The 144,179-nt window shown below is 34.9% G+C and overlaps 1 protein-coding gene and 2 non-coding genes across 3 annotated transcripts; 1 reads left to right on the top strand and 2 right to left on the bottom strand.

The window, feature by feature from the left end:
• Nucleotides 1–1,491: 1,491 nt before the first annotated feature.
• Nucleotides 1,492–1,563, bottom strand: TRNAY-AUA (transfer RNA tyrosine (anticodon AUA)). The gene has a single exon. It is a non-coding gene; the product is annotated as a tRNA-Tyr (tRNA).
• Nucleotides 1,564–76,550: 74,987 nt separating this feature from the next.
• LOC138714609 (tyrosine-protein phosphatase non-receptor type 5-like) lies at nucleotides 76,551–141,529 on the top strand. Its single transcript, XM_069846633.1, has 9 exons — nucleotides 76,551–76,774; nucleotides 101,832–102,002; nucleotides 108,840–109,027; nucleotides 113,119–113,480; nucleotides 117,699–117,954; nucleotides 120,088–120,360; nucleotides 122,065–122,195; nucleotides 126,349–126,531; nucleotides 130,800–141,529. The coding sequence occupies exons 1-9, from the start codon at nucleotides 76,678–76,680 to the stop codon at nucleotides 130,891–130,893; spliced, it is 1,755 nt and encodes a 584-aa protein (XP_069702734.1). The 5' UTR covers nucleotides 76,551–76,677; the 3' UTR covers nucleotides 130,894–141,529.
• TRNAN-AUU (transfer RNA asparagine (anticodon AUU)) lies at nucleotides 138,534–138,605 on the bottom strand. The gene has a single exon. It is a non-coding gene; the product is annotated as a tRNA-Asn (tRNA).
• Nucleotides 141,530–144,179: the final 2,650 nt, after the last annotated feature.

Here is a 144,179-nt window from a genome sequence, read left to right as displayed (position 1 = left end):
ATGAGTTTCAAAATTACAATAACAACGCCATCTAAGGCGGTGTAATGAAATAAAAAACAAATGACTTCGTCTATAAGGGGCCTTGGACAACAACAATCGAAAGCTATGAAACATACGGTAGCCTACAGAGAATGTTTCTGTGTTTTTATGAAGTAATATCGGAAGCTAAATTAACCGATTTGTATAATTAATTATTAATTCACCATTGGAAAGTGTAGTTTCTCTAGATGGACATAATGCTATAATGTTATTACAGTAACTTCTGAGTGAATCGAGGACAGGTAAAAGATTAAAATAGATTCTTATGCACAGAAAACTTGATAGGCTATTCTGTATATTCGTTTCCTGTATTTCCTAAAATAATTTTTATGACCAAATGAGTGTCTCTGGATCAAAATGATCGCATTTTAATTTTTTTAATACAATTTAAATTAAGTAACATAATAAACGATTTATCTTTCTATCAAACACGAATGTTCCCCGGATCAAATGTCCTATTTTAATTATGTAATTATTTTATATTTATTTCTAGTAGGTGCAGCGGAGCGCACGGGTACGGCTAGTATGGGAATAATTACACTATTTTTCCATTCTTCCGGTAAAGTGGCAGTCAGATATATTGTTTAGAAATCTTAGTAACCTACCTTAGGGAAAATTACATTAATTTCAAGCCTCAAAAAAGCAGTATAAGGATAGAAAGTTAAGTAAACATCATTATTAAATATTAATGTTAATATTAATGAAAATGTTAACTTAGTCTCCCTGTGTGAGATGAACGTAGACGCCGTTGTCTGCCCCCACCTGGTCAGTTGCTATCCCACCCGGCCTGACCTCGATTCCGGGCATATTGTATGCGGGTATCCGTTGTAATGGGCCCCTCGCACGTAGACAACCCTGCGTGCCGCACTTCCTTCCGCCCGCATACCGCGAACAGTTTCCCAAGTTTGACTCCACAGTTCAAATCCAGCAAGAGCAACCGCCATTCTCGAGTGTCATCGTCATGTCGTCGTCAGTAGGTCAAGTGACAGTGCTTCCTGCGGACTCAGGTTTAATTCCCGCCAGATGCGATTCGTTTATCTATCAACCAAGAGTCAGGATATGTGCGGCCGGCCCTGTTTTATCCTCTTATTCTGGCAAACAGTGAAGAAGATCTAGAACGAAATGGAACAGTATTAAATAGCTACAATAAAAAAAAAAAAACTTTATGAATATGTTCTGCGATAAAACCATAGCATTAGCAATGAAAGAAAGATACCCTAGAAACGCCAAAAATAGGATAATCATAATTGCATTAGCCCAAAAAGGGACACCTATCATTCCCCCCTTAAAAGATATATACTCGTATACTGTATCTTGCAAAATTTATTTTAGAGCACATCAGCAGTATTATGTAGGCCCTAATTAACTAATTATTTTACAATAAACAGTAACATACATCTTGATTACACACTTTTAACACGATGAAAGAGTAATGGAACGGAGAAAAATTCTCTCCGGCGCCGGGATTTGAACCCGGGTTTTCAGCTCTATGTGCTGATGCTTTATCCACTAAGCCACACCGGATACCCACCCCGGCGTCGGACAGAATCGTCTCGGATCCCGGCCAACTAGTCACTCATAACGAGTGCACCTCAGCACATGTGTGGACTTCAGTCCTAGGTTCATATACATCTATGACGTAGTGCAGAGGGCGGCCACTAGGGGAAACCCAAGAGTTGGAACTTAAACTGAGACGATTCTGTCCGACGCCGGGGTGGGTATCCGGTGTAGCTTAGTGGATAAAGCATCAGCACGTAGAGCTGAAAACCCGGGTTCAAATCCCGGCGCCGGAGAGAATTTTTCTCCATTCCATTACTCTTTCATCGTATGATGACGCAGAATATCTGCATGGAAATATTATATGTACTTCGGTACATTAAAATAATATACACTTTTAACACTTCGTATCACTTAAGAATGTAGTTGTTATTGTAACTTTCATATTTTAAAACCAGGTAATTTATTACTTACTTTGCAATTTAACATATAGGTAGGTAATTTATCACTTATTTTTTATTTTAACACATAACTAGGTAATTCACTTATTATTTACTTTTAATTGTAATACATAACTAGGTAATTACCACTTAATTTTCATTCTAACACATAACTAGGAAATTTCCAATTAATTTTCATTTGAACACATAATTAGGTAATTTGCCACTTAGTTTTCATTTGAACACATATCTGGGCAATTTATCACTTAGTTTTCATTTTAATACAGAACTAGGTAATTTACCACTTACTTTTCATCTTAACACATGACTAGGTAATTTACCAATTAGTCTTCATTTCAGTACATAACTAGGTAATTTACCACTTTTCCTTTTAACACATAACTAAGTAATTTACCACTCTTTTATTTCAAATGTTTATTTTAAATTTTCAAATTTCTGCACATTCAAAGGAAAAAACTAAAATTCTTTCAATAATTTATCATAATACACTGCTCTCTTAAATTCACTTAACAGTTTGGGAATTAAATCAATGGCTTTCCCAGAACACGCTATGAGTTATTTAATATAAAACAGTTTTTATCTCAAAAGGAAGTAAAAACGAATAAAATTTTATTTAACTTCTTTATTTGAAACATCTCAAAGAATAACCCCCTAAATTAACGCGGGCAAGTTGATATCGGCGTACAACTTCATCTGCGGTTCCTTCCATATCAGTGGTTGTTTTTTGAAAATAACTGTTTTTAATCTAAATGTAACCAAACCTGCAGAATGAATTGAAAGAAACAGAAGACTAGCTAATTAAGTGGAGAATACAAGCGACTGAAAACAAATCAGCTCATGCTACTTTCGGAACCAGAACTGAAAACTGTCCTCCTGTGACACTGTACAACAAAGAACTTCTTGAAGCAGACGATGTTAAATATTTAGGTATGCATTTAGATCGCCGATTAACATGGCGTAAACATATTGAAACTAAACGTAAAGAATTAAATTTTAAAACATCAAAAATCTATTGGTTATTGGGACCTAAATCAAAACTGTCATTAGAAAATAAATTTCTTGTTTATAAAGTCATACTAAAACCAATCTGGACATACGGCATCCAACTGTGGAGAGCTGCTAGCAACTCAAACATTGAAATACTGCAGAGGTATCAGTCCAAAATGTTACGTTCCATTGTCACTGCACCATGGTATGTACGTAATGATGTCATTCATCATGATCTAAACATTTCAACTGTAAAAGAAGAAATCTCTAAATTCAGCAAAAAATACGTGCACCGATTAAATTAACATCCGAATCATCAACCATTAAATTTGCTGGATAATAGTCAAACAGTAAGAAGACTTAAAAGGACCAATGCTCTTGACCTTCCATTCATTTTTACTACAGCTAAAAACATTGTTATTTTTCTTTTGGAGTGTTGTCATGGGATAACATCTCCACTCATGTCATATTCTTTTGTGCGAGATCGTGCGTATTTGCTTGCTTTCCGCACAAAACCAATACGCGGTAAGTGTGAAATACCACATTCAGCATTCCCAACGTAACACACATAACAATTTCCCTATTCTTACCGCTTAAGCGTCATATTCATTTTACTGCTTTAGGCTTTTAACATATTATTTTTAAAGACGTTCATTATAGTAATAATCATAAATTGGAAACTTACCACTGAAATTTCACCTAAATTGCACTGTTAATTATTGTTTTTAAATACTTGCAAAAATTAAGTAAACTCTACATCACCACAAAAGTTACTGCATTTTAATGCAAGTAACATTAAGGAAGCCTTGAAAAAATCAACAAGATTCCAGACTCATCATAGACTGGGGGAAAAAAAAGACAGACGTATATCACGGCCTGCTGCAGTATAGTAAATACAGAAAAAATTTCATAGGAACAATGTTGAAGATAGATATATTTGTTTTCCAAAGTTGCCGTCATTGAACAGAAACCAAGATGGAGATTTCATTGCAACTAATTAGAAATTCCTCTTTCAGGTATGTAATAAACGATCTTCGCACAAAATAATGTACGATACACGAGCGGTATGTTTGTTTTCATGTTCTCGGAAATTAAAAAAGCTCAACTACGTTTCGCTTTTCCAATCTTTTCCTCGAACATGAAAACGTCAACATACCGCTCTTGTAACTCATATTACTATTATAATATTTACTTATTGTCTATTGTAGACAGATTGTAAATGTGGCATAAGTGTAATAAAAAAAATGTAACCAACAATGAATTAATGATTTTGACACTTTTCGCATGGATTAGCTGTGGAGCACTACGTCCTTATTAGATGGCTTCGACCACTAAGTTACTGCCTACATCTGACGTTGTGTAAGTAGCTCTGAATATGGACCAACTTTTTGACTTCTGGAAGCCAAGACGAAATAAAGTTGAAGAGACGTTTTTCGTGTTCATGGTGGTTCAGGACCTGGAGCATCTGGCCCAACGCGTCCACCTTAAACAACAGCTTTTGGACTCGTCATATTTTGAAGTCGGGACTCCTACGCTACGCTCGCACCCCACGTGGAAGTGTTTTTGTGATAACGAGGGAAAAAGTTGAAAAGCGTTGTCATCCCACGCGTCACCTGCTGCACTTCGAACCCACGTGTGCTCGGACCCGGTGATCCGTTGTTGGAGTTACTCGGCCGCTATTTATAGCGAACGTTAAACCAGGAAATCCAGTAAACACGGGCTCGCTTCTGCTGCTACTGCGATTTCGTGGCTAAAGCGGTAAAGAATAGAACAGCCAGAAGTAGGCTTCCCTCGATGGAAGAACTGGTTTCATGTTTCTGGCTGCAAATCAAGAGGATGAGAGTCCGTTTAGGTAGAGATTTATCTATCGCTGTGATTTTCTCATTCTATCAAGTGTGAAGAAAAAATATTTGACGCTACAAAAAATATACACTGTATTTAGAATTTTCACTTAAATGCAGATTTACAATACCAAGAGGCTTCGGACATACGTCCCGCAAATACGGGATATCGCTTCTTCTTCTTCTTCTTTTTCTTCTTCTTCTTCTTCTTCTTCTTCTAATGTGTGCCGTTGTCTCAAAAGAAGTCTTCGGGACATATTTTCGTCCCGTATTAAAAAATTAGTAACTGAAAAAATAAAACTGTGAATATCAACTGCTATTATACAGGGTGTAAACGATATAAACTGTCGAAAATTACTGGTGGTAGAGCATAAACAACTGAAGGAAAAAGTCAAATAACGTTTTTCTGTAACTGTCAATGTTTTTCCCAGAAAAAAATATGTTTTGTCAGTCTAATGTTTTTGAAAAAGAGAATAGACAGTTGTTATATACCTTGACCCGATACGTACGCTGAAGCAGTCGTTTGTTACTCTGTTGTGTATTGGTATGTGTTGTACGCAAAGTCATTGGCAATGGAATTCACGTTCAATCGAAATGTAAACAAATAAATAGACTACTACCAATCTTAAAAACATGGTATTTTACAGATTAAAAATAAAATTATAATAAATAATTAAATTTCACTGTCTGTATTATTTTTGACAGTATATATCGCTTACATCTTGTATAATATTGGTCTTTGTCACTGTTGGTGACATTGGAATTAGCTACATTAGGAACATTGGAGGTACACTAAATGTATACAATGTTCTTAAAACAATTCATACTATCCCTGATCACATATATAAGAGATTGACCTTCCCCATGTTAAAAACGGTAACATGTGGAAGAGAACAACCACCAGGATCGCCAGCGTCGATTGGGAACGATCGCTGGATGGAAGTACAGTTGCTCCATGCAATTCAAATGAAAGTTATAACGTGATTTCATATGCAGTAGCTAGATGGCAGCATAGTGAAATTGATAAGAGTTGTTGCAGTCAAAGCCTTTAAAGCTTGGCAATCTGTTATATATAAAAGATACTATGAAACAAACTGCTACCAGATCAAACATTGTGATGTGGTGAAAATACTAGAGATTTATTTATGCAAAATGGAGAAGTTTCAGTAAAGAGTGTAATAAATTTAAAAAATGAGTAAGGAAGCTAATCAAGAAAATGGTATTAAATATGTTATGGTCCTAAATAAAGGGATATCAGCAACAACTATGTTAAATAGGATATCATAGGAATAAATATATTTAAAGACACCAGACTTAAAATATATGACTATAGTTCGAACTACACTGACATATGGAGCGGAAGCTTAGGGGATGAATAAAAATTTGCTCTCAAAATTATTATCATTGGAAATGATTTTTTAAATTCTACAGCCAGACATTCTAAACGTCAAAGAGTATGAGGTCGTTAGAAAAAAGATAAATATGAAAAATGTAATTTTCCAGTATGTACACTACAGATAATTGGAGTGGTCTGGACATGTGAAACGAGTGGGTTCTAGAGATTTTCGTCACAAAACTTTCGTCAACGTAATGATTTTCCACACTTTGTCACAGAGCTTTTCGTCACTTAAGGACGATACGTCACCACACCAGATTCGTCACAAGAATATTCATTTTCGATTGTTCAAAGTTCTGATATATCTGTGAGCAATAAGTTCCACTTCATCCACGAGAAATAATATTTTTCCTGTGGCATAAGAATAAAAACCTTGGAAATGTTTGCGATACTATAAAAATAAAAACCATGGAAACGTTTTGAAACGCAATATAAATAAACAAATATATGAAAATGTTACGTGATAGTATCGAATAAAAACCATAGAAATGTATTGCGATACTATAAAAATAAAAACATGGAAATGTTTGCGATACTATCAAAATAAAAACCATGGAAACGTTTTGAAACGCTATATAAATAAACAAATATATGAAAATGTTACGTGATAGTATCGAATAAAAACCATAGAACTGTATTGCGATACTATAAAAATAAAAACATGGAAATGTTTGCGATACTATCAAAATAAAAACCATGGAAACGTTTTGAAACGCTATATAAATAAACAAATATATGAAAATGTTACGTGATAGTATCGAATAAAAACCATAGAACTGTATTGCGATACTATAAAAATAAAAACATGGAAATGTTTGCGATACTATCAAAATAAAAACCATGGAAACGTTTTGAAACGCAATATAAATAAACAAATATATGAAAATGTTACGTGATAGTATCGAATAAAAACCATAGAAATGTATTGCGATACTATAAAAATAAAAACATGGAAATGTTTGCGATACTATAAAAATAAAAACCATGGAAACGTTTTGAAACGCTATATAAATAAACAAATATATGAAAATGTTACGTGATAGTATCGAATAAAAACCATAGAACTGTATTGCGATACTATAAAAATAAAAACATGGAAATGTTTGCAATACTATAAAAATAAAAACCATGAAAATATTTGCGCCACTATAACAATAACAACCAGGAAAATGATTGTGACACTGTAAAAATAAAAACCATGGTTTCCATATCATACAAATAAAAACCATGGAAATGTTTCTAACATTATAAAAATAAAACCATGGTTACGATATTATACAAATAAAATCCATGGACATTTTTTTGATATTTTAAAAATAAAAACCATGGAAATGTTTGTGACATTATAAAAACAAAACCATGGTTACATTATTATAAAAATAAAAACCATGAAAATGTTAGTGACATTATAAAAATAAAAGCATGGGTTACCATATTACAAAAATAAAAACCATGGAAACCTTTGTGACACTATAAAAATAAAAACCATCGAAATGTCTGTCACACTATAAAAATAAGAACCATGGTTACGATATTACAAAAAATAAATCCATGGAAATGTTTTTCGATGCTATACAAATAAAAGATCGAAAAATTGTGCGATGCTATAAAAATGAAAGCCATTGAAATATTTTGTGACACATAACCCTGTGACAAAAGCATATTATGTAACCCAAAGTCCCATGACGAAAATATAATATGTGACGAATCAGACACATGACGACCAATTTATGACGAATGATCCAGGTTCCAAGAAGATTAAAGGTTGCCAAATCAAGTACTAGATTGAATTCCGTATGGAGGAAGAGAAAGAAGAAGAAGAAGAAGACCTCGAAATAATAGATGAAGGAAGTGAATAAAGCAATGTGTGAAAAAAGGGTTACAAAAACGAGAATGGGTTGATGGAGAGAAGGTTTGAGGAAGGATATAAGAGTGTAGGTTTTGGACATAGGAATTTGCTGCTAATGCATTACAAATCTGAATAATAATAATAATAATAATAATAATAATAATAGTTTCATCTCATTGACAAGGATCCTCTAAGGCCATGACTCATAACTTTGGTTTTCTTCATTTAAGGGGAGAGGATGGTATTTTTTGGTGAAAGATGAGTAAATTAAAAAAGAAATTCTTTAAAATACGCTGTGATATGTGTGGAATGCATAGCATAACATTTTGTGGGTATTTGTGCCCTTATCGGATGTTGAGTCGCCATTTTTAAACTTCCTGCGTTATGGATTTTTAAATCACTCGCCCACTTTTATTGTTGTTTCCGGTAAATTAAATTAAAAAAAAAGTTTTTTCTTTAAAATACTCTTTGATATGTGTGGAATGCATTGCATAACATTTTGTGGGTATTTGTGCCCTTATCGGATGTTGAGACGTCATTTTTAAACTTCCTGCGCTATGGATTTTTAAATCACTCGCCCCCTTTTATCGGTTTCCAGTAACTTCATTTTTTTTGATACATTGCAAACAAAAATGGATATAATTTCTGAACTATTAAAGATACATGCATGAAATTTAGAACACACATTCTTTAGACTATTAGGAAACATTTCTCTGTAACAGAATTTTGTTAATTGATTTCATTTCAAAAATACTTCCGTTTGTTTGCAAGAAAGGAAATCAGAAAATTGTTATTAAATTTTAATTGCTTATTTTACAAACGTAGGGACTAATATCGAATTTCTGTTACAGTTTGTAAAACATGCTTTTGCAAATACATTGCAAAAACTGTTTGAATCTATCTTTGAAAACGGTTTAGATACATCGGTTTTAGTACTATCCTGCATTGGGTATATATATATTTTTTTTTTTCAAATTTGGGCCCCCAAACATTTTTTTTTTTTTCAAAATATTTTTATTTGGTTGAGTTGCCACAGCTATGAGCTCTCTACATACAAAAAAATTAATATTTTACACCAAATAGGAAAAAAGTTAAAAAAAATACCATCCTCTCCCCTTAAATTGCATAATTATTTCGTTTTATTATTCATGTAGCGGTACTTCAGGAAGTTCTCTTTGTAAAAACGACTTATTGATAAATATTATACCTTTGTCGTGTGTAAACTGGAGAGTGAATTAAATCCCTTTGATTTAAAATTATTTATATTATGTTGAAACTCAGTCTTATTAAAAGAAGTCTAAAATAAGTTATTGCCCCTGTTTTCTGCTAGAAACTGAACCCCAAATCTTAACAGAGCCGGAAACAGAAGCGCTTCCTCCTCATATGAGGTACTTCCGCCCGGACACTGCTATTTGACGAGTCAACGGTGATTGCAAAGTAGCCTTGAGGCCGGACGTAGGTGCTTGCCTGTTAACCGGCCTGCGGTTTCCTCTTATTTCTTCAGTTCCTGCAGGGAAAGGCCAGGTTGCACAGTAGGCCTGCATTGACGGCTGTCCTTATTTCATGAAAGAAACATATGTTCAGCCTTCCATTCATGCCAACCAATAGCTCATAGTGAGAGTTTTAACAGAGCTTGCTTCAACTGAACTATCGAAAAGATCGATCAGTCTTTTCAAATTCGAATTCACTACACTTCATTAGATTAGAACTAGCTGCCCCTAGATAATCTCTTACTGATAGATTTGGCTGATCTATGTATTACCTGAAAGATATGATTAACCGAAATATTGTCTGACAGATTTGATTGACTGAAGTCTTGTGCCACAGATGTGATTGACTGAAGTCTTGTGCCACAGATGTGACTGACTGAAGTCTTGTGTCACAAATGTGACTGACTGAAGTCTTGTGTCACAGATGTGATTGACTGAAGTCTTGTGCCACACATGTGACTGACTGAAGTCTTGTGCCACAGATGTGACTGACTGAAGTCTTGTGCCAAAGATGTGATTGACTGAAGTCTTGTGCCACAGATGTGACTGACTGAAGTCTTGTGCCAAAGATGTGATTGACTGAAGTCTTGTGCCACAGATGTGACTGACTGAAGTCTTGTGCCACAGATGTGACTGACTGAAGTCTTGTGCCAAAGATGTGATTGACTGAAGTATTGTGCCACAGATGTGACTGACTGAAGTCTTGTGCCAAAGATGTGATTGACTGAAGTCTTGTGCCACAGATGTGACTGAAGTATTGTGCCACAGATGTGACTGAAGTATTGTGCCACAGATGTGACTGACTGAAGTCTTGTGCCACAGATGTGACTGACTGAAGTCTTGTGCCACAGATGTGACTGACTGAAGTCTTGTGCCACGGATGTGACTGACTGAAGTCTTGTGCCACAGATGTAACTGACTGAAGTATTGTGCCACAGATGTGACTGACTGAAGTCTTGTGCCAAAGATGTGATTGACTGAAGTCTTGTGCCACAGATGTGACTGACTGAAGTATTGTGCCAAAGATGTGATTGACTGAAGTCTTGTGCCACAGATGTGACTGACTGAAGTCTTGTGCCACAGATGTGACTGACTGAAGTCTTGTGCCACAGATGTGACTGACTGAAGTCTTGTGCCACAGATGTGACTGACTGAAGTCTTGTGCCAAAGATGTGATTGACTGAAGTATTGTGCCACAGATGTGACTGACTGAAGTCTTGTGCCAAAGATGTGATTGACTGAAGTCTTGTGCCACAGATGTGACTGAAGTATTGTGCCACAGATGTGACTGACTGAAGTCTTGTGCCACACATGTAACTGACTGAAGTATTGTGCCACAGATGTGACTGACTGAAGTCTTGTGCCAAAGATGTGATTGACTGAAGTCTTGTGCCACAGATGTGACTGACTGAAGTATTGTGCCAAAGATGTGATTGACTGAAGTCTTGTGCCACAGATGTGACTGACTGAAGTATTGTGCCAAAGATGTGATTGACTGAAGTCTTGTGCCACAGATGTGACTGACTGAAGTCTTGTGCCAAAGATGTGATTGACTGAAGTCTTGTGCCACAGATGTGACTGACTGAAGTATTGTGCCACAGATGTGACTGACTGAAGTCTTGTGCCAAAGATGTGATTGACTGAAGTCTTGTGCCACAGATGTGACTGAAGTATTGTGCCACAGATGTGACTGACTGAAGTCTTGTGCCACAGATGTGACTGACTGAAGTCTTGTGCCACAGATGTGACTGAAGTCTTGTGTCACAGATGTGACTGACTGAAGTCTTGTGCCACAGATGTAACTGACTGAAGTATTGTGCCACAGATGTGACTGACTGAAGTCTTGTGCCAAAGATGTGATTGACTGAAGTCTTGTGCCACAAATGTGACTGACTGAAGTATTGTGCCAAAGATGTGATTGACTGAAGTCTTGTGCCACAGATGTGACTGACTGAAGTCTTGTGCCAAAGATGTGATTGACTGAAGTCTTGTGCCACAGATGTGACTGACTGAAGTATTGTGCCACAGATGTGACTGACTGAAGTCTTGTGCCAAAGATGTGATTGACTGAAGTATTGTGCCACAGATGTGACTGACTGAAGTCTTGTGCCACAGATGTGACTGACTGAAGTCTTGTGCCACGGATGTGACTGAAGTCTTGTGTCACAGATGTGACTGACTGAAGTCTTGTGCCACAGATGTGACTGACTGAAGTCTTGTGCCACAGATGTGACTGAAGTCTTGTGCCACAGATGTGACTGACTGAAGTCTTGTGCCACAGATGTGACTGACTGAAGTCTTGTGCCACAGATGTGACTGACTGAAGTCTTGTGCCACAGATGTGACTGACTGAAGTCTTGTGCCACAGATGTGACTGACTGAAGTCTTGTGCCACAGATGTGACTGAAGTCTTGTGTCACAGATGTGACTGAAGTCTTGTGTCACAGATGTGACTGACTGAAGTCTTGTGCCACAGATGTGACTGAAGTCTTGTGCCACAGATGTGACTGAAGTCTTGTGCCACAGATGTGACTGAAGTCTTGTGTCACAGATGTGACTGACTGAAGTCTTGTGCCACAGATGTGACTGAAGTCTTGTCTCACAGATGTAACTGAAGTCTTGTCTCACAGATGTGACTGAAGTCTCACATATTATGCGATTGACTGAAATCTTACCAAACAAATGTGGTTGAGTCACAACTTAGCCGACAAAGTTGTTTGACTTAAACCCTACCTGACATGGGACAGAAATTTTACGAAAAAGATGTAACTGACATCTTATCTGAGAAATGTGATTGACATTTTACCTGGCAGGTTTAATTGAATTAAACTTTTCCTAATAGATCTCATTGAATTAATATTCAAATTATCTCGTGATATTATTTATTATTATTATTATTATTATTATTATTATTGTTGTTATTATACACCCTTATCATTTATAATAATAATGATTTATTTTAGCTGTGATATTATTGTAGGTCTAGATATCATTATAATTTTTACTGAGATAGGTGAGGGTATTGTATTCAGTTAGTCTGGCTGGGCGGAAGAAAAGGTCTGCTGGCCTTAGCTCTCCTAGATTAAATAAATAAACTATTAGATTATTGAAAAATTAAATTAAATCTGCCCAGACATGAGTCATTCAATTCAAAATCTGATTCACTGAAACGTCATCTGACACATCTGACTGACTTAAAAAATTACGTGACAGATCAGACTATTTGTCGTCGCTGATAGATTGATTGAGTGAGGTGCAGTTTGTTATATGACACTTATTTTCTGATATTATATTTACTTTATTATCATGTCGAAACCGTTTAAAATAATTGCATCTTATTTAAGCCAGATGCAATAATGGAATGTTATTCGTAACTACAATACAATCTTATGTTTCTAGTATATAGTGACTGATTGAATGTATGTCTGACCTAACCTGAGATCTCTCTGACTTACTGAATGACTATGTCTAATGTGCCTGACTGATATCTACCTACTGACTTATCTATCTGACAGACATACCTACCAATGTCTGATCTGATGGAATTGATTAAACTGAGTGACTTAATTGTCAGACTCACAGACTGATCCCCGATCTCTCGCATTTGAGTGCCTGACGGGAAGGCACATTACATGCGAAACACAGACATAACAACAGAGAGTGTTCTGGTGGGAATGCTTCGGGAAGGCTCGGTGCCAGACGATCCAGGTCAGGAGACACGTCCTGGGCTCTAATTGTTCACCTGAATGGCGGACTGGCCCACTGTGGCATCCAAACAGGGGTTAGCGTCTTGGAATGTTGGTCTGTAAGTTCAATGGGTATCATAACCAGGGACCAGATTTTTATGTAATTACGTATTATATTCCTTTCAACCCAACCGTATATAAATAACAAATCTTTGCGAATCTTGTAATTACCATTAATATATTAAAATTTGATACTACATATTTTTACATATTTACCCCACATTACATATTATGGCTTGGTATTACATAAATCTACATATTTAGGGGTTTTATTCATTTTTACTTCTCTAAAAGGAAAAAAAAAAAACTTCTGCTGAGGTAGATTACAATTTGAAATACACAGATTTAAAAAGCCTTTTTGCCTACCCAAGAAAGGATATATTTCGGGACGAAACATAAACGTCCTTAGTTCCAGGAAGTAATAGAGGCACACCCCATACCACCCACTATAAATATGAGTGAACAAAAGGCAATCTTTCTCATACAACTACCTTGTATTGTAAAAATCACTCAGAAAGTAGCGTTGCCTTCATGCGGTGGATGGGACGAGGACGACATGATTTGTCTCGAATCGAACTATAATTGTTCTGCACACGTCTTAACAACCGTTCCCATGCAATTTGCAACCTTACCCATCCTCTTCCTAATCCTTCCAGGGAAAACCCGTGTCAAGTCTGGCATGAGCCACAATAAAGTAGCCGACTTATGAAAAGAAGCTGGAGTAAAGGAACAAACTGGAGTTAAAAGACTAAAATAAATAGCTTTTCAGGTTATTGCTTGACCTCTTTACTTTACGGAAATGGGATTTTCCGAGCAATCATTAAGTATGGTTCTCGGCTGGAATAATCCTACCATTCTGAATTAGACAGGAATGTCACTTTTCAAACAACAGTTTGTAAATGCCTATAGTTTGAGGTTTTAGTAAGTACTTTGTTTCTTACAAGGAGCAGCTAAAATGCATGTGTCCCACATCTCCTCTTATTTTCTCCTAATCCAGTAAAGCGAAACAGTGCTTGCAGTAATGTTCAGTCATTCATTTCACTCAGTTCTCTAGTTTTAGTACCTACAGTATAAAGTGCAAGTGACTTTATCTACTGCTTTTAACTAACTAAAATGGCCCCTGTATCTTCAACCCTAACCACAAAAATAAAATGATGGATTGCGATGGACGAAGCTTTCCCTACAGATGGAAAAATAGTAATGTGTCAAGTGTGCGGTAAAAAAGTAGGGTGTTGTATGAAATCACAACTGGAGAATCGTACCTAACATATACCTGCCAGACATTGATATTTAATATTTTCATGATTTTACATATTTTGGTACATATTCAGCTTATTTTTCTTACATAAATATGTACATATTTCACACCTTGATATTACATAAAAATCCGGTTCCTAATCACAACATTTCACTCATAAGACCCAGTGCGAATGTGTGGTAAGTTAACACAAATGGACATTCCTGCTCTGTTTACCTGTGATCTGGTTCACGTTAAGTGAAGTTTCAGACAGTGAGATCAGAACTGGTTCGTTGACTCTGATTAGCTGAGTGAATCCTACTACAAAGAAGAGTAATTAGAATAATAGTAGGTGCCAAATGTAGGAAATCTGCTCTCTTAAATTGTCTAAGCATATCGGCAATTAAATCAATGGCTGTCCCAAAACACGCTATGAAATGTTTCACATAAAACAATTTCATTTCGAAAAGGAAGTAAAAACGAGAAAATTGTAAATAATTGATTAAATGGCGATCTTACTCGTGTTAATTATGTAAGCATGTGCGGCTTACAGCTGTTTCGGTGCTACTTGACACCATCCTCAGAACCTACTACATCTCGGCGCTATCTCAACTTCGCTGCCTGTTCTGTGGGTGCGTTTTTGTGATGAGGAGTTGTGTCAAATAGTGTGTGTGTTCTGAAATTGACCTGTGTGTTGAGATTTTGATTTAATGTGTCTGTATATTTCATATTGTTCTAGTGTGTTGAGTTTTTGGGTTGTATGTGTAGGATTTCCCCATGTCTGTATTTATGTTATTGTATGTGTGGTTAGCATTAGTTACTGTATGTGTTCGGCATATGTAGATGTATTGGTTATTGCTTTAATATGTTCTTTTTATCGAGTTTGGAATGATCTGCCTGTCTGTCCAATGTAGAAACTGTCGCAACTATTGCATGTGAGTTTGTATACGCCTGTGTGGTTGTATTTATTTGTTTGTGTTGTTTGTGTGTTGAGATGTCTTTGTAGTGTGTTTTCTGTTCTGTATGCTATGTTGTATTTCTGTTTTCTGAATGAAGATGCGATCTTGTGTGTGTTTTTGTTTTCGTATGTTAGTGTGATGTATTTCTTGTGTTCTTGTGTTTGTGTTGTGTTTTGTGTGTTTTTGTGTTTGTTGAGTTTTTGTTTTGTCTTCCTTATGATGTTGTCTATTATGTTTGGGTTGTAACCATTTTCTTGTGCTATGTATTTGATTGTGTTCACTTCTTCATTGTAGTGTTGTTGGCTCATGGGTATGTTGCACACACACAACAGGCAGCGAAAATGAGATAGCGCCGAGATCTAGTAGGCTCTGAGGATGGTGTCAAGTAGCACCGAAACAGCTGTAAGCCGCACATGCTTACATAATTAACACGAGTAAGATCGCCATTTAATCAATTATTTATATTCAAGTGTTAAAAGTAGTGTACGAAAGATTCAACATGGAGAAAATTGTATTAAACCTTTTTTGTTTGACATATCTCAAAGAATAACTCCCTGAAATGAATGACATTACTTACTGTTCACCCTATATACACATTTCACGTTTCGAATACACTTAATTACGAACCCATTTAAAACTCTAGAAACTGTGACTGACGAATATTACATATTTTACTTAGTTATTTAACGACGCTATATCAACTACTGGGTTATTTAGGTCGATGGCATTGGTGATAGCAAAATGGCATTTTGTATTGTATTTATTGACATTCCATGGTATTCATACATTGCTTCACAGCTATAATATGGAACAAGTCAAAAAACTTAATACTATTATAAAATCTTAATTTATAGTCACAGTCTACATGAAATATATACAGAAGAGATTTACAATATAGTCTACTAGTACAACACAAAGTTTTAGTAAGAATTTCATGAAGCGTTAGTGAATGTCATGAATTCACCTACAGAATAGAAGGCGTGAGAAATTAGGTACTTCTTTAATTTGGCCCTAAATAATCTTATGTTTTGAGTTTCATTTTTTATATCGATAGGGAGACTATTAAAAATTTTTACTGCCATATAACGCACTCCTTTTTGATAGCACGATAGACTTGCCGATGGAGTATGAAAGTCATTTTTTGACGTGTATTTATGCTATGAACTGTTGAATTAGTTACAAAGTTTTCACGATTACATAAGAGGAAGATTACTAATGAAAAGATACACTGACAAGCCATGGGCATTATTTGTAGTTTTTTTGAAAATACTCCTACACAATTCCCTAGATTTGGCACCTACTATTATTCTAATAAAATTGCTCTTTTTTCTAATAGGAATATACTGTTACTATCTGTGAAATTTCCCTAGAATATTATTCCAAAACTCATTACCGAGTGGAAGTATGCAAAGTATATTGTTTTTAAGGTATTGATATTTACTATCTTTTGCATAGGTCTAATAGCAAAACAAGCTGAATTTAGTTTGGGGGTAATTTCTTTAATATGATATTTCCAATTTAACACATTATCGATTTTTAAGCCAAGAAATTTGGTTGTTGTTGTTGTTGTTGTTTCTGATCGGGATCTATTGTTAATTATTGCGCTAGAAATTTGCGACGTTGAATTTGGACAGGATTTAAATTGAATTATGTTAGTTTTGTCACAATTTAATACTACTTTATTGACTGAGAACCAGTTACATATTTTGAAGAGCATTTCCTCTGTTGAAGAGAATTTCCTCTGTTTGGCGACATGAGGCCGAGAATTCGCTATAGATTACCTGACATTCGCCTTACCGTTGAGGAAAAAATTCAGAGAAAACCCAAGCAGCTAATCATCCCAAACGGGACTCGAACCCATGGCCGAACGCAACTCCGGATCAGCAGGAATCGCGCTACCGCCTGAACCACGCCGGTGGCGACAGATTTGGAATGGAAGTGAAACAGAAAGAAAGTGTTACGTACAATGTGATTTCTAAGAGTTCGGACATGGGGTGAGGTTAGGTTATCAACTCGGAGTGTCGGATGAGGTTATGAGGTCACCAGTTTGGCATGTTGCTTGAGACTAGGATAACATTTGTAAAAAATTTAGGTTCGGTTAATTTTTTTTTATTACAGGGGATAAACTGCCGCTGAATGTTTAATTCTTTCATAAGTAGGTTCTCTTAAATGCCGTAAATATTACGTCACGGGATTCCCGTCTTCACTTTCCGTCGGAAGGATGCCGTTTGAAGGATTTTGTTCACTCTGTACAGCGTTCAACACCCGTAATGGCAGTCTTCACTACGGTGTTAAGATGTAAATAATATAGACCTAAGCTAATATACGGGCTATTCCATATGAAATCGATCAGTAAAAAACCTCGCATTTTTTAATACTCTAATTTTTCCCTATTTATACAACGTGCTGAGGAGAGTGCATTTTCAAAAATATACTATCGAAAGTCAAACGGTTTTCGTACTATTGAGCGACAAATTTAGCGTATTTTATAAAAACAAGCCTCTTTCAGCGCTCAGAACTCTGGAACCATTTATTGCAGAACATTGAACGGGAGCTCACTTTGAAGCTGACATTTAGTAGGTTATGATAAGAAGTAATACTTATTTTTATTGTATACAGAGATACAGATAATCTGATTTTATTTACTTTTAGGCTTTTTGCCCATTTGTAAAAATGTAAAAAATATTGAGAAAAAACCTTGCATTATTAAGAGGGATTCGGCATTGTTTGCTTAGTGGCTCGGCAATAAGTTTCGAGGGTATTAAATAAATTATTTTCACACGCCTAGACTTGAACGGCGCAGTACCGCACGCTCTGGCCGAGAGCTGAAGATAAGCGAGCGTTGGGCGTCATTTTACTCCTGTGTTTATGAAAACTTGTGATAAAGCTAGCCCAGCCATGACTGCTAGACGATACATCACGTGTTTTTCTCCTGGCCTTGCTTGTCTCGGTTATCTCCCGTCTCACAGTCAGCTAGTTAGTTCACGTGCGTACTATTTATTTTCTTTATTTGATATTTTCAATACTTTCTTATCAACGTACCACCAGTAAAAAATATGTGTTTATTTGTACTTTCAATGCGGAATCTACCATATATTTTTAAAATATTTTTTCGTGGCCAAAGGCGTCTTAATAAAGAAAAATCTAAATTTCTCCATTTCCATAAAAAGTAAGAAACACTGTTTACATGTCAATATAAACTATAATTTCTCAGCATCAAAATAAACCATGATTTTGATGATTGGGTGAAAGGGTTTCGGAGCCACAACAGTTTAAACTTGCTAATTTTATAAATATTTTAAATTTAAACACTATGAAGTTCTGATGCCTCAAACTTTGCACAAAGCATTGTATCACAGTTGTCAACGGACAGAAAAAGTTTCATTGTATTTAAAAATTGCAAGGTCAATTTTCTCTATATTTCGGTCGATTTGAGATGGAATAGCCCATACAGAGATACTTCTTCAGGGGCGCCATGTCTGGTTTTTTTTTTTTTTTTTTTTTTTTTTTTAGGGAAGACCTTATAAGGTATATCGTGTGGCGTCTTCCTTGATATTTCCTCTGAAATTAACTAGTAGAACCTCTATTCTCTGTGGTAATGAAAGGGATGGACTGAACGATTAATCGAAAAATCGGATTATCCGCACCATAAAGATTTTCGTAAATTAAGTGCATTAGTGTAAATTAGTTCCGTAATTTTCTACATGCTCTTGTGTTTAACTTGCTAGTTAGTGTATTGAAAGTTCACCAATTTACTAAGTTCGGTTATCAGTGATGGATTTTAAATTCCAAGGGAATCCTTGTGATGATGTCTGCTCAAAGATAGCAGTACAGATCTCGTGTTGTAGATTTGCATTCTCGTATTTTATACACTTTAACTTTGTTTCTTACACAATACGTAATTTACATGCACTTTGCTGATAATATGACGTAGGTGCGAGCAAACGTACACACGCAATTTTATTAATAAAGAAATTTTAATTTAAATTAACTATTGTAGTTGTATCTATACTAATAATAAATCTGTAGCCGAAATTTTTCTGCTAATTTTCGATTTCCCAAAAATAATTGGTCCTAACATATATAATTAACCACCCTGAAACCGAAAATCGCTTTTTTGAAATTTTTGTTTGTATGTCTGTCTGTCTGTCTGTCTGTGTGTATGTTTGTTACCTTTTCACGCGATAATGGATGAACGGATTTCGATGAAAATTGGAATATAAATTATGTTCGTTGTAACTTAGATTTTAGGCTATATGGCATACAAAATACGTTATTTAAAAGGGGCGTTATAAGGGGGCCTGAATTAAATAAATCGAAATATCTCGCTTATTATTGATTTTTGTGACAAATGTTACATAACAAAAGTTTCTTTAAAAATAATTTGCGATAAGTTTTATTCCTTGAAAAAGTTTGATAGGACTGATATTTAATGAGATAAATGAGTTTTAAAATTAAAATAACTGCCATCTAAGGCCGTATAATGAAATAAAAAACAAACGACTTCGTCTATAAGGGGCCTTGGACAGCAACAATCGAAAGCTATGAAAGATAGCGTACAGAGAATGTTTCTGTGTTTGTATGAAGTAATATCGGAAGCTAAATTAACCGATTTGTATAATTAATTATTATTTCACCATTGGAGAGTGTAGTTTCTCTAGATGGACATAATGCTATAATGTTATTACAGTAACTTCTGATATAATATAATGTAATATAATACAATATATGTAATGTAATGTAATATTATATAATATAATTTAAGTTATTTGAAGGGTTCAGAACCATAGTGGGCCAAACGCCATTTACTGAATACGTAGAAAACAAGAGTTAAAATTAAGTTATTACCTTAATTCAATGGAAACCTATACCAAGTAAAATAAAGTATACACATTAAATCTAAATGATGTCAATGTTCATTAAACTATGGTTGCATGTAATAAAAATTAGAAACATGTTAAAGGGATTGTCATTGCACCAATGAGTGGTCTCTGGACCAAAATGATCGCATTTTAATTATTTGGATGCAATTTAAATTAAGTAACATATTAAACGATTTATCCTTCTATCAAACACGAATGTTCCCTGGATCAAATGTCCTATTTTAATTATGTAATTACTTTATATTTATTCCTAACGCGTGCAGCGGAGCGCACGGGTACGGCTAGTTTACAATATGTAACAACCGCTAATGTAGCAAAGGGTAACGCCTTGGTTTCAAGTCATAAACTAACTCGATTTTTATTTCTCAAGCATTTATAAAAATGGAATATTTTAATATTAAAAGTACAGTTACCACATTTTTTCTTTAGTAATACTACTCAATTACTCTATTTATATTTTTTAATCTTAAACTCAGAGAGGGGTACTTGCCCCCTATGCTCCCTCCTTACTGACCCCTCTCTTAACTTCTTCCAAAATATAGAGTTATAAATGTTTTTTCTCTTTCTTTCAGGACCACAACGCAACGGTTCTACAATTTGAGTTGAAGAATGGAGGAGAGGCGATTTAGGTATGTATAATACTGGGTGTTCAGTTCAAAAACTGTCTTGGCTCGCTGTATGCCATCATGTGGCTAGCTGATGAGCCTAGAGAATTCAATCTTCCTACACTTCCGCAGCTCAGGTGTATAATCTAAGAGGCAGAGAAGTTGGCTAGCAAGTACGGCGTTCATTCTGAAGAGTACGTACCGATACGTACGGTAACGCCGGTAGTGGCAGGAATGTGAACTGTTTGGAAATATGTACTGTCGGGATATGGGGTGAGGGTTAAGACGATTACTTACGTATTTGTTGACATTCACTTCGACGGTCAAATGGACACGGAGCATTTGATTTGTGTTGTGGAATGTTACCGTACGCAACCGATGATAATAAATACTCTGCGTACGACTTGCCGGCGCAAAACACAGTTCGAAAGAGGTTATGGTAGCACACAGACTGTACAGACCGCCATCTGTTGCTACGACGTTCAAGTTATACCGTACACGTTCTCAATTTCAGATTGAAGAACGCCTTAAATAATAGGCAACTTCTCTAACATATAAGTTGAAACTCGCTTCAAATCGGTGACCCAACAACAGTGACGTCATGACACACTTTGAAATGAACACCCAGTATAATACATTTATTTAACAGCATAAATATATTCGTAGGCCTGCAACTCTCTTCATTTCTATTCTCGACACTGCAGTGTTGATGTTGGAATACCGCATTATTTTTCAGTTAGTTCAAGCTTACAGAGTTCATAGTTGTCTGTCGACGATGTTTGAAACAGAACTTATTCCTACCCCTAGATTAATTCTTCCTCGGCCCGTTAGATGGCAGCACATCCTCTGTTCCTCTCTTCTCCGTTCTTCACAAAGAGTACAAAATTATAATACTCCCCGAAGCTGGGGACGGAGAAGTCGATCGAAATATACCAGACGCCATAATGGTACTTCAGCCCCAGTCGGTTCAAAATATACTTTAATTGCCTTTTCAGTCATGTTACCGCTTAAAATATTAAAAACGTAAGCCTCCTGAAAAATTAAATTATTTTTCATGACATTCGTAGTTGCCGAAACCCTTTCTTTCAAAAAGAAAAAAAAAAAAATACTATACTCAAGTATACCCGCGCTAATGCGACCAGATGTCCCTTTTTTTTTAATTCCGTCCCAGTGTCCCAACAATTCTTGTTTGGACGCCTATTTGTCCATCTTTTAACTTACTTACTTACTCGCTTTTAAGGAACCCGGAGGTTCATTGCCGCCCTCACATAAGCCCTCCATCGGTCCCTACCCTGAGCAAGATTAATCCAGTCTCTACCATCATGTCCCACCTCCCTCAAATTCATTTTAATATTATCCTCCCATCTACGTCTCAGCCTCCCCAAAGGTATTTTTCCCTCCGGCCTCCCAACTAACACTCTATATGCATTTCTGAATTCGCCCATACGTGCTACATGCCCTGCCCATCTCAAACATCTGGATTTAATGTTCCTAATTATGTCAGGTGAAGAATACAATGCGTGCAGGTCTGTGTTGTGTAACTTTCTCCATTCTCCTGTAACTTCATCCCGCTTAGCCCCATATATTTTCCTAAGAACCTTATTCTCAAACACCCTTAACCTATGTTCCTCTCTCAAAGTGAGAGTCCAAGTTTCACAACCATATAGAACAACCGGTAATATAACTGTTTTATAAATTCTAACTTTCAGATTTTTTGACAACTGACTGGATGGCAAAAGCTTCTCAACCGAATAATAACAGGCATTTCCCATATTTATTCTGTGTTTAATTTCCTCCCGAGTATCATTTATATTTGTTACTGTTGCTCCCAGGAATATTTGAATTTTTCCACCTCTTCAAAGAATAAATCTCCAATTTTTATATTTCCATTTCGTACAATATTCTGGTCACGAGACATAATCATGTACTTTGTGTTTTCGGGATTTACTTCCAAACCTATTTTTTTACTTGCTTCAAGTAAAATTCCCGTATTTTCCCTAATCGTTTGTGGATTTTCTCCTAACATATTCACGTCATCCGCATAGACTAGCAGCTGATGTAACCCGTTTAATTCCAAACCCTTTCTGTTATCCTGGACTTTCCTAATGGCATACTCTAGAGAAAAATTAAAAATTAAAGGTGATAGTCCATCTTTTAACTATGTCCGAAAATGGAATATTGTTGAAATTTTGTATAGATATCAATACAAACATTTCTGGCAATTCCAACATCGATTACAAAGCCATGTTCAATTAATTCGTTTGTGTGAAGCAATTTGCTAGTTCAGATAAAGTCGCTTAATGAGATAAAAAGGAGAAAGAAGTCCTTATTAGATAGGTAGAAATGATCCAGCATTTCTCCTTTCAAGAAATTGTAATTCAAATATATTGCTAACATTTTATTTGGCGTATCCCTACCTGGAACCAATACTCTGGTAGAGAGAGCTTTTGCCAGAATGAACAAAATTTGGACATCATTGAAGGTTCACACATTAAACACATCGTTTAATACTAAAGTTAATTCTGAGTACAGTTTTCTTGAGTTACTAAATTTCTTTAAGGAGAACAAGGAATTTATTCACTAAGCAAAAACATATGACCGATAGCAATGTTACGAGAAGGCTGTGATTTAGTGTTTTGTGTTGTAAGTGATGTAATGAAATTTTATTCTGTTTGTAAATTTTGTTACATACATATAGGGTGAGAATTAACGGGGGGAAGGAGTGATTTCCTCCTGTTGGAAAGTTATCCCCCCTCTCATAAATTCATATTAACATCCCTGCCAGAGATAACTTCTATCCCCCCTCAAAAAATATAATTGTTTTAATACGAGTATATGTACTTCATAAAGTACAAAGTAAGCAAAGAAAATAATATTTCTGTAGTTGATTTAATATAATATTGCTATTTGTTACTCTGTAATTTGCCAATTCTAGCTACATATTACATTTTTGGCTATGATATCTAGGCCTATATTTAACTGTTTTTCATTTATTTTATTTTGTATCTTCCATTTATATCTATATCTGTGTCTTTTATTTAGGTAGTATCTATTTGTCTGTTCTTTTTTTTTCTTTTCTCATTTTCCATTTTAATTTGTATTTACACTTGTATCTGTTTAATCTCTTTTTTCATGTTATATGCAATTCTATGTTTTTTTAAACGAATATCTGTACTGTCTATTGTAATTGTGGCTTTGCCCTGTTATAGACATAAATAAATAAATAAACAAATAAATAATCAATCAATAAACACCAGCAAGATGGCAACAATCAATAACTTACGAATTATACATCTTATCTTAAGCCTGTTCATGGATAATTATTATTGTGATCAAGATGCAAGACAAGCAACTCAGTGCAACCAAGCGTTGAGCCGTATCGAATTTTATGTACAGTATTCTCTATCTAGGATTCTATCCCCCCCCTCGTTAGAAATCTTAATTCACACCCTGTATACATACGGTATACAAGAAGGGCATAGGTCACAAATTGCAAATTTTGAGTAGAGCAAAAGCGAACTTTGAAATCAAGTCCATTACCATTACAATGAGCTGGAAATCTAAATCATTACGTCATTATAAAAGAGGATAGATATACATCCTTTGTACTATCTGAAGAAGTACATTTTTTAAGAGATCATAACTCAAAACCACACATTCTGACTTAAGCCCTTTTTTACCGCACACCATAGATATATAGATACATACATATGATAATCTTGAATAGTTATTGCCTACATTTTGTCCACATTATTTTAAAATTTAGTAATTAAATTTCTGTTTCCGGTACTGAATGTTGTACGACTGGAAGAGGAATTTTTCTGCAAAGCTGTAGTATTATCAAGTGTCCCTTTTGAGCTTCAGATATTTTGGTCGCATTATCCTGTGTAAATTAGAAATAAAGTTGATGTTCTTACTCTTTTGGAGCAGGGTCAGCCAAGTTTTATTCAGACATTAGAACATCTTGATGAAGCACAAAACTACGTATTTTTTATAAGAATAAAACTCATTGCCATACGGATTTGAACTGGAATGCATCAAATCCGCCCTGCCCAGACAAGATTGATGTGAAATAGAAATAAATAAATAAATGTAAAACTCATCGCCATAATGACGCTAATACAATAAGAAAAACTGACGAAAAATCCTCAAAGAGGTTCTTACAGTTAAAAATTCATATTTTCATATTAAGGCCGAACAGCATTTATATTTAACAGCATAATTTAAATGTAATTTGAACAAGGATCGTTTCTGCTATAAAGGTCCATTCACAATGAAAATTAAACATAACGTAATCATTAACTCAGGAATGTAAACGTTACCGTAAAATCAAAAAGTCAGATGGAAACATAAACATAACCACAAATATACTTGGTAACCATGGAAACATAACAACGACGTCACTTCGTCATATTATGTTGTATACTTCAGCGCTCTACGATTGTGTATTGTTTCCAAATCACGTAAGCATGAACATGCAAGTTTGTAGTTTGCTAACTTTCATGTTAACGTCTAACAATAATGTTAATGTCAATGATTATGTGAATTATTGTGAATGATCGCATTTGGTAACCTGGGCACAAACTTCTGAGTTTATGTTTAATTTTAGTTGTGAATGGGCCTTCAATGTCATTAGTTCGTTACTGAGTAACAAACAAAAACTCGCCTGTTTTAATGCGTACACAAGATAAGTAATTTCGATCGAACCTGAAGCGTGTTGAACATACAGCAGGCCTACTATAACGAGTCATCCGACTTTAATCCGTGGTTGTATGAAAATCTGTATCAAACTGAGGAGCGTTTTGATTCGTTAATCGTCAAACATTTAATAACTAACACCTAGGTCTTCACATGCTATACACCAGGCATGTCAATTGATGCCCACAGGAGCAAGCGCGCGCTTTAGAGCCCAGGCGAGCCTGAGCATTTTACAGCGGAAAGGAGACAGACGAAAGAGGTGGTATATGCCGCTTGGTCGAGCTATATTCAGGGATGGCCAGCACTGATTCAATAGATAAAGGGAAGAGAACTTATTAAAACTGTATCCATGTTAATTTTTAGATTTGCCTGAGAAGTATAAGTGCATTATAAGAATGTAAGTTTTAATTTTAATCCTCATTTTTCACAAGTTTGATTTTTTTATTCAAAAGAAATATTTTCTCAACTTTTCGTATAGAAAAGTGAAATTTTCATGTATGGGCCTATTTATTTAGTAGCCTTACAGAATGTTTTCGTAAATCTAATATACCGTATATACGTATTACTGAAGATAGTGTATTGAAAATGTTGAAAATATTCGCATGGAAATTGTTTGTAAGGAAATGAATTAACAAAGCAACTACTGTTACATCATAAACAAAAGATACGTGCCCATGTGTTGTAAAAATGTCAGCTCTATAGCTTCAGCAGATTTCGAGAAAATAATTTAATATTCTGATGATAGGAAGTTGCTCACAAATATCACCTTAAAAGCATAATGCGATAAGAGTATTGTTATGTAATATTAGTTACACTTAAAACAGATACAGTACCTAGGTAACTTTGCTTTGTACTGTAATATTGTTTATGCTCGACCATGCCGAAATGTAGTAATTATACACTTGGTAGCAGTCCTTTAATGCATGTCATTAAAGTACACCTATTCATTAAAGTTCAGATTTTCGATCATTCTCGGATATGCAATCGAAAGACGAGGGAAACGTCACGGAGGCTGGAAATCCAATACTGTCGCAGAAGGTTATGTTCTGTTACTATAATAATTAGCGTTAATTGTAAATAATATTAAAATAAATTCAATTTGTCATCTCGTTTTTCAATTCTAAATTAATTTCCAGGTTATACATTCTCTGCATTACATCAAGGTCAATGACATTATTGTTCCTCGGAAAAAATCAATACTTTCGCGTCTGCGCACATCTCACAATTTCGACCTATGAACAAGGTCACTTCCGATCTTCTGTCAGATACAAATAAAATGAATATTTCTGAATAATTTCAAGTTAGAAATGTGTTCGAGCATAAAAAGTCGTATGAAACTTGCCTATAATGATAATTAAGACGCTCGTTTCATAAACAAACATACTTGCGTCTTAATTACTATCGTTATAGGCTCGTTGCATAATGTACTATTTGATTAGTTTATTGATTACTTTTGTAAGGCTAAGGATACCATCAATATAAATTCCAACTCATCATGTCATACTCAATCTCTTTCTTTGGAATATCACTTTCTTTATGAATGATGTGTTTCATCCATTTAATACAGTATAATATTATACTACTATGGAATTTAAGTGAATATTCCTTCTTAACTCCCTATTATGTTATTAAGATTTAAAACACAACTGCAATATTAAGAAATCAGTGTTAGTACTTTTGTTTTACAGACAATATAGATAATATTAAACAGAAAGAAGCCATATAAAAATAACGACATAAAATTTCACGTTCCGTTTGAAGTTTGTGCACCACTGTTTTCTTAATCCAACAGGTTGCTTATTCATATACACAACCCTTTCTCTTTCCATACTTAGCGCTTGCTGCCCGCGCACGACGTCAAGGTCAGAAAAATGCACTTGCTTTGACATCACATGCTATACAGCTTCAGAGCTGAGTGATACACGTACACTTCACCTCTGTGCGCACACTCCAGCTTCCCAGTCACTCTTCCGTATCTTGCATTGTTTGCAAGTAGGTTATCCACGACCTCAAAGGAGGGAATGCTTCCGGATTACGGTGCAATCTACAGACCGGATCCGTCCACTCGGAGAGCTAGGTATTTCTCAAACGGATGTCTGTAGGCGGCTGACTTCACTACATAAACTGAATTACTTAGATTTGAGCATTTTCACACAAATCTACTTCAGTCTTGGAATCTGATCTGAAGTATTACAGTACTCCATGTTGTGACCTCGTGTTACCACATTTTTTAAACGCATGACAGTGAACAAATTTTACTGTAGGCTATAATATACGACAACTTAAATCTAGTGCACTTAATGCGTCATGTGTAGTAACTAAATAGTAGTGGTGGTGGTGGTGGTGGTAGTACAATTCAATTTATTTAGCCATTAGACATACAGTTTTAGGCTTCGTCAGAATACATTGAAAAAAGATATAAATACGTTTAAAAAAGCACTAATAAGTAATGCAATGAAGACATGAAATAATTTGAAACTTTTAAATTGAAGAAAACTAACTAAATTGCAATTAAACTTATTTATTAAAATACAATTTCATACAAATTTGTGTTGAAAAACTCAGCAACACAATAAAAAGGATTATTTAATAACCAATTGTAAAATCCAGTTTTGAAGCTATTGATTGGTAATTTTGTAATATTGACTTGGGAGCTTATTATATAATTTCATCCCCATAATTAAAAAGTTTGTGTTACTCTTGTGTTATGTACAATATGGAATATTAATTTGTTCACTATTTCTAATTTCATGATCATGTATATTGGCACTAATGAGTAATTGTCGATATTTTGTCGAATGTAAAGTACTAGATCATATATATATATAAATTTATGATTGTTAAAATCCGTGATTGTCTGTTCCAGATAGTTTGATTCACATAAAATTCTAATGGCTTTCTTTTGTAAAATCAAGACGCTTCCAATTTTGGTTCCATTTCCCCAGAAAATTAGGGAATATCGAATTATCGACTGAAAGAAAGAAAAGTAGGCACATCTTAAATAATTTTGAGAAACGCAAGTAGTTAATTTCTGTAGCAAATATAAAACTCTTGATAGCTTTGTGCATATGTATTCGATGTGCTTATCCCATGTTAAACTGGAGTCTATAAAAAGTCCCCAGAAATTTTGTGTAGTTGAGTCTGTTGTCCTTATTTATTAGATAGTTTAGGCTGAAAGTTAAGTTGATAGTTTTTTCTTGATTAATTCTGGAAGGTCATTTATTGCTATTAAAAATAATAGAGGACCAATTATTGAGCCTTGAGGAACCCCATAATGTGTAGTGGTGAGACGACCAATTTTCACCTATAGCAACTAATTGACTTCTGCCATGAAGATAGGTTCTAAAAATATTTAGTGTGTTCCCTCGAATACCATAAAATTCTAATTTTGATAAAATTAAATTATGATCAACACAATTGAAAGCTTTAGTAGTAACAGATGATTTCGTGAACTAGGATTACTTTAAAAGCAATGACTTTGTTGTGGCACCATAAGCATATCCACCTTTAAAGAAAGCTTCACAGCTATGATGTACGTTTGCGATCATGAATAGATTTGTTGGCAAATAATAATAATAATAATAATAATAATAATAATAATAATAATAATGGCTTTATTTAACCTGGCAGAGTTAAGGCCGTAAGGTCTTCTCTTACACTCAACCAGGATTAAAATTTGCTTACATAGTTGAACATAAAACTGGATCGGAGTTAAGTAATTACATACTGATACAATTTACGTACATAATGAGATCAAAAGAGGTAGTTACATAAAAATTTACCTCATAAAATAAAAATAAACATAGTGGAATACATATTAATGTTGTTAGAATCAAATACGAATCACATAAAAACAGAAGCCGATAATTCAATAAAAAATTTACACAGTAAAAATAAAAATAAACACATTAGTATATATATTAGTATTAGATTACAATTAAGTAGGCTTTACATAATTAAACCAGAAACCGACATTTGAATAAAATGTACACAAAAAATAGATTAATAATAAAAAACAACACAGTGGGATACATATTGGCGTTAAGTGATAAATAAACACGATTTAGATAATAAAAATAAGAAACAAAATACAGCGGAACACATTCCATTAAATATTTGCAACGCGTTAGGTCTGGCAACTCATCATAAGATATTTTTCTAATTTACATTTAAAGGAAATTAAAGTTCGGCAGCCCTTGACTTCAGGCGGCAGAGAATTCCAGTGACGAGAAGTAGCAACAGTGAAAGATGAAGAATAAAGAGATGATGTGTGCAGTGGTATTTCTAGCGTGTTGTCATACTGTGACCGAGTATTTAAGTTATGATACCGAGAAAGACTGTGGAATCGGACAGATAAGTAAGAGGGAGTAGAGGTGTGCAAAATTCGGTATAAGAGAGAAAGGGAATGTAACTTTCTCCTCTCATTTAACCTGAGCCACAATGATTTATCGAAAGAAGGCGAAATGTGATCGTAGTAGCGGACATTACAAATGAAACGAACACACGCATTATGAACACGTTGCAGTTTCTGGGATAAATCCACCCTGAGATCACTGAATAAAGCGTCACAATAATCGAAATTAGGCATAATAAGAGTCTGTACAAGCGTCTGCTTTAATTTAGATGGATAGTGGTACGAAATGACTTTCGGAATCGACCCAAGGACTCATTTACGTTCACAAAGCTGATTTTCATACACTTTATACACTTGGAGAATGTTCGAGTGTTGATTACTGTTTTGCCTACCTAACTTTCGACAAAATGTAATATTCGCACGCTTTGCAAAGGTTGACGTGATGAACTTGGCTATTATCACTGTAACAGACTTCGTAGACTTCGCGTCATAATGCGCAGATATGAGTCGTGGCCAAATTTTCAGGATAGTAATCAACAGATTTCATTTCGTACGGTTGCCATGTTGTTATTTTGACCTTCGGAGTCATCTGATTGTGCCCGGAGACATGAACATGTATTATTTTTAATCATTTCGGTCATCTTTATCACCGCTTATACAACACAACGCCAGAACTATGAAAGAGACGGGATTGGAGATAGTTGAGACAGTGAGAACAAAGTTGTCTGCTTCAAATGGTACACCTTTGATAGAAAAAAAAACAACGCTTGCACGATATCTACATATATAATTTGAACTGGTAATGGAAATTACGGGAAAACGGCTGAACGGGTTTTAATAAATGACCCCTCATTTTGAAGCTTGGAACTCAAAGTTTTTCAGAAAAATAGTAGTTTTCAGTGAAATGTTAAATTTTCAACATAATTTTCCTGTTTTCCAAAATCCATCTGTCGTCAGTTTTGAGAACTAGCTAATTGCATTTCAGAATAAAACAAAACACACACTACAGTAAACAATATTACACAAAGGCCATGATCTGCAAGAATGTTGACATATTTAGAGCTCAAATTAAATTGGTTATTAAAAACTTAACTTACTAAAAATAATTTACAGGTTCGATTCTGTGGTGTGTAATTTTCTGGGTACAGTTGTGTATTGGATATTAAAAACTACAAAACTTGAGGCGGTTTGGTGACATTATTACCATTAGAAATGAAATATTATTGTAGTTAATGCCATGATGTGACTATTTTTCATTAATTATACATATTAACGCTATATTGATGATATTAAAGTGAAACGTTTTGGGGTTATATAAGTAGATGTAGAGAATAACAAATTAGATTTTGATTTCTATATTTTACAGAGTGGGGGCTAGTATATGTTATTGAAAGCTATAAAACTTACGTAAGATAATAATATTATTATAAATCAAATATTTTTATAGTTATTAATCGAGTGGGGTTGGGTCTTTCTCATATATTTAATGGCGGTGTGGTGTAGATATTTATATGAGTGGTTCTCTTCAGTATTGGCTCGAGAGAGAGTATCTTTCATTATTATGGAAGCAAATAACTTTCAAAATGTCTGGTATTCTTCATTGAAAATAAATCTCAAATATGTTTATTTGAACGTCTAATGAAGTTAGTTTACAGCATTTGCTGCACAGGCCACTAGTTGAGTACAAATGTGAGAATAATTGTTAAGTTTTATCCTATTTTATTCTCCTACAAGCAAGAATCAGCCTCGTGGCTTGTTCCATTCATGCTTCCACCTCTCTATCATTCAATTGCGGGAATGAAAAATTAGTTAACTTAAAAGAATAAATGATTATGCTGCAAAATAAAAATTAATACATTAATGTTTGCTTAAAATAATTAGCAATTAAAAAAAACAGAACGTTTTAGAATCCAAAATCAATACTGTTATTGCTATTAGCGGCAGCACTAGACAGACTATTATTCTCGATCCTACAATCCGTTACGAGAGAGACATAAATCAGGCAATGGAAGTTCAGGCTGAAAAGAAGACCATCTCTGAGCCTTGTATACCCTACCTATCCTTGTAAACCTACAAAACAGTAGACTGTTATTGGTCTTTTATTTGGCAATAGAGGAGCTGTTCTAAAATTAACATGGAGGCTCAGAATATGACATTAGGACTCTATTGCATATTGTTGTCAACATTTTAAAAGACTCTCCCAAAATTTTTCATCATCAAATGTAAACCGATTTCAATTAGTTACATTGTTGTTAATCTCTTTCGCATCCCTCTATTTATATTTTAACTGATTGCATTAGGCATATTTCAATTAATTACAATGTTATTCTGCATTTTAATTCACATTCATCATTTATGTTTTAATTGATTACATTGTAGTCATATTTCAATTAATTATAGTGTTGTTATTTTGTATTTTAATTCACAATCTTCATTTATATTTTAATTGATTGCATTGTTGTTTCATTTTAATTCCCATTGTTCATTTATATTTTAATTTATTACATTGTTGTCATATTTCAATTAATTACATTGTTGTTATTCTGTATTTTAATTCACATTCTTCATTTATATTTTAATTGATTGCATTGTTGTTTCATTTTAATTCCAATTCTTCATTTATGTTTTAATTGATTGCATTGTTGTCATATTTCAATTAATTAGCCCTACATTGTTGTTATTCTGTATTTAAATTCACATTCTTCATTTATATTTTAGTTGATTGCATTGTTGTTGCATTTCAATTAATTGCAATGTTATTCTGCATTTTAATTCCAATTCTTCATTTATGTTTTAATTGATTGCATTCTTGTCATATTTCAATTAATTACAGTGTTGTTATTCTGTATTTTAATTCACATTCTTCATTTATATTTTAATTTATTGCATTGTTGTTTCATTTTAATTCTAATTCTTCATTTATGTTTTAATTGATTGCATTGTTGTCATATTTCAATTAATTACATTGTTGTTATTCTGTATTTTAATTCACATTCTTCATTTATATTTTAATTTATTGCATTGTTGTTTCATTTTAATTCCAATTCTTCATTTATGTTTTAATTGATTGCATTGTTGTCATATTTCAATTAATTACATTGTTGTTATTCTGTATTTTAATTCACATTCTTCATTTATATTTTAGTTGATTGCATTGTTGTTGCATTTCAATTCATTGCAATGTTATTCTGCATTTTAATTCCAATTCTTCATTTATGTTTTAATTGTTTGCATTGTTGTCATATTTCAATTAATTACATTGTTGTTATTCTATATTTTCGTTCACATTCTTCATTTATATTTTAATTGATTGCATTGTTTCATTTTAATTCCCATTCTTCATTTATGTTTTAATTGATTACATTGTTGTCATATTTCAATTAATTACATTGTTGTTATTCTCTATTTTCGTTCACATTCTTCATTTATATTTTAATTGATTGCATTGTTGTTTCATTTTAATTCCCATTCTTCATTTATGTTTTAATTGATTACATTGTTGTCATATTTCAATTAATTACATTGTTGTTTTTCTGTATTTTAATTCACATTCTTCATTTATATTTTAGTTGATTGCATTGTTGTTGCATTTCAATTAATTGCAATGTTATTCTGCATTTTAATTCCTATTCTTCATTTATGTTTTAATTGATTGCATTCTTGTCATATTTCAGTTACTTACAGTGTTGTTGTTCTGTATTTTAATTCACATTCTGCATTTATATTTTAACTGATTGCATTGTTGTCATATTTCAATTAATTACAGTGTTCATGTTTAAGTGAGGGGTTTGGACTTTTTCCATTGCTGGTTGTCACAATCAAAATTAAGACAACGTTTCGAAGGGTGGTTCTCCCTTCGTCTTCAGTGTTGTTATTCTGTATTTTAATTCACATACTCAATTTATATTTGAATTGATTGCAGTTTGTATTTTCAATTCATTGCATTACATTTATAATATACCTATTGTTATACTCCTCTGGAATGTTCCACTTCAACATATTATTCATTATTTCAATTTCAGGACTCATGTGATCATTTACATTACTGTAAACTGACATCTGTATCAAAGAAAAATGTCCCAAATGATTTCGTAATTGTTTATTAAATTATTTAATACTGATATTCTCAACCGAAAGGTATTTTGTGAGGAGATTTTAAATCGTATGGACCAAGATGAACGCTGGCACTTTGTGGATGTCTGACGAAGCACATTTTCATCTCAGTGGTAGACTTATTCACTTAAAGGACGTTCTTTTCAATAAATAAATTTACAGATTATATCGATGGCTTAGAGCACAGATATTGTATGTCTATTTCTGGTCAAAATTGAGATATGTTGATAATATATGAGGACTCTTCTATCCGCGCGAGTATTGCATTACAAGGGACCTTATTAATATAGCAGTTATATTTTGCTGCATTATTTCTAGGATGTATGCAAGAGAAAACACCGTTTTCAACGTAGGAAAAGTAGACGTACAATATTTCGACGGGCTAATTCAAAAGGGAAACAACTCAAAATTTAAAGTTTTGGGAAAACTGCTATGACCATGCTCTTCGTCTTGCATTTATCTTCATCCCATACTGCTCACAGCTGTCATTGAGCTCCAGTTGCATATCCTTTAGTATCATCTCCTCTTCTGCTAACAACGCCATATCATCAGCAAATCTTATGCAATTTAATCTTCTTCCTCCTACTATCACTTCTCCCATGTTCTGAAAACAATTCTTTACTAAATCCTTCAAGTAGATGTTGAACAGGATAGGTGATAAAGGACATCCTTGACGTATTCCTCTCTCAATTTCACTTCCTTCCGACATTTTTCTCCTATTGACTCGTTTCATATAAAGATTACTGGACAGTCTTCTCTCTTTCCAATCCACATCAATTTTCTTTAGATTCCCATTAGTTTATTCGAATCTACTCTGTCAAAAGCCTTTTCTAGGTCTATAAATATTGCAGACACTTCTTTATTCATCTTTAGATATCTTTCACCGATTGGTAGCAGTCCAATTATTGCATTTCTCATAATTATCTTTTCCCTTCCTGAAGCCAAACCAAATCCCAATAGAATGAATAAAAGATCGTAATGAATAAAAGATCGTATTGTCTTCTAATTATTTCTATGTTAATTTATTCAAGAAGTCCGAACCGAACAGAAAACTCTGTATGAAATCACCAATCACGCTGTTACAATTCTTACATTCCGAATGCTTTATGTTACCTTATCCTTTAATGAGTATCATGTGATCTCGAACATCCCAGCAATAAACTCAGGAGGCACATTTCAGCGCTTTCGGCGCCTACGGCATGTGTAACAACCAAGAAGTGAACGGATGGGGAAGACCATTGATTCTCTTTGGGGAGCCCGAGTATTGATTCCTGCAAGACTCGGAGGCGTCGGACTGGTAAAAAAATCAATCGCGGTCCTTAAAATTTATAGGTTACAATGCGTGCCTTTGTGTATATTTTTTTATTTGAACCTGTACGTTATGCACGTTTGTCCCGGAAGAGTCTTTAGTCGGGTTTGTATCGATTGTTTGTACCGGAAGTAGGAGCTTGCCCACAATCTATTCCTCCCGCCTCCCCCCCTTCTTTCCCTATATCCTCCCCACTACCTAGGCCAGTCTGTCCCCTTCTCCTCTCCCCGAGCGAGCATACTCTTCATTGAGAATAGTTGGACGCCGTGCGAGCGTTGCTTGATAAGTGGTCGGTAGCGATAGGAGTTACCAGACTGGTTGTGTCTCAGTCATGATCACCTTGAGGTATTGTAGGCTTGTGTTTTCTACCACGCATTTCATAACCTGATATTCTCACGTCGGACGATACGAAAATGAACGGTTTGTAGCTTTCCCATTCACAAACTGTGAGGCAGTCAGGGTAGAGCGACCGCTTTCTACTGGATGTGTTCCATATTTAAAATACGAGGTGTGTGGTGCGTGTGTATATGTGTGTTGGTGCGGTGATTAAACACATGTGCAGTAGCAGTTTGTAATGAATAAATAATGAATCGATTATTTGTTAGCTACGTAGGACGTGCATAACCTTCAAATGAAAATGAGTTGTGTTTTACAATGACTGTTGTTGCGTAACTTGTTTTTATTCTGTTCATTCATTCGTTTTTATATTTGAGACTTCGTGTGGTGTGAAGGCTTACATTATCATCATTCATCAACACTTCAGACGCCTCGGCTTGTCATAGTTTCTGCTTAAATAAGGTACAGTATTTTGTGTAAATTATTTTGGTGATAAATCTCTAGTGACGGTTAACAACGTATAGCATTCTTGTAAAAGACAAGCCAACTGTCATTGAATATGGATACAAGATAATCGAATACATGACCTATAATTTATCACTGAATTGCGAGTTATTGAATATCAGTTGTTATATATAATCCCAGGAAGCTATACTGTTGTTGTCGTACTTCTAAATAATGTCCCTTGGAACGACTTCAGAATACCGCGTAAGTACATAATTATATATAGTTATTGCTTTGTTGAATTATTTATTTTTGGTCCCGGGTACTTATTTATTCAACTATCTATCCTTGTGCCATCAATAAAAAACGTGTATTTTAATTATTTTTAATTTGCTACACAGCCTACATAAATATTTACGCGGTATTTTGAAGTAACCTATAATAGCATGTGTCTTTTTTCTCTGAACATGTCTGAAATATTTAATAATATATTGGTGTGTTGGTTATGTTTAAGTATTCAGAGCGAAATTTTATTGTGGAAAGTGTTTTAAAAAGTGTAAATGTTCAACATTTTGTACGAGCAGACAACTTTCTTAAAGTAATATGTAGGTCTAATACTTGATTTAGTATTACTACTGCTATTTCATGCTGTTTTTTTTGTCATATTGTCTACAGAATAGAATAGACCTGAACTTTGCATGGAATATGCGAGGGGGTTTTCATAGATTTTAAAGGAGAATTTTGGATTAGACTAGCGCTTAGATAGTTCCCTTCGTACTCTGCTTATAGCTTATATATTGCATATACAAATCTGTGACAGGTTAGGTTAGGTTTGGTTAGTTTAGGCTTTTGTTATACTTACCTTGCATATAAGATCAACTGCATCTTCACAAAACATCCCTTTATAAATTCAACAATTTTCGCTTCCGAAACCACGGAACTGTCTCAGCGCTAGTTTAAAATTTAGTCCTTTCTAAGCTCTCCTTCTCGAAACTATAAATTTTCGAAGTCTTTAGGTTATGTAATCACACAAAAATAAAATTATTCTAGCATTTTATGGCTGGAGAAATGTGGATGATTCCATTTGTTTTCAGGACATTCTGGCTTTAATTGCGACGGAATAAAATTAAAAAGACGTGAAATTATGATCGAAAAGTCAGGTACCGGCCGGCAATTGTTACGAATTTTAACGGTTCGTCACATCTTTATTTAATTTAATATAAGCAGCACATGTCGAAGTCTTTGTAAGCAATAAATCAAATGTTACTTTTTTAGTTCCTCATGGCTATTATAAAGGAATCGAAACCTGTATAATACATTCTTGTGAGAAGTCTGGCAACACAGCTACACGCAGCTGGTCGGTTAATCTCTTGTGCTTTCTGTTATTCAATCCGCAGCAAATGACAATACGTAAGAAGTAACAAGCATAATTTTCTCTACTTGGAAATTTCCATTGAAAATAAACACAAGATAAATCAATACTTAACTAAAGATATGAAGTTATTAGGTTACAGCTAGTAGGCCTACTTCAGTTTACTGTCAGTCACAGGAATGTTTAGATCTATTCACTAAAAATGTTATTGTAATTATTGGACATTTATTTCTTGTTTAAAATTACATTTTGTATAATGATAAATGTGCAAGGCTTTCCAATATGTGTATTAATACGAATTGGAATGATTGCTTTTTAGTTGTTTTAGAATTAACGTGTCCTGAATTTTCCGAAAACGTGTCATTACTTACACATGCAGAACGTGTTTCGAATTTGTGAATATAAAAGCACCAAACGATACAGATTCTTGAATTTATAAGACTTGATAGGTATAGGCACAGAAGCAGTAAATAATGGATTTGTAAAATGTAAAGTGTGCCCATAGATTTTTTTTAAGCATTTTACATATTACGCTTACGCCTGTTCATTATAGAGTAGACTACCTGTCATTCTTTTCTTGGTTGTCTTTTCATTCATTCATTCATTCATTCATTTTATTCCATAGATCTTACATGAGCAATGAAGCTTTAAGATGTGGAACAAGTAAAAATTTTACAGTATTACAATTACAGTTTTTACAGATTTTTACAGTTTTACAATTTAGTAATTTTCTACAATTTTGTGCAATTTTTTTTATAATATTTTGGCGAGATGTAGTGAAATGAGGTGAGGTCCGAGGATTCGCCAAAAGATTACCCGGCATTTGCCTTTTGGTTGGGGAAAACCTCGGAAAAACCAAACCAGGTAATCAAATCAAAGGGGTTGATGCCGAGGACTCGCCATAGACTCGCCATTATTGTTTATGATATAGGGCGATCCATATAAACCATTGCCTTTTTTTAATGAGTTTAAATTTCTCTTTAGCAGTAAGTAAGTATAAACTTGAAGTTGAATATTGTGCTCTCTGTGGTTCTGGGAAAATTTATATTGGTACCCCTGGCACGATTGCCGTCCATTGTTGATGTTGATATTGGCTATTATTGCAGAACCGAATTCTGTTCGAAATAATCGTTGTATTTTAACCAGGGAATTTGTCATCCAGCAAAAAATAACGCTTTAGAAGTGAGTACTGCATGTTTGTGATATCACGGCGAACTAATCACTACATTCGTTTTGCAATAATAGCCAATAATAATCATTATCATTATTGGATGACAGTCGTGCCAGGGGTACAAACCTAAATAATCCGAGAATCAGAGATTATAATATTTAATTTAAAGTTTATACTGACTCCCAAAGGGACGTTATAACTCATTCAAATGGTAAAGGTTTATATGGATAACATTGTATATTGTTTGTAGTAGGTAAATGTTTTTTAGTTCGCCCTCTTTTGTTATTCTATGTATTGTTCCCTCATTACGGTTTGTCTATTTTTATTTGATAGATTTATTAGGCTTGTGGCTTCATTTCTTATTCCGTCTTCTCTTACGCAAACTTGAAGTCCGTATAATCTCCGAGCTTTGTATTCTCGGCACAAGAAACTGTTAATGATCTTATGTCGAAACCTTCCCGCAAACTGCGCACAAACGCAAAGAATAATAATTAGCTTCAGAGAAAGTTACGACATGAGTTGATAAATATTTCTCTTGAAATTACACATCCATAATCTCACTGCCATGCAGTTTTTCCATAGCCATTGTATTGTAAAAGTTTTTTAATACTAAGTGTTTGGTTCGAGCTCACGGCATTCCAAACAACGAAGTCAGCATTGTGGTACTCTTTCAGTCCACTATAATATTGGAGAGATTCATATTCACACCGTTTACAAGTCCTTATGAGTAACACGTCATGACAAACTGGAAAGCAAGATACGTAATAGTTTTAGAGGAAATAATGCTTGAGATCTCAACGGAAATGCAGACGCTGACAGCAAAGGAAGCTGTGAAAATGTGTTAACGAGATAAACTTTCATCTTTCTTTTGTATTTATGTTGGGTTAAGGTTTTGTTTCAACTTCATTCCGCCTGCCATAATGATGTTCCTTCAGTGGGACAGCCCGGACAGCGTAATCGGGAGTGGGACAAATGGTCAGTAGAGTTGGAGTCCACATATATATTCCGTCATTCCTTGCAAGGGCGTGAAATTGCGCACACTGTCTGGAGTTTCTAGCCATCATCTTAAGAGGGCGCTTGGCTACAAGTTTCTTAATAAAAAAACGTAATGGCTTTGGAGCCTATATCGGAAATTTTTAATTGAAACTAGTGTTATTTTTTTAATTTGCTATATTTTCGTTATTAAATGGTTATTTTTATTTACCGTACTTTCATTTTTTAGAGAATACTTTTCACGACACTCTGATTTATGTAAGATTACCTGATGACTAGGGAGCGGATTTTTATGTGCTAAAAATTCAAATACATTTATTTTTATGTGCTAAAAAGTACGAAAATATTTGCTAAAAATAAAATTTTTTTTTTTAATATGACAAAAATACCTTACTTATCTTGGAAAAAAAAATGTTACTAAGTACTCACCAACCACACTTGAGTGCTAGTAGTTGGCCGAGAATTGCAGTGAACAACAAAGGTCATCTCCAAATTCTCCATCACAAATGCATGCCGATTATCTCTGAACAACGACTTATACTGTGAAAACGATCTTTCTACATCACAGGACGTCAGACGTGCATATTTAAAGAGAGGAATGTCACAAACACAAATACCGTCAATTTCACCTACAGGCACACCTTCCAATACTTGAGCAACTTTACACATTTTTTATATATCCACTGTTTTCCCCAAACACATTCTGGAATTTGTCCCTTAGTAATTGTGCTTCTGAACCTGGTAGCGAGTCTAGTTTAATTTTCACGGCATGCACCTCCCTGTTTCAGACAACAGGTTTTTGGATGTTTCGAGTTTTTTTATGGTGTCACACAAAAAGCTTAGATTTGCTAATATCTTTCAGTATATCTTGAAGAATATCGATTCACGAAGCCCGATAACATGGAATCACAAGATATATTGCCTTACTTGATAGACATGAGGGAGAGGCGAAAGATTTGTTTAAATTAAATAATGTTCATACCCGAGCTCTTATCTGTTGTGTTTGACAAACAAAGCGTGGAATGAAATCATCTTCAGCAACAATAAACATTCCTAATTATGTGTTGCAAGATCTCTCCTCCTTGTCCACGTTAATTTATTCTCTAATAATAACACTGATATGCTGCCTAGCAGTTCTCAGAACTTGAGGCGATACTATTACAAAAATGGATCACGGATACACCACACAGCGCTTAGAAACACGAAGCAACCAAGAATTCTTAAAAAGATAACGTACTTCTGAGTGACATAATTGATTTAGTTTTAAAATATTTAAAATTTCTTGTAAAAATATTATTTAAGTAAAAAAAACTCCAATATTTATGTATTTATAATATATTTCCTGAAAATATGTAGCCTATCTGCATAATTTTTTGTGAAAATATGTGTTTTTATGTGAAATAAAATTCGGGTTTTATACTTGAAGCTTCATGTTCGGAATTTTTAACTTTCTTAATTGTGTTTTATCACACGCAAAAAGAATATTTAATTACATAGGAATCCGCTCCTTACTGATGACAGTAGGCCTACGTTTGTGTCGATTACAAACTGCACACATAACTGTATTTTCATGAAAGAATTAATCACTTATGGTTGTGTTACCAATGGACAGGACATGTAGCACGTATAGGCTAATCCAGAAATGCATGTAGTGTTAGTTGGGAGACCGAGACGTAGATGAGAGTATAATATTAAACTGGATTTGAGGGACGTAGGATATGATGCTAGGGACTGGATTAATATTGCTCAGGATAGGGACCGATGGCGGGCTTATGTGAGGGTGGCAAAGAATCTCCTGGTTCTCTAAAAGCCATTTGTAAGTAAGCCTAAGTGTCATCTAAAGCAATTTAACTGCGAAGTTTTTACTCTCTTTCCAATTTTATTAATATTACAGTATGTATTTACTGTTTGTACGTATAATTTTGAATTTACTACTCACCGGTAGTTGCTCGTACTTATTTGTATCTAAATACCTGAGTTACGAAAATAAATAAGTTTAAAATAAAGTTCAATCTATTTTAGTTTATAATTTTAAACAACACGATATACTGTACATAGTTTATGGCTTGTATCTACGTAATTTTGCTATCAGTGTGTTGACATGGATTATTTTATTGTTGTTTTAGCTTTGAGAAACTACACTTTACATCTAGAAGGCTGTGAGACATGTTTATTCGCAACAGCTACCATGGTATCTTAAACGTTTTTTATATTATTACCACAGTGTAGTATATACAGTCACGAAGCTCAATACGTAGTAAATATTTATTTATTTATTTATTTATTTATTTATTTATTTATTTATTTATTTATTTATTTATTTATTTATCCATATGCATCCATAGATAGTAGCTAACCACTAGGATCGCTAATATCGCATCATTACAGACAATACGAAATATTACCGGCACAGTCTGTAGTTGTTCCTAGCACCCTCACAACTCAAGATTCGTCACTGTATATACTAGACTGTGTTATTACTAAGGAAATGTGCATCATAGAAATTATGAAAAGAAAGCACAGTTTTCGCTGCTTTATCAGGTATGAGCACTATAGTGCATAACGTATTACCAAAATTGCATTAATGTATGCAACGTTTGTGGTCGACTTTACAGTACCGGGCCCGATTACCTTTCATTTATGCTACTTTTCCTTTGTTTCGTTTTTACTCTGCTCACATTCAACGTTAAATTTTGCAAACTAAAAAATAATGGTACACTCTAAACGTCTGAAATGAATAGCATAATGTGCAAAGGAAGAAATAAGTTGGTGTATAGGGTAAAGATTGGTATTATTGTGATATGAGTAAAATTGTGATAGTTCTTTTTGAGAATTTATTACAGTTTTACTGAGTGAGAGGAAGATCGGTTTTTTGCATCAACGTATTAAGGTAGCGTTTCTCAAACGTTTCTGAAGTGGGGGCCACTTTTTAAAGTCACAACAGTTCCGCGGACCACCTTACTCTTGTTCCCTTCGAAAGCAAATTTATAATTTTCGTAGCCTATTTTAATATCAGTATACTTATATTTTAAAATTGAATTAAGGTTCGGTACTTTGGTCCTCTGTAATGAATTCGGGTGGTCCCTGTCTGGATTACAGGCGCGGCGCCAGATGTGCAGGGAAAAGATGGCGAGAAACACCACGTATATAGTGCTTTAAACCCCTCTTTCGTTGCTGAGAGTAGAGTGGGAAGTCGATAGACGGGTAGGGTAATAAATTTCATAAAATGTCAGTACTGGGAGAAAAAGTGAAATTCGATTGTCATGTGTCATTTCCAAACTCTGAGTTTTTAAGTTATAATGTGAGACGCAATTCGTTTGAATTTTAGTTTTTCTTCTGTCTTTTTTGAAGGACCACAAGGGCATACCTCGAGGACCACAGATGGTCCGCGGACCATAGTTTGAGAAACGCTGTATTAAGGGAATGTTAGTAGACAAGTTTCTGAACTTAACCGGTCCTTCTCTCGCTCAGTAAAATTGTAATACATTCTCAAAAAGAACTTTCACAATTTTAACACCCTTTACCCTACAGTCTCTGATTGTTTCAATAGGCCTGTTCCATCATCATCCATATTTTCGGTAAGGGGCCTGGTCCTTCCCTGCACATATCATTCTTTCTCTTCGTCGGCATCATGTTTCTTTAGGGAATTTTGAATCTGATACCGGTACAGTGTTACCATCTCGATTCTTAAAAACTCGCTAAGGTACAGAGCAGAAATCGCTAAATTGCTATATTGTCAATGTAAAATAACGATGAAAGAGTAATGGAACGGAGAAAAATTCTCTCCGGCGCCGGGATTTGAACCCGGGTTTTCAGCACTACGTGCTGATGCTTTATCCACTAAGCCACACCGGATACAACCCCGACGCCGGTTAGAATCGTCTCAGATTAAGATCCAACTCTTGGGTTCCCTCTAGTGGCCGCCCTCTGCACTACGTCATAGATGTCTATGAACGCAGGACCGAAGTCCACACATGTGCTGAGGTGCACTCGATGAGTGACTAGTTGGCCGGGATCCGACGGAATAAGCGCCGTCTTAAATCATGAAGTGATTTACGCATATCATATATATTATTTTAATGTACCGAAGTACATATGATATTTCCATGCAGATATTCTGCGTCATCATACGATGAAAGAGTAATGGAACGGAGAAAAATTCTCTCCGGCGCCGGGATTTGAACCCGGGTTTTCAGCTCTACGTGCTGATGCTTTATCCACTAAGCCACACCGGATACAACCCCGACGCCGGTTAGAATCGTCTCAGATTAAGCTCCAACTCTTGGGTTCCCTCTAGTGGCCGCCCTCTGCACTACGTCATAGATGTCTATGAACGCAGGACCGAAGTCCACACATGTGCTGAGGTGCACTCGATATGAGTGACTAGTTGGCCGGGATCCGACGGAGACGTAGTGCAGAAGGCGGCCACTAGAGGGAACCCAAGAGTTGGAGCTTAATCTGAGACGATTCTAACCGGCGTCGGGGTTGTATCCGGTGTGGCTTAGTGGATAAAGCATCAGCACGTAGAGCTGAAAACCCGGGTTCAAATCCCGGCGCCGGAGAGAATTTTTCTCCGTTCCATTACTCTTTCATCGTATGATGACGCAGAATATCTGCATGGAAATATCATATGTACTTCGGTACATTAAAATAATATAAATGTAAAATAAGATTATTTTACCGCTCTGTGTGTTAAAAAAGACCGCTAAATCTCTATATGAGCAATATGTCGATAATTAGGTATGCCTTAATTTTTTGGGGAAATGGCAGCAAAATTGAGAGTGTCTTGATTTTGCAAAAGAAAGCCATTATAATCCTATGTAAATCAAACTATCTTGAACATTGTCGACCTCTTTTCAAACAATCACAGATATTAACTGTCATAAATTTATATATATACAACCTAGTCCTTTACTTACTTACTTACTTACTTACTTACAAATGGCTTTTAAGGAACCCGAAGGTTCATTGCCGCCCTCACATAAGCCCGCCAGCGGTCCCTATCCTGTGCAAGATTAATCCAGTCTCTATCATCATACCCCACCTCCCTCAAATCCATTTTAATATCCTCCCATCTATGTCTCGGCCTCCCTAAAGGTCTTTTTCCCTCCGGTCTCCCAACTAACACTCTATATGCATTTCTGGATTCGCCCATACGTGCTACATACCCTGCCCATCTTAAACGTCTGGATTTAATGTTCCTAGTCCTTTACACTCGACAAAATATAGACAATTACTCATTAATAGCCAATATACATGATCATGAAATTAGAAATAGTGAACAAATTAATATTCCATACTGCAGATTACATAAAACTGGTACAAATTTTTCTGTCATGGGAATGAAATTATATAATAAGCTTCCCAGCCAATATTATAAGATAAGTTACCAACCAATAGTTTCAAAGCTAGATTTTATAATTGGCTTTTAATTAATCCTTTCTACTCTGTAGATCTGGTTGTGAAACTTGGACTCTCACTTTGAGAGAGGAACAGAGATTAAGGGTGTTTGAGAATAAGGTTCTTAGGAAAATATTTGGGGCTAAGAGGGATTAAGTTACAGGAGAATGGAGAAAGTTACACAACACAGAGTTCCACGCATTGTATTCTTCACCTGACATAATTAGGACCATGATGGGCAGGACATGTAGCACGTATGGGCGAATCCAGAAATGCATATAGAGTGTTAGTTGGGAGGCCGGAGGGCAAAAACCTTTGGGGAGGCCGAGACGTAGATGGGAAGATAATATTAAAATGGATTTGAGGGAAGTAGGATATGATGGTAGAGACTGGATTAATCTTGCTCAGGATAGGGACCAATGGCGGGCTTATGTGAGGGCGGCAATGAACCTCCGGGTTCCTTAAAAGGCAAAGACAACAACAACAACTCTGTAGATGAGTTTCTTAACATAAATTCATACGAAATTGTTTTTTAATAAATAAAGTTATTTACAAATATTACATAAGAGTGAAGTGTTTTCATTAATTTTAGAGTTTCAACATGTTTTGTGTTTTCATCTAATTAAACTTTACTGTTTTCAATTATATGTGTATTTTCAAATGTATGTTTTTTTGTGATGAAGCCTATTACTGTATGTTTAATGGCTTAATAAATTGAATTGAATAGAAATTTAATACATTTTACCCGCTAAACTAACACTGAAAAACGCTAGATCTAGCGGGGAAAACCGCTGAATTGACAACACTGTACCGGTACTGTATTTCATTGTCTAACCGAGACTTGACTTTCCCACCTGCGCACACAGCTCGCAATCCGCGGTTTATACGCAACAATGAAGTTCAAACATGTGGTCTTGGATTTCTCGTTTCCCCCAACTGTATAATTCACACTCACCCACGTTGCCGATGTAGAAACTAGCGGGAAACTAGTGATTCATGAATTTTATGGCGAAACATCTCGATGAGCACTCACACAGTTTGTGTCAGGTACGGTTCGTGCAGTATTGATTATGCTGAGAAGTTAATCCATTGTGCTTCCATTTTGTTCATTTTTGAGCAGCTAACTTCATTACGTACCATCATGATTTCGTCGTACTTAATAACAGTCACATTCTTGTATTCTCCGTGGTTGTAGTTGGGAAGAAGTTCGAGGGGAGGGGTGAAGTAATCAGCAAGAAGGATTATTATCAACGCCTGAACTCGTTTCCTTTTAGGTACCAAATTCTGTTTGATAAATGTTATCATTTGAGGGTTAGAAAAAACTAATTGAACATTTTTCTTTCTTTTCTACTACACTATCTACCAAAAAGTAATTGGGCATTGTTTTTGCCCCTTTAGAATCTCGTGGTATCACCTCTTGAGCAGCCACCATGTCAGGCATGCACTATAGTCCCATCGCTCTAATTTCCGTCAGCCAATCGCGTTGCAGGTCGGCTACATTTAAACGTGAGGAAGACGTTATTCATTTCTTAAGGTTCGATAAATACTTAATATAATCGCCCGCCATTTTGGCTCTTTCGTTGTCGTTCGCAGAAAGCACACGAAGACGTTATTTGCCGCTCAATTATTTGCTGAATTACAGTGCGTTTGATTTATTATCATAGGAGCTACGACATGATAATGTTTAACGGTGTGGCAAATAGATTCCTCGTATGGTAGCTCGGCAACGAAAGAACAAAAATCGCGAACGATACTACCTACCTAGACTTTATAGAGCCTTCACTTCCTAAGACGTAAGCAAAGAGGAGGAGTCACGCCGGGAATAACAGCGTCGCGACTATAGTTTGTGTAGGATATCCACTGGAATGCGTCGCCATTCCTCTTGCAACATGGCACTCAGTTGGACAATGGCAGTTGACCCCATATTTCGGCGGCTACTATGCAGTGGTATGCAGACAATAATGCTCACCGGTTGGACTGGCCTGCACGGAGTCCTGATCTCAATCCCATTGAGCACCTTTGGGTAGAATTGGACCGGCGATTGAGATCTCGGGAGATGCGGCCAACTTCCATTGTCCAACTGAGTGCCATGTTGCTAGAGGAATGGCGACGCATTCCAGTGGATATCCTACACAAACTAGTGGAGAACATGCCTGACAGGGTGGCTGCTGTTATAGCAACAAGAGGTGGTACCACGAGGTTCTAAAGGGACAAAAACAGTGCCCAATTACTTTTTGGTAGATAGCGTACATTAATACGAAGAGAATGATGTATTATGATGGTGTAAAATATCGATTTCTGAAGTCATATGGAAACTCAAGTTTTCAACATCACTCTATCCGTTCGTCTTAAGCTATTATTGGAAGAATTTTTTTTAACCGCGAGCATTGTGCAGACACAAAGAAATTTCATAATAACGGAGTTTCGAGTTCCTAGACATGGAAGGATACCCAAATGTAATAAGATTTTAAAATGGGTTAGCAATTTTCGTGTTCATGACAGTGTCAATTCGACATTTCATGGTAGTAATACATACAGTAAGTTCGAACAGTGTTGCCATATTTAGCGATAAGTCGCTAAATCTAGGGAATTTTGAATCAGTCTCGGCGACAAATTTTGTAAAATACGATTAGCGACTTTTCTGCAGATTTTTATATTCTTCCACTTTTTCCTTTCTTTTAAGTTAAAACATTCAACTCAAGTCATGCACTTCTTAGTTTTAGAAGAGGCCTGGGTGCATGACTGAGTAGCCTAATGATTCATACGTGGAAGCCCTGAATAATATATTTGGGATCAGTGATCAGGGGTTAGGTCTCTCTCAATCTACTGCTCCAACACCGATAAGCGGTGGCAACTTTGATTGGCACGTGACGGGTCGTGAGCTCCAGCTAATTCTTGGTTCTTTCCAGCAACGCGGAGATGGTCCGCTCCGAACCGACCCGAGGTAGTTCAGTTTTGGAATTTTGCTCCGATAGTTCGTGTGAAGCAAATGAGACTGTAGTTTTTGCTGATTTTAATATATTTTAATATATAAGATTTGAAAGGTGTTAGATTTCACAAAAAAAAAAAAGAAAGAAAGAAAGAAAAAAATGTGGTCAAACATTTGAGTGAAAATTTCCACACTCACAATTTGTCAGAAAGTGTAGTGTCAATGATTGAATCAAGTGCAGTATTGAATATATTCACAATCAGCTGTTCCCACACCTTCCATCTCAACATCACAGCCGTCAACAATAAAACCAGACTCCGCAGAAGAGGGTGACGACGAGGAAAGTATATTTTTCTCCGCATATGTATGTTTCTCTTATTTTTATTTACTGATATTTATTATTAATTTTTAGTGACATTTCTGGGGATTTTTTAATAAACTTTGGAGAGACTTAGCTACTTTTTGTTGAAAAGTTAGCGAGATTGTAGAGCGATATGTTGGCAACAGTGAGTTAGAACGCGCGAGATCATTGAACGAGGCGAACTGCCGTGACACGAAGTCCGACACGCTCAGCAGTGAGTCAGTCTCTGGCGTTGAATATTCCAAGAAGAACTACGCAGACTTGACATAAATAATAATCCTCTCTTTCAACAAAAATGTATTAACGGTGCATTCCGCAAGAGGAAGCCGAATTTTCTAGTCGACTGATTTCAAGATCTGGGGACAGCACTTGGCCAGCAGGATCTCCGGATCTGAGTGTTTGGAAAGTTCAGAGTCTTCCAGAATCGTCCGTGCATTATAGACCTTGCACCGAGAAGAAATAAGGAACATTGATTGCGAGATATTGCACAGTGTAATGCATAACTTAAGTGGATGGTAACACCAGTGTTTAGTGGGGAAAATTTAACCCAAGTTATTTTCAAAAAGTACAGTAAGCAAAATGAATATAATACAATAATCTTTATAATAATATATAATAATAATAATAATAATAATAATAATAATAATAATAATAATAATAATTTATTTGAACGAGCATAATAATGGTACACGTTTGGTTCGCACTCCCGATGAAGCAAAAGCTTGTGGCCGGGAGTTGAGTTTACATCCAATAATGAAAAAGTAATATTACAAGTTTAAGCCTACACTAAAATAATTATTTAATTTAAGTAATCAAATTTATGTAAGCAAAAGTAAAATGATGAATATCAAAATAATAATACAAGAAAGAATAATATAAGAAATGCAATGAAATTATATCAAATATATGTAAGCAAAAGAAAGTGATGAATATCAAAATAATAATAGGCCTACAGGAAATAATAATACAAGAAATACAATGAAATTATATCAGGTAAAACATAGAAGATTCGGTTAACTAGAAAGTACAAATAATAAAATGAAATGAAAAATATTAAATAATACTTACTTACTTACAAATGGCTTTTAAGGAACCCGAAGGTTCATTGCCACCCTCACATAAGCCCGCCAGCGGTCCCTATCCTGTGCAAGATTAATCCAGTCTCTATCATCATACCCAACCTCCCTCAAATCCATTTTAATATTATCCTCCCATCTACGTCTCGGCCTCCCTAAAGGTCTTTTTCCCTCCGGTCTCCCAACTAACACTCTATATGCATTTCTGGATTCGCCCATACGTGCTACATGCCCTGCCCATCTCAAACGTCTCGATTTTATGTTCCTAATTATGTCAGGTGAAGAATACAATGCGTGCAGTTCTGTGTTGTGTAACTTTCTCCATTCTCCTGTAACTTCATCCCGCTTAGCCCCAAATATTTTCCTAAGCACCTTATTCTCAAACACCCTGAACCTATGTTCCTCTCTCAGAGTGAGAGTCCAAGTTTCACAACCATACAGAAGAACCGGTAATATAACTGTTTTATAAATTCTAACTTTCAGATTTTTGGACAGCAGACTGGATGATAAGAGCTTCTCAACCGAATAATAACAGCATTTCCCATATTTATTCTGCGTTTAATTTCCTCCCGAGTGTCATTTATATTTGTTACTGTTGCTCCAAGATATTTGAATTTTTCCACCTCTTCGAAGGATAAATCTCCAATTTTTATATTTCCATTTCGTACAATATTCTGGTCACGAGACATAATCATATACTTAGTCTTTTCGGGATTTACTTCCAAACCGATCGCTCTACTTGCTTCAAGTAAAATTTCCGTGTTTTCCCTAATCGTTTGTGTATTTTCTCCTAACATATTCACGTCATCCGCATAGACAAGAAGCTGATGTAACCCGTTCAATTCCAAACCCTGCCTGTTATCCTGAACTTTCCTAATGGCATATTCAAGCGCGAAGTTAAAAAGTAAAGGTGATAGTGCATCTCCCTGCTTTAGCCCGCAGTGAATTGGAAAAGCATCAGATAGAAACTGACCTATACGGACTCTGCTGTATGTTTCACTGAGACACATTTTAATTAATCGAACTAGTTTCTTGGGAATACCAAATTCAATAAGAATATCATAATTAAATAATACAATATTGTAAAATAAATGCAAAATATTATGCAATAATATAATGGAGTAATAATTATTATATACATAAATGATATTTTAGTTTCAATTGATTTATTGAATTTTGAAAGATTGAAAGATTCCTAACTTACAAAAATATTTGAGTAGCTTAATATCAAAGATGGACATCTGACCTCAATCGAAATTTAGATAGCTGTGGTTTCTTATACAATTTTTCATGCTCTTCCCAGTTATAGTGAAACCATATGCAAACTCTAACACTAGATTTATAAAATAAATTGTGTTAAATATTACAAAGAACACTGTGAATTTAAAAATTGTCTCTAAATTAAAACTATGGAGACGACAGATGTCCGTCTTTGATATTAAACTACTCATTTGTTTCTTTTTTGTTTGTTTTTTTTTTTTTAATTTCATGTAAAGAAAAAGTGAAAAATGACAAAAGTGAATATATATATATATATATATATATATATATATATATATATATAATACTAATCCGTGTTTAAAATCAGTTGAAGTGCTTGCTTTTTAAATAATTTATTATTGTAAGATGCTAATTTTGAATGTTTTAATGAAGTTATTATACAATCTCGGACCGAAATTTGAGGCATGCCTTAGTCCTGCTTCAGAATTGCATTTGGGTTCAAACAAAGGACAAGATATAATTTGTCTTCTTGTACTGTAACCATGGTCATGATAATTATTATTATTGTTGTATTTTAATAGGGTATACTCGTATATGTATATTTGTTTAATATTCAGTACATTGAATTCTTTGTATATGAGGCGTGTATGATAATCCATTTTTTCTTAATACATATTTTTGCACATTTTGAAGTCTGTTTTCTCAAACAGTGAAATTTGTTGGAATTACTACGTACGGCCTTACGGAACCATTTAAAATCCACCTGTGCCCAGTGGCCGACACTGTATAATATGTTAAAATAGGTGGGTTCCTATTTTCTTGCTTCTCTGATGATTAGAGATGGTAGATTTTTGGAGTCATGATAAATACGAAATGTGCCCAAATGCTGTCAGAACAGGTAATTTTATGTTTAAAAGCATGTTAACTACGTAGGCCTATATACCAGTGAAGTTCTTTAATCCGCGATAAATTGCGAAATGTATGTTTTTCTGCCAAATAAGAGTGAAATTATATTTTACAGTATTTTGCGGTTTTTTTTTAACAATATGTATCTAAAGGTCCAGTTACATATTATAGGTTCTTAACTTAAATTTTTTCATATAGTTTGTTCACCCCCCCCCCCGTCCTCCATGTTAGCTTCACAGTATGGCTAGCACAGAAATGTGACCTACCTGATACTCTTTGTTGTTGTCTGTACTGTTATTTCTCGTTTTCAACTAATCTGTATGGTGGTGGTGGTAGAATATTGGCTGCCTATGCAATCTCTTTAGTCATTGCTCACTCAGCCAAGTTGTATGTGATTGTGATTGAGTAATGAGATGGATTAGGATAAAACCGCATCTTCTGGCATGTTTCTTAATTAATGTTCACAATATCACTGTACTTTTATTATGTTCCTTTACTTATTGTTCTCAAATGATTGATAAAATGGCAAACTTACTAGTGTTAATTATATAAGCACGTGTGGCTTACAGCTGTTTCGGTGTATACTGTACACCATCATCAGAGCCTATTAGATCGTGGCGTCATTTAGATATCGCTGCCTGTTGTAGGGGAGTGTTTGCGTGTTGAAAAGTGGAGTCAAATAGTGAGTGTGTTGATCTGTATGTTGAGAATTTGATTAGGGTGTGTTTTAGTGTGTCTGTATATTTCGTATTGTTCTAGTTTGTTATTTTCAAGAATTTTAGCTGGAAGGTCTAAAAAAATGCACCTGTTAAGACAGTGATGGCATTGAATTTCTACCACCAACCTTTCCATAAAAAAAGTTCCATTCAAAAAAGCTACAGAATGCTGAATTTCAACATTAAAAGTGCTATAAAATGATAAATCAAGGGTGCTATTCATAGACATTTTGCTAGCCCGCATTACGAGCGTGCTAAACTAACCCCGGCTATCGACTGATTACTTGTACAGGATTCATATCATATCATATAGCTAACACTGGTTTATGAATACGAAAAACATTAGTTCGCTGAACATCCACCGGAAGCCCGCGCTAAGAATGCCTAAAGTTCTAAATTTCTAAGTTGCTAAAATGTACCATTTCTACTGATAATGGAACCGAAATGTCATTCCGATGTTTGTGTTACTGTGAAAATTGCTTCATAATCAGAAGCGATAATTGCCGAAAGTGGTCTCTGTTAATAAAGATAGGAAGCCCTATACAATCGTCCAGCTCGCGTTGTACATAAAATTGCGCTCGTGTTGCAAGTCACGTGACGACCTCGTTAGTACACCTGGCCGATCATCGTTCCAGATGACTTTGCTTAATCATTACAAGTTGCATACACATCGGCTCGTCCCACGCGGCCTGCGGCCTACGTAGGCGGAATGGAAACCTGCAGCAGATAGGATGTGACGTATTGTTTTACTACTAGCTTGGTTATCTTTGTGGCCATAGGGCGGAACGCTGATAGGTTGGGAGGCCAAACACGGGAATTTATTACCAAGTTGACCTTAGCAACCGTTTTGCATTATTTTCGTTTGAAATTATGTGCACTTTCTAAACTCATTGTTGTAAACAAGAACTACGTAAATATCATAGGCCCGGTTGCAGAAATGCAAATCAAGTCAGTCCCTGAACAGTTGATCACCAGTCAGTTTTTATTTTTTTTTTATTTATTTATTTATTTATTTATTTATTTATTTATTTATTTATTTATTTATTGGTCGACCAGCAAACTTGCTATACACACCAGTGTTAAATTATTAATGTATGTATGTATTTATTCACACTGCAATAGGTATATGAGTAGCTTAATATCAAAGGCGGACATCTGACCTCAGATCGAAATTTAGATAGCTGTGGATTTTTATACAATTTTTCATGCTCTTTCCAGTTATAGTAAAACCATATGCAAACTCTAACACTACATTTATAAAATAAATTGTGTTAAATATTACAAAGAACACTGTGAAAGAAAAAAATTGCCTCTAGATCAAAACTATGGAGACGACAGATGTCCGTCTTTGATATTAAACTACTCATATACCCGCTGGCAGTGGTAACTAATTACACTCAATAAAGACAATAATAAACACAATTAATAAAAAAATACAATTAATAATACTAATAATTAATAGGCCTACTAGCAATAATTAATAATAATAATAATAATAATAATAATAATAATAATAACAGGGAACATCCTAAATTAAATGAAGCACGATCAGTTAAAATAACATTTGAAGTAAATCTATTTTGTACCTTAAACCTATGTTCGAACTAAAACCCACGAGTATGATATGTTCATACCTGCACAAGTACCTTTCAACACTACACTCATTTCGCTGTCAACTCACTCACTGCACTGGAACTACGACACATTTCACTGATTCTATCCTGATTTCACTAACACTTCAAAAACATTTCACTGTTCAAATACTTTGCACTGCCACTATAAACTATAAAGCTTCACTGACAGGAACACGTTTCACTTACTCAACACACTTCACTGATACAACACTTCAATAACAAAATATCAACTACCCCCTTTAAATACTGTGTATAATTATCGTCTATTAGTAAAGTCCTTAAGCCTATTTTTAAATACATTTTTGGTTGTTGGTAAAGCCTTTAGTAAGTCTGCAGGTAAAGCATTCCAGTCCCTGATAGTACGATTGAGAAAAGAAAACTTTCCAGTGTCCGTCCTCTGTCTTCTTTCCCTCAATTTATAAGAGTGGTCGTTCCTTGAAGAGTAATTTGGCGGCTGCAACCTATTTTTTTATTTCTCTCCAGGCAGGCTCACCTCTGTATGTTTTGCTCACCTCTGTATGGAATATCCCTTACAGAATATCATGCTGAGGTTGGCTGTAAAGGCTCCTCAAGTTAAATTTATTTTTAAATGAATTAATTCATCATTTTTGTGAGCTATGAGAATAAAAATATGATGATGATTTTCTGTGTTAAATTTATGAAGAGTCGTCAGTATCGCTAAGAAAGATGTCTTGAGGTAGTTTCCTTTTAAGTCTAGATGGCTGACAAGATCTTGCTACAATGTTATATGTCACAGCTCCAGGAACTCCAGGAAGTTTGTTGAAAGATTTTTGACATTGAACGGATGTACTGTTCTAGTGGAATAATTCCCAATTCTTGATGCAGTTGCTGATTTCTTACAAACCACGGGGCATTTGTTTGCTGTTCGCAGGAACTTGTAGGCGATGCATGTGAGTCTTATTTGCTATCCCCCACACTGGCGCTGCATAAGTTAAAAGAGGTCTTACAAGCGAGGTGTAGAGTAGCATTGAACGATCCAATCCAATTTGTGAACGACTATTAACCAAAGGGTATAATTTTAGAATTCTGGAAGAGACTAGCGTATCGATGCGAGTTATATGGGCATTCCATGTAAGTTTCGTATCTAAAAATATTCCCAAATATTTGACAGTTTCTTGACTAGAGAGCCATGTAACTTGTTCATTTAGAAGAAACAAAGGAGGTGGATTATGAATAGGCCTTAAACAGAAGATTTTAGTTTCTGTCTTGGTAATATTGACCAATCAGTTGATTTCTGATTTATTTGATTGTTCATTGCGTTGCACGAAAGTGAATCTCTAATCAATTTTTCTCGATTTACTAATTGTCGATTTAAGAAAGAAATGCATTTTGAATCGGTACTATTTAGCAACCACGGCCAATTTGATGCTCTTTAAGAAACGAATGCATCGTGTTGGCGCTGATCAAGAAAACGAATGCTGTGCCGGTTTGTTGTTTTTGTAGAAGTAAAACAAGCGGATTCCATCTGTATAGACCACAGAATAATAATAATAATAATAATAATAAAAAAACTAACAACTTCAGGGGCCAAATTTTTCTGATAAGTAAATAATAGAGCCCTCTTATTAAACATTGTAGAAGGTTTTATGAATGTAATAAAAATAATAACACGAATGGTTTTTGGGCGATGTAGAAAAAGAAAAGCATAATTCTTCGGTCTCGGAAATGACATCATTCACCATATGACGTCAGACATCATGTATGAATATTTACCGAATATTTCTTCATGATGTTTGACAATTTTTATCATAAGAATGTACGAGTATTATTAGGTCATTTTAGAACAATATAACTACTCTACTTTAGCTATTTCGTATATAAATTACTATAACTACATTATAAACAACATACACTTGATCAATGATCAGTCACTAATGAGTAAAAATCCGTTGTTCAAATCTGATGGAAGATTGATTTCCAATCAAATACTGATTGTTCTTTCTGCAACAAAAATAGAACTGATGGCCAATCAAACCCTTCTTGATCGTTGACCATATCTGATCGGTATTTCTGCATGTTCATGTTATTATTTAATATGCATTGATTTTAAATTATTCATATACCTTTATTTTACAACATTAATAAGAATACTACACGAAAATAGTGAAACTGCAATTTGTGGTATTTCACAGCCTTCCTTATTATCCATGGATGCCGTCATTGTTACAATCGATATATATGGCCAGTTATATTTCATATTGTATTAACAAAAAGAGTATCAATTTTATTATAAATGTAAAATGTTATTATAAATACTGACACAGAACTGAAAATTGAATCTAATTGAAACATTTAAATACACATTTCTCCTTTGCATGGAATAAAAACTCTTTAAAAAATTCAGGCCAGTTAGATGTGTTCGTATAATTATTTTGATACATACAGCGAAGTCCTCGTAACACGACAATATTTCAAATCGATAGCTACTTCGACTCGGCATTTCTTTTGCAGTGTACAGTGGACCAGTATAGTTTATATATTGTAAAACTCTTCTGTATATATTTCAACTAGACTGTGACTATAATTAAGACTTTGTAGTAGGCCTACTATTAAGATTTTTGTGCGAGATCGTGCGTATTTGCTTGTTTTCCGCACAGAACCAATACGCTGTAAGTGTGAAATACCACATTCAGTATTCCCAACGTAACATACATAACAATTTCCCTCTTCTTACCGCTTAAGCACAACATTCATTTTACTGCTTTAGGCTTTTAACATATTATTTTTAGAGACGTTTAACATAGCAATAATTATAAATTGGAAACTTACCACTGCAAATTTCACCTAAATTGCAATGTTAATTATTGTTTTTACATATTTGCAAAAATTAAGTAAAGTCTAATACTCCACGAAACTTATTCCATTCCTGTTACAAGTAACATTAAGAAAGCCGTGAAAAAATCAACAAGATTCCAGATGCCGATGTTATTACTGCAATATGTTATATAAATAATATTGTTAAAATATTAAAATGAAAAATAAATCATTACATAACCTTACCGTTTGTTTTAAGTTCGCATTTATAGACAGGGGGGGGGGGGGAAGACAGACGTATATCACGGCCTGCTGGAGTATAGTAAACACAGAAAACATTTTATAGCAACAATGTTGAAGAAATATATTTTGGTTTTCTGAAGTTGCCGTCATTAAACAGAAACCAACATGGAGATTTCATTGCAACTAATTAGAAATTCGTCTTTCAGGTATGTAATAAACGATCTTCACACAAAATAATGTACGATACACGAGCGGTATGTTTGTTTCCATGTTCGAGGAAATTAAAAAAGCTCAACTACGTTTCGCTTTTTCAGTCTTTTCCTCGAACATGAAAACGTCAACATACCGCTCTTGTAACGTATATTACTATTTTATGTGTTCCATATTCTAGCTGTGAAGCGATGTACGAATAGGGTCTACCATGGAATGTAGATAAATATAGCTAGTATAATAATAATAGTAATAATAATAATAATGATAATGATAATAGTAATAACAACAATAATATAGTACTTATACCGTGAAATGAGGTTCTGAAAAATATTCGTTTACCTTAACTCACTGGAAGGGAGGTTAGGAAAAAAAGTGTTGTGTAAGAAGTTGTTGACGTGCATGTTATCTGACATTAAGCGCCTCAAGGGTATTCCAAAGAAACAATGAAGCTGATAAAAACGTGAGCCTGCCCTCTGGCACATTCCGTCCTCTACGTTACGCACAGGAATTCGCCATCCTGGTGTCGACGGCACTTCCGGCGGCCTGCGTCTACACATGTCCTCCCACTACATTCTTGTTAAGGCCGGAATAACCTCTCCTTCCTTGAAAGCACGTGGGTTTAAAATGAAGCTCTGAGCTCAAGCTAGGATCATGTAAGCGAGTTCAAAACTCGACCGTTACATGCAGCGTGATCGTAGTCCATGTCGGTTCAGGTAGAGTGATTGTGAATATCTTCAGCAAGATGTTTTTGTCCGTGATATTCTACTACTACTACTACTACTACTACTACTACTACTACTACTACTACTACTACTACTACTACTTAGGGTTGCCAACTCCAAAATCCAGAAAAACCGCGGACATTTTTATTTCGGCATCAGTTGGACCACATTTTGCAGAAAGGAACCAACCAACATTATACCTGAAATGAGAAAAATGCACTATAAAGTTAAACGTGAGTGATAAATTCACAAGTAAATATAACTATAGTCCCGTCGCTCTAATTTCCGGCAGCCAATCGCGTTGCAGGTCGGCTACATTTAAACGTGTGCGTCTTGTGATTCGCTGATGAAGAAGTTATTCATTTCTTAAGGCTCGATAAATACTTAATATAATCTCCCGCCATTTTGGCTCTTTCATTGGCGTTCGCAGAAAGCACACGAAGACGTTATTTGCCGCTCAATTTGCTGAATTACAGTGCGTTTGATTTATTATCATAGGAGCTACGGCATGATAATGTTTAACGGTGTGGCGAGTAGATTCCTCGTATGGTAGCTCGGCAACGAAAGAACAAAAATGGCGAACGATACTACCTACCTAGACTTTATAGAGCCTTGACGTCCTAAGACGTAAGCAAAGAGGAGGAGTCACGCCGGGAATAACAGCTTCGCGACTATACATACTTATTGCTTTAAGGTATTCATGACCCTTTAAATGACTGTTTTGGTCAAAATTTTGGATTTTCGAATTTTGGTATTTTCTTATTTCTACTTTACAAATATAGCCTATATAGGTTACATGATAACTTGCTTCAATTGCCCATTATTAGCATTTTTCTAACCGGAAGCAGTTATTTCTTCAGCCGGAAGTTACTGTCTGAAAGTGCACAATTGTCATTTTCTGTTTTTTTTTTCTGTGACAAATAAGTTAATTTTGGCGCTATTTGTTTGGAAGAAATATTTCTCATACTATAAAGTTACAATTTTTTCCACTAGATGGCAGTGTTCTTTATCTGTTCAAAGTTTGTTTCTCGTTTTCTCATTTATTGATTTTTATGCATTTGTTTTATTTCCAAAAATAATAACACCACAGTCTAGTATATACAGTCACGAAGCTTGAGTTGATGAGGTTGCTAGGAACAATAGACTGTGCAGGTACTATTTCCCATTGTCTGTAATGAGGCGATAGTAGCGATCCTAGTGGTTAGCAACTATCTATGGATGCATATTTATTACATATTGAGCTTCGTAACTGTATATACTAGACTGTGATAACACATCGAACAGCATCTTAAATGACTGTGTCATATATCAAATTAAAGGAAATTTTGTGAAATAAATAAAAAATTATTGAAAAAAATTCACGCTCGGTAAAAGAAAAAAAAATCACATTTCAAAATGTATATTACATAACTTTCTGAAATTCCAAACAGTTAACACATATTTAGGAATGTTCTGAATCGAAATTTTGTAAAATATTTTTTTGTCCTGCTTCCATTTTTTTTTTAATTTTCTCCCACAGAACACTTAAGACTGGTTCACAACAAACCGGAAACGGAAACTACAACAAGAACGAGAACGGAAATAATGTCAAAATGAATGTATTTAAATGTGAGCATTGACAGTAGTTAATTGTAAATACCCACATTTAAATGCATTTATTTTAACATTATTTCCGTTCTCGTTCTCGTTGTCGTTTTTGTTCCCGGTTTATTGTGAACCAGCCTTTAGTATTGGTCCACCAATGAATCGCTAAAAGTTTAAGATTGCTCAATAATTGAAGATTTTTATTCAAAAGGGTCATGAATACCTTAACCAAAAGCGTATTGTACGAAGTATCTTTGTTCAAAATAGGATCCTTGAAATTATTTAATTATTGAGACATTGTTTGTGGGTTGGTTTCTTTCTGCAGAATTCGGTCCAGTTGACAACTGAACAAAACTGGACAGACCACAGATCACTACAGTTTCCAACTAAAAAAATTTGGGGGATTTTTAATTTGATGTTATAATAGCACGCAAGACTTCTGCAATGAATGAATACCCGCTGTGCTAGCACCACTACACATTAATTCATATTATTCTGCCCAAGAGCAGGTCTCACTGCAAACCCAGCATTCTCCGATCTTCCCTCTTTTCCGCCTTCCTCTTAGTTCCGGAATCTATTACCGTGGAAAGACTCATCATGTTGATACTATGCTACTAAATTATATCTATAGTATTAGCAATAAAATAAGCACGCTGTGAACTTCGACAAACTTCTTTCTTGTAAAATATGAATTGAGACTTTCAATGTGTTGATTGTCGTGCGAAACTTTCCGGTTTTTAACTGTGCTATACATTTAGGAACACCCAATGGTGTGAAGAGCTGTTCTCCGGGACTGGTAATCGAACCAACAGATTGGTTCTTCTCTTTTCTTTCCTGATTAAAGAGCAGATGCATAACTCTGAAACGTTATTTTTTGACATGGTGAAAAATTCCGAAAACTTTCACACATTTCATTTCATTTATTATATTCCACAGATCTTACATGAGCAATGAAGCTTTAAGATGTGGAACAAGTCAAAATTTTACAATATTACAATTTTTACAGTATTTTACCATTTTTACAGTTTTACAATTTTGTAATTTTTTACAATTTTTTTACAATATTTTGGGGAGCTGTAGTGAGATGACGTGAGGCCTGAGGATTCGCCAAAAGATTACTCGGCATTTGCCTTGTGGTTGGGGAAAACCTCTGTAAAAACCCAACCAGGTAATCAGACCAAAGGGGGTGAAATGAAGTGAGGCTGAGGACTCGCCATAGACCATCCGGCTTCAGTCCCACGGCTGGGGAAGACCTCGGAAGAAACCATTCAAAGATGCCAAATGGGGATCCAACTCAAGCCCGAACGCAGCTCCGGATCAGCAGGCCAGCGAGTCTGCCGACTGAGCTACATCGATGGCTCTACTAAAAATATAGACATGGCCAGTCAGATTAATTAAGTTTACAAACGCAAACGATTATTGATCCATTGATTTATAACATATAATACAAAACAAGTAAGTTAATTCAATTTAAGGCATAAACAGTTCAATAAGTTGTGATATACAGAAATTGATAATACATATCATGCAAATTACTTCAAATTACAAACACAAACAATTCTTCAACAGAGTTATACAGATTACTATTCAATTTAAAGCATATAAAATTCATCAACCAAAACTGTAGTAACATATACAATACAGAGTAAGCAGATTAATTCAATTTACAAGCATACTTTCGTTAAGCTATAAAAATTTGTACATAATCATAAACAATTCATCAGTTGAGCTATACAGACTACTATTCATTTCAAAAGCATATACAATTCATCAGGCAAACTATACAAACATACTCGTATACAATACATAGTAAACAAATTAATTCAATTTAAAAACATATTTTCGTTAAGCTATACAAAATTGTACAATTCATATGAAGTAGATTAATTCAATTAATAAGCTAAAACAATTGATCAGTTGAGATATACAGTCTACTATTCAATTTACAGCATATACAATTCATCAGTTATGCTAAACAAAAATATACAATGCATAGTAAACAGAGACACAAGGTATTTTGTCAGAAAATGTGGTAAATAAAAGTGCACAGCTAGTAAATTCACGACTACAACAAAACGTTCCGTTTTCCGGGATAGGCTAGTCATCTTACTCATTTAAACGTGAGATACGAGTTGTTTCGATACCTACTTCAAGGTTGCAATGCTTTACATATATTTAATTTCAGAGTTCTTTCTGTGTATTCTGCTGGATATGTGCACATAATTTTCTGTAATATTCTTGCACATTTTGTAAATTTTCATGAACATTATTTTACTTAGCGTCGGTTTCATGCTAAATTTTAACACTTGTGTTAGCATTCTTTGTGCAGTTAGGTTCCACCAACGATTTCCAGATGGATGTTAACTAACTTCTGTTAATTTTCAAGAAAATTGGGAATAGTATGAATCAGGGAGGCCGTGTCAAAACCAAAGCGAAAAGTCTTTGTCACTGGAATTGGTAACCAAATACATAGTTTGGACTGCAACGAACAGATGTTGTGAAAGTCAAAGCCAAGGTTGACGAGTAGGTGTGCATTCAATTGTCAAGGAGAGGTTAATGCAGTAACTTAGCAACGTAACATTTTGCTGCCGTTCTTCAATTGATGTAAACGTACGGTACATATTATTTTCATCTCATTCTCACTGTAACATTAGAAATTAACATAATTAATACCTGTAGCATGGGAGCGGGAGGTCTATTTCCGCTATGCATTCTAACTTCTCGCGAATTTCGTCTGTTATCTTTCTGACAACTGTTTTCGTGATTCTTACACATCGGTAAAAATTCGTCTGGGGTAGTTAATCAGTTACACCTCTCTCCCGAAGAAGAACGTTACATTTAAACGGTCTAATACAGCAATTCTGCGTAATTAACATCAGCCATAGTTCAGGTTTTAACTTACGAAATTCTGATGTTAGCTTAACAAACTGCTGAAGGTAACAACTGTACATAAGACAGTTTTTTTTTTGTTAAATTTATTGTTAAATCAGTGTAACAATTTAAGTTTTAACATTGTTGGTGGTGTTGGTGAAACCGCTCCTTAATGATACAGTCCGCTGTCAATTTAAGTTTTTATTAATATTTTTAAATTCTGAATAACTTTATTCCGTTCTATTTCTTGTACCGGTAACATTTTTGCTGCAACTATATTAGATAATGTATATCTCTCCAGAAACTTTTGTTCAGATAAACTAACAACTAACAATAATTTCTGCAGTGCTTGGGAAAAGTGACCTAAGTCAGTTTCCACAAACCTTTTTTGATAATTTATTGCCAACTTACACTGGTTTGTGTCGATTTGATTTTTTTCTGTATGAATTATTGTAATGGGGGAATACCTATGTATTTTTTTTCCAAGCTAACAGATGTTCCGTAAGTTGTCAATAAATTATCAAAGAAGGTTTGTGGAAACTGACTTCTGTCACTTTTTCCGAGCACTACAGATTTTGTCTTGGCATAATTCCTTCTTCGCTTTCACCACTTAAATAATCTGCATAATATATTTAACAATTGTGCTTGGAAAATATATTCTCTAGCCACCATTTTCAACAGTAAGTTAACTTAAAATTTTAGTGATATTTGATACTGAAATTAACGGGAGATTTAAACAGTTGTTAACTTTAGCACAGGTTGATGAAACATCTTTGTTAAATCTGTTAAAATCACTTTAACGGTTATTAAGGGGAGAGGATGATATTTTTTGGTGAAAAATGAGTAAATTAAAAACTCTTTAAAATAACCTGTGATATGTGTGGAATGCATAGCATAATATTTTGTGAGTATTTGTGTCCTTATCAGATGTTGAGACGCCATTTTTAAACTTCCTGCGTTATGGATTTTTAAATCACTCGCCTCCTTTTATTGTTGTTTCCGGTAAATTGAATTTTCAAAAAAATTTTTTTTTTTTTTCCTTAAAAATACTCTTTGATATGTATGGAATGCATTGCATAACATTTCGTGGGCATTTGTGCCCTTATCGGAAGTTGAGACGCCATTTTTAAATTTCCTGCGCTATGCATTTTTAAATCACTCACCCTCTTTTATCGGTTTACAGTAACTTCATTTTTTTTGCTACATTGCCAGACAAAAATGGATATAACTTCTGAACTATTAAAGATACATAAATGAAATTTAGAACACACATTCTTTAGACTATTAGGAAACTTTTCTCTGTAACATTGCAAAAAACTGGATGTATCTACCTTTTAAAATGGTTTAGATATATCGGTTTTAGTATAATCCTGCATTGGGTATATTTTTTTTCAAATCTGAGCCCCCCCAAATATATATATTTTTTTCAAAATATTTATTTTTGGTTGAGTTGCTACAGCTATGAGCTCTCTATATACAAAAAATTAATAGTTTACACCAAATAGGAAAAAAGTTAAAAAAAAAATACCATCCTCTCCCCTTAATGAAGCTGGCCATCAGAAACTGAAATGTCTCCTACCCGCTTTACGAGCGCTGTACAGGGTAACCTTTGCGTTGGGACTGCTATCCAAGCTTCAAACCCGGTTCCCAGTGTATTAAGCTCTCAGTGAGGGCTGCTACTTCCGCTCTTTTCATCAAACATGGCGCTTAACTGCAGTTACGTTGTCTCGGTGACTGTTGAGGGCTTCACCCGTTTTCCAGGCAGGGGGAGGAGATGTTACACTCTACCACTGTGCCCTTGGTAGAACGTAGTCATTGATAAATCAACGTCCACCCCTTGACGAGGACGCGCCTACCAAGATTTATCAAAGCGGGTTCAGAGAACAGTCTCTGTTTCTCTATACAGGGTGTTTCAAAAATACGGGGCATAATTTCAGGTATGTATTTCCCACATGTAGACAATCAAAATAGTTCATTACAACATGTGTCCGGAAATGCTTCATTTCCGAGTTATGGCCTTCGCAATATTGAAATTCACCGGAACGTTTTTCTTTCCGCAGGCCGTTGTCATTACAGAAGATGTTCAAAATGTCCACCTCCTGCTTGAATATAGACCTCACATCGATGTCTCATTGACCTGCGAACACGATCCCAAACTCCAGGAGTATTGCGTATGTCCTCAGAACATGCCACAATTCGATTCCGAAGGGATTCCAAATCAGGCACCGGAGACGAATAAACCAATGATTTTAAATGGCCCCACAAGTAGAAATCGAGAGGGTTGAGATCAGGTGAGCGTGGAGGCCAAGCAATTGGGCCACCTCTACCTATCCATCGATCAGGAAACCTTCGATCCAAGTACCGGCGAGCCGTACGACTGAAGTGTGCAGGAGCGCCATCATGCAAGAAGTGAATGTGTTGACGATTGATCAGTGGAGTGTCTTCTAAAACATGAGGTATGGTTCCGGTGAATTTCAGTGTTGTGAAGGCCATAACTCGGAAATAAAGCATTTCCGGACACATGTTGTAATGAACTATTTTGATTGTCTACATGTGGGAAATACATACCTGAAATTATGCCCCGTATTTTTAAACACCCTGTAGATCTGATTAGTAGTCGATGATACCGATACTAAAGCCATTTTATTTTATTCCTGCTTATATTCTTTCTTGTCCAATTGATAATTGTTATAAATTCAATTGGCATTTTATGTCACGTCATTAATTATTCTTAGTTACACTTGTTCGTGTAACACTGGACCTATGAAAATTGTTTTGCTTCGTTATAATATAGGGTGAGGAAGAAGTTAGGTTACATAGGAAAATTGTCCGTTTTTTTTTCTTGTATTCTGTTCAGCGATGAAGCCAATTTTTACATTAATGGCGAAGTCAATAAACAAAATTGGCGGTATTGGAGTGATACTGGATTGTTAGTTAATTTACACAATCAAATAGGCCTCTGCTGACAACCACTGAGTGGTTTTAAAAGAGAATCAGGCTTGTGTAAATAGTAATATGCGTTACAAGAGCGGTATGTTGAAGTTTTCATGTTCGAGGAAAAGTTTGAAAAAGCGAAACGTAATTGAGCTTTTTTAATTTCCGAGAATTTAAAGAAAACATACCGCTCGTGTATCGTACATTATTTTGTGCGAAGATCGTTTATTACATACCTGAAAGACGAATTTATAATTAGTTGCAATGAAATCTCCATCTTGGTTTCTGTTCAATGACAGCAAATTTGCAAAACAAAAATATCTGTCTTCAATATTGTTGCTTTAAAATGTTTTCTGTGTTTACTATACTCCAGCAGGCCGTGATATACGTCTGTCTTTTTTTCCCCCCGTCTATAAATGCGAACTTAAAACAAACGGTAAGGTTATGTAATGACTTATTTTTCATTTTAATATTTTAACAATATGATTTATATAACATATTGCAGTACTAACATCGGCAAGTTTAATTTTGCCGGTGAAGGAGATGTTTAGAAATGGAAAATATCTTTGACATCTAATTCTGCAGTTATTCAGAGTCATTAGAGCACCACCACCAGTTTTTTCTTCAACTTCAAGATCCACATCTCCTTCGTTCAAAGTAGCCGCCATGATGAGTCTGGAATCTTGTTGATTTTTTCACGGCTTCCTTAATGTTACTTGCATCACGAATGCTGTAACTTTAGTGGAGTTGTAGAGTTTACTTAATTTTTGCAAATATTTAAAAACGACAATTAACAGTGCAATTTAGGTGAAATTGCAGTGGTAAGTTTCCAATTTATAATTATTACTATATTGAACGTCTCTAAAAATAATATGTTAAAAGCCTAAAGCAGTAAAATCAATATGTCACTTAAGCGGTAAGAAGAGGGAAATTGTTATGTGTGTTAGGTTGGGAATACTGAATGTGAAATTTTAGACTTTCCGCGGATTGGTTTTGTGCGGAAACCAAGCAAATACGCACGATCTCGCACAAATGTTACATTCACTTTGCACATCTCGAATCTGACAATAGCTATAGTTTTTGATTTCGGGTATCGGCAATAATCAATTCTGGATGTTGTGTACTTCACTGCAATGGACTTCATTTTACACCCTTACTTAACAAAAGCCAGTCACAGCGAGCGATCAGATGTCTTAATTTAAATCGCTGTTCATATTAGGCTTATCCCAACTTCAAAAATATCCCTAAAATTGATATTTCATATATACTATATATGCTACACTTATTTATTTGTAGTATTATCGCAAGGCAGAAGCCTGACTAAACACATTTGGCTGCACACTAGCAGCTGTATCAAGTATGTGATGTGACGGATGCCTTTTTGGTATTTTCTAATCAGTGCATAAATTTTAACGACACATAGCAATCTTATTTGCACATTTTAAATATTTCGAAACACATTCTCAATAACAGTAAGAAACATGCACATGCACTGAGAAAATATTTACGATAACTTGATGCTGTTATTATTGTACGATGGGCTGCAAAAGAAACGCCGATGAGATTATATCGTTTTCCGAGGACTTTAGCAAACATGGGGAGATGAAAAGCTATTTTCCAGAGATTAGTTTAAAAAAAATGCAAATATGACTTTTATAACATGTTCACGTAATTATTTGAAGTGAATTGACTTTAAATTGTTCATATACTTTTATTTTACAACATTAATAAGAATGCTACACGAAAATAATGAAACTGCAATTTATATGGTATTCCACAGCCTTCCTTATTATCCCAGATTGTCATTGTTACAATCGATATATACGGTCAGTTTGTTCGGATCAAATTTCTGCACATTTTAAAAGACAAGACAAAAATTTCGCTATACTTCACAATACCGCGTAAGTACTTACGTAATAATAATAATAATAATAATAATAATAATAATAATAATAATAACTGCCTCCCATTGGAGGTAGCCCAGAAGGACTCAGTATACTCTCCTACATGAATTTTACAATATTAAATATTTACATAAATTTTGTAGAAAGAAAATTAAAATAAACATATGAAGGGTACACGGGAAAAAGGATAAAGGTCCACCAAAAATCGAAATTGAGTTAATTTTTATTTTATTGGGTTATTTTACGACGCTGTATCAACATCTAGGTTATTTAGCGTCTGAATGAAATGAAGGTGATAATGCCGGTGAGGTCCACACCTGTGGAGTAACGGCTAGAGCGTCTGGCCGCGAAACCAGGTGGCCCGGGTTCGATTCCCAGTTGGGACAAGTTACCTGGTTGAGGTTTTTTCCGGGGTTTTCCCTCAACCCAATATGAGCAAATGCTGGGTAACTTTAGATGCTGGACCCCGGACTCATTTCACCGGCATTATCACCTTCATCTCATTCAGACGCTAAATAACCTAAGATGTTGATAAAGCGTCGTAAAATAACCTACTAAAATACAATACAATGCCGGTGAAATGAGTCCGGGGTCCAACACCGAAAGTTACCCAGCATTTGCTCGTATTGGGTTGAGGGAAAACCCCGGAAAAAAACCTCAACCAGATAACTTGCTCCGATCGGGATTCGAACCCGGGCCACCTGGTTTCGCGGCCAGACGCGCTGACCGTTACTCCACAGGTGTGGACAATTGAGTTAATAATGCTATCTTATAGTGGAAAGGAAGTACTATCATGTGGTCTAGCTAGTAATAAGAAATAATCGTTCTTGACATTCCACTACGTCAATTTCTATTAAATACACACATAACAAAGTATTAAGTGCTTATACTTTAAAATTCGTTTTTCTCGAAACTTTCTAAAATGGACCTTGATCGTTATTCCCGTGTACCCTTCATATATGAATTATAAAGTGAGTGAATGTGATGACTCAGAATTTGTCAAGAGCGTTTCAAAACTGAAGTTATGATGTCAGCAGTAAGTGTCTGTGGTAGTTCAAAAGTCTTCCTGAAGCTTTCAAAGAACTTGGAAATCACACCACGAGCTCCAATAGGAAGACCAATCACCTCAATGCCTTCAAGCAGATATTTTGCTTTGAAGTAATCAACTGTTGGCAGATAAATGTTGATCTTCTCTTGATTGACATCCTCCTGCTGGCTACTCCCCGTTTCAATCCTTATGGTAGGATCAATTATATATCCTTTCTTGGTAGTCTGGGAATACGCTATGATGTCAATACGTCTAGAGGAGCCATTAGTAGCAAGGTAAAAACTTCCTCTTCTACTATCCAAGACTTTTTTCTTAAAGCAGTTGCAATTAAGGATCGAACATGATGGTGTCTGGCATTTCGGAGGAGTAAACCTCTGTTACACTGACCTTGGACGTGGGCAAGGGTGTCAGTTTCTGGGCAGCCATGTCTGCACCGGGATCCGTCCAAAGAGCGACCAGGTACTCCTCTAACTGTTGCTAAATTGGCATTCATTTTGAGGCAGGTTATCCATTCAGATGTAGATAGTCTAGACTTATTAAAAATCCAGGCGTTGGCTTTAGGTACTTGCCTGTACAATTCTACACCTCTGCCTCTTCCAGGCGTTGCTTTCCAAGATTCGAATTCTGCATTTCTTAATTCCTCTCTTAATTTCCTAGTCACAGATTTACGAAGTTCAACTGGACAAGGGAGACTTAGCCCGGTTTCTTCAACCTATGTTAAAATGCACCTAACATAGCGTTAATTAACTGTAAGTTAAAAGTATGAATTGCTGTTAAAAATATTGCGTTTCTTCAACTTTACATTTCACATTTTAACATTCTGTTTGTTAACTCTCTGTTAGGACCAGAGATTATAGAGTTTAACCATAACCTATAAACAAGTATAGGCTCACTTCTGTTTTCTGAACTCTGACAATTGCGATTCTCGCTTGTTTCCGTTGTTTGATTCAGAGAGGATAGAAGCAAGATGACTATTCTCACAGGTTTGATTTCTGCTTCTTTCCTCGTCTGTGTCACAATAGCGTGGAGCGGCGTATTGGTATTGCTGTTATGAAATGGAAAACACTGGAACAAAAAGAAATCGTGGGACTAATGTCTCTTTGTTCAAAAGAAACCTTCTGCTGGAAATTATTTCGCAGTATAAACCAATTATTGAGAATAAACAAACAAACGGATCTAAGTTGAAAGCGAAAAGTGAGGCTTGGCAGAAAATAGTCTGTACCTTTGTATGAACTTCTGGTCTGTCAAATCACAGAAATCATCCCCTCTGTTTATGTATTCATGAATATCATTTTATAAATAATCCAGATATATAAGTTCAGCATCTAACGCACCAGCCATATTGGATACTTGTATGCTAACAGAGAGTTAAATCATTTAACTGCATGATATTGGGCAGTTAAATTAACATAGGTTTTAACAGCCCGTTAGTACTAACAATAGTTGAAGAAATGCTTCAACTGTTAAGTTTACAGTTAAAATGGAATACACACTGTTATAATTTAACAAATGTTGAAGAAACCGGGCCTTAGATGTTGACAGGAAGAATTAAGTTCAGACATCAAAGGTCGCATACTATTTACATAAGGATTTTTATTTAATATTAAAGTGATGCAGATGTTACAGTGTTGCAAGAACGCTTCCCATGACGCTCTGACTAGTCCCAAACCTCTGTATTGCAAATTAAAAATATTTAAAACACGTGTTTTTTATTGATGGCACAAGGGTAGATAAATAAATAAATACATAAAAAGATATGTTCCCTGGGGAGTTCCAGATATCCTTCACTAATTCTGTTTAGGCCAATAAAGGCTGTAGAAAGAATTGAAACTGCTCGTCCAATTACAAGTTAGCAACGACACAATTGAAAACCTTTCTTTCCAGTCTTAAACACGAGATTATCTATGAAATTAGTTTCGCTAGGTTCATCCCAAGAGCTGGGAGGTGAAATTGTTAGTTCCACTCTACAAAACAACCAGAGTAATGTCAAAGTCCACTGATAAAATAATTTGTCAGTTGATAGTAATCTTGAAATGTAAGACCGAGACGCTATCTCCCCCCCCCCCCCATGACGATAAAAAAAAATATGACGAAACAACCTTTTCCCCCTTTAAATAATGCGGCCTAAGTATCTGAAAGTAGGTTTACACTTCTAAAAGAAAATGGAAACATGTTATTGCTGTCCTCCGTTGTGACCAGTGTTGCCAATTCAGCGGTTTTCCCGCTAAATCTAGCTTTTTTGGATAACCGTCTTGCGGGTAAAATTATATTATCCCGCTTAGCGGGAATGTTAGCGGTTTTTAATCTTTAAAGTTACTGAAATGAAATTCATATTAGCATTATAAGCGGCTTTCATAATTACATTTAATTTCGTTCAGTGTGTGTTTTGTGAAATAATGGATGTGTTAATGTAGTGATAATTCTATATTATATATTATGTTACCGTTAAAACCCGAAATCTGTCAAAACCAGTTTCAACTAGTAAAAACTAGTTTAAGCAAATGAAGATAGATAGAAAGTGAGTTTTCGTATGATCTACAATCAGTGTCAGGTTAGGTATGGTTTGTTTAGGTTTTTGTTTGGTAAAAGCCTAAAAAAACCTAAACAAATCAAACCTGACCTGTCATTGATTTTAGATCTTACGAAAATTCGCTTTCTATCTGTCTGTCTGTCTGTCTGTGTATCTTTTAAAACTAGTTTTTACTAGTTGAAACTGGTTTTGTCTAATTTCGGGTTTTAACGGTAACATATATCGTGCAATAAGAATTTGAATATGTTGTGTTTGTGATAAAAGTGTTCAAAATTGTTTTACAGCGACACATTGGCAATGATTAATAATGTGCAATATTCGTTACATTGTCGGGTGGATGCTCTATCTTGACCGTTATTATTATTATTATTATTATTATTATTATTATTATTATTATTATTATTATTATTATTATTATTGAATAATAAGTATACGTTAAAATCTAGAGACATTTGTTAGAAAATCGCAGATTTTCGAAAGCCCATCTAGCGGGATTATACGAACAACTGTTGGCAACACTGGTTGTGACTACACTATCCTTTTGAATTTGCCTGCGTTGTCCCACTCCTAAGGAATGAACTGGCCAAGGATTTGAGTGCAGATACGTTTTTAATTCGCCCGTGAGCTCGTCGAAGGCCACGTTCATAAACTCTGAACTTATCAGGAAATAAATCCGTTGGTGCTAGTGAGGATCGCTCTTAAACGTCCCGATCCCAATTGAGGTAGTCACAAAATCCAAGGACATATTTTTCAACGTACCACCTGTAATAATATGCATGTATGTTTATTATTGTTAGTTGTTAAAAACATATTTGGCATAGTTTACAAATACAGGATAAACCGTAAGTGTCTTTAATTACAGGGAGTCATTCTTTGAGATATTTCAAACAAAAAAATGTAATACAGTTTGCTCGTTTTTGCTTCCTTTTCGAGATAAAGCTTGTTTCATAGCGTGTTTTGGAAAAGCCATTGATTTAATTTCCAATATAATCAGTCAATTTTAAGAGAAAAATGATTCAAAGAATTTTAGTTTTCTCCTTTAAATGTGCAGAAATGTTGATCCAAACAAATGTTAACTTTTTGTTCTGCAAAGGAATTTTAAAATTTTAAATTTCAAATCAAATTTCTGCGTATTTAAAGGACAAAACTAAAATTATTTCAATCACTTACAATACACTGCTCTCTTAAATTGACTGAGCATATTGGGAATTAAATCAATGGCTTTCCAAGATACGCTTTGAAATGTTTCATGTAAAATAATTTTTATCTAGGAAATGTAGCAAAAACTAGCAAAATTGTATTACATTTTTTGTTTGAAATATCTCAAAGAATAAACCCCTGAAATAATGACATTACTTAGGTTCACTCTGTGTACATGCAAAATTTCTTTCCGTCCGTGATGTGTATTTATGTGCACTTGTAAAATGTGAAGCCCCCCAAGACGAACGGCGTCACAGGACCATCTTCAATATGTTATGGCTCATTCACAATGAAAATTAAACATAACGTAAGCGTTAACTTAAGAATATAAACGTTACGGTAAAATCAAGAAGTCATACCATCATTCACGATGGGAACATAAACATAACAGCAAACATACTTGGTAACCATGGAAACATAACAACGACGCCATTTCCTCATATTCTGTCGTATACTTCAGCGCTCCACGATTGTGTTCTGTTTGCAAATCACGTAAGCATAAGCATGAAAGTTTGGAGTTTGCAAACCATCGTAAATGATGGTATGACTTCTTGATTTTACCGTAACGTTTACATTTTTAAGTTAAAGCTTACGTTATGTTTAATTTTCATTGTGAATGTGCCTTTAGTGCTACATAAGTTAACCACATCTTTCAATTCACACAAGTAGACTACTGAAAATAAAGCTAAAAGTTGTTTCAGAACACTTCCAATTCAATTGTTTCATTACTGCAGCAATTATTCTTGTATTTAACTATCATTATCGATTTTTAATATTACTGCACAATTTCCCTTATTGCACTGCATAAAATAAGATGTTCTCTACTTTAAGTGCAGCTTCAACGAGGACCTAGTTAGACTCAGTAACATATTGTTGTAATGAGTTTGGTTGGTGCGCAAATGGAAAACAAATTGTCGGGTAATCAATACTGTGTAATATTTAATACAGACGTTTGCCTTGGCCACTAGTAATCTACTACAATAACAATTTTAGTGGCGCAGGACACGAGAAAAGAGGGTTGGCCATCTTCAGTAAGGCCCGTAACACACTTGAAGAGTTTTCGCCAGCGAGAAATGTGTTGCGAGAAAATTCAAAGATTGATAACATGCATTCAAATGGACGTCCACACACTGGAAGAGATTCTCGCTAGAGGCAAAAACCTGTCGCGAGTTTCTCGCTTGGAATCTGTAGCTCAGGGAATTTTCTTGACACATTTATCAAAGATGTTTGACATTTGTACTCTTTATGACGATTGAATGTAGAAAAAGATATCACAGATGGCGATGAATTGTATTGTTTTTATTTGAAAATAAGGAAAGATGGCTGATAATTGCAGTCAGAAACTTATCGAACTTGTACGATGTCACCCGTAGGCCTATTTATATGATACACGGGATGAAAACTATAAAAACACGAAACTTAAAGAAGAAATCTGGAGACAAATATCAGATTATCTGAAAATAAATAGGGCTATATTTTATTTTGATGAGATTTAATAGTATTAATTAAACATTTGAAATAATGTATCTATGTCTTAACAGTTTACATAATTTTAATCAGAGCATAGCAAAGAATACTCTATCATATCATGAGTGGCTCAAATCGAAACCAGTGTCCAAAACTCGCCCTTATTTTCATAAGATACAATGTGATTCTCAGATATTTCTGGCTTTAATTTTAGGCCTACTTTTTCTTTTCATTAACAAAATATGTTCATATAACTCCATTTCCTCGTCATCTGAATACTCAGATTCAACATTGCGTTCGTACGTAATTTGTAAAGTACGACAATATACTTACAGGTTATATATTTACGTAAATACATAACCTATAATATTTCCCCAACGAGTGATTAATCAGAAAAATGCTTTCTGCATGAAGGCAGTGCATAGATGATCATAGCGAGGTGTGATCTGTGATAGCGAGAACTCGCCAAGTGTGTGGAGGAAGGCTCTTCGCCTCTTTCTCGCTAGCGAAAACTCTTCAAGTGTGTTACGGGCCTAACTTCTACCCACACCCTCATCTCCAGGTTAAATAATGGTGGCGCCTCCATTTGTAGGACGAAATTCCCCGTCCTCGGAGATATAGGATGCATCTAAGTTATTTCTCATTTTTTATTGGTTTATTTTATGACGCTCTATCAACTGCAACGCAAGTCACCATTTCTTCCGTGTGTGGTATGGGGCTATATTTTTAGTTGGTCATTTCACGACGTTTTATCAACTGCTATGGTTTCCTAGCGTAAGGTGATAATGCCAGCGAAATAAGTTCAGGATCTATTGCCAAAAGTTACCTAGCATTTGCTCTTTATGGGTTGAGGGAAAATCCCGGAAAATCTTCAACCAGGTAACTTATCCCAATCAGGATTTGAACCCAGGCCCGTTCGTTTCACTGTTAGACATGCTAACCATTTGTTACTCTGCTGTGGACGCTATTTCTGGTTAGTAAAAAAAACTAGTTTTCAATAATTCTGTGACCGGGAGGAAAAAGGTCTTGAGTAAAAATTTTATACTTTTCAGGAGAGCAGTAGAAAGATTGAAATTGGTGTCAATCATAGAGTTTTTTTAATTAAGAGGTTTTCCCTGGTTATTATTTGTTCATATTTCTTCTAAAATAGGAAATGTTGCTCACTTAGCAATTTTCTTGATTATTTCCAAAAATAGCCGCACTTAAGCCCTTTTAAGACTACAACCCAAACTGAGAAGAAGGGACTATTAAACATAAGACCTTTTTCATGTCAAAATAAATGGGAAATGTAAATTATTAGGAATGCAAAATACGTCTTAAACAATATAGGACTGTTTACTTGGTGCTTAAAGTTTTAAAAGGAAAGCACATCAGTATGTGATAAAATAGCTAAAATACAATTTAGAGCTTTTTAATGGATAAGCATGGAAAGTAAATATGTGATGTCTGTAAGGAATAAAGTATTAAATATTCTTAAGTCCTTTATTCTATGTGTACTCGATTCAAAAAGTAGGCCTACTTAGGACATTTGGCAACGCTTTATATTTCCAATCAGGAGTCTTATTTGACTTTAACCGTTTTGTAGAGAATTGTTTCCGCTTTCTGAATATTTAAAAATCTCATGTTCATAAAAAATTGACTTAAGATCTTTTTCCTCCCGGCCACAGAATTAAATAAGGTAATACCATGTATTTTTCTAGTGACACAGGGATTTAATATTGCCATAAGAAACCTGTGAATTAAAAATAACTTAATCGGGTTGGCATATGAAACCTATAAATAAAAACCATTAAAAATAATTTAATCGTTATTATTTTTTATGGTTGCTAAGTTAGAGCCTAATGTTCTTTTGTTTTACAAATTGTTAGATCCTCCTAATTTCTAAGCATGACTCACTGATTAAGTTATTTCTTCTTTATATTTTTATACATAGAGCTTTAACATTTTCATAAGAAACATATCCTATACCCAGAAAAGCACACGGTAGATTGGATACGATAGTGGTTCTTTACCACACATAATAATCTCTACTACAAATTAATAAAATATTGTACAAGCATAGACGTACTAAATAAATTACCAATCCATCCATAAGGCGTGTACAGTATCTGTATTGTATTGTATTGTATTTATTTATTCCATGGTATTCATACTTTGCTTCATAGCTAGAATATGGAACAAGTCAAAAAACTTAATACTATTATAAAGTCTTAATTTGTAGTCACAGTCTAGGTGAAATATATACAGAAGAGATTTATAATATAGTCTATTAGTACAACACAAAGTTCTAGTATCAATTTCATGAAGTGTTATTGAATGTCATGAATTCACCTACAGAATAGAAGGCGTGAGAAATTAGGTACTTCTTTAATTTGGCCCTAAATAATCTTATGTTTTGAGTTTCATTTTTATATCGATAGGGAGGCTATTAAAAATTTTTACTGCCATATAACGCACTTCTTTTTGATAGCACGATAGACTTGCCGATGGAGTATGAAGTCATTTTTTTTGACGTGTATTTATGCTATGAACTGTTGAATTAGTTACAAAGTTTTCACGATTACATACGAGGAAGATTATTAATGAAAAGATATACTGACAAGCCATGGGCATTATTTGTAGTTTTTTGAAAATAGTCCTACACGAATCCCTAGACTTGGCAACTACTATTCTAATTACTCTTTTGTGTAATAGGAATATGAACTATGATTAATTGATTAACAATAGTGCTTAATTACAATTACAAAGCGTTATTGTAAGACAAAAATGTCGTATTCCCAATTCATTTTTGAAATACTGTAGTGTGAAGTCATGGCATGTGTGGAAAATGTTACACAGTACGTAATAATTTATTTGCATATAAATTCTCGTCCTAATGACAGCGCCAAATTGTAAGTAGGTCACGACGATTTGGTACTCATATTAGGTTTTAAGTATGAGAAGTTGGTCGTACAGGTTGTAACATGTAGTTATATTACGTACGAAACATATTAAACTTCGACGTGGTGTGCAATGCATCTAGATATTTCTTGGGGGAAATATTTTTTTACGAGGACGTCCAGTGCAGGCTGAAGCATATTGTCCCGCGCTTTCGAGAACGGAGCCTCGTGATTGGCTGTTCCTGCAGACATCGCTCATCCAGGGATCTTCTGCAGCATTCAACATGGCGGGTGTTGCTCGGAGTGTGATGGACCTCAGTGTGTGTTTACTTGTTTATTTACACAGTTTTGCGTTCTTCTGGATAGTTTCCGATTTAACAGGTAATGGTATTGCTGTTACTATTCCGGATTTCTGTTCTATAATGTCTAACAGTTTGAATTGTAGTAATATGATGCATCTTGTCAAATTAATAATACTGTATATGTTTTTAATAATATAACTCTCGGCCAACTTTGCGATTATTATTTTGTGGTGATGACAGGCGTTAGCAATCGTGATGGGCAATTGTGTATTGCTAGCAGATTGGTGAAATGTTGTCGGGTTGTTTACATGCTCTTAGCAACGCATGACAATGTTGTTTAAGGCAGAATCAACAGGCTCTAAAACAAAGTGGGCGGGCTCGGAGTACGTTCCTGGACCGTAATGTTTATACCAGCGGCATTATCTTAACAGCGTGTTTTGTTTGTGCATACACAATCAGAATGTTTCATGTTCTTTCAGTGCTTGTATCCTATAATGAACACACAAACCACCAATAAGATGAGTTGAGATATGAAGTTAAACGGAACGTTTGTTAACCAGATGCTTTGCAATTATTTCATCATATTCTTTGTGTACTTAAGATGGATTTTTTTCTCGGAGAAATCTTGTTTGTACAGGAAACCGGAATTTGCGGCTTAGTTTGAAGGTCGCGAGATCCTATCTCATCGTGTTGCTGTGCAAGAGCTCTAGTATTTCTTGTTTGCGTAGAAAGACGTCGTGATCCAATACCCTTTTTCATTCGTAATGGTTATTACATTTTAAAAGTAATATTTTCATCCAAAGAAGTATAAACATTGTGAAATTGATAATCTCCTGCCCAGTCTTACATGCCCTACATTTTGATCGGCATGGTGACCTGTGTGTACGTATCGGAAAAGGGCGGAGACCTGGATAAGGAGCGCTGTTGTTTTACTCTGATATGCCACAGGATATTTCGATTGCGTAAAATCGTTGATGTTTGATCTGATAGAAGAAAGTATTTCCTGGAACATACGCGTAATATTGCATGTCCTTATTATTAGGCTGGAATTATGTGCAAAATACATGTTGCATATAACGTTCAGAAAAATACACAAACTTAATTTTTAGTTTTGCCTAGACAAGCGTGGATGTATATCATTGTTCACATACAGCATTTTTAATGGATTATTTTACGACGCTTTATCAACTATTGTGGTTATCTAACATCTGAATGATATGAAGGTATCTGTATTTTAGAAGATATCATTGTTCAGCCCTCCATAACAAAATTTCGTACAACAATCTACTTGCTGAATTTAATTTAATGTCTCCTGCCAGTCGTAGATTACTTGCTGAACAATTATTATTATATAAAATATTCAACGGTCTACTGGATAATAGCGAAATATTATCACAAATCCAGATTAACGCTAGAACATCACATTTAAGAAATCGTCAATTGTTATATTATAGAAAACCAAATACTTCTACTTCATCACATAAAAATTCGCCAGTGTTAAAAATGTGTTCAAATTTCAATGAAATATGTAAAACATGGGATCTAGATTTCTACATTTCTTACATGGAATACGAACATTTTCTTATTAATATACTGAAGGTAGTTGATTTTATATAATATTGCTATTTGTTACTCTGTAATTTGCCAATTATAGCTACATTTTACATTTTTGGCTATGATATCTATATTTAACTATTTTTCATGTATTTCATTTTGTATTTTTCATTTATATCTATATCTGTATCTTTTATTTAGGTAGTATCTATTTGTCTGTTCTTTTTTTTTCTTTCCTTTTCTCATTTTCCATTTTAATTTGTATTTACACTTGTATCTGTTTCATCTCTTTTTTCATGTTTATGTTTTTTTTTTTTTTTTTTTTTTTTTTTTTTTTTTTTTTTTTTTTTTTGTAAACGAATATCTGTACTGTCTATTGTAATTGGGGCTTTGCCCTGTTATAGGCATAAATAAATAAATAAATGCCGGCGAATTGAATCCAGGGTCCAGCGTCGATAGTTAAGGCTGGTTCACAATAAACTGGGAACGGAAAGACAACGAGAACGGAAGTAATGTTAAATAAAATAAGTGTATTTAAATGTGAGCATTCACAATAGTCAATAGTCGTTCTCGTCGTTTCCGTTCCCAGTTTATTGTGAACCAGCCTTTACCCAGCATTTGCTCTTAGTAGGTTGAAGGAAAACCCCGGAAAAAATCTCAACAGGTAACTTGTCCAAACCACGATTTGAACCCGGGCCCGCTCGTTTGACAGTCAGGCATGCTAACAGTTACTCCACAGCTATATATTACAGTGTAAAACTTTGGTACTGATTCATAAGTAGACTCTTATGTATTCCACGATATTCTGGAACTTAATGTCTACAACGTTTCGTATTAAAAAACTAGGCCTACATGCAGGGTCCATTATAAGCAGGCTTCGAGACTTTGGACCCGATACAATAAGTTTACTGTGCATGCACTATAGGTTGTAGACTCGCTGCAGGTAGATAGAGATGTGTTGAGGTAATAACGTTGCTATTTAGAGTAGAGTACGGTAGTATGGGGAAACACACATAATGTACATTCTGAAAGTAAATATACATTACACAATGATAATGTCAAAAGAATGTGAAAAGCATTTATTCGCCTGTCTTTTATAAGTATTTGTGTTTAATTATACACAGTGTTAATGGTGGAAATAAGCATGTAGCGATTTTAATTTTTTCATTTATCCTATAGGTCATCTTTAGGAAGTGCAGTTACAGTACCGAATTGCAATGTACTACAAGATACATTCTCAGTGTCTCAAACGTAAATCTTTTTCGGTTATCTGCCAAAGTTTGTACTGTGGAAAGCTGCGCTCTACGTCGCATGACGTGATAGGGGCAAAACGAAAAAACCTAACATCATTGCAGTCTTTAAGAGACTGTCCTTTATTCTCGGGTGACTCTATGTCCACTAATTTGCTGTTTATGTTACACAATGTTCCATATCCGTTATTTTTACATAAAATTGATTTCCACTTCTGTTTCACACGTTCAGTAACCGGTGTACTTGGTGTCTCAATAATTCTCTGCATCATTTTCTAAATTAATTTGAGGGCTTCCGGCATCTCTTGCTCTGACTTCTCTAACCGTGTAATAGTTTCAGACACAGATTGTATGAAAACCAAATTATTCTTCAGAGCCTTCAAATCCAGAGCGTTCTCCTTTGCGTATTTGTTGGCATTTATTCTACAGTACCCCCACCCACTGTACGCTTTACCACTATACTCAGTACGCCGTTATGCGGATTTCCCACTGAACTGCTCTATCGGGTCCGAAGTCTCGAAGCCTGATCATAAGTTAACCTCTACTATTGCTGACCGCAAATCTTGGAATGAAGGCAATCCTTGCCCAGCTTCATATTCTTGTATGCCGGGGATTGTAAGAAATCGCAACGAAAATGTAGTTAATAATAATTATTGTGTGTGTAATGATGATTATTTTTCTATATCATTATGAGATGTAGCGTTTCATTTGTCAGTTTATTCTACATAGACAAAAATCCCCAACAAGTCTCTATTGATTTGGACTTTGATTGGGTGGTCTTGATTTCAAATAAAGACATGACTAATATTTTACCAAAATTCTTGCATTTCATGTGTATCTGAATGTGGATAAAATGCGTCCAATAGTTTAAGAGAAATCGCTATACGGAAAAATACTGTTTGGTATCACGGTGCTGATGCTCACGCCCTAGTTTTCACGAGTGTTTATACATGTGTTACGTTTATGCTATTTTAGCATTAAAACATGTAAGAAAACTATTATAAATTTACAAAATGTAATGTTATGACGTAGCAGAGACATGAGTACTGGTTGTGATGCAATATATTCCATGGTTGCTAAGTAACCGTTTCTAATACTATGTCATTTTGTTGTTGTTTCGAAGCTTTTTCTTACAGGTACGTTCTATAAAATTGTCTTGTGAAGGCGGTATTTTCATGGAGTACTAGTTGTTAGGTAACCTTTTCCCAGTAATCAACGTCACTTGACAGATGATTTTCAATAAATCTTAGTATTAAACAATCTCTGATACGTGACTATCCATAATATCATATAGCAGAAGCTATAACATAAACTAAATAATATAAACAAAGTTAGAAAAGTTTTAATTATGGATGGTGAAATAAACAAGAAACGTTTTAATTAACGATGATGAAATAAAAAATAAACATGAATAATTTTAAAAGAAACAATTATTGAAAGTACAATTTTCAAATTTGAATGTTTTAGTGGTTGGTGGTTCAGTTGATGTTATATTGGACGTGTGCGTAAAAGAAGTGAACTCGTTGATGTATCTACATGGTGTATCCCTCAACTTATTCAGGATTTCCAAATGGTTCTCTTCATATATGACCAGTGATCTTTATTAATTCTTGTTCTCGAATGCCAATGCGAGTCATATTTGAAAGTGCTGTGCATCGACTGGAGTGGTTTGTAATTTTCTGTTTTTTTGACGTCCAGACCGGTGCAGTTTGAAATGTTGGCAAACAAAGAAACAAATGCTAGGGTAGTGATAAAAATAAACAAATGCTAGGGACGCAATAAAATTAAACAAATGCTAGGGACGCGATAAAATTAAACAAATGCTAGGGACGCGATAAAATTGTGCGATAAGCAGCCATGATTGGTTGAAAGACGTCCTTTCGTACCGTTTTATTGGTCAAAAGTAGTGTGACGTAGTAAAAGTGTAATAGTCTTCGTAATCCCAACATAACGGGAACGAGATTGCTACGAAAGTTATTACGATAAAAGAGCCCCGCGTGTTGACTTTGTGATGCTCATGTTTTACTTTCCTCGTATATGAAACATACGAAGGTTGAGTTAATGGTGGCGGGATGTCTGATCGTGAGGTGAAGGATTGTGCCTTGGGCTTATTGTGTCTGCGCTCTTATCGTCTCTCAAATATGCGATGCTGATGCTTCTTTGTCTCGCCAACTGGACCTGAAGGAAAATATGTATATAATAATGGAAATGATATAGTCCGCTCAACCCACAAACAGGTTACATGCAAGCAGACGGTCAGTTGCTAGCCTGTCCCCAGGCGACGAGAAGGAAAGCAGTCATTACCGAAACAGGAACATTAAGAAATGCTCCATCCCAACCATGGGAACCTTGGATAGCGATCGGGCAGAGATAGAGGCGTAGTCCATCACAAAAAACCCTTCGAGAATTGAGAGGGTTCCTTTTGCTTTTCAATTAATTTATACCTGTGGACGGATGTGTGACCGGAAAAGGAAAGGTTTCACTTACTTGGCTTCGTAACATGTTCTTGTGCTAATAGCACGTCGAACTGCAAGTGAAATAGAAAGTAATTACCTATTGTAAAATGAGCGGAGGATGCCCGTAGTTTTAAATCAGACTTTTAATCCGCATTAAACAGTGTCTTTTTAAATTAATATGTAGATACCTAAGTAGTGTAGGCCTGTAATGTATGATACGATATTTCATGTCAATATGAGTAGCCTACAAGTAAACTTAATGTGTAGCCTAGGGTGACCACACATCCTGTTTTTAACGGGATTGTCGCTTTTTTCAGCCTCTTGTTCTCTGTCCCAAGAAAAGTATGCTCGGGACGCCAAATGTCCCGTTTTTTAAAAATGGCGTCCCATTTCTCTGGAATTCTCTGCCGCCTGAAGTCAAGGACTGCCGAACTTTAATTTCCTTTAAATGTAAATTAGAAAAATATCTTATGATGAATTGCCGGACCTAACGCGTTGCAAATATTTAATGGAATGCGTTCCACTGTATTTATTTTTATTTTTTTTTTTGTTTCTTATTTTTATTATCTAAATCGTGTTTATTTATCACTTAACGCCAATATGTATCCCACTGTGTTGTTTTTTTATTATTAATATATTTTTTTGTGTACATTTTATTCAATTGTCGGTTTCTGGTTTAATTATGTAAATCCTACTTAATTGTAATCTAATACTAATATGTATACTAATGTGTTTATTTTTATTTTTACTGTGTACATTTTTTTATTGAATTATCGTCTTCTGTTTTTATGTGATTCATATTTGATTCTAACAACATTAATATGTATTCCACTATGTTTATTTTTATTTTATGAGGTAAATTTTTATGTAACTACCTCTTTTGATCTCATTATGTACCTAAATTGTATCAGTATGTAATTAATTCCGATCTAGTTTCATGTTCAACTATGTAAGCAAGTTTTAATCCTGGTTAAGTGTAAGAGAAGGCCTTACGGCCTTAACTCTGCCAGGTTAAATAAAGCCATTATTATTATTATTATTATTATTATTATTATTATTATTATTATTATTATTATTATGTATCTAAATTATTTTTAAAATATTTATTTTTCTTTTATTTAATAGTCACGTTAAAACATTGAATAATTTTATGGTGTTTCCATTAGAAGTCACCTAATGAATTCAATTCAATGATAGATGAAGATTACCTATTGTCAAGTGAATCCTGTGAAGAACATACATGGAGCAAAAATTGGAAGAAGTGTGATGTTAAAATTACAGAGAAGTGGATTGAAACATTACAAATTATGTAAGACAAATAGTCTACATTAGTTTTACAAATATAATTCAGATTATAAGTTTTGTGTTAGAAATATCTGGAAGCAGTGCGTCTTCAGAAAGAGGGTTTTCATCGGTGAATTTTTATTTTTATTTTAGTAGGTTATTTTACGACGCTTTATCAACAGCTTAGGTTATTTAGCGTCAGAATGAGATGAAGGTGATAATGCCGGTGAAATGAGTCCGCGATCCAACACCGAAAGTTACCCAGTATTTGCTCATATTGGATTGAGGGAAAACCCCGGAAAAAACCTCGACCAGGTAACTTGCCCCGACCGGAAATCGAACCCGGGTCACCTGGTTTCGCGGCTAGACGCGCTAACCGTTACTCCACAGGTGTGGACTCGATGAATTCAATGTGGTCTAACAAAAGGCATCAGTTTTCAGTTAAAACCATGAAGGTGATGTTAATCACAAAATGTAATTTCAAAAATGTGTCTTGCATGGACTTCTATAGCTTCTTGAAGGAAAGATCAACACTTCAGGGCAAATTCACTCATCAAAGAGATATGATGCAGATTGTACAGTTGATCGTCATGGAGAATGTTAAAATAGCTGAAAGGTAATATGAGCAAAAAAAAAAAAAAAAAAGTTATGAAACAAATTCAGAATACAGTGACATGGATATGATGTCAGGTCCGATTAACCTGGAGTATTTTTAAACAGGTAAGTAATTAATCCAGACTAGTTGCAATATAAAAAAAATTGTCAAAAGTGACTTAAGGGGATCCGGTACGTCCTATCTCGGCTATGTTAAAATCATTACATTTCATGAAGCTTTTCTCAGAAACTGCTAGTAGTAGGCACTTGATTTTTTACGCGTTATTGTTACATATACTGACCTGAATTTAACACAGCCAATTGAAGGAAAAGTGCATAGTACATTAGATATGATTTTTTTTTGTTCCGGTCCAAAATTTAACTATAATTTCCAATATATATCAGTGCATAATTATTTTCATAATTTAGATTTCTTCAAAATCTCATGTTAAATTAGGGACATGGCTTGTGGCAAGGTTCTCTGAAAATTTGAAAGTCCTATGTGTAATAGAAGCTGAGAAAAGCTTCATTTTGTAAGAAAAAAAAATAAACTTACAGAAAAACGTTCAAATGATTCAAAATATTAAACCTTTTATTTTCATTCAAAATATTACATCTTTTATTCTCATATATTGCGAGTAGTCTAAACGAGACATCTGTTGCCGAAGGAAAACAACGATCAGTATTATTCTGGCCACATTACAGGAGGTCACGCAAAAAAAATTCGGTAGCAGGCTATGGCGCGACGTCACATTCTTAGTCTTAACATGACCAACATTGAACAAGTTTCTATATAAATGCACGTTTAACATGAGTTTAAATAGTAATTCCTTTGTTTTTTAGAACTTTGAACATGTATTTATATCAGACGATTGTCACGATGGCTATGACTAGACCAAGATAACCATGTGATTCCGATTCGCGCCGTAGCCTGAAAAAATTGAAACCTTCTTTTTTTTTTTTTTTTTTTTTTTTTAACAAGCGAAGATAGAAGTAAAATGAAAGCCCAATATCACAATAATTCGTCTGTCTTGTCTGTTAATAATTGTATGCGTTCGTTTGTTTCTTTTATTGCTAAGAAAGCATAGAATACAGAGGTTAGTCTTCAAAACTCGGACACAGCTTGTATTGATTACTCCATTTGAACAAAGAAAAATACCAAACTGTGCCACCACGAGGTCTGGCGGGATACGAAAGGTCAGAACACTAAAAGGCACTGGGTACAAGAGCAGGAATATGACAACAGTTTGAGGTGTAGAGCTTTTGTAGATGTCAGTGTTATTCCTTCCAACACACAGTTATTATTGAATTTCCAAGTTTATAGAACCCTATTTTACCCGAAGGTATATTAGGGCTGTAGTTAAATCATACATATCATAGCCCTGTATAAATATTTACGTAAAAATATACATATTTATGACAAAATACACATATTACATTAAATGTGTATAACATAATAAAAATCATAGTTATATTATATACAAATACGTAGATATGAGATAAAATAGATATAATGCATAGAAATAGATGCACAATATATGAAACACAGACATATTACATACAATACTTTCCCAGGACACATCACGCACAGACTTGTTACATAAAAAGAAAAATAGGCAAGCATTTCGTAGAAATATACATATTACTTTTAAGGACATATATGACATAAAAATGATATGAAATAGACACATGACATACAAATGCATGTACAGCACAGACATATTATATAAAATACAGACAAGACAGAGAAAAAAAAAAGAAAATTACATAAAACTTATATATGATATAAAACAGTGATATTATAGCTGTTATTATTGTGATTATTAGTATTATTATTAATAGTAGTAGTAGTATCTCCTTTTATTGCAGCTTGTTTTGCCATGTGGCATGTTAGATTAATGATAAAAAAAAAACTGAAAATATATATACACACAAAATTAACACATTCATATACCCTTACTAATTGCATTAACTACAACTTCTCTTACTATGGAAGAAACACATTATCTAGCTATTTACAGTGAATTGTGAATATGTGATATGAATTTCTGAAATTCTGTTGAACAGCATTTCTTTTTAAACATAAAACTCAGGGGTTTTTCAAATTGCCCAGAACATGAGATGACATGAGACAGTAGTAACAGGCGAGTTCTTTCGAAAATTGGGCAATCAAATAGGAGGTGATGAACAGTCTGGTCGCTTTCCTCGCATTTACACATGGATTCATTTACATTATTGATTTTGAACGGTTTAAAATATGTTTTAAATTTTCCATGGCCTGAAATGAATTGCGTAAGCACGAAATTGGGTATCATGTGTTTACAGTTTAACCTAGAGATTATTGTAGGAAAGAATTACACACAGTTAACATTAGTATCAATTTATTACCTCATGAACATAGTCTGCAATATATATGTGAGATAATTAAAAAAAAAGTGTAGTCCATGTTCACTTTCCGTTCCACAGTTATCGTGTGTGTGTTCATGCTTGCGTGAGTGTAGAGAAATGTAAAATTCCAGAACATTTAATTTGATTTTTAAACTGCATTCCAATTGTGCTCTTCATGCGAGATTTTACACACGAGTGTTTGAGAAAGTCCGCTTCATAAGAAAGGATTCTTTTGGTACACATGCATTATAGGGGCCAATCTCCTTATTGGTTGAATGGTATGAATGTTACTATCGATATGTATTGTTGTTACAATCGATATAAAATATGTTGCTAACTTCTAAATTAACAGTCAGTTTTATATTGTTGACTTGTAACCTACTTCAAAATGGAAATAACGGCAGTAACAGTAAAATATATTTTCCCTGGACCAAAAATATAGTACAAACTGACTAAAATCACATCTAGTAATAAACTATTTAAATCGTTTTTATTCAGTTTTTTAATTTGGTAGCATTTAATGCTTGTCGAATATCGAATACCAAAAACGATAATCGGACCGTTATTTCCGCTGACCTTTTTTTTGCGTATAATGTGTGGTCCCTATAATGCATCTGTCCATTCTTTTTTTTTTTTATTTATTTATTTATCAAAGCTTCCTCAAATTAGAGGCTGTCATTAGACAAAGCATACAAAACAATGCAAGAACAAATAGAATATGAGAGCTAAAAGAGTAAGAAAAAAAAAAAGGCAAACAAATACACAAACAAACAATGGCAGTTTACAGAAGAAAACAAAAATTCAAGTAAAGAATCCTTTGTAATAAATGCCACTTTTCAGTAACGTATTGTAAATAGAGCTTTGCAGTCTTCTTCGTATCTCAAGAGAACTGAATTCAGTGAACATGCAATTCTCTAACTTCTTAAAGTTTTTCTTTCTTAATTTGTTAAGGTATTCTATTTGTATTTTATATCCAGTATATAAATGCATCGTCGATGCAATTGAAAGAAAACATTTGATCTGTTGTGTGGAGTTACGTAAATCTCAGAGAGGAGTTTAATAGTTTATATACACATATCTAGAACTACAAATGTATAGACAAATTCAAAATAAAGAACACAATAAAATTACAAAGGAATTTTACAACTAAAAATACATCAAACTTATAGAACGACATTGAAATTTGAAATTAGCCAACCAGAGACTCATGATTTGTAAGCGACTCTGCTTAAATTAAAACTGTGAGAAGAAAATTTATTTGTAACCTTTAGATAAGTTTGTTGAAGGTTATAATATGATTTGGCAAGTCTGCAAGCTGATCCTATGTTAAAATAAGTTCTTTGTGTTGCATGACAGGAATGAGTATCATTTCTTAATATTAAAGTTGAAAGATCATCTTCAACATAATATGGGATTAGGTTTCGAATATGTAATAGTTATTTAGGCTATGCAACAAGTTGATAATATTGATGATTATGGCATGAGTGAATTTTATGCGACAATTTTCACGAGTGTCATAATAAGATTATCCACGAGTTGGATACAACACTTTATAGCATCTTAGCATTATAAATTGTAGGAAATAAATTATGAAATAATTCGGTTTCCACAGCTGACGAAGTCTTCATTATGTTCATATCGATTAAGTGCGCATGGCATTGGCATTGAATAACGAGAAATGGATGATCTTACAGGTATTACAAACTCCGGTTATAGCTTAGATATCACATTTTATGTTATAAATGTTCCTTTATTTTGTTAATATAGTTCCTCTGAACCACAGAACTGTTATATGTGATATTACAAAAGTGATACAAAATTGTTAAAGATTGTTAATAAATGATACGTCACATTAAGCGTTCCGGTATTACGTCATTACTATTATTGGCACGCGTGCCATAATAAGCCGATTACGCATGATATTGGATATAGTAACAACCTGTTTATAATGTAGGATGGCATAAATTTATTTATGCTCGACCATGCCGAAATGTAGTAATTATACACCTGGTAGCAGTCCTTTAATGCATGTCATTCATTAAAGTACACCTACTCATTAAAGTACAGGTGTTCAGCCAATGACAACTCAGCTTACAGGTATTCAGCCAATGACAAGTCAGCTTTGTACCGTTATAAAACCGCAAGTATCGATTATTCTCGAATATGCAATCGAAAGAGAATTAGCGAAAAGTCACGGAGGCTGGAAATCCAATACTGTCGCAGAAGGTTATGTTCTGTTACTATAATAATTAGCGTTAATTGTAAATAATATTCAAACAAATTCAATTTGTCATCACGTTTTTCAATGTCGAATTCAATAATCAAGGTTATATCAAGTTTAACGGGATTACATCAAGGTCAATGACATTATTGTTCTTCGGAAAAAATCATTACTTTCGCGTCTGCGCACATCTCACAATTCACGACCTAGAACAAGGTCACTTCCGATCTTGTCAGATACAAATAAAATGTATACATCTGAATAATTTCAAGTTAGAAATATGGTCGAGCATAAAAAGTCGTATGAAACTCGCCTATATGGTAATTAAGAAGCTCGTATGAAAATTATGATACTCGCTTCTTAATTACTATCATTATAGGCTCGTTGCATAATATACTATTACAGTCATGATTTTATTCTTCACAAATGTTCATTACAATGTTCATTATAAATTGCATTTGATAGATAATTCTTTTGCAGCAAAAGTAGGCGTACCTTAGGGCTGTTTATAAAAGTAGTTACCTCATAGCTAATATTCCATAAATGAGTGTGTTTTGCATCACTTTCAGGTACAAATGTCCCTTAACAATAAAGAGTGTTCTGGAAGTTCGCTAGAAATATGATTAACATGATTTTCCCTTGCACCAAGAAGATTGCGAGGTTTAGGAGTCTTTAAAGCCCAGTGAGAAGCTTACCTTCAGCTTTTAAATATTTGTCAAAGACTTTTACACGTTGACAACCCTCATGTAGCAGCCACTCGGAATCTTCCAAACGAAACTAAACATTGCATCAAACAATTACCAATTACCTTGGATTGCTCTGAACGTATTTCTTCTCAAAAACTAAGAAAAGCATTGCGTGAAGATTCTTTTCATCAATGGAGCAAATTGAAAAGTAAAGGTTTGGGAGTTGTTTTCTGTTCTCACTGGAAGAAAGGTAACTCGTGAATCTCAACCAAAAAGGGACTTTCGAGCAGTCAGTGGACGCAAGCGATTAAGATGAACTGTAATACAATACCTGTACGTACTCTCCCTGGTAGAACTCTTGACTCAACCCGTTGCAGAAGATGCGACGAGCAAGAAACGCTTCCTCACGTCTTGGGTTTCTGCCATCATGGAGAATTGCTCCGAATCAACAGACATAATACTGTTCGTTCTCTCATCGCATCTTCAATCCGTCAGAATGCTTCCTGTGAGGTTTATGAGGAGGTTGGTTGCGTCTCTTCTGATGGCTCTACTAGACGTGCTGATATCATCATAATTGATCGGCAGAAGGATAAGGGTGTCATTCTTGATCCCACAATCCGTTTTGAGATGCACGAGCAACAGCCACAAGAGGTGTGTCGTGAAAAACAAGTCATATATGAGCCTTGTTGTCAGCATCTCTGAGCACAATACCACATCACACGTTGGACAGTTTTTGGGCTCATGTTCGGTGTCCGTGGCACGATCCCACGAGAAACTTTAAATCAACTTAAACAATTTAAAATTTCTGATGCAACGATTGATGCCATAGGATCTCATGTGTTAAAATCATCCTTAGTAATAATTAGTAATCATTTGTACCCAACAAACTTTTATTGTAAATGATTTCCTATCTTTTCGTATCATTTATCTTAATGTTTTTTTTTTTTCCTTTGAAATTTATTGTATTCTTTATGAATTGATTAGTAGGCCGATCTATTCGAACCCTTATTTAGAGCGGCTTTTTAAATTTAATTTTAATACCTAACTTATCAAAGCACGTAATTTAGTTTAGAAAGATAAATGTTAGAACTGGCAGGAAGCTGATAGAAGATGGTCGATAATATGTGCAGATGAAGAATGATGGAAATTGGGGCTCGAAATGCTGTGGAACTTTACAAATTAGTTAATGTATAAAGTCAATAAAAGTAGGCCTAATAATTGTTATTTGGTTCAATAAAAGTGAGATACACTCGTACAATACATAATGTGAACAGTTTTGTATATGAGTAGGCCTAGTAAATTAATATTTTTATCAATCATAACTGCTCCACCTACTGATTAAATTGTTCTTGGTGATAGTAGTAGCAACTGTAATCTAATCGGCTTTGTTCTTCACTCGTGTTAACACCTGCAGATTAGATAAGTAGCCAATCATCAGCGAGTGAGTGAACTGTGTTATGAAATGAGGTTGAAACTTTTTCTACCGCAGAGTTCCTTTTAATCCGCGGAACCCTTGTAGTCCATTTTCTTTGTTTTGCTGCTGTTGTTATTATTATTATTATTATTATTATTATTATTATTATTATTATTATTATTATTATTATTATTATTATTATTATTATTATTTACTGCAAACGGGCTTTATAGCCGAAATCGACCTGACCTTATTTTTCTACAATTAAGTACGAAGGTTTGTGTATTTGTATTTGTGTTGCTTTTAATGATAGTTAATTATTATTTACTCATGTGTATTATGTAATTAAGTATTACTTTATAAATATAACATGTCCTAGATTATGTATATGATCAGCTCAATTCAATTTATTAAGCCATTAAACATACAGCGATAGGCTTCGTCACAATACAGAAGGAAGGGAAAAAAAACATACATTTGAAAATACACATATAATGGAAAACAGTAAAGTTTAATTAGAATGAAAACACAAAACATTTTGAAACTCTAAAATTAATGAAAACACTTCACTCTTAATGTAATAATTGTAACTAAATGTAAATAACTTTATTTATTAAAAAACAATTTCGTATGAATTTATGTTAAGAAACTCATCTACAGAGTAGAAAGGATTAATTAAAAGCCAATTATAAAATCTAGCTTTGAAACCATTGGTTGGTAACTTATAATATTGACCGGGAAGCTTATTATATAATTTCATCCCCATGACAGAAACATTTGTACTAGTTTTATGTAATCTACAATATGGGATATTAATTTGTTCACTATTTCTAATTTCTTGATCATGTATATTGTCTATATTTTGTCGAGTGTAAAGGACTAGGTCGTATATATATATATATATATATATATATATATATATATATATATATGACAGTTAATATCTGTGATTGTTTGAAAAGAGATCGACAATGTTCAAGATAGTTAGATTGACGTAGAATTCTAATGGCTTTCTTTTGCAAAATCAAGACACTCTCAATTTTGCTACCATTTCCCCAGAAAACTAAGGCATACCTAATTGTCGACTGAAAGAACGAAAATTAGGCACATATTAAATAATTTTAAGAAACGCAAGTCACTAATTTCTTTAATAAATATATAACTCTTGATAATTTTGTGCATATATATTCGATATGTTTTTCCCATGTTAAATTGGAGTCTATAAAACGTCCTAGAAATTTAGTATAGTTTTGTATGTTGTCCTTTTTTATTACATGATTTAGGGTAAAAGTTATGTTGATACCGTAAACTGGGGTAAAGAGGATCACATGTGGTAAAGTGGATCATATGTGTATTGTTAGTGGCATTTATAGAAGAAAGGTTTTCTTTGCATGTGTGATCCATGTGGCGCTGACTTATGTAAGCAATACACATATGATCCACTTTACCACATGTGATCCTCTTTACCCCAGTTTACGGTAGTCTTTTCTTGATTAAGCAAAAAACCATTAGATTCAAACCATAAAGCCATCTGTGATACAATATCATTGGTTAGAGCATGTAATTCATTCAGAGTAGAGCTAGAACATAAGAATGTAGTGTCATCAGCATATATTGTTACAGCTTTAATGATTTTAGGAAGGTCATTTATTGCTACAAAGAATAGCAGTGGACCAATTATTGAGCCTTGTGGAACACCATGATGTATACTGGAGAGACTTGACCAATTTTCACCTATTGAGACTAATTGCCTTCTGCCTTCAGTGGGTGTAATAAATTGTTATTATTATTATTATTATTATTATTATTATTATTATTATTATTATTATTATTAAACTATTCTCTTAACAACGTCTGTATTATTAGGAAAAATTCTATTAAAGATCTTGGTGTACTACTCGATTCTAAATTATACTTTCACGATCATGTTCAGTATATTTATAATCATTCAATAAGAATGCTTGGTTTAATAAAGTCTATAACTTAATCTTTTTCTACTCCAGAGTCTCTATTAATTCTATACTTTACTTTGGTTCGATCTAAACTTGAATATGCATCTGTAGCCTGGAATTCCATTACTTCAACAGATTCGGTTAAATTGGAAAATATTCAAAGAAAATTTATTTCCTTATGTGCTTTTCGATTTATACCCAATTCCTCTGACTTTAACTATGAGATTACCTGTAAATATTTTAACTGTTGTAGCCTTTATGCTAGACGTCAAAATCTTGATTATCAATTTCTTTGCAAAGTTATCAAGGGTGATATTGATTGTGAGTCTATCATAAACGACATCAGCCTTCGTATTCCTACAAAAGGCTTAAGATTTCAAAAAAATGTTTATAACAGAAATTTTAAATCACTTTCTCCAGTCTGTAGATGCATAAAATATGCCAATTTGCATGGGCACAATTTAGATCCTTTTAAGGTATAGTTTCGTTTTGATTATTAGTATTTACTGTTCTTGTTATCTATTTTATTTATGTATGTTTTTGTTTATTTAAGATATTATTTATTTGTTTTTGCACCTTTGTATCTTCTGTTTGTGTATTGTTCTGAACTATAATTGGCCTCTGGCTGTTGTTCAGCACACAAATATTAATAATTAATAAATAAATAAATAAAATAAATTATTATTATTATTATTATTATTATTATTATTTTAAATATAATTTTTTACTCTGTAAAGCAGAAAGATTAACCAGTGCAGCATGCAAACTGTACAATTTCAGACAGAATACTTTAGAAAACTTCCATTTTATGCTACTAGAAGTATATTCATTTCTGCTCGTTATACATAAATTGAGAAATTGGTGGAAACCAAATGAGGTATTTTAAAATGTCTTTGTGACCGAAAAGTGCATCAATACCAGTGCAGAGATGAACAAAGTGGTGGATCAGTAAGTCTAATAGACAAATGATGATGATGCCGAGGAGGAGGCACAACTTCAACTCCTCATGTTCTGTTTACATATTTACAAGAGCAGGTTGTTTACATATTTAGTAAGACTAATGCGGTCTTCATCCCTAAAGATAACTGTAAATAAAGCCATATTTAGATAGTTAGATGTGTGTTTATCTTATCTGTCTAGTGAGACACTTCCAAATGAATCAAGATTAGATGAAAATTGTTGCCCGCTAAGTAGGTCTATAATTTATAATTTAGTCTAAAGATGTAATTAGTTCACTATATTTTATGTCGAGACTTGACAGTTTGCTTATCAAGTTTCTATATCCCAGAAAGGAGCAAATTAAAAAACTAGATTATTACTTCTGAAATGCTATGCCATTTAAAAATTGCGTTGGAGTGTGTCTGGTGTGTGTATTTGTGTTGTTTGTGTCTATAATGTGTGTATGTGTGTGTGTTTTTGTGCGTGTGTATATGCGCGCGCACAATTTCATAGATGCCGAAACATTCAAAGTTTCAGGACTGCATATAGAGATGAGCTTAAACGATATTTTAAAGTATCTGTGACAACTGTGACTGTGACAATTAAATATCTGTGACTTTTATCGGTGATTTTGTCACTCCGATATTTTATATCGATAAGTAAGCACAATATGCATGAATTACACCGATATTTTGTCATACCGATAAAAATTAACAGGAAATATTGAAGAGCAGAGAAATGCGAATAAGATTTCTCTATACACACCACACATCAGTGATTTATATGGGAAAATCCAACAAATAAATTATGTACATGTGCCGTTAACAAATAAATAAGCTTACCTACCTAATAAACAGTAACATGTCGAAAGTTAACCTCATGTACCAAGAGGTTATATTGTAGATAGTGAATCATTTGATAATTTTTAAATCTAGTTGGATATGGAGAAATTGAGGTTATTTGATTATTCTAATCGTTTTAAAAATTGACCCATTTTATTGTATATATAGTGGATAAATTATTTTAAGTCGTGCATTAATATTATAATATTGAATCATAGAATAAAAATTAATGAAACATAAGTATTCGGAAAAAACATTGGAAAATAATTGCAAAACAATACAGTTGTTCAGACAGGATTTTACACAAGATAAAGTACTGGTAACCAATGGTATTATCACAGTCTACTATATACAGTCGCGAAGCTCAATATGTAGTAAAAATGCAAACATGGGTAGTTGCCCACCACTAGGATCGCTACTATCGCCTCATCATCGCAGATCTCTATCCTAGCAGACGATAAAATATGTTACACTTTCGTTGTCGTGTTCTTTTGGAAAAATTAACACCTTCCTTCCATTATTGAAATATTAAATGCATAAAGTTAATTTATTATTTTAATGAAGTATATTAAATTCCACCATAAACTCGAAGATACTTGCAAGAAATAAGTAATATAATTTTTGTTTGTGCAAAACGAACTGAAATTTACTATAATCGCTTCACTCATTCAAGATTATAGCGATAATTAACTATGAAACCAATAAATATTAATTTGCATTTCCCTTTACAACAATAATAATGGAAATATGAATTAATGGAGTAACTTACGTGTACCGATACTTGTAGTGTAGGCTTACGTAGGTAACAAAGTGGGATGAGGTTAAGCAATAATAATCACACCAGAATTGGAAATAAAACGTGATCAATAAATTTTATTGTAACAGACTTTTTCTACGTCTCTAGTAAAGCAACAAATAAAAATAACAAAATTAACAGCTATAATTAAAAACATATCCTTTGAAAAAAAATAGGCCTAAGCAATGATAATCCCACCAGAATTGAAAATAAAACGTAATAAATAAATTTCATTAAAACAAACTTAATTTTTCTACGTCTTTAGTAAAATAACACATAAAAATAATAACAAAATGAATAGCTACAATTAAATATATATCCTCTGAAAAAAAAAAAGTAGACCTAACCTTTATTTCTCTGGAAATTTAGCAGCCTAAGTGACAGAACTTTAACCGGTAACTGATGTCCTTTCGGTTAGACTGAAACATTTCATTGTGAAATTTAAGGATATAATGTATTCTAACAGTCACAAAGAACTTCAAAATTAAGAGTTTTGTTTCTGCACAGCATTCTTGTGGAAACCCGGGAACCTTTTTGAATCTTTCGGAAATCGGACAAAGGATAACTCTGGCCTCTTTCTCTTACTGTTGGTACAATTTATAGCACTACAAACGTCTTCTCCTTGTCCCATATTATTATTCCAATTATTATATTTTAGCCATTAACATATTCATTACAACCAATAACGAACATTTCACAAGCATCAATGTGAAATACGCAACGAGCTAGCACTCGATAGAAATACGACACAGTCCAAAGTCGACCCATGGACAGTCTATTGTTTCTAGTTGCTAACCGCTTGGAGCGCTTTATCACGAGATTTGCAAAAAAAAAAAAAAACACCTCAAGCTTTGCGACTGTATATAGTAGACTGTGGTATTATTATTATTATTATTATTATTATTATTATTATTATTATTATTATTATTATTTAAATCGTACCGCCTAATTGCTGTTAATTGTATCATGCACATGCGCAAACTCAAGACGTAGAGGAGAAGATATCAGTCACAGAGTACTGAATACGGAGCAGATTTCGATAGCGATATTTTGTCACAGATATTTCGCGTTTATCTGTGACAAAATATCGGCAATCTCTAACTGCATATTAAGTCCATTATCAGAGAAGGCAAGGAAAGGGGAATGTCTCTACTGCATCTCTCAACTTGTTTTGAGATACGGCTTAACCAGTATGATGAATGTTTAACTTGGGAATTTTTTTTTGTCACCATCACCTGCGTAAACGCCGCCGCTGCCACCACCACGAGCTATTATTCAAGACCCTTATTGTTAGTAACATATCCAACAGAAAAAGTTTACTTCTGTTGGCATCGACGATAATGGACTGATACGCAACTTCAAAAGGTTGAATGTTTCTGCTCATGACACTGATAAAACTGAAAACCGTGTATCACAGTGAACCCGTGAACATCTGAAGTCATCGTTAATTATACATCCTGTCAACTGTTTCCTGCCCCTTAAATCGGTCTTAATCAAGAAGATAAGATAAGCTAGAATTACTTCGACTTTATATTTATTTGGCGACCAAATGTTACCAGTAGTGTCGCAGAGCGTCTGATTTATCTTGCTATACACCGTATTTACTTTTTAACGTGTAGTTCGTGGCTAATTATGTACAAGTGAACAGTGCGTATGATACATACGTTATGTCGATAATGGGTGAGTATTATGTTGCAAGTTGTCTGTGCTAACACATATGGAAAAAATAGTTATTATAACCCTATGGCCGGGAGGAAAAAGGTCTTAAGTCAATTTTTTTAAAATGAGATTTTTATATATTCTGAAAGCGGAAACAATTCTCTACAACCTGGTAAAACGGTTAAAGTCAAATAAGACTCCTGACTGGATTTATAGAGCTTTACCAAATGTCCTAAGTACCTTTTTAATCGAGCACACATAAAATGAAAGACTTAAGAATATATAATAGGCCTATTTTATTCCTTACAAACAAGCTCTAACTTGTATTTTAGCTATTTTATCACATACTAGCCGTACCCGTGCGCTCCGCTGCACCTGTTAGAAATAAATATAAAGTAATTACATAATTAAAATAGGACGTTTGATCCAGGGAACAACTTTTATAACAGCGCAAGATAATCTGCTTAACTCATTACCCAATTTTTTTTTGCATTGCATTTATTGCATATATATTTTATGTATTTTAACACGATTCAATTGAGCATAGTTAAAATTTGAATTATAAAATAATGGATTGCTAAGCTAACGTACTATTACTACATACTAAATCAATACACTCTCGTTATTCGTTAATTCTCTGAGATTAAAATGAGTGTACATAAATATTATTTTAAGAAATACAGAAAACGAATGTACAAAATAGCCTATCAAATTTTCTGTGCATAAGCTATTTTAATCTTACATGTCCTCGATTTACTCAGACGTTACTGTAATAACATTATAGCTTTATGTCCATCTAGAGAAACTACACTTTCCAATGGTGAAATAATAATTAATTATACAAATCGGTTAATTTAGCTTCTGATATTACTTCATAAAAACACAGAAACATTCTCTGTAGGCTATGTTTAATAGCTTTCGATTGTTGATGTCTAAGGCCTCTGTTTCGATTGTTGTTGTCCAGGGCCCCTTATAGACGGAGTCATTTGTTCTTAATTCATTGCACCGTCTTAGATGGCGTTATTTTAATTTTAAAGCTCATTTATCTCATTAAATATCAGTGCTATCAAACTTTTGTGAAGAATAAAACTTATCGGAAATCATTTTTAAAGAAACTTTTGTTATGTAACATTTTTCACAAAAATCAATAATAAGCGAGATATTTCGATTTATTTAATTCAGTCCCCCTTATAACCCCCCCTTTTAAATAAAGTATTTTGAATGCCATATAGCCTGAAATCTAAGTTACAACGAACTTAATTTATATTCCATTTTTCATATAAATCGGTTCAGCCATTATCGCGTGAAAAGGTAACAAACATACAGACAGACATACAAACAGAAATTTCAAAAATGCGATTTTCGGTTTCAGGGTGGTTAATTATATATGTTAGGACCAATTATTTTTGGAAAATCGAAAATTACCAGAAAAATTTCGGCTACAGATTTATTATTAGTATAGATTGATGCTCTTTCCTTTTAAAACTTTAAGCACCAGGTAAACAGTCCTATATTGTTTAAGACCTATTTTGCATTCCTAATAATTTACGTTTCCTATTTATTTTGACATGAAAAAGGTCTTATGTTTAAATAGTCTCTTCTTCTCAGCTTGGATTTTAGTCTAAAAAGGGCTTAAGTGCGGCTATTTTTGGAAATAATCAAGAAAATTGTTAAACGAACAACATTACCTATTTTAGAAGAAATATAAACAAATAATACCCAGAAAACCTCTTAATTAAAAGAACTCTATAATTGACACCAATTTAAATCTTTCTGCTGCTCTCCTGAAAAGTATAAAATTTTTGCTTAAGACCTTTTTCTCCCGGCCACAGAACTCTTCTCCAGAAACAGATGTTGGACTTAAAATTCCCACAATTCGATGTACCCTTCTGCTGCTCCATCAGTGATCAGAGAATAGTTAACACTAGATTGTTCTTCCAGCCATTCTTTTTTAAAAGAGACATCTCATACTAATTTTTTTTTTTACCCTGGTGTAAAAATAAAATGATAATGTGTATATAATGTCTGAATATCTCATAGCTTAATATAATATATTCACAGAATTTTTATTAAGCATTAATGTTCCATGTAAAATAAAGTAAAAAAAAAAACACGTGTTAACGTATTACTTGTCACATCCGTTACAGAAAATAACACTGTAAATAATCGTGGAACTTATCACACATATCCTAGTTAATGTCATCTTTTAGGTAACCAGTAAAGAATTTTTAAAATATAGGTATTCAAAAATATTAACAGACTTTTAAATTAATATAAAATGAAGTGTTGAGGGCGGATGTTATTTTTGTCACATCGTTAGAGCGTAAAAAATGACATTAACATGAAAATCTTAAGAGCAATAATGATGAAAATTTACACGAGTCTAAGAAAGACCAAGATAACGAGGTGAGAATGGAACATACAAAAAATGTACTGTATTCACATTTGAAAATTAACTCCTTAAACTGTGTACATGTCACGCCCGTTACAAAAGAATGGCTGTCTAGTCGTATACGTGAATAAATATTTTTATTCTTTCTTTATGAATGTGAATGAAATACGATATAATATTCGTTATCTCTATTTTATTAACGATTTATTACACTATTCGCGAAAAAGTCTTATTTAATATAGGCCTAATTCTAGGTTTTCGTGTGTTCACACTCGTAAATACAGTGACCAGTAGCGGCTCGTGCCTGAACTTTAATGCTCCTTTTTGCGAGGCTGAATCTTCTCTGACCACTCATTCTTTATCTGAAAATACAGTACGTACATTTTATCTTTCCACACTGGCAGAAGTAGAGTGGAAGTGGCAGTGCACAGCACAGCTGCTCACATGCAGCCTGCTGAGAGCTCGGTATGAGTCTAGAACACGCGAGATAAACCGTAGAAAAGACTTTTTTTTACAATCTGAAATAATGAAAGTCCTAAAAATTGCTTACCTTTTCAAAGACAATGTTGAAAATAATCCCCATTTGCTGCAAGGCAGGCACTGTAGCGTCTAAACACATTTTGGTTCACACATTGCATCTCTTTTATTTTTATTTTAGTTGGTTATTTAACGACATTGTATCAACTATTAGGTTATTTAGCGTCGATGAGATTGGTGATAGCGAGATGATATTTGGCCAGATGAGGCCGAGGATTCGCCATAGATTACCTTACATTCACATTACGGTTGGGGAAAACCTCGGAAAAAACCAAACCAGATAATCAGCCCAAGTGGGGATCGAACCCGTACCCGAACGCAACTTCAGACCGGCAGGCAAGCGCCTTAACTGACTGAGCCACGCCGGTGGCTCATATTGCATCTCTACTTCCGAAATGTTGGCCGTTTCTTCACATTTTTAACTTCCCCTCCCCCCCCCCCCTGATGTATGGCTGACTCTCACTTGTGCTAACTTCGTGAGAAATTTTCGCGGCAATTGTTTTAATCGAACACAATACTTTTCCTCTGTTAAAACATGGTGCTTTCGTCTTCTTTTTTGTCCAGTATTGATCCCATACGAGTTTTGAATTTATTGACTATTTTATGAACTGTAGTTCTTTCAGGCAGATCTGTCCCAGGAAAACATTCTTGAAATTCTTTATGACACTGAGCAGTTAAGTTACGGCAAATGAAAATTATTTGTCCTGTATTAAATCTCTTAACCGTGACTCAAGCAACAGACACAAATCGAGAAATGAAACTCAGTACTGCATTACAATAACAGATGTTCTGCTCTGAAACTCAACTCAATACTGCACACAGTAACAAACAACTCTTATCAGTGACTGCGTGTCCTTGAATGGCAGCGTGCGCAGCTACTTGCTGCCAACTTGGGTCTCTTATGCGAGCGTGGAAAGATAAAGTGTATGCACTGTATTGGGTAGGTTTCTCCTGTGCTCTAATAAAACACTTCCCTGTTAATCGGAATGACACTGTCTATGTCACACACTAAAAAGAATTCGAAATTTCCTTCCGTTGCTTCTCAAGAAGAATTTAGTGCAGTCGCTCTTGATGCCTTATTTTGATTACTGTGACACTCTCTACACTGACCTTAACATGAGACTGACAGACTACAGCGTGTTTATAATGTATGTGTTCGATTTATTTGCAACATCCGTAGATCTGACCGTATCACACCTTCATTAAATATGCTGTCCTGGGTTCGTCTCAAAGAGCGAAGAACTATTCACTCTCTCACTTTACTCTTCAATATTCTTCAAACCTCTAACCTTAGCTACCTAGCTTCTCGTTTTCAACATTTGGCCTCATATCACGAAATAGATACTCGCTCACAACACCATATCACACTCTCCATTCCTAAACACAGAACATCCTTCTACTCTCCATCTTTCACGGTCTCTACAGCTCATCTCTGGAACTCTCTACCACAACATGTCAGAGACTGTCGGACATTGTCTAGTTTAAAAAATAAATTAAAATTGCACTTTTTGAATTAGATTCCTTTCAGTTATAAGCCCTTTTCTCTGCCATAGTTTTGTAAAAATATAGGCTATATATTTCTTTTTCCTTCCTTTCCCCTTTTTGTTCTCTTTATCAGCCGATGAATTTATAATCCTAGACTTTTTATCGTGAATTTTATTTAATTTTCGTATTTCTTTTCTATTTTGTTGTCATTTTATTACATTCCATTTTGATATATTCTTCCTTACGTTTTTCCATATTAACCATTTGTACTAAATGAGTTGCTTTCACGATATTCCAATGTATTTTACTTTCTTTCTTTTTTTTTCTATTATGGTATTATTTTCATTTTGTTTAGTGTCGATTTTATTATGCTATTATTATTATTATTATTATTATTATTATTATTATTATTATTATTATTATTATTATTATTATTATTATTTTGTAATATGTTAGCATTCTGTTCTTTAACTTTCTGTTAAATTTTCACTGCTTGTATACTTTGTGACCTGGCAGAGTGTAAGAGAAGGCCCTATGGCCTTAACTCTGCCAGTATAAATAAAGAATAATAATAATAATAATTATTATTATTATTATTATTATTATTATTATTATTATTATTATTATTATTATTATGATTATTATGGAAGTGTTTTTAATTTATTGTTGCGTGGATGTGTGTTGCAGGTTGTTCTGGTCTGATAGTGCTGCCACGGGATGTAGTGGGTGAGGAGGAGCGGGCATCTTTGCTCCCGTTCCGGAACAGCCTGCTGTACCGCCAGCTTATGTCCTCTGTCAGCGACCAGTACAGGGCTGGCAAGAGCCAGGTGACTGACAACAACTCGGCCGAGACACCAGGTGCGTACAGTTAAGATTCAGTGGACAAAGACAGTCTTGGAGCTGGTCTTCTCAGTGTAGGCCTACTGCCTTGCCTTCTGCCATCATGACATAACTCCTCTATAATTTATATATATATTATTTTAATTTACCGAAGTACATATGATATTTCCATGCAGATATTCTGCGTCATCATACGATGAAAGAGTAATGGAACAGAAAAATTCTCTCCGGCACCGGGATTTGAACCCGGGTTTTCAGCTCTACATGCTGATGCTTCATCCACTAAGCCACACCAGATACCCACCCCGGTGTCGGACAGAATCATCTCAGATTAAGCTCCAACTCTTGGGTTCCCTCTAGTGGCCGCCCTCTGCACTACGTCATAGATGTCTATGAACGTAGGACTGAAGTCCACACATGTGCTGAGGTGCACTCGTTATGAGTGACTAGTTGGCCGGGATCCGACGGAATAAGCGTCCTCTATAATTAACGTATTAATAAGGGAGAAAGTATTGCTGTGTACTGCAACATTTACAGATTCGTGGGGCCTATTCTACAAAAATTATGTAGTAATACTTAACCCTTGACACTTAACCTGGGGTATTTTTTGACCCCACACTGTATTTTATTAGTAATATCTACAGTCACATATTCCGAAACGTCCTCGTAACCTAAGTGTGTTATCCTTGATTATTTTAGCTTCCTTTACAATTAAAATTATTTCATAATTATATACTGTTTTTTTGCTTGGGTTCGTGGATGGCACCAGCTATAGAACACGTCTTTATTTTCTGCTTAGAAATTATTTTGCAGTGATAGTGTTTTGTTGTAGGCCAAGTGAACATGTACTTTGAAAACTGGACAAATGAAACAAATATAGCATAAACTGCAATGTAGGCTATGGGTAAAATGTTTTAGGTTCAAGACTAATTATTTGTACTTGTAAAATTAGCTTCTTGTTTTTTCTACTGCAGCAGGTGATGAGGCTAAATTAATTATTTGTCTAAACATAATAATTAACACTTGATGCAATAACAATTTATTTTTTGTGCTTTATTTCGAGGAAAGTGAATGTGTTCTCTGATAATTGAAAAACTAAAAACATAGATACAGAATAGTGTACCATTAAACTAATTAAATTAATTAATTAATTCATTGTTTAAACATAGTGAGTAAGTCTGAAGGTTCTATAAAAGCTTTAATTTGCTTGTACTGTATATAAAGATGGAGTAAGCTATGAAATATCCTAATTATTAACAACAAATATTCTTGGGGTCAAAAAGTATCCCAGATAAGTAGCATGGAATTCTAGAGCAGCTAAACTGCGAGGGTTAACACATGAATTTGTATGCAACTAACCAAAATAAGAGTCCCGCGCCGTGGCGTCGCGGTCTGAGGCATTCTGCCTAGGACTCGCGTTACGGAATGCGCGCTGGTTCGAGTCCTCATGGGGGGAAAAAGTTTTTCTCATGAAATTTCGGCCAGTGTATGGGACCGGTGCCCACCCAGCATTGTGATGCACTTGGGGAGCTACGATAGGTAGCGAAATCCGGTTTCGAATACCAGCCATAACGGCTGGGGGGATCATCGTGCTAACCACACAATACTTCCATTCTGGTTGGATGATCGTCCACCTCTGCTTCGGCATGTGGGCGTGAGGCCAGCAGCCGGCTGGTTGGTCTAGGCCCTTCATGGGCTGTAGCGCCATGGATTATTATTATTATTATTATAACCAAAATAAGAAAAATTCCACAAAAGCTTGTATTCTATGTCCCTGCATGTTAGTTGTAAGTGTTGTTTGTGTATGAAGATAGAATAAGATAAAATTTTATGTCCCTGCATGTTAATTGTAAGTGTTGTTTGTGTATGAAGATAAAATAAGATAAAATTGTATGTCCAAGTAAATTTGCTTGTAACTAATATAAATTAGAAAAATGTTCCTCTATGAAGCTTTTCGTGCATCTCTGTTGTATTTTACTGTATAAGCTTACTTACTTACTTACAAATGGCTTTTAAGAAACCCGCCCTCACATAAGCCCACCATCGGTCCCTATCCTGTGCAAGATTAATCCAGTCTCTATCATCATATCCCACCTCCCTCAAATCCATTTTAATATTATCCTCCCATCTACGTCTCGGCCTCCCTAAAGGTCTTTTTCCCTCCGGTCTCCCAACTAACACTCTTATTGTTTCTAATTCACGTTAACACTTGTTTAAAACTTGAAACTATATTAGTAGAATCGTTAAAAGTGTTAAAATGTAAAACAGGTTATGTACCTAAGACAGATGGGTCCCCGTTTCGACACCGGTGCAATGTTATCTTCACTGTCCTACGGACTACTGCTGTTCCAGCTGATCTTGATCTCCATAGGGACGCTGTAATATAACACACTCCTTTTTGATAGCACGATAACTTGCCAATGAAGTATGAAAGTCGTTTATTTTTTTGGCAAGTATTTTTGCTATAAACTGCTGAATTAGTTACAAAGTAGTTTGTTGAACCTGTAGTAAGAGTTCAAATTCACAATGAAAACGTAAAGAAGGAACCGTTCTATTTTAAAGATGGGTTACACGGCCTTTTAAAATACTTCGTATGTACACAACTGTAACTATATAAAATCAAAGTAAACTTTCAAGTTTAAGTCTGCAACGAAGTAAATAACCCCACTAACTACAAGACTGGATTAAGTCTGTAGCAGAAGTTGAAGAATCTAATTGGAACACCTATCATCGTATTTTCTGATGTGTTCAGCCTTAAAAGTGCATATAAGAACCCGAGCAGCATCACGAAACTTGCTTGTAATGTCGGAATTGACACCCAAACTGTGTGACGAAATGTAGACAATAACACAGAATTGATTTTGATTTTATTAGTTGATAGTACCACTCAAGAACCAATAGAATTGATTATCCCTTACCAAGGTTGGCAAGGTAATTTACTTATGTTTTTAAGTAAATTACATCTAATTTACTAGGCATAGAAAAAAGATCTTAAGCATATTATGTAAAGAACTAATTTCCTTTCTTGTATTGTACTGTGAGAACCATTTTAATTATATTTTAAATTTTCTTGTCAGTTTCATTACGAAATCATTCTTTTCTAAAGATTGTTTTACAGAAACCTATTAACATATGAAAAAAAAATTCACGTGTTTTTGCCTCTTTTTTTTTTTCTGAATGAGAAAACTGATGATAGCTCGTTTTTGCACTAATACTTAAATAATGACAGTTTATTTGGTTCGGATTTAAAAACTTAGCAACAGCTTTAAATTCCTCGAGTTTATTTTCATATGACGTACTATAACTTTAGAAAAGAAACAAGTTTGATTGTTACACCCAGGGAAGTATTTCAGGTCTGGTAGGCCCTGGCGGTGCCAAGGTACTGTTTCTGCTTTTCATATTATCGCCAAATGTTGTATTTGTAAACAGTCCTATTTCAGTTATTGTTTAAATAATTTCATAGTGAAGTCTACTACACAGGTATAACAACCTTTTTGTCTTTGCTATCAGAAAGTCGATCAAATTTTGTTTTCTATATGTATCCAACAGGTTCTGTTTAGATGACGACAAGCTGTGACCTGTATTCAGGCAGTAGGTCGAAATTTTGAACATTTTATGTAAGAAAATGTAAACAGAATGCATCATAATAATTCCAGTGAACAAAAATACTTAAGTACACCGTGATCATTGCAAACCCTACTCAGAAATAAAGACCCTTGTTGATATAACCATTTTTTCTTCTAAAGAGTGTTTCAGTAAAAGCGTGCAAAAATTAAACAGGACATATGGGGTGCTCTACAGAACATTTGGAGATATGGAACTTGTGGTCTGCAAAAGAGATACGGGCTTAAGCATGTGGGTGAGAGCCTGAAGACTACACAATCCATTGTGCATTTTTTTGTTCACCTATAATCCACAAGGTGGCTTTGCCTTATAGTATTTACATTATTTATTTATTTATTTTATTGCTAGTAAGTTTGAAATGAATACAAGTTAATAAATACAATGAAAGATAACTAGCCCACTCCTGAATGAGTAAGACTCGTGCTCAGGAGGGGATGCCAATACAGACAAAAATAAAATTAAAATTGAGACTGAATACAGATTAAATACTGTAGTGTTTAATATGTTTAAACCCAAACTATAAATCCAATACAATTTTTTTTAGTTTTTTTTATTAATTTGGAGAGGATTCGTGGTTGAAATATTATTGGAATAAAATTTGTTTAATAATCTGGGACCTTCACGCATGCTATGATAAAAAGCTGCATTGGTTTTACATTTTGGTTCAGACAAACGCAGAGAATTCATATTTTTAGTTCTATGTTTATGTATATACCTTTCAAAGTTATTAAAATTTCTATGAAAATATTTTAATAAAATAAAATAATACATTTGTTTAATGTTGAAAACTTTGAAATGTTTAAACAACAATTCAGTTGGGTAATCTTTCTGCTTTTTTAAACAAATCTTTAATACTTTTTTCCGTAGTAAAATTAACGGATAAAGGTTGGATTTATAAGTTCCACCCCAACCTATAATACCATACATAAGTATAGATTGAAATAATGCTAAATAAATTACACGTAAACAGTTAATTGACAAAATATTTCTTACAATAACAAAGTAACATAATGTTTTACGTAATTTATTACAAGTATAATGAATATGATTCTTCCATTTTAAATGATTATCAATAATAATTATAATTATAATTATCATATGAAGGAACATGCTATGAATCAACGACAGACTCTTTCATACCATTTGAAGAGTCAAACAGTACAATGGCAGAGTACTGGTACATCTGGATGCTACATTTCCTAGTTGTTGGATTGTAAGGGGAGACCCTATTTCATGGCCTGCGAGATCACCTGACCTGAACCCACTTGATTATTTCGTATGAGAATATCTGAAATCACTTTTGTGCAGTATGAGACCTCCCCCCTAGTGGGCAAGAACCTGGAATTAGTTGCCAGGATTGTAGTCACCTGTGATGTGATTCGAAACACCCAGGGATATTTGAAAGAGTGCGGCAGAATCTCGTCATGCCTGCATTGAGCAACTGTTGTGAGGCACAAAATAGTACATAAACTCAGGTTTGTCAGTGATATGGTACTGTAGAGTAATAGCTGTAAATAATGTAAAAACTAAATGTAAATAAATACATATTAAAAAAATTGTATGCAATTAATCCGGAAAGCAGTAATAGTGATAGACATGTTGAAGCCCTTATCTTCTTAAGCTGGCTTCTCAGACCCTAGGTTCCCTAAGTTAAAATGTTTAGTAGAGCATCCCTATATCCTGTTTAATTTTTGTATGCTTTTATTGAAACACCCTGTATACATATGAGAAATTCATATCTGGAGTTTTGCCCACTAAATTCTGTATATGGACAGAATAAAAGGGACGTTTTCAGATGAATGTGTTAATATCACAGACTTTCAGTAGCATTTTAGAGGTCAAATGAAGAAAATCCAACATTAATCAGCATTTGATTGAGTGATTGATTAATTATATAATATTGTTAATAATAAGTATATATAAAATTCAATATATCATACATGTAAACGCAAGTTTATCTTCAATGTAAAAATGTGAACCTTTGTTTACTGTGTGACTTTCTTACAGTTTTGAGATTTAAGTCTACAATTAAGATATATTTACTTCTGAAGAATATGACTTTTAATGTCGTAATTTCCCACAGCTATAGACCACGATTCAACAATTCAAAGAACATTGTAGAAGTAACATAGACCGTTCGTAGATAGCTGCAGTGACTTGACTTCAAACTACAGTACAGCAAAAATATAGATAAATGAGGTACTACGTTATAGAGTGCAAAATTTGAATGGTTGTATTGTGGACCATAGTTGTGAGAAATTGCGATATTTCTTCTCTCTCACAAACAATATATTCTTTTTGGATATCGTACGCTAAGAATCACCTTTGTACTCACCTGATAATACATATCATTTCATTCAGGACTGAACTCGTTGTACCTATATCTCTTGCTACTTGGTTAAAGTATATAAACCACATTCGCTTTCCTGCTTTATTGCTCAGGAAAATAGCAATGTGGTGTTGGGTGTACTTCCCATTTGCACCAGTCTGTTGTTGTTGTTTTCTAATGCCAGGCGTTTGACAATAAAGTCATTTGACCTCTTGCACTCCAATATTTTTCAAAGATATTATCGTGGCCAGCCACTGAAGCACAGATTTTTAGGTGTTCCGAATCCATTTCTTGGTTTGAGTTCCACAATGGGCAGTTAGGGCACTGATATATTCCAATTCTATGCAGGTGTTTGGCCAAACAATCATGGCCTGTTGCCAATCTAAATGCAACTACAGACGATTTTCGTGGTAAATCGGGAATTAACTGTGGATTATGATGCAGAGAGTTCCATTTTTTCCCCTTGAGGTTCCCTTGTACTTCCCATTTGCACCAGTCTGTATGAGCTGTGATAGTGCATCTCTTACACTACCTTCAAAATATTTTGCCTGTCGAGAGTTTTGGAATTTGTGTAGGTTTACTGACTTACAATTAATTGTCCACACCTGTGGAGTAACGGTCAGCACGTCTGGCCAGGAAACCAGGTGGCCCGGCTTCGAATCCCAGTCGGGGCAAGTTACCTGGTTGAGTTTTTTTCCGGAGTTTTCCCTCAACCCAATACGAGCAAATGCTGGGTAACTTTTGGTGCTGGATCCTGGACTCATTTCACCGGCATTATCACCTTCATTCCATTCAGACACTAAATAACCTCAGATGTTGATACAGCCTCGTAAAATAACCCAATAAAATAAAAATACAATTAATGTTTTCATGTTATTATACCAATTGGTTATTGCTTGCAGATGATGCAGCAGACATGGCACCAAACAGGGAAGTGGACACTGTTGCTATGCCTTCAAGGAGGCCGTTGAATGGGGCAAGACAGGATGAAGTTGTGGTGACGTGGAATACAGGCTGCTGGGCCGACTGGCAGCTTCCAGTGCTCGTGGTTCTGTTCGCTGGTCTTGGAGTTCTGGCTGTGATATTTGTGGTGAGTTATACAAAGGCGAATCTCGTGCCGTGGCGTCGTGGTCTAAGGCAGGCATGTCACAAATCAGACACTGAAAGTGCAGTTATGTGCACGGAACGCCGGTCTGTGCAGATTGCTCTTACCAGTTCTTAGCGGGAGGGATGTACAAGAATCTACACTGGTGGCCATAATTCTGGAAACTTTTTGTTTTTGTACTGAATTATTATAACTTCTGCATTGATTCACAGATTTGTACAATTGAAAATGTTATTCGTGACTGATTCGTTAATTACGGGGTTATAATAAAGGTGTTATATTAGATCCTGAATATTTTAACAATAAATAATTGTGGGAAATTATGTTCTTGTCATTTAAGATCTAAATATTAATTTCAGATTTCATTATAATTTTCCATTATTTACTGTAATAAAAACTAGTCCATTTTTGATTTTAAGATTATTGTTGATCAGTAGAAGCATTCTTGAGCACTGTTAGCATAAAATATGGACATTATTAAGTTGTTTCTGTCATTAGTCTCACTTAAGATTTCGTTAGGTGGACACCTGATTGCTTTACAAAAAACTTTATTGATCATTTTATCACAATGGCTCCACGAAAGGACTGAACACCTTCTAGGGCAGTCACACTTCGAGAAGAAGGCTCCACAATCAAGAAAATTGCAAGAAAACTTGGTAATGGTGCTACAGTGTCTGGCATCCAGAAGGTACGGCAGAGGTACAAATCCACTAAATCTTGTAAAACAGCACCTATGGCTGGTAGAAAACCTAAAGTAAGTCCAAGAGATGTGAGGCAGATTTCTCGATTAGCATTCAAAGATCGAAGGAAATCTTCTAAAGAGATACAGGAAGTTCTACACAGCAGTGGACTTAGTATTTCTGCGAGGACTGTTCGATTAGGCACTCAGGATTCAAAGCGTATCCATTTCGGCGGCGAATGTATTTGCCTCCATCACTTTCAAATATAGAAATCCTTGTTTCATCGTTCCATATCACTTTCGCCCAGCCATCATTGGTCCATGATTGATGATTTTTGCACCAATTTACACGATTTTCTCGTTGCCCTTTGTTGAGAAATGGCTTTTTTCTGGGTCCTCTTGCTTTCAGTCTGTTGTCAAATAACTTCCTTCGAACATTGTAACACTAGAAACAATAGACTTACCCACTTACAATTCACATATCAGTCGTTTGTAAAGAATCATTTATTTACTTGATATGTAGGCTGTCCAGTATTTGAAGAAAATATAAATATTACAATAATTTCGAAACAACAAAAAACGAACACAGTATTTCATTTTACGTAGTAGGTACTCATTATTTCAAAGTAATACTCTTTCATTGTTCCTCAAGCATTATTGGGACCATTGGTGCACAAATGTTAAAGAAAATATTTTACTCCCAATTACATGCAATAGGACATTTGAGGCTTTTACACTGGAATCATTTCCTTGTTGTATATTAATATAAATTCACATTATTATTCATAAAGTGGATAAATTAAGCTTGAATTTAAATTTATATATATAGTTTATTTGGAAAACGTTGAGAGCAAGTATCAGCAAGTTGGGAGCATTACTGAATTGAGTTAGTACTTCACAAGCTGTGAAGTGAGGACATTTTCTTTATGTCAGGTTTAAAGATTTATTAACGTAAGTATATTAAGATAATATAGTAACGTGGGATGGAAAATTCGCCATTATGTATTATTTTCCCAGAAAATTTTTCCACCTTACAAATAGTTGCTTTCTTCCTTCCCTTACAACCTCAAGACCCTCACATGTATTCTTCACTCAATATTCTCATCACTTATCAGCTTATCAAATAAAACTTGTAAGTCGTCTAACCATTGATGGCTGTGTTAGTACAGACTCCAAAACAACATCATTGTCATGTTTGTCTTGCCGTGAGAGTACTAATTAAGAAATAAGAGCAGGCGAATATCATATTTTGAGAACTTTAGTAATCTGATTTAAATTCTCACATCACTATTAGGTCCACATGATATGATGAAAGCCTTTCATTTTAAAATAATTACTGTTAGCGGAGGAAAACATCATAACAGTTACGTTATATGATTCGTGATTTCCCTTCTTCATTATATCTATGGACTCCTCACTTTATTTTTCATAACGCATTTACAATCACAGTTCAGTGAGCACCCATACTGATCTGTGTTACTGAAACCAAAGCTGTTCTGGTATTGCAGGTAATGTACAGCCCTGTCGCGTTCCCCTCCAAGCCGATTCACTCCCTCCAGGTAGGGGAATAGGAACTGCACATCGCACAGAGACCAGTGCACAACGTGCAGGGTTTTGACATGCCTGGTCTAAGGCATCCTGCCTAGGACTCACGTTACAGAATGCGCACTGGATCGAGTCCTCATGGGGAAAGAAATTTTCTCATGAAATTTCGACCAGTGTATGGGACTGGTGCCCACCCAGCATCGTGATGCCCTTGGGGAGCTACAATAGGGAGCGAAATCTGGTTGCGAAAGCCAGCTATAATGGCTGGGGGAATCATTGTGCTAACCACACGTTACCTCCATTCTGGTTGGATAATTGTCCACCCCTGCTTCGGCATGTGAATGTGAGGCCGGCTGGTCGGTCTGGACACTTAAAGGGCTGTAGCGCCATGGATTAAAAGATTATACAAAGGGGAATTATTGGTTTGCTGCTGCTAATAACAGTAATAATATAATTTGTTTCTATCAGCAAATAACAGTGCAACATTAACAATATTTGCTACATCAAAGAAGGAATTGATCCCAATCTGCTGCTGGGGAAAACCTTGAAAGCGTTTAAAGAGGCTTATTTTTATAAAATACGCTAAATTTGTCGCTCAATAATGCGAAAACCGTTTGACTTTCGATAGTATATTTTTGAAATGCACTCTCCTCAGCACCTTGTACAGGGACATCATTTTATTTTTACTTCAATTTTTATTGTACCTGAGTTTTTGAATGTACTTCACTCCTACCCCTTCTACTAAGGAAGTTCCAACTCCACACAGAACCAAGACCGCAGATAGTAAGCAGTACTGAGTTACTGAGTATAGTACGTTCCAGAAATATGTTCGCGTTTTCCAGTGACGAAAGAGCTTTCAATATTGAATCATATTTTCGCACAGGTACTGTCCGTTTGCCTACGTCGCATCCCGATTTCCCCCACCTGCTTCTGCTCGCCCCTCTGTAATAGCTGGGCTGTCTTAGCTCTTTTCTGAAAACATTAATTTCTCTTAGGAATTGGAAGTTTACGTAATATTATACAACTGTTTAATTTAACTTAAATAAAAGGGCCTCGTTAAGTAATTAACTGTCACGTGATTTCCTCCCTTTCTACAATCCTGCGGCATAACCACTTGGACGGAGAGTAGATAGCATGTCTGAGTAATTTTATCTGTGCGGGTCGGGCAGAAGTGAAGATTGAATTTACAGTATGTAGAGTAGGTACAGAATTATTTCAACATGAGTTACTAGTATGAAGGACGAAACTGGCAATTGGAATCAGATGCAATAGTCCATAGTGCGATAATATGCACAAAAGAACTGAAGCCTGTATCGAAATGAACGGCCACCATTTTCAAACTTGTGTTTAAATATTCATATTATGATTATTTTTCAATTTAACTTCTTTCTCTATATTGTACGCTAATGTGCTGTAGACAGTATAATATACACTGCATAATGAATACGTTCGCATGGATAACTCACTTCGTGAGTAAAAACACTTATTCTTAATATAGTACTGTACTTTGATTAAAGAAAAACCTAATGAAAATGATCAAACTCAAAATCGCGATATTTCCTAGTTTACGTAAATGGATGAACTACTTTTCTTCCTTCCTATACCTAGTAGAGTGATTTGTGTTTTATGCCAGTATCATCGAACTCCAGTCTTGGAGGGGGGAGCAAGCGGTGTTTCCGGTTCTCTAAAGGTATAGACAGGTTAATATTAAAAATGTTGGTAAAAATAAAATGATGTCCCTGTATAAATAGGGGAAAAAATTAGATTATAAAAAAATGCGAGGTTTTTTTACTGATCGATTTCATATGGAATAGCCCGTACATAATGTTAAAGGAAGATTCGATTGTTACAGATTCTGCTATGGCTGAAAAATCAGATGTTGTCATCATCCAAGCTGAAGAATGTGGAGCCATCGAGTGTGACCACCAAGTCCTGCACACCTACAGGCACTGGAGTTGAGGCACAGTGGATCTTCCATCCAGTCATGAAGCCCCCGCTGGAATCTGTAGATTCTTCAGGTGTGCAGCCGCAGCAGCCGGAGCATGCCATCCTGCCGGAGGTGATGTCGGCAACGGAAGGCAAGAAGGCCGAGCCCATAAGAATAAAGGCGAAAGGACTGTTGGAGCGACGAGGGTCCAGCGCGAGCCTCACAATAGATCTGCATCCTGGGAGCCAGGAGAACCTGGCGACTGTTGTGACGCCTACCAGGGAGTGGTATGTATTCAGTCTGAGGTGTGAAGATCATCGCCACATCTCCGACATTTTCACAATCACCAAATGTCTTCTATGATTACAACTACAACCACCACTCCGAGCTTCGTCATTATAAGCCCAACCAACATTACCATTACAACCACTACAGTATTCACAATCATCATAATCATCACCACCATAGGTCTGCATCGGACGTTTTCGCTCGAGCGCCAAGTAGTTCATAGCATAATCCGATAGGTAGCGCACATGCATGATGGGTAAAATTGTCACGAGCGATAAATCCTCGAACGGTATAAGCCGAGTGTTAGACATTCGTTCTTGTTACAGTGATGAACTGTGTAGTAACATCATAGATGTTTATCATTTCAAAACTTTGCAGTGTTTAACTAACCTCTCCATAGTACAACTACAAAACTTGCTTTAAAATGTAATATAAATGTTGTAGGTAAATGTCCCTCCCCCCCACACAGGAGTGATTTTGTTTTTGCCACATCTGATAGATGTTATTGGATGTAAATGTAATTATTATAAACGGAGAACACGATCACGATAATGCAAGAACTGTATCAAGTTTTCTAGTAATAATAATAATAATAATAATAATAATAATAATAATAATAATAATCTCCTCTAATAATTAGTGTATCAATCTTTGCGTCTGTAACAGTTGTGCAGCATGATTATTCGTTTTATTATATTTTCTGTGACGTTATCTCTGTACTAATATTGTTATTAATCTACTGCTATATGAATAATATTTTGTAAAACGTTTCTACATTGTCGCAGTATATAGGCGGAACACTATGTATGGACCTATCACATTATATATCGTCCCTCCTCTGGCAAACTAGCGAAAGTGAAAATAAGCGCCCCTGCACTTAAGGTCTATATTGTACTTAGTACAATATAGACCTTAAGTTCAGGGGCGCTTATTTTCACTTTTGCTAGTTTGCCAAAGGAGGGACGATATGTGGTAAATCAAATATTGAATAATTATTAATTAGCAATAATAATTTGTACATCTAAGTTTTTCATACTATTTTATTTATAACTTCATGTTCCTGTTTTGGTACGTTCCATTAAACGTTTGTCATAAACGCAGAAAATAAAGCCTTATTTTTACTGTGCGAGCAAAACATATGTGTATCTTATCTGTCGCCTTCCATACAAGATAAGACATGTCGGTGAGATGACCTTGTACTGTGCTTCTATTTATTACGAGCGTATCACGACTGATTGTATCTCACTCGAGGGTGCGACACTCGACCGAGTTCAAGCGAGCGATTTAACTCCAATGCAGCACTCTGATCATCACCACCACCACTACTGTCATCGTCATATGTTGTCATTCCATCTTTCTAGTTTTATGACATAGGATTTGCATTTAAATTTGTGATTCTGACAGCATCCAGTGTAAACGTTCAAACTTCATTTTGTCTAAAACATTTTCATTCCTTTAGTTACCTAACAAAATCGTCCAAATGTGTGAAAAATGAAGGGGTGAGAATGAGATAGTCCAAAGCCTCACTTTTAACGAAAATATTCTTTTGTGCGAGTTCATTTCTTACACATATGAGGAAGCTACTATTAAAATATTATAAAAAATTACTCAACAAATGACGTAAGTATACACCGAAAACATTATGGTACCACACCTAATAGCATTGGACTTTAAACCTTTAACACGCTCTCCTATAAATTTTGCCTGTGTGGCTTAGGACTGTATCACTCTCACCCCTTCAAACCGTTTAATCTTGTTTCCTGAGTCCAACTTTTCTTGTCATACAGCAGTGTTAAAACCACTAAAATGTTACGTACTGTTTAAATTTAGTTTTAAAATCTTCTTCACCTTCATACAACAACTGACATCCCTGTTACCTATTTGAACATACTTCTTTATAAATTTCATTATGTATTACAACCTTAATCCACATTAAGCTGATGTTTGATTTGCTGGAAGAAATTTTCAAAATGGAAACTTTCGAAGTTTTGTTTAAAAAAGACATTTCCTATATATAAGTTATCTTTAAATTAAATAGGATTTATCTTCTTAAGTGATTGTTACATATCGACGGCCCAGTTTAAAAGGGAAACAATTCAAAATTTAAAGTTTTGCGAAACCTGCATTTGAAAGCTTTATGTTGCTATGAAAAATCAAAGGATCGTTCAAATTACCCCAAATTCTGTTAACCTCTTCCCTTACTATATATTTTACCGATTTTGTGAAAAAGAGAATCATATTTTTTTTTTATATTTTTGTATAGAGGTCATTTAATATTACAGAATCACTGTACATCACTAATTTTCTTACATACCTAAAAAAATCACTATAAAATAAACATACATTCATACCTGAATTATTATCCCCAGTTATCTCGTGCACCTTGATTCCAGCTCTGGTAGTTGTCCCACTTTGATTTTCTCCTCAACTATTTACCAACTTATATTTTCTTTATGGATTAATTTATGAGGTACAATGCCAGTGCTGTTATCAAGGCGTTAAATGTTGCTTGTCGTGTGATAGACTCGAAAGCAGGGTATTACGCACAGTGGCACATTGCATTCCGGACAGTAGTATCTGCTCTTGTGTCGAATTTGTTTGTATTTTGAGTCTCTCACAATACTACACATGAAATCCTGTCTGGTTGGGTTGTTCTTCTTCAGAGTTCGTGGAATAACTTCTGGAGAATGTCTACCTGTAACCCGAAGTGGGTTGGGTGATTTTCCTGGTCATCCTGCCTTGAGTGATAGGATATTTGGGGTGTATTTTTCGAAAATCTTACGAATTACCACCATTCGATAGTCAAAGGGTGCCTTCATATATCGTATACCAAACGTAGGAATCCCACCACCAGATGTAGCAATATCACTAACTTCTGTAGCCATCTAGTCAGGAAAAGGTTAATGAAATGATGGAAACATGTATATTCGGGATATAATCCTTAGCAGCGAAAATGGGACTCAAGAGTTAACTCGGGTTAATAAATTTTGACGAAAGTTAGCAACCCGAGTTAACTCGGGTTAATCAGAGAAGTGGTTAATGATGTCCTATGTATATGTATATAGTATAAGTTACTAGAGTGTGTTAATCAGTGGCGTAGCATGAAATTTTGAGCAGGGGAAGCTAATTCAAGTTGTCTTTCATGCAATATGAGAAAACGTATTACAAAAATATAGTCTTAAAATAAATAGTAGTCATTGTCAAGTCAGGAGTCGAAGATTGGTTGGAACCTCATAAGTAACACCAATAAGGCATGACCTCAAATGGTACGTAGTAAAATATGATTTCACGGTTTACACATATCTCTAACAAATAGACACGTATACGTATAACATTAGCTCACTCCCTGTCATACTTAGAGAAATCACAATATTAACAGTCAATAGATGCAGTATTAGTATCATTACGTAAGTATGCGTCTGTCTTTTGGTTGTGTCCTTCATTGACAGCAAGGGAGTCGGTCATTTGTTTTTTAGATCTCACTTTTGTTCGTAAGTCAGTCTTGATAATAGCATTGTCCTAAAAAATTCAAGTAAATTAATGTCAGGAACTGTTACTTCACTCATTATTTATTATATCAGCCACAATGCACACTAACACTTCAACTGAACACAACTGACGAAAAGGGATAACTTGGAAACTACTTATTTTCAATGTTAAAGCTAGCTTCTTGTGAGCTTGCGACCAGGGTAGTTTAGTTAGAAAGGGATGGAAAATCTGTGGGGTGGGTTACACAGAAGAATGGGTGTAAGAAACCAGTCTGCTTGGAAGCTGGTGTGTGCAGGCTTCTTGTTTACTGCTGCATCACAAATCATCCTGAGCTGCTGCATCACAATATTTAACGCATAAATATAAATTCTATTAAAATTAATAAATAATTTTGTCATAGACTGCAGGTTTATTATGAAATTATTATTAACTGGGGAAGCTTAGCTTTTTAGCTTACATTGACGCTATGCCACTGGTGTTAATTGAATTTTTCAGATTAACATGAAGCTTTAAAATTCAGGTTTCTCAAAACTTTAAATCTTTTCTTGTTTCCCTTTTGAACTGGGCCATCGATATAAGACTCTTCTAGTAGATTGCTTTCTGTAAGAAATTAGATCTGACTGCATGGGAATATCAAAGCTGTGCAGCTCTGGCTTTGTATCGTAGCATTACTCTATGCAGTTTCATTGTTCAGAAGTTGAATTAATACTTGATGTGCTGAATTGCAGCACAACTGAAGAATACCTGCTCTCTGCCGGCAATGTTCTGAGTCGGGGCCAACTGCGTTCTTGCCTACGTGACGCTCGAGCACTCCATCAAGAATTCTGGGATTTGCCGTCAAATCACCCGGAGAAGGCAGAAGTCGCTGGAAGCGGTACTAAGAACCGTTACCGTTCCATCTTGCCCAACGAGAGGTCAAGGGTCAGGCTGCCGGTTGGGAATGAGGATCTCCTGGCAGGATACATAAATGCCAACTATGTCAGAGTGAGTGAAATGTTTCACGATAAAATCCAGAAAGAAAAGTGAAAATTTACAGTTTCATTAATATTGTACTGTAAAGGAAGGAAGGGGAGAGGACTATATGAATGCTCAACTCATCTCGCTTAGAAATTTAGCTGTCAGTGTAATCATATTGTGTGTGGGTCTTGAAACTTTTAACTTGTTCTCCTGTAAAAACAGTGAAACGTGACATAGGGTTTTTCCCCTGTACTTACTCTTCATATTCTTTTCTGATACAGTAAAACTTTATAAGTTTCGCAGTTATGAGTTTTTCACACTTATTGTTCCCTCCAACTTCTCCCTGAGGTTCCAGCAAAATTCTTATACGAGTACTTTTCGTGTTCATTTGTTTTGGATATACGTTTTTCATTTACTGGTTTTTACACTTTATACAATTGCATTTTAAATCCCGGGAGATATGAAACTTCATTTATGCTCGACCATGCCGAAATGTAGTAATTATACACCTGGTAGCAGTCCTTTAATGCATGTCATTAAAGTACACCTATTCAGGTTTTCGATTATTCTCGGATATGCAATCGAAAGACGAGGGAAACTTCACGGAAGCTGGAAATCCAATACTGTCGCAGAAGGTTATGTTCTGTTACTATAATAATTAGCGTTAATTGTAAATAATATTCAAATAAATTAAATTTGTCATCTCGTTTTTCAATGTCGAATTCAATTTCAAGGTTATATCAAGATTAATGTTTATCTTACTCTCTAGATTATATCAAGGTCATCGATATTCGTTTCCCGGAAAAAATCAATACTTTCGCGTCTGCGCCCATCTCACAATTTACGAGGTAGGCTATTGCACTCACTCACATAACAACATGAATACTTAGGAATAATTTCAAGTTAGAAATATGGTCGAGCATAAAAAGTCGTATGAAACTTGCCTATAATGGTAATTAAGATGCTCGTATGAAAATATGAAACTCGCTTGCGCTTGTTTCATAAACATCCTCGCGTCTTAATTACTACCATTATAGGCTCGTTGCATAACGTACTATTATGTATTCTAAATCAATTTTGCTTGAAAATAAGTTAAGGTGGAGACCACTTTGAAATTCGTGGAAATTCAAAGCTGCCCAACAGAACAGTCTTATGTCCTTGAATGACACTAAATGTAATTATGATGAGAAAAACTTGATATGCCTTTGTGACACAAGCTTCCTAGACTAGTAATTCATTTATAACTTTTTGTTTTGTTGTAGGTACATAGAATGTTGTTTGCTTTTATTTTTAAGTAGTATATGGTGCTGATTTGTCCCACTTTAAATATAAATTATGTATGTATGTATTTATTCACACTGCAAATGGGTATATACCCGGTGGCAATGGCAACTAATTACACTCAGTAATGACAATAATAAACACAACTAATAAAAAACAATAATTAATAATAATAATAATAATAGTAATAGTAAAAAAGGTAAAGGTATCCCCGTAACATGCCATGAAGGCACTTGGGGGGGCATGGAGGTAGAGCCCCATGCTTTCTATGACCTCAGCACTAGAATGAGGTGGTGTGGTCGGCACCATGCTCTGACCGCCTTTTTACCCCCGGGAAAGACCCGGTACTCAATTTTATAGGAGGCTGAGTGAACCTTGGGGCCGTTCTGAAAGTTTGGCAACGAGAAAAAATCCTGTCACCACCTGGAATCGAACCCCGGATCTTCCAGTCCGTAGCCAGCTGCTCTACCAACTGAGCTACCCGGCCGCCCATAATAGTAATAATAATAATAATAAGGAGCATCCTAAATTAAATGAAGCATGGTCACTTAAAATAACATTTAAAGTAAATCTAATTTGTATCTTAACCCTAAGTTCGAACTAAGACCCACGAGTGTGACAGGTTCATACCTACACAAGTACCTTTCGGCACTACACTTATTTTGCTGTCAACTCACTCACTGCACTGATTCTACCTGATTTCACTAACACTTTTAACCATTTCACTGTTCAAATACTTTGCACAGCCACTTCACTGACACCAACACACTTCACTTACACAATAGACTTCACTGACACAACACACATTCTCACTGATAGAACACTTCAGATAACAAGATATCAATTATGTCTTTGTAATCTGAAGTACATGTTTTACAGGGCTATGATGGAGAAGAGAAAGCCTATATTGCAACTCAGGGACCTTTGCCCCACACCGTATCTGACTTCTGGGCAATGGTGTGGGCTGAAAAGCCTCCTGCCATCGTGATGATCACCAAGCTGTGGGAGAAAGGTCGACCTAAATGCGAAGCCTATTTTCCACATGGTGAGCCAGGAATCAGTGATGACACTGCAAGCTACGGCGACGTCGTGGTCACCGTGAAGAGTCTTACACACAGGGACGGCTACACAATACGGGAACTGTTAGTTCAGGTGAGTACACAAGGCATGATTCACTTTGTTTGTTCTTTTTTTTAAGTTGGTTATTTAACGATGCTGTATCAACTACTAGGTTATTTAGTGTCGGTGAGATTGGTGATAGCGAGATGAGGCCGAGGATTCGCCATAGATTACCTGACATTAACCTTACGGTTGGGGAAAACCTCTGAAAAAATCCAACTAGGTAATCGGCCCAAGCGGGGATCGAACTCGCACCCGAATACAACTTCAGATCGGCAGGCAAGTGCCTTAACCAACTGAGCCATGCCATTGGCCTCCTTCGTTTGTTAAAATATGAAATTATTGTTCCTTTCTTTATAGTATTATATTTACATTGATATGAGACTAACTCTGAAAGTATTTATTTATTCTGGTGTAGTTAAGGCCATCAGGCCTTCTCTTCCACAACACCAGGAATACAAATACAATAATAGAAATAAACAGAGAAAAAAAATACACTATTTACAAAATAAAGCTACACAAAAAATAAAGAGAGAGAGAAAAAAAACACTATAAACAAAGTAAAGCCACACAAAATATACACAGGTTGCAGTCACACAAACTTTAAATGAGTGATTAAGTATCATAATTAATTGTATCCTAACTAATTAAGTAACATAAACAAGAAACTTACAATTTTAATCTAGATTAAAAAAGAAAAATAAAGAAAAAAAAAACACAAATCAATACTTCTAGCAGTGCCTAAAAACATTAACTAAGACAAAATTTTCCAATTTAATTTTGAATTGTGATAAAGTCCGGCAGTCCCTGACGTCATTTGGTAACGAATTCCAGAGGTATTTCTACAGTATAGGAAGATGAGTATAAAGACGTTCTATGATGAGGGATAGAAAGAAGTGCTTGATGTCGATTTCGAAGAGTTGTAAGAAATTGAAAGCGCGATAACGGATAATTCGGAGTAGAAGTATGCATGATTCTAAACAGAAGAGACAGTGAATGTATTGTTCTTCGTTCCTTCAGACGCACCCATGAAAGCAACTGGAGGGAAGGTGTTATATGGTCAAATTTACGAGTATTGCAGATGAATCGTATGCACACATAATGAACACGTTGTAGTCTCTCAGCTAAGAGTGAACTTACATTAGTTAGCAAGGAATCGCAGTAATCAAAATGGGGCATTACAAGTGTCTGAATAAGATTCTTTTTTAGAGTAAGTGGTAGAAATTCTTTCATATGGAACAAGGAGTGAAGTTCAGAAAATATTTTTTTGCAAATGTGTGTTACTTGAGTGTTCCAATTTAGATCGCTATCCATAAAAATGCCAAGATTTTTAACTGTTTCACTGTATTTAACAATAATCCCATTCAATATTATATGTGGTATAGTACTACTATCAAGAGTGCTTTGTAGACGATTATGGTTCCAAAATAATGTATTATCTTTCACTTCACTGTTTTGCTGTTATTACTTGACTTCACGTCATTCACCCAGGCATCCCCATCTATGAGTGATGCGCCAAAGCTGTAGTACTTTTTTGCTGTCTCTGAATGAGAGGGCTTCAGTCAAAATTGACCGGCCACTATCGATCACGACAAAATTCAACCTTAAACATAGCACAGTGGACTAATACGAGTGACCTAAGTGGGTGTGGATTGTTCCACCGTAAACCTACAACTGATTGTTCCTTTCTTGAACATCTGTGAGCTGTGGAAAATTTACAAATAAATTTTGTTGTAGATGGGCACCGAAAGCCACAGCGTGATGCATTTCTGGTATGACACATGGCCAGACCACAAGACTCCACCCAGCGCTCGATCACTCGTAGCAATGGCTCGAGAAGTGGAAGCAGTTCGTACCAACAAATTTAGGTATGTATGGATTGCTTTATCTTCAACGTAATGATTGAACTCCATATATTGCCGATGAAATGTAGAAATGGTGCCTTGAAGGTTGGATTCATTATGGAGTTCCAACATTCTTTCTCTGAGAAGAAAATGTACATACAGTAGAACTTGGTTATAACGACATCCAAGGGACCTTAAACATTATGTTGTTATAAACGAGTGTTGTAGTAACCGAGATTCACATTATCAATCTAGTGAGGTGGAAAATGAAAAATAACAAACTTAATTAGACTTATTTTAGATTTATGTATTGACTTTTAAGCCTACAATGAACATAATAAAATACTCGTAGGCCTACAATTATAAATACATTATTCTGTATTAAAACAGTTTGTTCAGTGCTCACCAAACTACTTTACTTAGAAGTGAAGTAATGTCATTTTACTCTGTTGTCTTCTACTTGCCCAATACACACTTTCTAGGGCTAAATTACGTTCTATGTTTATAATTTCAGTTGCAATTTCACTGCTCCCTTCCCTAGCTTCATAGAACATGTTCATAATTCTAATTACTTCTAAAGCGTCACTCACTTCTTTAAGTGGCCATACTGCGTTAAAATGCGTGCACTTAGTGAAAACTTCCTGTCGAAAATCATCTAATACCGCATGAATTTGGGCAGGTTACAATGGGGTGGGGAATCCGCCTGCATTCCAGAGGTATACAACAGAAGGAAACTGTAAAGAATTTGTCAGGGTCAGATTTCAACAAAATATTTCATAAAATACTTTGGTTCTTAGAAAATCTTATTTCAAACTGAGGTTGAAAATGACGTTATATGCGAGGTAGACGCATATACGTTTGTCGTATTAAGCAAGGTAGGAAACCATATGTCTTATGGGGAATTAGTTGAGACCACAGAATATTTGATGTTATAGGCGAGGTGTCGCACAAAACGAGGTCGCTGTAACCAAGTTCTACTGTATAACTATGGAAGGAGTGACAATTCATAATGGGTAATAAATTAAAGTAAAACTATTGAAAAATAAAATGGGTAATGAACTCAAATACATTTTCACTAATATTATTTTCTCTAGCGCTTGCAGATGAGATGAGTATTTTCACATTAGTAAATACAGTAAAACCCGTTTTTAAGGAATATTCTGTAAGTCCCAGCAAAATTATCATAAGAGTAATGTAATTAATTCCCGATTTAAGGAAAATCCCTCTTCTAAGAAATACTTCTGAAATAGATTTTGTAATAATGAAGCCCGAAATATCGACTCGACTTTCAATAATAACTGATAGCATATTTTAGAGTGTACCTCAATTGATAGTAATACGGCACCATGTGTCAGCGTTATTCTTTATCATTCTTTACGCTCTTGCTTTTTTTTTTGCTTTCACAGAGTGGTTGCTTTCTTGCTTTGTTCTCTCGAGTTGTGTGGATCCTGATTCAAAGTTCTTTTGTTAGTTTATGCTGTATATACATCGTTATGATGACGACTAAACAGAAGATATATACATCTTGATTACACAACTTTTAACACTATATCACTAGGAATATAAAGTTTACATTGCTTTCATGTGTTAAAATTGTAGATTACATTACCTTGTTGACTAGTTTCTGCCTGTGGGCTATCCTTTAAGCTGGATGGTCTTCGTGCCTTCTGATTGCACATTACACTACACAAACACACCCCCACAGGAAACGCAATCAAAAGACCAAGACCACCCAGTTCTGAGGATAGCCTACAGGCAGAAACTAGTCATCAAGGTACCGTAACCTAGTATTTAACACTTTATATTCCTAAGCGGAAGAAATTGACTATCGGACAGAAAGTGAAAATAATAAGGTATGTCGAGGCTAAACCTTAGATAACACTATTGTGTATGGTAAGAAAGCGTGGTTTGCCAACTGCTTCATTATTGAGAAGAAGAAAAAAAGAAATTTTCAGTGTGGTTCAGGTTCAACCAAATGGTAAAACATTCATTCATGTCTCGCCATTTGAAGAGTTAGAAAATTAAATTTAGTATAAATAATAATTGTAGGCTTAAATGTTTGGTATATAAGACATGTTAGCATTAATTATTTTAGCTTTTTTTTCCCACTGTATGTAAACCCTCTTTTAAGGAAAATCCTATTTAAGGGGAGGGGGGGGGGGAAGTTCTCTCTCAAAGATTCTTTGAAAAGAGGTTCTACTGTAAATCTATTTCTACTAATTTTAGTTTTTGCTTGGGCATGTACTTACATTTCTCATACAGATTAACATTTGCACATTCTAAAGCATCTAGTCATGCAGACAGCTTTCATAATTCATTATTGAAAAGTAAGGAATTGAAACATCAATGAAGTTCATTGACTGTAGCTAGAGTGGTGGTTTTATTGCTTGCACTCATCATGATGTAAATGAACTTCCTGTTTCTGTACGTGATTGCGGTATTCTATAACATTCTGTAAAGCCACTGTCCTTGAGGTGTCATGTAATAACATGTCAGCTGTTAATTTCAGTGTTGAAGTCTGTGACTAACATAATGCCCCATCAGAACAAACAATTCAGTATTTACTGAATCTTACAGCATTAAGCTTTTCTGTTGAGGTCCTATAAGAAATAATGGATTTCATAATTTTTTTATGAAATGATATCAGTAGAATTCGGATTTTTATGTAATTACATATTTTTTCTTTAGTATGTAACTGTCTGAAAAATCAAAATGTTGGCAAATTAGACTACTAAGTTTAAAACTACGTATTTTAAAAATAATTACATATTTTTTCTTTAGTATGTAACTGTCTGAAAAATCAAAATGTTGGCAAATTAGACTACTAAGTTTAAAACTACGTATTTTAAAAATAATTACATATTTTTTCTTTAGTATGTAACTGTCTGAAAAATCAAAATGTTGGCAAATTAGACTACTAAGTTTAAAACTACGTATTTTAAAAATAATTACATATTTTTTCTTTAGTATGTAACTGTCTGAAAAATCAAAATGTTGGCAAATTAGACTACTAAGTTTAAAACTACGTATTTTAAAAATAATTACATATTTTTACATAAAATTAACATCCATGCCAAATGTTGTTTAATTGAATGTCTTGTGAAGAAAATCATCAATATTTTAGTACAAACGAAAATAAAATTATAAAAATATTAGTAGAACTTTAAACTCAAAGTTTTCAGTATGTAATGAGATACACTTTTCAGCATTCATGATCGAACAACTGCTCAGGTATACACTGATATTTCCCTGGTAGTCCTGTCGCCCATTGTTAAAAGAAAATAGGTAATTGACAGGTGTTACTATACAGGGTGATTCAAAAGTCGCGCGACATAGGACATCTCCGTCATTAGTGTAAGTGCAAAAAATAGTTTCAAATAAATGTTTTAGATATTGGTACATGTAGTTCGTGTGCAAAATTTTAAGAAAATCGTAAGAGCCATTTTTGAGAAAATTGCAACAAACATGTTCGCGTTTCAAGTAAAGTACCAGTTTGGTTAGGGAAAACGCATCCAAAACTTAGTTGTCACATCTTTGGAGGGTACAAAACTTAAATTAGAAATGTGGTTTGGGTCGCATGCCGTAATTCTGTAGTGCTTGGGAAAAGTGGCATAAGTCAGTTTCCACAAACATTTTTTTATTAATTTATTGACAACATCTGCTAGCTTGGGAAAAGAGACATAAGTATTTCTCCCATTACAATAATTCATACAGAAGAAAATCAAATCGACATAAACCAGTGTGAAGACAGTTTTTTTTTTTTCCTTCTGTTGTAAAATTAACATTTTTTACTTTTGCCACTTTTCCCGAGCACTACAGAATTAATAAATTCCACCCTCTTGTATTAATTCTGCTGGAATTTGATAGATACCTGGATACCACTTCATGCTAAATGAAAATATTTCTTGGTTATTTTACTTCCTTTTCTTCCAAATAAATAAGTCGAACACTTTTCTCTACATCTTCATTATATTCATCTGTACTTCTCTAGTGGCAAGAATGTCTGGAAGAGTATCATCTGAAGTTTAACTGTGAATGCATGCTCAGCTTTCAGTGGTTGGCCTTGTACCAGTTATCCTACTAACACATGATCGTACATTGTTTTGTGAACTCTATATTCTGAGAGATACAGATGTGTCCATTAGCAGATGCCATGATTGTTCATGTGTTGCTTCAGTGTGACTGAGAATGAAGAGTGTGCAGTGAGCAGAACGAGCTGTGGCGGTCCTGTGGTCGTTCATTGTAGTGCTGGGATTGGCAGAACTGGTTGCTTCATCGCTGTCTCAGTTGGCATGATGCAACTTCTGGAAGAAAACAAAGTAGACATTCTTGGAATCGTCTGTCAAATGAGATATGACAGGTTTGTATAGTTTTGCATGCATTATGAAGTTGCTCACTAGCATTGTGCTTCGCAGATGTATATTCAAATATCATATTACGAAGACCGTCCAGAAAATAAGGTCCCCTGGGGCTGTTAACAGAAAGAAATGACAGGCTCATGGAAAGATTTATTGGAACAGATGCAGCAGCTGTTGAGCTATTTTCCAACATATTTCCTGCCAGAATTGAGATATTTGTCATACTGTGGGATCAACTTTTGTATCCCTGTGTCGGTAGAAGTCTGCCACCTGAGATTGAAACCAGTGTGTGACAGTTGTTGATTCCACGGTATGACAAATGTCTCGGTTCCGATAGGAAATATGTTGAAAGATAGTTCAACATTTGCTGTATGACCAGCCTTATGGTCTAGTTGTCAGAGCTTCTGGCTATAGTTCATGAGGTCCCGGGTTCGATTCCCGGTTAGAGCACAGGAATTTTTCCTTAAAGGGGATTATTCCTGTGTTTGTCCATGGTCTGGAATTTAGGTTAAGTTTAGATTTAAGACCTCTCCTGGCACCACATTATCATAATCATCCTATCACATCATCGGGGTAATGTAACTCCGCCTTCCAGGCGCCCCAACCTCAGAAGTGGGTTACAATTAAGCCACGGCCAGGAGAGAAGACCAGAAATGTCGAAAAGACAACCTGGTGGCATTGGATTAAAAAAAAAATATTTGCTGTATCTGTTCCAATAAATCTTTCCATGAAATTGTGTTTTCGTTCTGTAAACGGTCCAAGTGAAACTTATTTTCTGGTCGCGCCTCGTAGATATTTTAGTTTAGATTTTCTACTAATGCTTTTACCTAATGTAAGGTCACCAGACTTTTTCAACATGTGAAAAAAATTACTTCGAACATTTCTGTTAGTTTGCTATACACTTGTACTGTTTTCTCACTCCATAAGGAATTAAAATACTCACTCTATTTATTTACACACTAAAAATATTCAGTCTGCTTGACTACTACTTAAACTACTAGTATTTTTTAGTAGATAATTGTTTTAAGCAAATCTTCTGTGGATCTCAGTTTTGTAGCAAATTCCTGACAGGTCATGTTGAAGTTGGTTATATGGGAGGAAGAAGAATAAAGTGTGTAAGATTTTCTGATGATATGGCGTTGTTAGCAGAAGAGGAGATGATACTAAGGGATATGCTACTGGAGCTAAATGACAGCTGTGAGCAGTATGGAATGAAGATAAAATGCCAACAAGACGAAGACCATGGTCATATGAAAAAAAGTAAAGAAGGTAAACTTGCGAATTCTAAATGAGGCAGTAGAGCAAGTGGACAGCTTCAAATACTTGGGGTGTACTATAAGCAGTAACATGAGCTGCTACCAAGAAGTCAGAAGGAGAATAGCAATGGCAAAGGAAGCTTTTGATAGAAAAAGGAGCATCTTCTGCGGACCTCTGGAAAAAGAACTAAGGAAGAAACTAGTGAAGTGCTTTGTATGGAGTGTAGCATTGTATGGGGCAGAAACATGGACATTACAACGAAGTAAAGAGAAGCAAATAGAAGCATTTGAAATGTGTATATGGAGAAGAATGGAGCGTGTGAAATGGACAGACAGAATAAGGAACGAAGCTGTGTTGGAAAGAGTGGATGAAGAAAGAATGATACTGAAACTGATCAGAAAGAGGAAAAGAAATTGGCAGGGTCACTAGTTGAGAAAAAACTGCCTACTGAAGGATGCACTGGAGGGAATGGTGAACGGGAGAAGAGTTCGGGTCAGAAGAAGATATCAGATGATAGACGACGATCATATGCGGAGACAAAGAAGAAGGCAGAAAATAGGAAAGACTGGAGAATGCTGGGTTTGCAGTGAAAGACCTGCCCTTGGGCAGAACCTGTGAATGAATGAAGATAGCAAGCATGGCTCGAATAGTTTCTAAACTCATTTTGGATTTTTGGGATGTCCAGGAAGACTTAGAGATAGCTCAATTTCTGGACTTGTGTACAAGGAATCATTTTGTCGGAGAAAAATATAAAAATGTCACTCCATTTTGAGCAAAGAGTAGCATTTTCTTCATTCAACTTTAATATTTTCTCTGAATCACATATTTCTTCAATCAAGAAATAACAGTAATGTGTGCAATGGAGGGGGAAAGGAACTGACCATACTATCCTATTATCTCGTGGCTTAGTTTCCTCATGAGTGATATATTATTGATTTTACTTACGAGTGTGAACCAGTTTTTGGACTGTTGACTGACTAATCCTCATTTCAGTTTGCTTGATAGGCCTTTCCCTCTACTCACACTCTTTACCATCCGTGAAGGGGAAGATGCTATTGTCCATCTCACTAACATTCGACTAATTGATTTTGAACTTAGTGAAAATTCTTACTATTGAAAATGTTTACCGGTAATCTATATTTCGAGAGTCTAATATTGCATTTTATTGTTGTTTATATCGCACATTAAAAAGCTACTGACAACAGAAGATAAATTTTTTTTCACCGCTAGTTGCTACTCTATAGCATACACAGTGGGACAATCTACACTGACTTCATGATACAAACTAACATTCCTTAATTTAATTATTAGTTGAAAATATTGTAAGAAAAGCATTAAAATATACTCAATGTAATTGTTAAACATCTGTGTCACTGTATTTTATATCCACTTATGTACTTTATTCAATATTTTATTTTCTTGTGTGTAGAACTTTGGGGGGGTTCAGGTATAAGAGGTAACAGCTACTGTTCCGTCACTGACGGACTCAGGGCAAGTAGAAGGGGAAAGAAATGCCTTCGCGTCCTCTCAACTTGAATGAAATGTCGTTTAAACACAGACTTCACAAGACAGTTTTGTTTGCTTCACCACATGATAATTTTTAATCAGTTCGATTGATTGATTATATCAACAGCTATAATAATAATAATAATAATAATAATAATAATAATAATAATAATAATAATAATTAGGGAGCGGATTTTTATATGCTAAAAAAATTAAATATATTTATTTTTATGCACTAAAAAGTACGAAAATATTTGCTAAAAATAAAAAAAAAAGTTTTTTTTTTATATGACAAAAATACCTTAGTCAGCTTGGAAAAAAAAATGTTACTGGTACTCACCAACCACACTTCAGTGCTAGTAGCTGGCCGAGAATTGCAGTGAACAACAAAGGTCATCTCCAAATTCTCCATCACAAATGCATGCCGATTATCTCTGAACGACGACTTATGCTGTGAAAACGATCTTTCCACATCACAGGATGTCAGACGTGCATATTTAAAGAGAGGAATGTCACAAACACAAACACCGTCAATTTCACCTACAGGCACACCCTCCAATACTTGAGCAACTTTACACATTTTTTTATAGCCAATGTTTTTCCCAAACACATTTTGGAATTTGTCCCTTAGTAATTGTGCTTCTGAACGTGGTAGTGAGTCTAGTTTAATTTCCACGGCACGCACCTCCCTAACTGTTTCAGACAACAGGTTTTTGGATGTTTCGAGTTTTTTTATGGAGTCACACAAAAAGCTTAGATTTGCTAATAGGAAAGCCAAATCGTTTTTTAAACAACCACCATCTTTCAGTATATCTTCAAGGATATCGATTGACGAAGCCCGATAACAGGGAATCACAACAAAATGTATTGCCTTACTTGATGGACATGAGCGAGAGTCGAGAGATTTGTTTAAATTAAATAATGTTCATACCCGAGCTCTTATCTGTTGTGTTTCACAAACAAAGAGTGGAATGAAATCATCTTCAGCAACAATAAACATTCCTAATTATGTGTTGCAAGATCTCTCCTCCTTGTCCATGTTAATTTATTCTCTGATAATAACACTGGTATGCTGCCTAGCAGTTCTCAGAAATTGAGGCGATACTATTACGAAAATGGATCACGGATACACCACACAGCACTTAGAAACACTAAGCAACTAAGAATTCTTAAAAATATTACGTACTTCTGAGTGACATAATTGATTTAGTTTAAAAATGTTTAAAAGTTCTTGTAAAAAAATTATTTAAGTAAAAAAATTGCAAGATTTATGTGTTTATAATAGATTTCCTGAAAATGTGTATTTACATCATTTTTTTGTGAAAATATGTGTTTCTATGTGAAATAAAATTCGGGTTTTAAACTTGAAACTTCATGTTCGGAATTTTTAACTTTGTTCATTGTTTTTTATCACACACAAAAATAATATTTAATTACATAGGAATCTGCTCCTTAATAATAATAATAATAATAATAATAATAATAAATGGTTATGTCACAATTTCAGAGGAGGGATGATCCAAACGGCAGAGCAGTATGAGTTTGTCCATCGGGCCCTGTGTCTGTTCGAGCGTTCTCTACCTGACCAGTCAGGCGAGTGAGTATTCTTCAAGATTCTGTCACCGTAGGCGAATCACAAGCAACACTGCTGGGCTGTTAAGGAACCAGTCGGCGATCTGAACCTTAGCTCTGGTCATTGTGCTGGGTGCACGTTGACCACCGGGCACGACACGCATTGGGGAAGTTGTTTCCAGGCCCCCCTCCCCTCTGTAGAACAGGATGGCCTAGACGAAGGTCAGTGGTTTAGATAATTGTTAAAGGTATATTATAGTACAAAGTAACTGCGCATAGTCACGTAGCTGTCGTTAGGCCCTGGTTGTATAAACATGTGGACTATTTATAAACACTGAGATTTCAGATGAAGACAGGTACAATCAAGTAAGCTACCATGTGTAGCAGTAAACACTGAGACAATGGACTCATATCTTCATTTGACTAAGCTTTAAGCTGTATCTGATTATTTATAGAGGAGATAACGGTAAAAGTTTGAAGAATTCTTATATCAGACTTATTACGAATCTTTTATTATTATTATCTTTGTCTTTTTTAGGTCTCTTGAAATGTAATGATATTTTTGTATAAAATATTGTGTCAGTATTTACTGCTACTGACAACTAGTCTGTTGGATGTTTGTAAGACAATAGAACAAGTTTGTAGAAGAAGCCAAAGTTAGGTCTGTGCATAGGTTCGTAATTGTTGTATTTTTTTGTAGGTGACTAAAGACATTAATCACGATGTTTGGAATTAAGAAAAAGAATGAATGAATGACCATAAATAATTCTAACCTCTTTTTGTCCTCATCCACGTCCTTCTTCTCCTGTACTTGGATTAAGTACATTCCTAAAATAATATTAACATTTACAAGACTCAGACTCTTACGATGATCAATGATGCAGGTCTGTCGTGCACTTGCACTGTCTTGTAAAGTAGAGGAATCCTACGGTTAGATCGAAGCAGTTTTCAGGTCTGTTACAACATGGTTCAAGTACACGAGAGACCCACAACATAGAGTAACATTTGTCCATCATTTACATAGAAAGAGTAATATTATATATGAAGAGAATTAAATGTAATACTGATACAGTGCTAAATGGCATTAGAAGTAGTTCCTTTTTTTTCATCATAGCGTAAGTTGCATTTCTTTTTAATATTACTTATGTACAAGATTTAAGAGGTAAATACATGCCAAATCTGGAATGATGTAAGTAGGTAATTTTGGTTCCTAATGAAAACATTTGAGATAGAAAAGTCAGTGACCCTCCCCCAAAGTGCAAATTCAGTTTCGAAATTGTCCTTATTGAATGTTAAGGCTAATTGTACTTAGTGGAAAATTTAATATATCTGGACATGTTTAAGCTTGACATGAAGTTGCGAAAATGATTTCCACCTTTCAAGATACAGTGTATGAATAGTTGTTTTGTGAGTGGGGCAGAGGCAAAGCAGCTTGAATATGAAAGAATAGTTGTTTCTGTCCAGCTGATAGCCCTGTTGACCGTCCTTATTTTTATGTCTTCTGCCATTTGTTTATTAAGACATAGTACGATATGAATATCGGTCTCGTAAATACTGTGAAAGTTACACTGTTGAGAAAATAGATGAAATGTGTTTTAATTGATATTCGAAATTGGTATTTTGAATAATTACGGGCTTCGGATAGTTTACCTACAGCCAAGATTTGGAGCTGTTGTTCAGAATTTTGATGATTGTTTTGAAAGCAGACTTCATGTATAAAATTGTAATTTTCATAACCATTCATATCATAAGATTAAAGACTATATTTTCAAGAGTTTTGCACTAATATATGATTAAAATTTTACATCTTGATTGCACACTTTTAAATGTAAACTAAGCTTCAATTAGTCAACTAGATATTTACAAACTTAGTTTACATTTAACACATGAAAGTTATTATTATAAATATATTCCTAAGTAAAATTTAGTTAAAGGTTGGTACCTACTTCACGAATCATTTGCGACCCCGTCATTACTGGTTGGATGTAGAGAATAGTCATTTGTTTTGTATATTGCTTATTTATTGTAAATACATATGAATACAAGATCTCTGGCATCAGTGGAAGAAACGGCTTTGAAATAGTTTGCAAATTCTATATTTTGGAATCTTACCTGTTGCTTTTGATCATGTTATCTGATCCCACAAAATATTTAGTTTGTTACTTCTGATTGAGAGTTTCGTTTACAATGCACTACTGTGTCAGAAATCCCACCTACAGAAATAACAGAACTAAATTGAAATACTTTTCACTGGCCAAAAAGAGGAACCAAATGCCAACAACAGAAAACATCAGTACATGGTAGGAAACAGAGAAATTACATCACTAGTAGGTAACAATGTCTGAAGGAAATAAGTAAAAACAACAGCAAATTGTTCAGCACATCACCTGCATTAAATCAAGATGCTAGACTTCAGTAACTGTGAAATATCCAAAGTTACAACTATATTAACGAAGATTGACATTCTTTAAAATATACTATTTTAAACAGGAAAAATAATAAATTAGGGGAGACGTTTTAATTTAGAATGCAACAAGAAATATGGTACAGAAATCAAATACTGGCCTTTTGACGGACAAGTGGATGGATGTAAAGATTTTACTCTTGATGAGAAAAAAAATGACAAACCAGTCAGAATTTGAAACTGGATTAATTCCAATGAAACCTTTCAAATCAGACTCGTCATCTGTTCCAAGTATTGAAATGATGAAGTAATGGAAGTAACAGTCTGCTGATTTTTGCCCTCTCCCCATTTTTTTATCATTTCTGATTGTAGCCAAGATCAGGGTTTACAAAAACGACCCACTGTATGTGGGGAAAGTCCAGAAGTTTGTGGTGACTTGTTTTGTTACCCACCTCCCCTCAGCTGTTACAGCAACCCAGATTATGAAAATTAGGTTCTTGATTCCAGAGTCATTACATACAGCCTCAGGGATTCAAAAGAAATGCGGTTTTTCAGTTACATTATTTCATTACTTTTTAGTTCAGATTTTTCTCTTTAGTATGGTGAAAGTATTTTTTGATTATATGCAGTTTTTTCACATTGTCCTAAAACACAGGTTTGTGGCAAGACATTTAAACATTTGAGCCCATTTTCATCTTCCGTAAATTTGTCGATAATTTCCAGAATGTTTTATTAGTTTTATTTTTAACAGTGTTTACATTACAGTTCGGAAAGTTTTAAAAATGTTTTACTGAAATTTTTCATACTTTGTTTTATAGCACTAACTTAGGTATTGCAGTAATAAAATTATTATTTTAATGTTTACATACACACTCACATGCTGAGGTAGTTAAGTTGCATATAATAACTGTATGAAAAACAAATTTTAATATACATCAAATAATAACATGCTTCGGAAGAAGATAGCTTTATGACAAGACATTTATGAGATTTTAACGTTTCATATGGGTATAATTAATATTAAATGCAAAAGTTATAAATTAAAAGACCCTTAAGAAATAATATCACAAGAAACAAAATATGCTTAAATTTTATAAAACAAACGCTTGCTTTTGTCAAAATTTACAGATACGACAGCTGGATAGTAAAGAGAACTTAAGGGAAAGGTGAAATCCACAGATATCAAATTCCTGAGCAGTGGCATACGCAGAATTTTGTCAAGCAGGAATAGATACCCGAAATGAGCATATGCTCGTCTCAGGTACAGTCCAGTAGTCTACATAAATTTTACAGAGATCAAATAATAATGCTGATGATAGAAATAATAATAATAATAGAAGAAGAAGAAGAATAATGGTGACGGAGATGATACAAAGATAATAATACAAAATAATTCATTAGAATTTATGAGATATAATTATTATTAGTGAAAATTTGGGACAGTTTTATATAAATGCTTCAGGAAGATGTAGTAATACATTCGTCATTTTGAACTCAAAATTCAGTAATAGATAAGGGATTTCTTTAAATTCTAAATGTTGTTCTTTATAGTGTATAATTATTATTTATTAATATCATAGAATTACAGCATTTTGCAGTAAAAATGTTGTACCAATACATTTATTTTCAGTCTGAAGCTGTATGTATGCTCTTGAAAATGGTAAAGCTATTCAAGTATGAAATATTAATATTACAAATCACGAAAATAAATTTAATAAAGGGAAATCAGTGTAATATTTGGCATATGCAGTTAGAATGACTTGACGAATTTCTTGTATTTACCTGAAATATGATTTGGCTTGTAGGTCTGCACACAATGAAGTGTTGAATATTAAATTGTTTCTGTTCTGCAGCAAGAGGGCAATAGTGAAACATTGCATTAACATTAATGTCTGTCATAAGTAATTAATTATGTTTATTATTATTTTTTTAGAGTTTATTAATTGTATATAAATGATGTAGTGAGCAAGAGATTGGTTACTAATGAGTGTGCCATATTTATAGAGTTGTCTGTATGAAACCTCTGAACCTGTACTTATATGATATAACAGTTAAACTTAAAAAGAGTTATGGCCTTAAGATGGCTGCGATAAGCTAGCCACTCTCAAGTGTGTATTTAAATTCAATGTTGGATGTTGTGACATGTGTATTGGTTGGGAAGAAGTTAGTATTAACATTGTATTTTTTACAATATGGTTTGTGAAGAGCAATGTTACAGTACATTGGATAATACAGGCACCAGTGAGACGGAGTGAATTTAACATTTCCAAACTAGTGCTGTTTTGCTACTCCTGTTATGTTTTTGTAAGTTTTGTAAATTCCTTTCCCCCTTTTAGTTTCCTTTCATCTATTACAGAGGTGTGAAAATTATTAGAATAATCTTAATTTTAAAGATTTTTTAATAGTTCCTTCACAAATATTAATTGAATTGATGAATATTGGTATATAATATTACTATACTGATGTAGGATATATTTACTACTAACAATGCCGGAAAGCATTGTTGTACATTGGTATTTTTCTTATTTTACAATTGTTATGGGAATTCAGAAATTATTATATTATGTTGGCGGAATTGGAAACATCAAAAATTAATTAAGAAATGCTTTAAACAAATTGTTCTTTGCGTTTACATTGTTGTGAAGGTTCAAATGAACGTATACATCTGTTTTGTGCATATCATTTTTTATGTTTCCAATTCCGCCAACATAATATAATAATTTCTGAATTCCCATAACAATTGTAAAATAAGAAAAATATCAATGTACAACAATGCTTTCCGGCATTGTTAGTAGTAAATATATCCTACATCAGTATAGCAATATATACCAATATTCATCAATTCAATTAATATTTGTGAAGGAACTATTAAAAAACCTTTAAAATTAAGATTATTCTAATAATTTTCACACCTCTAGTGTGTGTATCAGTGGCGTAATTAATGGACCAGCAGACACTGTTTTTGTGGGTGAGTGGGGGGGTTTCGTGATATTATCTTTATAATGATGAAATCATCATCATTAATCATTGATTGACAGTTTAATGGTTCAAAATATTTTCTTATATGTTTTTATTACAGTATATTAAAACTGGGAGATTGTGTTGTACATTTATTACACTTAAAATAACCCGGTTCTGATGGAGGGCTGTAGACAAAATTTTTCGGCCGTTTCCTGCGCAATGGACTCATAATAACGGCCTAAGTGTGCATAGGTTTGTCCCACCCTCCACCCCTTATGCGCTTTTTGATATGTTCAATTGTTTTGCGAAACTTTAGAGACAGCATGTAAGATGACAAGGGGGAGGGTAATCTCATTTTTTTTGTCAGGAATCAAAAGTGGATTTGCTATATTTCTGGATAAAAATGAAATGCTACAGCAGACACGTTTCATGTTACAGTCGAACTCTGCTTTTACATTTCCTCAATTAACGTTTTCCCGTCATTTACAACATTTTTTTTCTTGGTCCTTTCAATTTTCCTACTATTATAATTAGAGCCAGGATTTTTAGGCATATATAATATTTAAAATAGGCAAGCAAAAAGGCAATTGAAACATGAAAAGGGTATACTCTATTTTATTTCAAGGAGTGCAGTTCGGTGGCTCCTTTGAACGCCCACTTACAGATTTATGACTTCCTACACAAACACCTCTGACAATTCCATCCTGTCCCCTCGTCCCAACATTGCACAGTTGCCACAATCCTGGTGACCCTCGAAATGAGACAGTGAGACTGACGGGATTCTTGGAATTCGGAAAAGATGCAGCAACTCTGCCTCCACGTGGATTTGACGGGATCCTGTCAATTCTTCTGAACAAGGGTTGTGATTGGTTACTAACAGGAGAAGACAAGATTTCCGTCATAGTAAGAAAGACATTTATTTATGACAACCAATTAGTAGTGGGCAGTAGAAGGTCTGTCGGCAAAGTCCTTTCTATGAAACTGCACTCCATGAAATAAAATACAGTATATGGTACTATAAATTAAAAAAAAGGACACAGTAGACAGGCAAAAACGCAATTAAAACATGAAAGAGGCACTGTAAATTATAAAATGGCATAATACGCGGACAAAAAGGTAATTAAAACATGAAAAAGGTACTGTATATTTAAAAAAAAAAAGCACAATAGAGAGGCAAAAAAAGGCAATTAAGACATGGAAAAGGCACTGTACATGTAAAAAAAGGACACAATAGGTAGGCAAAATTACAAACATGAAAAGGCATGTAAATTTAGAAAAAGGCATAATATAGTTTACTAGCTAATTTATATAATATTTATGCAACATATCTTGTCGTTGTTTGCACATTATACCACAAGATGCATATTTACATCTTCTATTGGGTGGAACAGTTTTCATCACAGAAAATTATTGTTCTACTTAAAGTGATGTAACTGGACCACGTTTGAAGGAAGCTAGTTTAGATGGACTTCTCTCTACCACAACTGTAGTATCACTTCATTATTTGGCAGATTTATTTTATTTGCTGTAAGCCAATATTTAGAGACAATACACATTTTCGCTTTTCACTGGTGGAAATTTGGTGGATGGGAGAAGATTTTAAGGGTACTTGATAGTTGTGTAAAACTGTAAGATAGTCAACATTAAACTCGCATTAAGAAGGATAATTTCCCTCAAACAGACAAAATAGGCAAAATAAATTGACCGTATCACTTATAAACACCTCGAAACATGTTTAAATTGATGTAACTTTGACATAAACAACCCAGAAATAAAAGGCATTTGGCCAAACATTTGGATCTATTTAATATATTTTTTCTCCAGTATTTACGCTGTCGTGATTTCGAACTCCCCGCAGTTTATGTTGTTTCCGTCAAATGGAGAAAAATTGAACATAAAATTGCGACTACCAACGTAAATTGTGCTATAAATGCAGTCGGTTCATGTAGATTGAGGTATAAAACTTCTGTGACCATCATGAAGGATATTGTGATCACTGGTGGGAAACGAACTTTGGAGAGCATTCTCGACACCCTCTCCAGGATAACAGTGCTGGTACTAATGGTGGTGATTTTTATGACAATGTTCGTGTTCTCACAAGAGCAATTGCAGCTGTAGCTTTAGAGACTGTGGAAGGTATCTTTTTGCTACAGAAGATGATCCAATTTTTGATAAACTCTATGAACTAGAGAAGCAAATAGAAAACATGAGACATAAGAGATATAAAAAATAACAGACTGCAAATCAAGATTTCAGGTATAACTCCCTGTAAAGTTGATTTGAATAATTTCGAGGGAAAAATTGTTCTGGAGCCGGGTATCGAACCCGGGACCTTTGGTTTAATGTACCAACGCTCTACCACTGAGCTACCCGGGAACTCTAACCGACACCGATCCAATTTTTCCCTCTATATCCACAGACCTCAAAGTGGGCTGACAACCGTCAAGCAACCAACTTCAAGTGCACACTAACTCCGTGTGACTTTCCCTCGAAATTATTCAAATCAACTTTACAGGGAGTTATACCTGAAATCTTGATTTGCATAATACACGTCACTGTTCGTTAACAGAAAACCACAATTTAAGTCACACGGAGTTAGTGTGCACTCGAAGTTGGTTGCTTGACGGTTGTCAGCCCGCTTTGAGGTCTGTGGATATAGAGGGAAAAATTGGATCGGTGTTGGTTAGAGTTCCCGGGTAGCTCAGTGGTAGAGCGTTGGTACGTTAAACCAAAGGTCCCGGGTTCGATACCCGGCTCCGGAACAATTTTTCCCTCGAAATTATTCAATAACAGACTGGTTTTGAAAAAAACAACTAGTGTGATGATGTGTTTTGAAATATGTGTGTAGACCTTATATTTTGATATTTAAAAGTGGTTAAAATAATGTGTATGTACCTTTTCTAAATTATATCTATTGTATTCCTGTGTGTTACCATATAAAAGTTACAAGCATTGATTACAAATCATGCTATGTACTGAACACTGTTCTTGATATGCATAAACCATTTCCCACAGTGGCGGCTCCTGCGTTTTTCTTAAGAGGAGGAAAGAAGTTAACAGCACGAAATGATACCTTCTTGAATGAAACATGCTACAAATTAGCCTACATGTACACATTTAAGACTAGGTAGTGTTGGGGTTGGCCTTCCCTTCTGTATAGCAATAATCTGTTCTTGTAAACTGAGTTTCCTAAATTTTACAAAATATATTATATTTTCACTTCCATTCATTGTTGAATAATTGCACAAATTAACAATTGCAAGGAAATTCACAACCTCGCAGTATTTCTCGCGCACACTACAGCATCACACATGTTGAAAGAGACCAGCTACTAACACGTAACCGGAACCGTTTTACAGAAATGGAAATGGGAATGGGAAATAATCTGTTAGGAAAGCGAGAACACTGCACCCACCCACGTGGTCTGTGTTGCCACATGTACATTTTACAAGATCAGTATCACATGCTTTTGAAAAATGTCAGGTCTTGTGGCTGTTGCCCTGTCTAGTAGACAATGAATGGAAATGAATTTCAGGAGCCAAAAGACCTGCGATACTAACGTAGAACTAACTACTTCCTCTTTGTTTTATATAAACCCAACTTTAACTTTCAAATATCCTTGAAGTTTCAAACCATGAATAGTAGTCTATATAAAGTGCAATGAATAAAATTTTTTATTTATAATTTTTAAAAAAGTTTATGTGGTATCTTTCATAGCTTTGCGTTAAAACTGTTTTTATTGTTGCCTCCTTCTAGATGTGTTATAGTCTGGTTGAGTGCATCATCGTTAGATGGCAGCGGTAGCGAGCTTGCTGCACGACCAGTCGGTTTCTATTTCCCGCCCATGCGCTGATTCAGAGGAGGATCTCCTCCCTATCCGTTCATTTACGTGCTTTGAAAGTCTGCTTCTTTCTCTGGCCGCTAGTGCGCTGTTGTCTGTGTGTGTTAACTGCAGTAAAGGAGGAATGGATTGACTTTCCTCTACACAAACAATCTCGCATCTTTCTCACATTTTTCTAGCAGCACATGAGCACTCGTCGTTTAAAACTCGATCAACCGAGGTTTTCTTATACTGAGAACTTAAAAAATTATCGAATCTTCCTCGAATTTCAAGGCACATATTTTATTTGGTATTTACTTTCAAAAGAAAAAAAAAAAATGTGAGGAGGACGTTCCTCCCTTCCCTCCCCCGAGGAACCGCCACTGATTTCCCATAATTTACACTTTCCCCTGAATAATTTCCACTATTTTTTCAGAGTCCGTGGAAAAGTGTAAACGTGAGGGGTTCGACTATAATATATAAGTGAGTAATATTGATGCCGTTGGAGGGACCCCCCCCCTTACATTCCTTTGTAACAGAGCCTCAAATCACTTGTTACGCCACTGGTGCACACAGAAGCTTGTTTTTATAGTTCCTAAACCTGTACATGGTATAAGTAAAGTGGGAAGATGGTTGAAGCCAAAATAGCATTTGTAGTTTAATTTGTACTGTATTTGTTAGTAAGTTCATCAGAATAATCTTAAACAGTTGAGATACATCGCAGTTCAGGACCGTATCATGCCATACAGATGGTGATGAGGTCCGAATAAAGATAAGATAATGCATATTTTCCTTCTTCCAGAGAAAGTGAGACTTGTAGTGTGATCTTGGTCAGGCTGTTACAATAGATGACTCTGCAGTCCATAATGTAACTGTTTTCGTAAGTAGAATATATTTTGTCCAAATGTTCTACTAGGTATGCTGTTCAGTTTGTATTAGTGGGACAGAAAGTGTCATTCTTTCATAGTCCTCCTTGTTAACCAGAATGACAGGAAGATGGATTTGTAACATTTTTAACATTGGCAAGTAAGTGATAATCGTACCTCATTGTGTTAATTATTCAGATGTTCATACAGAAAGTGCAAGGAAAAAAAAAAAGCTTTGTTTGGATGATTTGCACATGTATGTAATATTATCTATCAAATTGTTGTGCACATTCGACGGAAAAATGTAAAGGATGTATAATGCTAAGTCTTGAGAAATTGAATTGAGATTAATGACAATGTTTGTGGTAAATTGAAGCTTTCATACAAACGTGTTTGTTTGTTTCTTCATTAGTAATAGTACCCTCGTATTTATTTTGTATTATTAATGAGATCATTTGCATTGTCATCAGTCTTCAGTCCTTTTTCTGGAGATTCTGACTTCTGGATGGATAGAGAGAGTGTTGAGGAACATAAATATTACTTATTACAAATGTACAAAGATTACAATTAAGGTTAATTTATGCAATTATTATAATAAAAGACGTAATTTCTGATCATGATGATTACTTTATACGAAGTGAAGACAACACTTCATATCCCATTACCTTGACAAAACTTCTGCTTCTAACTATGATTTGATGCATCATTTCAATAGACCTGAACATATGTTTCAATGTCACATTGTTGACAAGTAACTCCATCTGTTAGCACAACCATAAAGCATCTAATAGATGCTATAGAGTTACCAACAACGAAAAAAAAAAAAAATTCAATAGATAGTCTGTTTTTAATATGTTACCAGTACATAGCAACGTAATTGTTTTTATTTTTTATTCAATGCAATGTATGATTCATTCAGTTTATTAAGGTCTTAAATTACATTTCAGTTTAATAAATAGAATGAATCATGCATTGAATTGAATAACAAATAAAAACAATTACGTTGCTATGTAACATATTAACAACAGACTATCAATTGAAATGCTACATCAAATCATATTACAGCTACTTTAAGTGATTGTGCCCGGAAATAGATGTCTTTTTATGAACATATTTTTCTAAGTAATATGTGTTGGACATATTTAGTTGGCCTGAAAATTAATTCTAATTTGTTAGAATTTATTCCACAAACAAAGAATATACTGGGTGTGTTGCGAGGCTTTTAGGTTTTTGCACCATGCCTTAGATGTGGTTATTATCAGATACAAGGTTCATGAAGGGATAGTATGTCGACACAAGCACCCAAATGACTTGAAACTTAGTTATTGTTCGAAGTTGAAAGTCAGTGCCTGTCCATTGACCGAAATACCAAGAAGTTGTAGGTCCATAAATATGAAGTCATTGAATCTCTCTATTACTCTACATCTTTCTAGTCCATGAATCGTACTTGAGTGTTCAGTCATTACAGTAATACGGATGTCAGGAACATAGTTCATAGTTATCAGCTTCCAGATTAATACACATTTTCAGGTGAAGTGAAATGTCCCTTTATAATTATCGTGGAATATTATTATGGCCCTAATACTTTTGTTATCTTGCTAAATTATTTGCGCACAGCTAAGTGTATCATCCGAAAAGTCTCTGCAAGCCCACAGTTTGGTTGCTGGTTTAGAATTAGAGAATCATTTAAAATACTAGAGCACTAATTTTAGAATAAATCCATTATTGTTGTCCTAAAGCACTTGGTCTCTAGAGATGACTTTTAAGTTGACGATTATACATTAAAAACTGAAACTGTAATGTTTTAAAGAAGTTTTGTTATATCATTGTCACTGCTGAGATGACAGTTCTTTGTGGACTGCTTTCTCTTAGATTGTCTAAAATCATTATGTAGGTCTGTATACCTCCTATTTCGTGGAATATTTTTCTCTTTTCCTCTCTAATTCGGTTTGAGACAGTTGACAGTATGTATAACCAATTATTTTTTCATGTAATAGAGGTTTTCAGTAATGAAGTACTAGATTCTTCATTTTGTGGGTCGGAAATGCAGAAAGTAATTGTTTTGAGAAAAAGTAACAAAGTATGAACAAGGAAGAAAACACAAAAAGGGGAGGACGGTAAGAAATTTGTTCATAAGTATTCATACGACAATAAAAAAAAAAGTCCTGTTATTTGCCATACGAGGCCTGTCTAAAAAGTATCTGACCTTTAGCCAGAAAAAAATATTTCAAATACCTGACGGGGTTGGGACCCTAATCCCCTTCAAAGTAGGCCCCTTGTGCTTGCACACACTTAGCCCACCGATCCTTCCACTGCCGGAAACACTTCTGGAAGTCTTCTTTTGGAATGGTGTTCAGCTCTGTCGTCGCGTTCCGCATTATCTCTTCTCTACTCTCAAAATGGGATCCTTTCAGTGGTGTCTTCAATTTTGGAAACAACCAGAAGTCGCAAGGAGCCAGGTCTGGAGAGTAGGGAGGTTGGCGAAAGGGTTGTAATTCCATGTTTGGCCAAGAAAGTGTGGATCAATTGGGATGAATGTGCGGGGGCGTTGTCGTGATGCAAGTGCCAGTTGTTCGCCGTCCACATGTCTGGTCTTTTGCGCCGAACTGCATCATGGAGTCGCCGGAGAACATCGTGATAGTACTCCTTTGTCACCGTTTGTCCTTCCGGTGCGTATGCGTGATGCACAATTCCACGGACATCAAAGAAAACAGTCAGCATCACCTTGATTTTGCTTCGCACCTGCCGCGCTTTCTTCGGCCTTGGAGACTCGGGATGCTTCCATTGCGACGACTGTCTTTTTGTTTCTGGGTCGTACCCGTACACCCATGACTCATCTCCAGTTATCACGGTGTTCAGAAACCCAGGATCAGTGTTGGCGGTGTCCAGAAGGTCCTGTGCAACGTCACGACGGAGGTCTTTTTGTTCCGGGGGACAACAACTTTGGCACGAATTTCGCAGCCACTCGGTTCATGGTCAAATCATCACGCAAAATTGCATGTGCAGAATCTTTACTCACTCCAACCTCTTCAGCAATCTCCCGCACGGTCAAACGACGATCTGTCATCACCAAATTTCGCACTCTCTCAACAACAGCTGCACTCCGAGCAGTTTGGGGCCTGCCACAACGCTGCTCACTCTCCGCTGATGTGCTGCCATCTTTGAATCGGTTGAACCACTCCTTAATTTGTGTTACACCCATCGCATCTTCCCCAAACACCTGCTGAATCTTACGAATTGTTTGACTTTGAGAATCACTAAGCT

This window comes from Periplaneta americana, chromosome 15 (genome assembly GCF_040183065.1).
Source record: "Periplaneta americana isolate PAMFEO1 chromosome 15, P.americana_PAMFEO1_priV1, whole genome shotgun sequence".
Classification (NCBI taxonomy): Eukaryota; Metazoa; Arthropoda; class Insecta; order Blattodea; family Blattidae; genus Periplaneta; species Periplaneta americana.
The sequence above is the reverse complement of the archived record's forward strand: the minus strand, read 5'-3'. Positions and strand labels throughout refer to the sequence as shown.

What these genes read in the sequence shown, in the direction of transcription:
- LOC138714609 (XM_069846633.1), top strand. Translation starts at nt 76,678, where the DNA reads ATGGCGGGTGTTGCTCGGAGTGTGATGGACCTCAGTGTGTGTTTACTT. An exon ending in GATAGTTTCCGATTTAACAG is followed by an intron (nt 76,775 to 101,831) that starts GTAATGGTATTG and finishes TGTGTGTTGCAG; the next exon opens with GTTGTTCTGGTCTGATAGTG. An exon ending in GTGACGCCTACCAGGGAGTG is followed by an intron (nt 113,481 to 117,698) that starts GTATGTATTCAG and finishes GCTGAATTGCAG; the next exon opens with CACAACTGAAGAATACCTGC.